This window comes from Cornus florida, unplaced genomic scaffold, assembly GCF_030987335.1.
Source record: "Cornus florida cultivar Cherokee Brave unplaced genomic scaffold, ASM3098733v1 CherokeeBrave_3.0.0_Hap2_Chr07, whole genome shotgun sequence".
NCBI lineage: Eukaryota > Viridiplantae > Streptophyta > Magnoliopsida > Cornales > Cornaceae > Cornus > Cornus florida.
The window spans coordinates 83,825,169-83,955,781 of NW_026775577.1; the positions used below are offsets into that span (position 1 = coordinate 83,825,169).

The following is a 130,613-nucleotide window of genomic DNA, read 5'->3' on the forward strand; positions in this document are numbered from 1 at the left end:
TGAAAAGGATAGCGCTGATCAATCAGTATTTGGGTAATGAGGTGGCCAAATGGGATAGACTTAGCCCTTCCGGGCTTCTCTTTGCTGATATACTCATTGAAGAGCTTCCTCATCAAGCTCCAAATGAGCGCGGGGATAGAACCCAGTGACCTGTATAAAATGCGTAGAGGGTTGTCAGATAGTCTTATCGCCGTTGAATCTTATGCCCGGCCATATATATGTTCCGAAAGAGAACGGAATCAAAGAACCATAGGTCATCTGAAAGAAAAGTGCAGGTGGCGAAAGTCTCGCCATCGGCACGGTGACCTGTCAAGAAAACTGCCATGTCGGCATAAGAAGGCCTGTATAGCCTCGGATATAGCTCCTGTAGCTCCAAAGGGCATCGGTGTGGATAATGGCATGATTTGGCTAGCACGTCGATAGTAATAGTAATCTGATGGCCATCTATAGTAGTGACCAGCTCTGCTGTGGTACGCGGGGACGGTCGGAGGTTCTGGAAGAACATCCGTACTAGCCGCGGGTAAACTGGCTCAGTAACTGGGGCAAGAATAGCTGCAAGGCCCCTCTAGATAATATAATGATAAGCTAATCGGGTTAGCACTGATCTGGAGAAGAAATTTGTGTCGAACACTGACTTATGGTCCACTGTCATATGCGCATATCTAGGAGCGGGCCTATCACGCTCTCGAGCTGGCTGGTGTGGTGGAGATGGTAATGATGAATGCACAATCTCAGCATGTGATGGAGATGGTGATGGTGTAAACGCAGGTTGAGCCTCAGAAGTAGATGGAATATGATTATCCTCAGCCTCCTGAGCAGGTGACTGAGGTAGAGTAGGCTGTAATGGCTCTTCCTGTATATGAGAGGGCTCTGCTGGCTCCTCTATCCTAGGTCTGATATGTCTCTGAGGCCCGTGTTGCCTCTTGGCTACAGTTTTGTGCTTAGTCATGGCTTGAAAAATAATTTAAAAACTTGCAAGGGGAGTTAGTGCCAGAATAAAGAATTGAAAGCACAAAATAGAAACATGCATGTCAAATAAGATAGACAAAACATATAAATGACATGAATCTATGCAAGTGACAGGATATGAAGCATGCTAAACAATGTAAGTATGAAATGCATCCAATATGGAATATCACAGGCATTGGGCATATATGAGATAGCATGGACACAATACATGATGAATGAAGTGTGTGTATGAGATCTGTGAAGTTCGATCGATCGCAAAAAAATGTGAGATCGATCTCAAAACTTCGATCGATCTGAGAAACTGAAAAAGATGAGTTTGATCGATCTCTCAAGGTTGATCTGAGATAGAAGTTCGATCGATCGAACTGTACGAAGATGAAAACTAAAAAGTCATAAATCTGTGACTTTGGAAGCACGGGGGCCACACGAACAGTGTCGTGGCCCATCAACACAATAATTCCTCAATCTTAGCCACTTTACAAAGCCCATACTCCCACAAACAACTCAAAACTCAAAAATATAAACATATGTACAAATCTATATACATATATACACAACATGCTTTAAGTTTCATCAATGGAGGAAATCATCAACAATACATCCTAGATCTAGCATGTAGGCAACATGTATTAAACAAGTTGAAGCTTGAAATCACAAGGTGTGGCTCGGATCTTACCTCAAGTCGCGAGAGAAGATGAGAGGAAGATGGAGATGAAAATCCGAGAGGAGAGAGAGAATCAACGTTTGGATCTCACCGGAGATTCACTGGAGAAGATGATGAAGATGGGTGCACAGTGGTGACTGGAATGAGGGACAAGGGTTTGGAGGGTTGGATCGTTCTAATGAATCGATCTTGAGACCCTCAAGGTCTATTTTTAAAAACTTTTCCCGATTAGTTCGATCGATCGAACTGAGATTTTAGATCGATCGAACTGTGATGATCTCTCTTCAAAGTGTTTTTGGAATTTTTGAAAAATTAAAAACTAAAATTAAAAATTAAAAATTAAAATAGAAAATTAGAAAATATTTTTGAATTTTTGAAAAATAAGAGTAGAAATAAAATAAAATAAAAATATTTTTGGATTTTTGAAAAATAAGAGTAGAAATAAAATAAAATAAAAATATTTTTAGAATTTTTTTTCTTTTTAAATTAAAAAGTCAAATGAAGTCAAACAAAAGTCAAAATAGAGAATTGAAGAACTGAGATTGATCTGAACAAAATGTTCGATCGATCAGACAGAGAGCAAAAATATGCAAGTTTTTGGTTCAAAAATCTGGTTAAGTGGTGGAACTTGCAGATCGATCCAATGATGAAGTTGGATCGATCGAAGAACTTCAGATTGATCTTGAAATGTTTTCGATCGATGAGACAGAGAGCTGAAATATGCAGGTTGATGCAGGCTCAAAATTTTTCTAAGTGTTGGATCTCAAGATCGATCGAACTTTGAAGTTGGATCGATCTAAGGTCTTCTGATCGATCTGAGAATAAGTTCGAACGATGGGACAGAGAGGTGATTTGGATGCAGGTGGATGCAGGCCGAAATTTTTTCTAAGTGTTGGATGCAGATGGAAGTTCGATCGATTGAACTCTCATTTGAGATCGATCGAACTTATGCAAAATGCTCAATCACAATATAAAAGTGCATACAATCCTAATCACAGTTCCTAGCAATGCATATGAACCAAAAATAAGTATCTAAACTTCGCAAGAAATGAAATTTAAGATAGAAATGAGGGAAGAATAGGGTTTTGACACCCTACGAAATGTTTTGCTAGTCTTTAACGTCTCTAGTAAGACATTGGGCTCTTTTAGCCCGGATCAAAGATCTTGTAATGCATCCCCTCCTTGTTGGGGTGATAGATGCTTTGAACTCCACCCAACAAATAGTTCTTTGAAGAACTTGTTGGATTAAGCTCAAAAGAAACTTTTGATCCCTTGTCAATGCAATCACAATCTTTGGGCTCCCATGCCCTTTCAAGGCAAGAATTTGAAACAAGACTTTGAGAATGCAAGGTTGAAGATGATTTTTTTAAAGTTTGGTCTTAGACAAAAGCTCACTTCCTTGACATTGAAGATCATAGCATTTATCTACAACATTAACTTCTCCTTCATATTTGTCAAATGAGTTGGGTGTAGGATTGAAGATATTCAACTTCACCTTCATGTGGCCAAATGAGATCTTCATTATCCCCATCCTACAATTGATGTTGGCATTAGCGGTTGCCAAAAAAGGACGGCCAAGGATAACGGGAATTTGGCTTTTAGGATTGGGGATCGGTTCCGTGTCAATGACAATGAAATCAACGGGGAAGAAGAATTTGTCAATCTTAATCAAAACATCTTCAATTATACCCCTAGGCTTCTTAATGGATCGGTCGGCAAGTTGTAAAACTACCGACGTCGGTTTCAATTCACCTTGGCCCAATTTGACATAAACCGAAAGGTTAACACTTGCTCCTAAGTCAAGAAGCGCCCGATTAATGATATGATCACCAATAATACATGAAGTAGTAGGTGAACCGGGGTCCTTAAACTTTGGTAAAGTGTTATGTTGCAAAATTGAGCTTACTTACTCAGTTAAAACCACTTTTCTTGGTGCTTGGCTCTTGTTCTTCCGCTTTTGGGTGCACAAGTCTTTCAAGAATTTGGCATAAACTGGAATTTGCTTGATTGCATCCAAAAGTGGAAGATTGACTTTCACTTGCCTAAACATTTCCATGATTTCATTGGTTTTTGCCTTTTGCTTGTCTTTTGAAATGGATCCTTTTAAGGCATCCGGAAATGGGGCTTTTGGTTCAAAACTCTTTTCAAAATTTTTCTTTGAAGTCTCTTCAACACAAGAAGTTTTTAAATCACTTTGTTTCAAATCATTTTTCAACAAAACCTTTTCAAATTCATTTTTTGGCAAATCTTTCTTTAAATCATTTTCAAAATCATTCTTCAAATCACATTTTGAAGCTTTCTCATTCACAAGATCATGTATATGCAATGAAGGAGGAATGTGATGTGAAATGGGACGGGTGATAACTTAAGGTTGCACCAGTTCACTCTCGTCATTGAACTTTTCGACTTGATTGTCCACAATCCTACCATTCCGCAAGGTAGTCACCGCATTAACATGCTTAATGGTGTGGCCTTCTAATGAGGAATGGGTTTCCACAACACAATGTTGCTTAGGTGGGGCATTCATAGGCATCTTTCCCTTCTCTCTTGCATTAAGAGTGCTTGTTATTTGCCCTACTTGGGTTTCTAGCTGTGCAATGGATTGAGAGTGAGAATGAAGCAATTGAGTGTTAGCCTCTAAAGTGCCCAAAGCATTCAAAACTTTTTCTTCAAAGGCGGGACTTCTAGCATTTCCTTGGGAATAAGATTGGTTAGGAAAATGAGAATTAGAAAATTGATTCCCTTGTGATTGATAAGGTCTATAACCTTGGGATCCTTGGTTTTGAAGTGGAGGTGGAATGTACTTCCCTTGAAAACCGCCTTGGGAAGGGTTTGAGCCCTCTCCTTGGTTTTTCCAAGAGAAATTCGGATGATTTCTCCAACTTGGATTATAATGAGTACCATAAGGATTGTTCCCTTGGTTCCCAAAAGCTGCATTGACTTGTTTATTAGGTTCATTTTGCACTTGTCTGTGAGGATAATGAGAAGTAGAATGAAGAACACTAGAACAAGTCATACATGTTTCATTTGATGCACGATGAGAATGGTTAGGGAAGAAGATAAGTGGTTTGCCGAGTTTTGGTTAATCAAAAATTGATCAAACCTTTGAGATAAAGACTTCATTTCGGCGGCTATTTCATTTGAATGGTCGACTTGATGTAAGCTAATACTCGTCCTACCTGGTGAATTTCTACCATTCTTGGATGATAATGTTCTATGCAACGAATTTTCACTTATGCTCTCATAAAGACGCCACACGTCATCCTCATGCCTATCAATGTATGAGCCACCCATGAAAGCATCAACCATGCCTTTGTAATTGTTCGATAAGCTCTTAAAGAAATATTGAACTAATTGCCATTTGGGCATGTCATGATGTGGACACTTCCTAAGTAATTCATTAAAGCATTCACATGCCTCATGAAACGTTTCTCCATCCCCATGTGAATGTGAAAATTCTCGAATTGAGGTTCTCATGGCATTGGTCTTAGAAACCGGATAGTACTTCTTCAAGAAGTCTTGTTGCATTTCTGCCCAATAAGTGATTGAAAAAGGCCTAAGATTGTTAAACCAATACTTTGCCTTATCTTTTAAGGTGAATGGAAAAAGTTTGAGTCTTAAGACCTCTTCTGGCATGTTCGTATATTTTACGGTGGAACATACTTCTAGAAACTCATCCAAATGCTTGTAAGGTTCTTCACTTGGAAGTCCATGATAATTAGGAAGCATTTGAATGGTTTGTGGCTTAATTTCATAGTGATGTGCTCTAAATGGTGGCAATTGAATGCATGTGGGTGCATTCTATTCATTAGGCACATAGTGATCTCTTAAAGCAAGTGGAGGATTATCAATTTGAGGTGCAACATGGGCACCTTGATTTTGATTTCCTTGAATGATGGGAGGTTGTGGAGCATACATTGGCCTTGGCATTCCAAATGGAACTTGGCCTTGTTGTTGTTGTGGTTGGTGAATGAATGGCCTAGGCATGTCTAATGGTGCTTGAATGTTCTCATGATGCACATTTGGATGAAGGATACCTTGTTGGTCTATGTGATCAAGGTCCTCTATATGCTCTTCATTATGGCCTTCCATTGATGTAATGGATTGGGTAGAACTAGAACTTCCTCTTCCCCTAGGATTTCTAACTACGGATTCAAGATGCAAATCAAGAGGGACAAGAGTTGGTCTTAGTGATCTACGACCATGCATGCACAATGTAAAAACACACAAACACAATGAATGAACAAACACTTCGACTTCACAACAATTCAATGAATCTTCCTCCACAAACACTTAACCCATACTCCTATGCTTTAACAACAATGATGCAAAGAACAATTAAGAATGCCTCCACGCGGGCTCATGATTTATCTAAGAAATTAAAAACAAGCCTCCACGCGGGCCGACGATTTAACTAAGGGATTGAGTAAAGAAAGTCTCACAAAGGTCCTTTAGCACTTCAACTCCAAATTTAGCTTAGCTTATCAATTTTTTTAAATTTTTTTTAGCATTTTTCCTTACTTGCTTAGCTTCTTTGCTTGAATGCTCATTTGCTTGCCTCCTAGCTCAATACTCCTCGTCAAAGATGAACAAACACAATAAGTAACAAAAAGAAAAATAAAAACAAAGTAAAGACACGATCAAAAGAGTACTAATTCCTAATTGATTCCACAAATACGACGTTGCCTAATCCCGACAACGGTGCCAAAAACTGATGGTGTGTCGCCGCACCACAAGCTTAGAGTGTGCATTAAGGCGAGGGCCAAGTTTTACATTTATAAAAGCCACTACTACCTTCACTAAAAATATAGTTGGGGTGAGTAGGGATCATCCCAAGGCATTGGAGTCGAATTTGGTTGTGGAATCACTATTAGGGTTAGTAGGTCGAGTGATCAAACAAATAGTTGGTTGGTTGATTAAATTAGAGAGCAAATTAAACTAAATAATTGAATGCAATAAAGAGTAAGTAAGAGAGAGATCTTGGGGTTTAGAGGTCACCACCAAACAATACTCTTCTACACCCTTAACAAGTGACTAATGAGGGAAATGTGTGTTGCAATATTGATGTGTGTGTGTGTTTGGTTGATTCAATTAGCAAGGGTGACCAATTAAGTATATATTGTCTAAGCAACATGTGAAAAGTACAATATATCTAACAATTAAGTATATATTGTCTAAATAGCATGTGAAAAGCATAATATATCTAGCAAGTCATTAATCCTTTCATTAAGCACACAAGCCAAATACACCATAAGGTTAGAGACATATCTGCTTGCATTCAAAAATATGGAACATCAAACAACAAGCATGGATTATCCTCCCATCTAACAACTATGCTACCATTACATTACAATTAAGCTAATGACATGAAATTAAACTAATTAAGCTAAGGGAGAGGCACAATCCATCAAGAAATGAGCATGAACCATCTAGAAAATTACAAGAGCATACCTTTAAGCACAATGTTTTGACAATTTCTAGATCTATGGCATTAATACACATAGACATGCATCAATAACATAAGAAATAGTGACAAATACATGAACATCTATTCTAGCATACATAGACATATGGATAGAATGAAATGATCAATTGGAAGTATTAAACCACATAAATCATTAAATAAACAAGATCTATATATATATATAAAAGTGCCAAAACATGTATTACAACACTAATCCCTCAATAATACACAAAACCAAGATGTAGAAAGTATGCTTGGGGCTAACTCTAGCCCCAAGAGGATGTTTAGCCACTCATGGTAGTGCTTCTCCAACCCTCAAGGGCTAACTCCATGGTAGAGATTTGCTCCTTGGTTGATGAAGAGTCTCCAATGGTGTCTCTAGCCTCCTCCTCCACTAAGCTTTCTCTCCAAGAGTTCTACAAGGTATGATATGATATGATGTGATATGATGTAAAAAGTAATCCTTATCCTTATATAGGTAGGTCAAATGACACCCAAAATAAGCTGGGGTCGTACAACAAATATTCCCCAATGATTGGATAAAGGATAACTTTTTGTGAGCTGGAAATTTAACTTTTTCGCACTAAAGGAAGTTCGATCGATCGAACCTTGGACTTGGATCGATCGAACATAGCTGAGATCTATCGAACTGAAGTTGGATCGATCCTCAATGGTGGCACTTTTTGGATAAAAACAAATCTGAGATATTTTGAAGATATTTTTGGGAAAATGACAAAAATGGTTGGTAGGGTGGTACAACTAGATATGATCAATCATTTGGATAAGGATAAGGTAGTTCGATCGATCGAAGAATGATGTTGGATCGATCGAAATTTTGAGATCTCTGAAAATGTCATCATGGCTCTGATCCATCTTGAAGTGCTGAGATCGATCAAGTTGGATCGATCGAACTTGATCTGAGATCGATCGAAGATGTTAATTTTCACCTTTTTCTTCCTTTTGCTTCCACTTGGCTCCTTTCTTTGATTCATCCCAGAATTGCTTCATTTCTGCTCTTATTTGGCTGAGTTAGCTTATTTTCGGGATAAGTGCTTGAAAATGGAAATAATACGAAATCAATCTAAGACGGTAAGGTAAGATAGATAAAGGTACTAGAATGCCTAAGCTTAAGGGGTTTAAATACGCACCTTTCAGTGCTCATCAACCAAGATAGCCACGAGAATGCAGACAAAATTACTAACACACCTTTTAAGAGTCCACATGTTATTTAAACCAAAAACCTATTTTCAGCAGCATGTAAATATACAAATTGAACTGAATTTGACTTTTTAGAACAATGTAGTATCCTAAGCATTTACAATAAGTTCACACGTGAAACTACCCCTTAGAGTGAATGAAACTAAACCATGAGTGATGGAGTGATGAACTAACAAATAAAGCTTCAACAAATCTTCATTAGCTTGTGACAGATATTGGCAGCACAATATATCTTATAAATTATTGATAATGCAATAAACTTGACATTGAAAGTGCAAACCAAACTTCAATAGGGATCAACAACATCTCCCGGGCGGTTGTCATCCATGATGCATGAAAATGATCGATGATCAACAACAAATAACCAGTGAGATTTAACCCGGCCGTCATGCCGGCTACATCGCGACTCCGATTCAATCTAGAAGAAGATAATCGTAATGTAATGTGTAGGGGGATCATAATGATAGGAATAGGGAGACCCGTCAAAAGCAGAACGAACAGCACAAAAATGCTGGTTACCCAGTGGCGTAGCCAGGAATTTCTTTCTGTGGGGGCAATCTTTAATAGCAATAATATATATATATATATATATATATATATATAATTTGAACCAAAACAGTATATGTAAAAATTAAAACATTGATTCATAATATTTCTATTCAGTACATTCACAACGATTTTTTAGATTTTTCATTACTGTTTTAAAATTAAGCTCGTTCAATTAAATATATTAAAAAAAAAATCATATTTAATAAATCAAGAATAAGATATGAAAAAGAAAAGAACACAGTTACCTAACTGTTATAATATATCACATATGCAAAAAAATAAAAATAAAAAAATAAAAAATCCATGATAACCAAATCTAACCTTATAAGTTATAACTAGATAATCCAATCAGTCATAAAATTTGATAGAGTAAGTGAATCTGTGATTTCATTGACTTGGGTTGTAAATAAAAAAAAATTCTAAGTCTTATTTAAAGAATAATAATTAGTAACACAATTACACAAACTAAATTTTGAAAGAACAACAAGCCCTAAAATAATTTTGATTGTAATAACTAATAATTTTTCTAATTAAAATTATAATATCAAATAATAATTGTAAATTTAGATGATTAAAAAATATATATATCAGATGACCTGTCTACTTTTGGATTGTGGAAAATGTTGAAGACTAAAGATATGATAGAAACAATTCATTTGTTTGTGGCAATGTCAAAAATGTGATAGAATATCTTGATGAAATGCTTTTTTTATTTTTATATTTTGAAAAGTGGAAAAAAAATATAATACTTTGAGAAAGTGATAAAAAATATCATATTTTATGAAAACGTGATAAATTGTTTTAGTTATTGATAAGCGCCGAATATTGTATATTCAAGCGCCCTAAATTACATTAACAAAGTCCAGTTATTAATTATTTTATGTAGATTAACTCCATTTGCATGTTTTTATGCATTTTCAGGTTGAAGTGCAAAAAGGAAGCAAAAAAATGAGGCCTTGTGGAATTTTGAACAAAAAGGATGCCATTTCTGATTTTCTAGCAGCGGTGATCCTGACTTTTGTCGCCATGTTTCGACCTAGCAAACTCAAGAACTAGACTTCCATCATAACATGAAAGATTTAGATCTCTGAATCAGCTTTCCAAATCTTCAATTGGTTCATCATTCGGAGTTCAGAGCAGAGAGTTATGATCTTCACAACAGAGGTGCGCAGAACTGCCTAGCAGCACTGATGTACTGCCTTTCTCCCCATTTTCGACCAACCAAACTTGAGAATTGGGTCTTCATCAAAACATGAAGTTTTTAAAGCACTGAATCAGCTCTCTAAATCTTCAAACAGATCGTCATTTGGAGTTCGGGGCACAAAGTTATAGCAGTTTTCCCAAAATAGGTCAGTGCTGAGCAAGAGGAGCATGTTGCACATTGCACTAAGTTAGAGTGCTCGAGATCACCAAGCGTGTGCTCGAAAATCAGGCAGAATGCCCTTCGGAAATGGCTCATTTCAGCCCACTTGCACATTGGTTTCCTCAATGCCATCTTCCTTCTTTATGAAGTGGTTGGAGGTGTTCCTTGGAGGAGAGAGGGTATTGTTGGAGCATAAAAGGCTACCCAAAGGCCACATATATCATTAAGCTTCATCTTTAGCAAGATAGAGGAGAGAGAAGAGAGCAAGGAGAAGGGTGTTCTTGAGTGCTACAGTAGGAGCTCGAAAATGGAGATGAGGATGATGCTTCTTCCTTCTTCTAGCTCACCAATGGGCAACTAAACCTCATCTAGGGAGGTGATGAAACCCCTCCCTTGTAAGCATGTGATAGTATAGTTTATTTTTGGGGATTATTATGTATTTTTGATAGTCTTTCCATGATCAAGAGCCTCATTTTTGTTGTAATGAATGTTGAATGTTTTAAATGATTATTGTGAGTTATTCATCTTGTCTTGGATGGTTGCTTTTCTTAATCATATTGCTTGCACTTCCATGGTGACAATGGAAGTTAGATCATGGAATGGTTTTAATGGCATGGAGTGGGAGAACCTAGATAGTTCATGGCTTAGGGTTTCCCTTTGATGGGCTATACTTGATTCTTAGCTTTATGTGCATTCACCATTTAAATTAGGGCTTGATAATCCTTGGCTTAGTAAGCATGTTCTAAGCTACATTTTAGTTTAGGTAGTTGATCATGTGAACCTTTGATGGTTTATTCTTGCCTTTCTATTTAAATGAACTTCTTAAGGATATTATAGCAACCTAGTATTGTTATGTATCATGACTATCATATATGTTGTTTTCCCCTTAAATTAATCTTAACCTAGCATGTGTATAGGGATGGAGGTGGATTCATTTCCCTAGCCTTCTTTACTTGTACTTCACTCCCTTGAATTCTTGCAATTTATTGTTTTATGCACTTTTAATTTCCTAGCTTAAGTGACATCCAACAAAACCTCTATACACCCTTCATCATTCTAAGAATGATTCTAGACATTTAGGTTGTATTAGACTAGCGCAATCTCTGTGGTTCGACTTACCCGACCAATAGCCCTATTTTACAATGATTCGTGCTATTGCGAAGGTTGATGTTAATTGACCAACCGGCCAATTTTTGGCGCCGTTGCCGGGGACTGCAAACGGTTTAGCAACCAAAGTTTAGGGTTAATTCTAGTTTGATTGTGAATATTGTGTCTTGTGAATATTCCTTGTGTGTTTTGATCATCTTTGTGTTGTAAGATTTTAGGGACTCGGAGCTCGCCGTGGGATTGCTAGCAAATTGTAAGTCTAGAGGACCCCAGGTAAGTCTCGTGGCTTCTATTTTCGAATTGTAAGATATTGTGCATGTGTTAAGTTTAGAAGTAGTTAATTTATTTGTAAGCCCTTGTTGAGGCTATATTATTGTTTTAATTCTGTGTATAAGCATCGGTCCATGTCGTGGCCATTTATTTTCTGTCTTGATAATTGAGGAGAAAGGGAACATCGTATGTGGAGTTGTGGTTGATGAATTGCTTTGTTGAGTATATGCTTTGTTGTTGATGTTCGGTCGTAGGTCACTTTCCTTACCCACTATCGATTCTCCCGTTGATATTAACTCTCTTGAAAGAACTCTTAGACGGAACCTTAGGGAACCCACTCTTATAAGGGACCTTGGAACTGAATTCAATATAATGGGGGATAACGTAGAACATCCGGGGAATGAAAGGGCTGAAATTCCTAATATCGAGCCAATGACTCTTAGAGATCATTTCATCCCTACCACCTATGCTTCTCCATCTTGCATAGTGATGCCAAACATCGATGCAGCTCAATATGAGATCAAGTCTAGTACCATTCAAATGCTTCCATCATTTCATGGCTTTGATAATGAAGATCCATATAAGCATCTTGATGAGTTCCTTGAAATCTGTTCGACCATCCGGTTGAGAGGTTTTCCGGACAATGCACTTCATCTCCATCTTTTCCCATTCTCCCTAAAGGATAGGGCAAAATATTGGTTGAACTCCCTCGCTCCCAACTCTATTACTTCTTGGGCTCAATTGCAACAAGAATTTCTTAAGAAGTATTATCCGGTGAGTAAAACCAACCAAATGAGGCGTTCCATTCTAAGCTTTTCTCAAGTTGATGGAGAACAACTCCATGAGACTTGGGAAAGGTTACAAGATCTTCTTCGGAAGTGTCCTCATCATTTGATCCCAAAATGGCAATTAGTGCAAGCTTTCTATGCTGGCTTGACCGAAACCCATAGATTCATGGTTGATTCTTCTTGTGGTGGGATGTTCATGTCCAAGAATGCGGATGAGGCTTGGACCTTACTTGAGAATTTGAGTGAAAATTCACTTCAACACAATTCTCGTAGGGCTCCGACCGCAACCACTCCAAACAACACCAACCCTTGTCAACCAAAGTCAATAAGGGAGGAATCATCTCAAGTGGATGCCATCGCTCATAAATTCTATCAATTGATGGCACCACATCTTCCTCCTTCATTGTCTCAAAATTCGGCAAGTTCAGTTTGTGCTTCATGTACTAGTCCATTCCATCTCTCGGAAGATTGCCCCACACCGGAGCAATTTCCTAGTCCCAACCAAGAGCAAGCTAATGCCATGTTCTCGCGGCCCGGGAACAATCCATATTCCAACACCTACAATCCGGGTTGGCGAGATCATCCGAATTTCTCGTGGCGGCAACAAGCCCCACAGAATTCCCAATTCCAAAACCAAGGGCGGCAAAATCAGCCCTCTTCTCAATATCAAGGTAGACCTTTCCAAGCCTCTTTAAGCTACCGTCCTCCTTACAATCCAAATGTCTCCAATCAACCTCCTGTGTGTCCAACTGACGAGATAGTAGCTGCAAACAAGCAAATGATGGAATCATTAAATAAGCAAATAATGGATGCCAACAAGCAACTCTTGACATCCTTGCAGCCTACTCTCCAAATGGTTCACTCTCATACTCAATCCATAGCTAATCTCGAAAATCAAGTGGGCCAAATAGCTAACTCGGTGAATCAATTGCTTCAAAAGGACAAGGGCAAGCTTCCCTCTCAACCTTTTGAAAATCCTAGAGGAATGCATGTGATTGACGAAACCCCTCCTCCGAGTGGGCCGACTCATGAACAAGTTCAAGCTATCACCAACCTTCGGAGTGGTAGAGTGGTGGACAACAAGGTCGATGGAGACAAAAGTGAGGAAGTTTCGCCGTTGAAAAATCCAAATTCAAGCTCTTCTAATCCAAATTCTTGTCCCAATACCATTCACGGATATCCCACACATGTCTCCCCAAATGTGGAAACTACTTATGAGCCAAAAGCTCCGTTTCCTCAACGTCTTCAAGAGTCGACACATTTTGGGAACAAGAATTGTAAAATTCAAGACATGTGGGAAGTTTTCAAGCAAGTGAAGATTTACTTGCCCCTGTTGGATGCTATCAAACAAATCCCTCCCTATGCAAAATTTCTCAAAGATTTATGCACTCAAAAGCGCACTTCTAAAAATCATTTGCCAAAAAAAGTGAGGTTGACTGAAAATGTTAGTGCTATTATTCAGCACAGCACTCCCCCGAAGTATAAGGATCCGGGTGCCCCCACAATCTCGTGCGTCATTGGTGACAGCAAAATCGAGAGGGCCCTCCTTGACTTAGGAGCTAGTTTGAATTTAATTCCATACTCGGTTTACCTACAACTTGGTTTGGGCGATCTTAAGCCGACTTCCGTGGTTTTGCAACTTGCCGATAGATCGGTCAAGCATCCACGAGGTATTCTTGAGGACGTCATCATCAAAGTGGACAAATTCTACTTCCCGGTAGATTTTGTGGTTCTTGATACGGAACCAGTCCATGATCCAAAAAAGCACATTCCCGTGATCCTTGGTAGGCCATTTTTAGCTACGGCTAATGCATCAATTAATTGCCGAACCGGGGTGATGGACATTGCTTTTGGAAACATGCAAGTCAAACTCCACATCTTTCATGCAACTCAACATCCCTCCAATGAGGATGATTGTTTTCTTGTGGATGTCATTGATGAAGTGGTCGAAGAATCTCTCCCCTTCATCCTAAGCAAAGATCCCCTTGAAACTTGCATGTCTCATTTTGACTTCTCAAACTTTGATGTTGATCAAGCCATTCAAGAAGTCAATTCCTTGCTTGATATTAATGCTATCATGGATGTACCTCCTTGGAAAATTCCAAAAGAACCACTTCCCCAACTTTCCACCACTCCTCCGGTCCCATCATTGTTATCTCCATCTCAAGTATGTGTTCCTTGGTCCAAAGCAAACCCTTCCGGTCATTATTGCCTCGGACCTTCAAAAAGACCAAGAGACCAACCTTATAGCGGTGCTCCAAGAGCATAAAGAAGCTATTGGTTGGACAGTGGCAGATTTGAAAGGAATTGACCCCTCCATTTGTATGCACCGCATTCATATGGAGGATGACGCAAAGCCTACTAGAGAGGTCCAGCGCCGGTTAAATCCAAACATGAAGGAAGTGGTCATGAAAGAGGTGATCAAATTGCTAGATGCGGGAATCATCTATCCTATCTCTGATAGCAAGTGGGTGAGCCCCACACAAGTTGTCCCCAAGAAATCCGGGCTCACCGTTGTTGAAAATTCAGCGGGCGAGCTCGTGCCACAACGAACCACCACCGGGTGGCGTGTGTGCATTGACTATCGTAAACTCAACTCATCAACTAGGAAGGATCATTTCCCACTCCCATTTATTGATCAAATCCTAGAAAGGTTAGCCGGCCAAAGCTTCTATTGTTTTCTTGATGGTTATTCCGGCTATAACCAAGTGGCCATCGCCCCCCAAGATCAAGAGAAAACAACATTCACATGTCCGTTTGGTACTTTTGCCTATCGACGCATGCCTTTTGGTCTATGCAATGCACCGGCAACGTTCCAAAGGTGCATGATGTCCATATTCTCCGATATGGTTGAAAGGTTCTTGGAAGTTTTCATGGATGACTTTTCCGTATTTGGCTCCTCCTTTGACTCGTGTCTCAAAAATTTATCTCTTGTGCTCCAAAGATGCAAAGAGACGAATCTCATTCTAAGTTGGGAGAAAAGCCACTTTATGGTCCAAGAAGGCATTGTTTTAGGACATGTCATTTCTAAGCGGGGAATCGAGGTAGACAAGGCAAAAGTTGAGTTAATCTCTAATCTTCCTCCTCCGAATTCCGTCCGTTAAATCCGTTCTTTTCTTGGCCATGCCGGATTCTATCGTCGCTTCATCAAAGATTTTAGCAAAATCTCACGGCCCTTGTGTAATCTCTTAGCCAAGGATGTTCCGTTCAATTTTGATGACGCTTGCATGGAAGCTTTCATCAAACTTCGCATTCTCCTCTCCTCTGCCCCTATCATGAAACCCCCTAATTGGTCTCTTCCCTTTGAGATCATGTGTGATGCATCCGACTATGCATTAGGGGCGGTTTTGGGCCAACGTGTGGATAAACTTCCGCATGTCATTTATTATGCTAGCAAAACTCTCTGCGATGCCCAATTGAACTACACCACCACTGAAAAAGAATTGCTAGCTGTGGTGTACGCCTTGGATAAATTTCGCTCCTATCTTCTTGGCTCCAAGGTCATCGTCTTTTCAGATCATGCCGCTCTTAGGCATTTGTTAGCGAAAAAAGAGACAAAACCCCGCTTAATTCGATGGATCCTCTTACTTCAAGAGTTTGACATTGACATCCGGGACAAAAAAGGGACCGACAATGTTGTCGCCGATCATCTCTCTCGCTTGCTTATTGAGAAATCTTCAGAATTTGCAGCCATCCGCGATTCCTTTCCGGATGAGCAATTTCTTCAAGTTTCACATTCTACTCTTCCGTGGTTTGCGGATATTGTCAATTATCTTACGGTTGGCAAAATTCCAGCTCATTGGTCCAAACAAGAGAGGGACCGGTTTTTCTCCCAAGTCAAGCATTTCTTTTGGGAAGATCCGGAATTATTCAAGTATTGCCCGGACCAAATCATCCGGCGATGTATTCCTGAAACCGAGGCCACAAGCATTTTAAATTTTTGCCATACTCTTGCTTGTGGAGGCCATTTCAGTGCCAAAAAGACCGCTAACAAAATCCTTCAAAGCGGATTCTTTTGGCCTACCTTGTTCCGGGATGCATACAATTTTTGCAAATCGTGTGAACGATGTCAAAAACTTGGATCCATGTCCCGAAGAGACATGATGCCCCTCACCAACATTTTAATTGTTGAAATTTTTGATGTGTGGGGGATTGACTTCATGGGACCATTTCCATCTTCTTATGGCTATGAGTACATCCTTGTAGCGGTAGATTATGTGTCTAAATGGGTTGAAGCCGCGGCTACCAAAACCGATGATCATAAAGTCGTGATCCATTTCATTCAATCTCACATCTTTAGTCGTTTTGGTACACCCCGAGCAATCATTAGTGATGGCGGATCTCATTTCCGAAATCGTTATCTCAAATCCGTCCTTGCTAAGTATTCAGTCATTCATAAGGTTGCTACACCTTACCACCCTCAAACGAGTGGTCAAGTAGAGATTTCTAACCGGGAGATTAAGCACATTTTAGAAAAAACGGTTAGACCGGACCGCAAAGATTGGTCATTACGGCTAAACGATGCACTTTGGGCTTACCGGACAGCTTATAAGACACCCATTGGCATGTCACCATATCGACTTGTCTTTGGCAAAGCATGTCATCTCCCGGTAGAATTAGAGCACCGTGCTTATTGGGCCGTAAAAAGGCTCAATTTTGATCTCAAACAAGCCGGCTCTAATCGTGCGTTGCAATTAAATGAACTTGAGGAATTGCGTGCAAAAATTTACAAGGCAAAGACTAAAGCTTTTCACGACAAACACATCGTCAAAAAGTCTTTTGCCCCGGGACAAAAGGTCTGGCTTTTCAATTCCCGCTTGAAGCTCTTTCCCGGTAAACTCCGGTCAAGATGGGATGGTCCATACATTGTCACTACCGTCTTTCCTCATGGAGCAATCGAACTTCATGATCCTGCAAGTGGATCACTCTTCAAGGTAAATGGCCAAAGGCTTAAGCCTTGCATTGACAGCATAATTCTAACCCGAAAAGTTGAGGAAGTCCCCTTGACGGATCCCATTTATGAGGATTAGTGCCTGCTCTAGCTTGGTCTAGCTATCGACATTAAATTTAGCAAAGCAAGGGAATAAATTCTTTCGATGTTCCAAGCTTCCTTCTCTTTGAAATTGCTCGTGCCTTACAAAAAAAAAAAAAAAAAAAAAAATTTCCACAATTTGAAATTTTTTCTAAATTTCCATGCATTGTATTGAAGTTTTGAGCTTGGCAATTTTTCCATCCCTGCATTGCATTAGAATAGTGTGCCAAGTTTCATAATTTTCCATGCCAAGTTTCACTTTCTATCCATGCATGCAAGGTGCAACTATTCTATCCATGCATTGATTTGGAAGCATATTTCAAGGTTGTATCAATTCTTCAGCTCTCAGTTGATCATATTCACATTCACAATGCATAAGAATGAAGCACATAATGTTACAATGCATGCCACAATTCATCTCTCCACCTCAATGCTCACTGCCGAGTGCTCCAAGGCTTTAACCAAGCTTCCATGAGCCTACTGCCTTCATTTAGAGCACTCTAGCTTCCAATTTGAGTGCTCCAAATTCTTCAACCCATACTGCCGACCCTACTGCTCTCATTTCGAGCACTCTCAATTCTAAGAATGAGTGCTCGAATTCCATGCACCATCCAACCCTCACTCTCTGCCACAATGTCGAGCACTCGAAAAGGCCATTTCGAGTGCTCCAACTCCCATTCTCGCAGCCAACTCCCCATCCACATGCAACACCATCACCACCCTGCATGCATGCATGGGCATCCACATGCAACACCATCAACCTTCCTGCATGCATGCATGCACGCCCATGCATGCATGCCAAACCACTCCATGCACCAACCCTCTCTAACACCATCCACCCTCTCGGCCTCACACCCTCACCACCCAGCTCACCACCCAGCTCACCACCCGGCATGCATGCATGCACGCCCATGCATGCATGCCAAACCTCACACCCTCACCACCCAGCTCACCACCCTCCTACCAACCCTCTCAATCCACCCTTCCCAACTCTCGGCCATCACCCACCAACTAACCAACCCCAACTCTCGGTTTCTCTCTCTTCCATACACAACCCATAATCCACTTCCATGCAACACCATCAACCCTCCTGCCTGCATGCATGCACGCCCATGCATGCATGCCAAACCCATCTCCCACACCATCCCACACCCAAGCTCACCACCCCTCCACCTCCATCAACCCTCACCCTTCCCTGCAACCCACTGCTCACCTTTCGAGCACTCGAAGACCAAGCTTCGAGTGCTCGAACTCCTCATGCCCACACCCTAGCCCATCACCCAACTCTCTGCCACAATTTCGAGCACTCGAAGTGGGACTTCGAGTGCTCGAACCAAGCTCTCACTCTCTCTCTTTTAAAACCCCTTCTCTCCCTCGAAGCTCCCTCCCTCTCTTTCTTTTACACCACCAACCCCTCTTCCACCTCACAACCACCTCCCTCTCTCTCGGCTCCTCACCTTCCCCAAACCAACCACCAACCTCCCCACTCCATCTCCCTCTCAACCCACAAAACTACCACACCCTCACCCCATCACACCACCTTTCTCTCGGCACCCCACCAACCAACCCATCCATGCACCAAATGCATGCAACCACTTCCTCTCTCTACCCAAAACACCCAATCCATCTCTCCTCCACCACCAGCCCACCCACATTGCCACCACCCCTACATATCTGCAGTTCCCATTTCATATTCTGTCCCAAGGTATGTGAGCTTCCTATTATTCTCCTTTCCTTGTCTTTATTTCATCATAAGGAGGATGGGATTGCATGTCGGTGATTTTGTTGATGCTTGTGTTGCTTGTTGTTGATGTTGCTCTATGCTAGAGCTTGTTTTCTTGCCAAATTTTTTGGGTTTGCTCCTCCATCCCACTCACTTTCATCTTCTCCTTTTTGTGGTGCACCCCAGGTGTTCGCTGAAATTCCTCAACCAAGTCCACCTCTCTCAATGTCTCGTGCCGGTCCTTCTCGCCCTCCTCGACCCTCTTCAGGTGCCCGTGCTGTCACTCGTGAGCGACCACGTGATCCTTGGGATCACAAACAACTCAACTACGAACTCTCATTTCCGCTCACGGATGCCTTTGACATTCTACCCACAACTTCGTGGGCTGTAGCCGACTTGACTAACCGGCGTCTGCAACACATTTGCGCACCCCTTGCCAGGGTTGCCTACCCCCGTGTAGTGTGCCTCTTCTACCAGAATCTCCAATGCCCTGAAGAGCCACCCATTTCTCTCACTACATCCATTGATGGCACCGCCTATGCTTTCACTATGACCGACATCATTCAGGTTTCTGGTTGCCCCATTGAGTGCCCCGATGACATTGTCAATCGTGAGAATCTCCCTTTATATGAGGAGCCGGATACATTAACTGTGGCGCAGATTGCCGCTGCCATTTGCACTATTGACGATCCTACTCGGCCCCGGTCTTTTATCCGCAAAACCAATCTTCCGGAACGCCTATGGTTCATAGACACTGTCTTCAAGCACAATGTCTGCCCTTTGGTGCATAGCACCGAGCGTCGGGGCCTCCTTCTGCAAGCCCTATATGCCATGGACCAAGGCCAATGGTTCTCCATCCCAGAGCTCATTTGGTCCACATTTATGAAGTTTTGGCATGATGCTCATAATACACGGGCTCCGCGAGTTGAAAATCGGAAATTGCCTTTGCCGTTTTTCATCACTCGACTCCTTCAGCACAAGGGTTTCGTAGTTCCTCCTCACGAACCAAAAGGCGACAAAATTAAAATTTTTACCCAGCGCCGGTGGATCAATGTTCTGAGCCATTCTAGTACCCCTCCGCCTCCTGCCCCCCTGTTCATCCACGCTCCACCTCCTCCTCCTTCTGAGGCAGTTTCCACCGCCGCAGCCACTGCGAGGGTAGAGCCTTCGGTCGACTCTCACCAGGACCAGGCTTTCATCCGGGCTTCCATTGCCGGTATTCATGAGCGACTAGATCGTTTTGAGCATTCTTTGTCCGCGTGCACTCAGGCTCTGTGTGAGTCTTCTTCACGTGCTGACGAAGATCGTCGTCTTGCTGCTGAAGACCGCCGTGTCGCTGCTGAGGACCGTCGTTTGGCTTCCGCTGAACGGCGTAAGACTCAATCTCTCCTCCATTCCATCCTCGTCTGTTTACCTTCTGGCCAGTAGCTTGTTGCGAGTGTGGACCTTCTCTTTTGTTTCATCTGTAACTATTTCTCTTGTATATTTTGTTTTCCTTTTAAACTGTAAGAATTTGCTATGTGTAGGTTGCTCTGGTCGACATGATCCCTGTACAGCTCTTTTTGTCATCATGTAAACTCTTTTTGCAATGCAAATTCTTTATGTTCTGTTAACTTTCGATACATTCGTTTTCTGTCTTTATGCTTGTGCTGTAAATGCTGTTTGTGGTTGTTTCTTTTGGTTCTTCATGTTGCTTTCCAGGTTGCGCAGTCCAGTTCAAGTTTGGGGGTTTTTGTCTCAACATGCCGTTCCCTCCCCCTGGGTATTGTTGTTCCTTTTATACTCTTTGTCATTTTTGTCTCTAACTTGCATCCATGTCCCACATTGAGGACACTGTGTCGTTTAAGTTTGGGGGTGCATCAAAGCATTCTTGGCATATTTTTGGTTCCATAATTTTTGCTAAGCAATGATAGTATAACTTGACACTTGTCGGAGATGAAACATATGTTTAATACCTTGTGTATAGAAGCAATTGAAATTTTTGAAAATAAAGAAAAATTTGAGTTGAAATGATCATGTAAATACAATGTAGTCTGTATAAATGCCTCAATTAGATTCTTGCTGGATTTACACTCTTATAAGCTTCACAATGCACAGATGCACATTGGAAACTTAACTGTGAGGCATGCAACTTGATTGACCTTGACCTTGGCCTAGTTAATCTGATTTGATGAATCTGATAGATGGATACCTTTGGCATGTATCTATTCAAAAAAAAAAAAAAAAAAAAAAAAAAAAAAAAAAAAAAAAAAAAAAAAAAAATTGAGAAAGAAAAAAAAAAAATGACCAGTTGACGTTCGTAGCCTTTCCAACTCGAGCTATTAAGCCCTAGGAGTGTCTCTACACTTAGCACCCTAAAGCCATCTGGTTTGGGAGTTGTTGGCCTAACGCTTGCTACAAGGGTTGGTTAGAAAGCTTAAGGGACTTAAACATTGCACGGTCATTCAAAAAAATAAACTAGTAATAAACATGGTTCGTTGGAGTTCGTAGCCTTTCCAACTTGAGCTATTAAGCCCTATGGAGTGTCTCTACACTTAGCACCCTAAAGCCATCTGGTTTGGGAGTTGTTGGCCTAACGCTTGCTACATAAGTTGGTTAGAAAGCTTAATGGACTTCAGCATTGCACAACCATTCTATGTTTCGCTTATGTGTTGAAATAAAGTGTTAACAAGCAACAAAAGTTGTCTTGAAAATAAAATCATGCCTTAGGGACTTCATATAAAAGGGAATTCATTGATTTGAAAACTTGTGCCTTGGAATTGGACAAGAAAGTAAAAGCCGCATGTGAGAATCCAATTCACTTTCACTGGAGTTTGAGTTATTTCCATTTAAGAGATGACAATTGAATTATTTATATGGACTATGATGTTGATGCATGCATGTTGAAATGGTTTTTCCCATTTTTTGTATCAATGCTTCATATATGCAAGGTAGTTTTCCCAATGACCCCATCTCCAGTTTTTGTCTGTTTCAAGTTGTATTTGAGCTATGTTTCTATCTCATTTTACCATGGATGATATTTTTGTAGTAGCATGCCCATGGTTGTCTTTTCTTTATGTTTTTCATTGTAGTTTTGCTAAGGGACTAGCAAAATGTAAGTTTGGGGGTGTGATAAGCGCCGAATATTGTATATTCAAGCGCCCTAAATTACATTAACAAAGTCCAGTTATTAATTATTTTATGTAGATTAACTCCATTTGCATGTTTTTATGCATTTTCAGGTTGAAGTGCAAAAAGGAAGCAAAAAAATGAGGCCTTGTGGAATTTTGAACAAAAAGGATGCCATTTCTGATTTTCTGGCAGCGGTGATCCTGACTTTTGTTGCCATGTTTCGACCTAGCAAACTCAAGAACTAGACTTTCATCATAACATGAAAGATTTAGATCTCTGAATCAGCTTTCCAAATCTTCAATTGGTTCATCATTCGGAGTTCGGAGAAGAGAGTTATGATCTTCACAACAGAGGTGCGCAGAACTGCCTAGCAGCACTGATGTACTGCCTTTCTCCCCATTTTCGACCAACCAGACTTGAGAATTGGGTCTTCATCAAAACATGAAGTTTTTAAAGCACTGAATCAGCTCTCCAAATCTTCAAACAGATCGTCATTCGGAGTTCGGGGTACAAAGTTATAGCAGTTTTCCCAAAATAGGTCAGTGCTGAGCAAGAGGAGCATGTTGCACATTGCACTAAGTTAGAGTGCTCGAGATCACCAAGCGTGTGCTCGAAAATCAGGCAGAATGCCCTTCGAAAATGGCTCATTTCAGCCCACTTGCACATTGGTTTCCTCAATGCCATCTTCCTTCTTTATGAAGTGGTTGGAGGTGTTCCTTGGAGGAGAGAGGGTATTGTTGGAGCATAAAAGGCTACCCAAAGGCCACATATATCATTAAGCTTCATCTTTAGCAAGATAGAGGAGAGAGAAGAGAGCAAGGAGAAGGGTGTTCTTGAGTGCTACAGTAGGAGCTCGAAAATGGAGATGAGGATGATGCTTCTTCCTTCTTCTAGCTCACCAATGGGCAACTAAACCTCATCTAGGGAGGTGATGAAACCCCTCCCTTGTAAGCATGTGATAGTATAGTTTATTTTTGGGGATTACAATGTATTTTTGATAGTCTTTCCATGATCAAGAGCCTCATTTTTGTTGTAATGAATGTTGAATGTTTTAAATGATTATTGTGAGTTATTCATCTTGTCTTGGATGGTTGCTTTTCTTAATCATATTGCTTGCACTTCCATGGTGACAATGGAAGTTAGATCATGGAATGGTTTTAATGGCATGGAGTGGGAGAACCTAGATAGTTCATGGCTTAGGGTTTCCCTTTGATGGGCTATACTTGATTCTTAGCTTTATGTGCATTCACCATTTAAATTAGGGCTTGATAATCCTTGGCTTAGTAAGCATGTTCTAAGCTACATTTTAGTTTAGGTAGTTGATCATGTGAACCTTTGATGGTTTATTCTTGCCTTTCTATTTAAATGAACTTCTTAAGGATATTATAGCAACCTAGTATTGTTATGTATCATGACTATCATATATATTGTTTTCCCCTTAAATTAATCTTAACCTAGCATGTGTATAGGGATGGAGGTGGATTCATTTCCCTAGCCTTCTTTACTTGTACTTCACTCCCTTGAATTCTTGCAATTTATTGTTTTATGCACTTTTAATTTCCTAGCTTAAGTGACATCCAACAAAACCTCTATACACCCTTCATCATTCTAAGAATGATTCTAGACATTTAGGTTGTATTAGACTAGCGCAGTCCCTGTGGTTCGACTTACCCGACCAATAGCCCTATTTTACAATGATTCGTGCTATTGCGAAGGTTGATGTTAATTGACCAACCGATCAGTTATACAAATATAAAAATATTTCTATATAAAATTTTAAAAAACTTATCCCTCTGTGGTTACGCCATTGTGGTTACCTAAGTACGCCACATACCTACCTCACTTGTCCCTATGTGGCTATGCCACTGTGGTTACCCAAGTAGGCCACATACCTATGTATGCATGACTGATGTTACCAGCCGGGGGTGGAAGGTCCTTCGCCGAAACTTCTTTATCCAATTTCAATTCGTATGGATCACATTTGACACGGAAAGCGGAAAGTGGGAAGTTAGAGGAACCGTTGTTCTTGAAACCCATAAAACTTATCATATGCCAAAACAGCTCCACCATAAAAGGGTAAATGACAACTTTCCTCTACATTCCATCTCTTGGTATTGATATTGAAGGTGAATGAGTGACTGCCGAATGTGGTCAGAAGAATGGTAATTTTGACAACAACAGATGTAATTACATCATGTTCTTAACATTGAAAAAGCAAACCAAACTTTTGCAAGAAATTTTTATTATTTAGTAATATATTAAAATACATGGGCAATATAAAAATAGGGCAAAGACTCTTTATTTTTATTTTTATAAGAGAAATTGTAGAAAATAAGCGAAGGTTCGTTTGATTGTCTGTATGGCCCGTAAAAGTCCTAGTATTTAATATATACATTGTATGCAGTTATATGTTATATACTTTATCTATTTTTTTTAATATTATTTTATTTTATTTTATTGTAAGGCTAAATTAGTCCATTCATAGTTGAATTTGCTCAAAAGTCCTTATTTGCACAAATTAAAAAATGCAAGGGTGTTTATTGAAACTGCCCCTGAGAGTGAAGGAAACTAAACCATGAGTGATGAACCAACAAACAAAGCTGCAACAAATCTTCATTAGCTTGTGATAGACATTGGCAGCACAATGTACCTTATAAATTATTGATAATACAATATACTTGACATTGAAAGTGCAAACCAAACTTCAATAGGGATCAACAACATCTTTGGGGCGGTTGTCATCCAAAATGCATGAAAATGATCGATGATCAACAGCAAATAAGCAGCGAGATTTAACCCGGCCGTCATGCCAGCTGCACCGCGACTTCAACTCGATCTAGAAGAGGACAATCGTAACGTAATGTGTAGAGGGATCATAATGATAGGAATAGGGAGACCCGACAAAACCAGAACGAGCAACACAAAAGTGTTGGTTACCTTGTGGCGTAGCCAGGAATTTTCTTCTGTGGGGGCAATCTTTAATAGCAATAAAATATATATATAATCAATGGGCCAGTGGCCTAGCGATACCAGACTCCTACTTTCCAAAGGGAGGTAAGGGGTTCAAACCTCGGTGGAGGCATGTGTGTTTGAGTATAACTAAAAAGAAAAAAGAAAAAAGAATATATACATACATATATATATATATATATGTATGTATGTATATATATAATTTGAACCAAAACAATATATGTAAAAATTAAAACATTGATTCATAATATTTCAATTCAGTACATTCCCAACGATTTTTTAGATTATTCATTACTGTTTTAAAATTGAGTTCATTCAATTAAATATACTAGAAAAAATCATATTCAATAAATTAAGAATAAGATATGAAAAAGAAAATAACACAGTTACCTAACTGTTATAATATATCACATATGTAAATAATATATATATATATATATATATATATATATATATATATTATAACCAGATAATCCAATCAGTCAGAAAATTTGATAGAGTAAGTGAATCCGTGATTTCTTTGATTGGGATTGCAAATAAAAAAATTAAAAAATAAAAAAAAATCTAAGTCTTATTTAGATAATAATAATAATAATAATTAGTAACACAATTACACAAACTAAATTTTGAAAGAACAACAAGCCCTACAATAATTTTGATAGTAATAACTAATAATTTTTCTAATTCAAATTGTAATATCAAATAATAATTGTAAATTTAGATGATAAAAAAAAATTCAAATTATTTGTTTGCTTTTGGATTGTGGAAAATGTTGAAGACTAAAGATATGATAGAAACAATCCATTTATTTGTGGTAAAGTCAAAAATGTGATAAAATATATTGATGTTATGCTTTTTTGTTTTTGAAAAGTGGGAAAGAATATAATATTTTGAAAAAGAAAAAAATATCATATTTTATAGGAAAGTGATAAATTATTTTGTTTATGCAAATATAAAATTTTCTTATCTTGCTGCACCACTGTGGTTACCCAAGTAGGCGACATACCTACCTCACTTGTCCCTACGTGGCTATGCCATTGTGGTTACCCAAGTAGGCCACATACCTATGTACGCATGACTGATGTTACCGGCCGGGGGTGGAAGGTCCTTCACCGAAGTTTCTTGAATCAATTTCAATTCGTAGGGATCACATTTGACACGGAAAGTGGGAAGTCAGAGGAACTGTTGCTTAGAAACCCAAAAAACTTATCATCTGCCAAAACAGCTCCACCATAAAAGGATAAATGACAACTTTCCTCTACATTTCATCTCTTGGTCTTGATGTTGAAGGTGAATGGTATTTTTGACCACAACAGATGTTACATCATATATTCTTGACATTGAAAAAACAAACCAATATAAGTGTCACTTATGGGGAGTAGTAATTTTTAAGGGGGCATGTGGGACATGTATTGTTTGTCTGAAAAAATACTAACTTGCCCTTTTAAGTTTTGAATATTCAAGTTTGAAATTTAAACTCAAAGGACATTTTTGGGATGATGTGAAATATATTGTTTGAAAAAGGAAAGTGGACATTTATTTTGAGACAAACAAAAAAGGAAAGCATGACACTTATTTTAGGACGGAGGAAGTATATTAAAATACACGGGCAATATTAAAATAGGGCAAAGACTTTTTATTTTTATTTGGGTAATTTACACAGACATCCCCTATGGTTCGCCCTAATTATAGGGACCACCCTTACTGTTTCAAAAATTATGTGAACCCCCCTAAAAAGGAAAATGATCTACACGAACCTCCCTTATTTGTGACGAATCGTTAAATATACCAACGGAGTTGTCAAAATTACTGAAATACCTTCTCCTTGGCATCTGAAATTACGAAACTACCCTCTCCATGACATTAGCTTCTCAGTTATACAACTATACATTCATTTGGAGGGAAAACTGCCATTAATTGAGTCTGTTTCCCAAAGTAGTGTCTTTTCATCTGCCTTACCAAACTGAGACCGTGTATTGTGAACACTTTGAGAGAGAGAGGACGAACGTTAGGTTAGGGTTTGCGCATATAAAGGATTAACCAAAGATTGCATTAATAGAGGAGTTCGCTTCCCATATTCGATAACAAATCCAAGTTCGTATTTGCAAAGAATGAGTTAGGGTTTGCGCATATGTGAAACTGAAGTGGTCTGGTCGGTATTTAGGGTTTCTCTTTTTTATTACTCTGTATTTAGTTTAGGTTATGTGAAAATTTATACTCTATTTTTAGGGTGGATGTTTTTTTGATTAATTCTATATTTATTTTAGGGTTTATGTTTTTTATTACTCTATATATAGTTGTTTAGAGTTTTGTTTTTTGTTTATTGTTTACTCTATTTAGGCAAATAGGGCTTTTATAATTGAAATTATGTGTAATTTAGGAGTAGTTGTTCCATCGTATTGTTTGTGGTAAATTTAGTTAATTTGTGTTTATAATTTATATTTTTGTTATAATTTTAATTGTTACAGCGATGGAATCAATTCATGATATTGTTGGTCACTACAAGTGGAACCTAACTTTTATAACTGGTGTGGATCTGGATTTTTATAGCATCATTGATCTTGTTAAAGGTGTAACAGTAGTAACTTTATCTCATATTCCACCTACTGTCCCTTTGTCACTGTTTTTTTCTTATGTTGTTCCTGGGTCTTCTGCTAGGATGCCTATGGATAGTGATAAAGATGTGTTAGAGATGTTTAAAGTAAATGCTAGTAAGAGATTGATAGATTTGTATATTGACAAGGTTGTGACTGATGTAAGTCCTGAATTTGCCTCAATTGAGACCATGGAGTTTGATTATAGGGAGTTTGATGATAGGACATTTGATGATATTAATGTCAATGACAATGATGAATGTAATGTTAATGACAATGATGACAGTAATGTTAGAGACAATGAGACCAATGTAAATGAGAACGATAGAGGACAGCCTGAGGATGAGTATGATTTGGAAGATGATAATGATGTATTTGGGTTTAGTTCTGAAGATGAGGAATGGAAAAATAATGGGAAGGGTAAGAATCCAGTTCACAATGATGATGTGAATAGGAATGTGGAGGAAGAAAAGAACCACAGTGAAGATGGTATATTAGACTATGAATCAGGAGATGAACCTGGTACTGAATTTGATAATGACATGTGTGTGGACTAAGATGATGTGGAGGAAAAAGAGTGTGAAATAAATGTTGAACAATAGAAAACTGAAACAGCAAGGGCTGGGTCCTATGCAAACTATTTAAAGGGAATTCCATTTGTGAGAGGTTTGGATGGAAAGATGAAGTTACAAGAAGGTCATCTATTTCTCAGTGTGAACCATTTTAGGGATATTTTGGTTTATTTTTGTGTCCAAGAGGGATGTAATATAAAAAGAGTTAAAAATGAGAAGCAAAGAGTGACTGTAAGATGTGCAGTTCAGGGGTGTCCATGGAGGGTACATGCTTCCCGTTTGGTAGATAAAGTAACTTATCAACTCAAGACAATTAGAGGTCCACACAATTGTGTAAGGAGTGGCACTGTGAGGGATGAAACATCCACATGGATTGCTAAAAAGCTTGGGCTGAGTATAAAAGACAATCCAGGTGTTCTACTTGATGCATTGCATGCAATAGTGATGAGCCAATTCAATGTTGATGCAAAACCCATGCAACTATACATAGATAAAAGGAAAGTTATGTATGAGTTAGAGGGAAACCATGGGGAAGCATACACTTTGCTTCCTAAGTATGCTAATAAAATTTTCAAATCTAATCTTGGTAGTATCATGAAGCTTGAGAGGGACTTGCTTACTATGACATTTAAAAGAATTTTTATGTCTTTAGAAGCTATGCAATCTGGATTCAAGAATGGTTGCAGGGGGTTCATTGGATTGGATGGTTGTCACCTAAAGACCCTTTATGGTGGTGTGCTCTTGTCTGCTATAGCCCTTGATGGGAATAATGGGCTTTTTCCACTAGCTGTGGCTGTGGTGGAGAATAAAGGGAAAAAAAGGTGGAAATTCTTCCTTCAAGAGTTGCAAAGTTTTGTTGAACTTGGTCATAATAGACATCTATGCTTCATATCAAATTAGCAAAAGGTAAAAACTTAATTTATTACATGTAATTTCTATAACTAATAAATTACATGAAATTTCTATATCTAATTTTTGCTTTTTACTTGTGCTTAGGGTCTTGAACAAGCAATGAGGATTGGTTTCCCACATGCAACCCATAGGTTATGTTACAGACATTTATATAACAACTTCAAAAAGAAGTATCCAGGATTACTTTTACAGTCTTTTTTCTGGAAGGCAGCTAGAGCCTATAGTGATTACACATTTAATGAGGCAATGAGGCATATGAGGCAGGTGTCAAAAGAGGCTTATAATTGGGTCTTAAGAATAGATGCATGCAAGTGGTCAAGGCATGCATTCTCTGAGCAGGTGAAGAGTGACCATATCACTAATAATTTTTGTGAGTCATTCAACAATTAGGTTGGAAAGCTTAGGTCTAAACATATTTTAGGGCTACTTGATGGTATTAAGAGCAAATTGATGAGCAGACTCCAAATGAAGGCTCAAAGGGGCAGTGCTTGGGTAGGATTGGTGACCCCAAACATTAGGAAAAAATTGAATAAGTTGATTGATGAGTCTAGATTATGTAATGTTACCCCAGCAGGGCAAGATGAGTATGAAGTCATAAATGAGGAAGGAAAGCATATAGTGAAGCTTTGATTAAGGTCATGTGATTGTAAAGGATGGCAGATTTCTAGCCTCCCATGCAAACATGTAACTACAGCCATAACACACAAAAGAACAGATATTGAACAGTTCTGTGATCCATATTTCTATAATGAAACATACATAAGAACTCATTCTAGTATGATTCACCCAATACATAATCAAAGAATGTGGACTCTTGTGCATTATAACCCTGTGGAACCTCTAGTTCCAAGGAAAAAGCCTGACAGACCAAAAAAAGCCAAGACAAGAGATGTAGATGAGCCTGAGCTGCAACTAGTGATGCTAGAAAAAGCAAATCCCTACAATGCTCACAGTGTGAAGAATTTGGGCACAATATGAGAACATGCAAAGTAGGTTAACCCAACCAGGTAAATCACTTTTAAATTTTTTAATATTAAGTCATGAGTTAATGCCCTTTAACTTGTGACATTATTTGACACTATACAAGAACCTGTAGGGACATACAACTACAACAACAACTAGTCAAGTTGGAAGTGGAACCTCAAGTTTTACCAGTTTAACGGAAGAGGTATAACTTTATTTTTATTTTTAAAGAAGAGGATTAACTTTATTTCTATTTTTCTTAAATAGACTAAGTTTATTTTAATTGTAATCACAGATGATAAGGCCTATATCAGCTACTCAATTTGGGTGTCAAAGCTCAACTTTTCCACAACAAGTATAACTTAACAACTTCTTCACAACAATTATAACTTAACATGTATACCTAATGTCTTTCTTAACTAACAAACTAACATTGGTTTCCTTTTAATCACAGACAATGAGGAATGCAGGTAGAAAAGCCACTGCAAGCACCAACCAAGTTGGAAGAGGGTGTGCAACCTCAAATCAAGCAAGAAGCACCAACCAAGCTGGAAGAAGGTGTGCAACCTCAACTCAAGCAGAAGCACCAACCAAGTTGGAAGAAGGTATGCAAGCTCAAGCTTAAATCAAGCAAGAAAAGACATTGCAAGCACCAACCAAGCTAGACAAGGCTCTGCAACATTAAATCAACCAAGAAGACCTAATGCAGTCAGATTTCAAGTTCGAAGAGGAATTGGAAGAAGCAGCCAATCTGAAAGGGACACTTGAAGATAGAGAAGAATGCAGTTGAAGATGCAGTCATAATATAGTTTATATAAATATATTTTTGTGGACAATTTATGAAACTTTTGTTGTTTAGTACTTTGTGGGTAACTCATTTGTCCAAAAAGAATAGACAGGTATATGGTGGACCATATGGAGTTGGGATTAACTTTTGGTATAGCACTTGGTATAACTTTTGGACAATTGATTTTTGGTATAGCTTTTGGACAATTGATTTTTGGTATAGCTTTTGGACAATTAATTTTTGGTATAGCTTTTGGACAACTGACTTTTGGTATAGCTTTTGGACAACTCAATGTAATACTCTGAATTTTATTGCTAAATGATATGGTATTTTTTTGGCTAACTTTGTTTGTATGATATATTTTGTGGACAATTGATTGTTTGTATAGGTTCATATTTATGGGTTGTTTGTCATATAGGTCTGAATTATTTGTCAATGCAGTTTGTCAATGCAGAGTTTGTCAATGCAGTTTGTCAATACAAGTTATATAGTAGTGAAGGCCATGCTATTACCATCATTCATTAAGAACTCCATTAAGAACTGAAGATCATTCATTACAAAAGATAATTACTGAAGGTATACCACATTCAATGTACAACTGAGAAAAATAATATAACTTCAACATATTAATGTAATCACAACTGAGAAAAATGCAAGAAATAAACTTGCATTGATAAGCAGCTTCATGAATCCAAGGGGTTTTTCAAACATTGCAAATTGAGGCCTTATCTCACCTGTAATGACCCGGTCATTTTCCTTCCTTTCTTTTTTTTTTCGATAATTTCTCTTTTTTTTCATCTTTTTCCTATTTCGTATTTTTCCCATTTATCATTTTTCCTTACACAACCTCACTTTTTGTGCTCGGATTTGATTCCAGCTTTGCATGCATCCATAATATTTTATTTCCAAGATAATTGTATTTTTACTTTCATAAGAAAACATGCTAGTTACTTACTTTTTTTCATAAAGGGCATGGATGTATAGTTTCTTGAAAACATTCTTGATTTTTGTGATTTTAGTGTAATTATGTAAAGTAATTATTTTTCTTCTTAGGGACCATTTTGTAATTTAATTTGAAAGATATTTTCAAAAAGGACCTTTTTGCAATTTTTGAAAAGTGTGACATATGTCACACTCTCATGGAGCCACTTATTGGCATTGGGGTGGAGTGACTTGGAAGCCTAATCTTATGACATGTGGAGGACGGAGATTCAGCCACTTGTTGGCCTAGGATTGGTGCACTTATTAGCTTGGATGATTGACAAGTGTAGGCTTAGGATTAAACCTAGGAAGGAGCCATGGATTAGTGACAAGTGTAGGTTCCAAATTAAGTCTTACACTTAGTGTGTGTGAAGACCATGGTGTAGGAACACATAGTGAGTGAAGGAATACTAAATCCTCCACTCACCTCATTTCATTTCATCTTCCTCACTCTCATTACTCTCAAAACCTAACATAGCCACTATTGAAGAAAAGTTTGGCTTAGAGCTTATTACTTCATTTTGGCCTCCTTCCACTCACCTTAGACCTTTAACCTTGGAAAGTAAAAATTTCCTCTCACTCTCTTCTACAAAACACTAGTTTAGTTTTTCATTTTAAGCTTGGTTGCTTTGGATTATAGAGATTCAATTCTCTATTAAGGTAGGGGTGGTGGTATGTTTATACTTTAAGTATTTTATGTCCTTTTGGAGTTTAATATATATTGTGTACATGCTTTTAGTATAGTAGTTTTGTATATTATAGGAAATCCTCACATTTGACTTAGGATTTGTTGATTTAAGCATATATGATATGTATTTATCTTGTGTAGAATTATTAATGTTATTTACAATTCTTATTAACTTGAATTGCTATATTTATTATAGTGATAATTCTATATTCTTGTTGATTACTATTGTTAATTATTTTAGAAGCCTATTACTACAATGTTGTAATCTAATATATAAAGCTTATTGTTGAGGCATGATTTAAATAGATAAGTTAATGGTATTATATTGTATATTATATCATGATAAAGACTTGTCATTTGAAATGCTATTTTAAACTTGGAACCTTAAGATATGGTTTGTGTGGTTTCAAATTACTTGTGCATGGAAGGTGGTTTACATGCCTTAATTATTTTATATAAGTTTTGAACTTCATTATGATTTTGGATTCTCTTGGGACATTGTTACAAAGACATGGCTAGAGTTTGGCTCTAGTGTGGGAGGTACGAGTTTTTCCCATTTTATAGTGCGCACTACGGTGGTATTTCTAACGGGTTAGTGCCCAGAATAACCGTTTAGGTTTTGGTTTACTCCTGGATTTGATGTCCAAGCTTTCCACTATTTGATTTCGCATTCAATTCCAAGTTAACAACCCATGCTTAATTTGTAATGACCCAGTCATTTTCCTTCCTTTATTTTTTTGGTAATTTTCTTTTTCATCTTTTCTCAATTTTGTCTTTTTCCCGTTTATCATCTTTGTAACGACCCTGGATTTTTCAACCCAGTGTGTCCTGTGATGACCCAAACTGGATCCAAGATGCGGAAGCAAAAGACAAGACAACGGTCTCTCAAGGCACAACACACCTTTAAGACCATAAAATGACCTTCCATGAGGTCGCGGAACCCAAAGGGATAAGTGCGGAAGCAAGAAATCGAAAAGATAACAATTAAGCCCCCAGGGGCAAAATAGTCATTTTTGAGAATATAGATTCGGGTGCCACCGAGAACACCGCTGGAGAAATAATGAAAAACAATTAAGATGGACTCAAGAATCACATGATTCGGAGTCCGGACGAATGAGAAACGACAAGATGAAGAAGAACGAACACCTGTGGCTAAAAGGGTAAAATGGTAATTCCAAACTGAATTGAATACCCCCATGCACACCATTGGATAGAAAATGAAAAATTAACAAATATGGACTCAAGAATCGCATAATTCAGAGTCCGGATGGTAAAGATATCAAGTCCCGAAGTCGAAGGAAGGGAAACCCTATCCGGGTTCGAACCAAATACTGACACTACTTCACTAAAACTTGAATAACTTAAGCTAAAAATGGAATCTGAATCTTTAATTGGTACCATTGGAAATCTCATTTCGACGCGGTTAGTTTAGACTCAAGAACGGACCAATTCGAAGTAAAAACAAGTGAGATATGGCCTGTTGAAGAAAGGTGTTTGGATCAGGAACAGTAACCGCGGGCGCCCACCCAAAACCCGTGGGCACCTGCCCAAATTGGCAGAACCAAGGGAAGAGGTGCAGGACAGCCCTGAAACTTGGCAGGGGCCCGCCCAAGACCCGCGGGTGATCGCCCAAATAGGTAGAAGCAAACCAAGACAGCAGGAACAGTGTTTAGCAGAAATTTGAGTTTGCGACGCGGTTTTCGAGGCCAAGATGACATTTTTCGAAAAAACACGAAGGCTCCCCGTAAAATCACATTTTCTATGTGACGGAGTCAAGAACGGAATTTATTTCCCAAAGAAAATACCTAAAAAACCCTTAAGCTAGAATTTTCAACAAATAGGTGGAATGAATTCCTAAGAGGCTCGAAACACAAACGATGAGGTTTTGCCCGAAAACAACCATGCACGCAAACGTAACTTACCTATTTAGACGCGCTACAATGGTCCATGGCTTAAAAATATAGCCGATGCAAAATTCGAACCCCTAACGGGCAAAAGGGCAAAAATGGACGTAGAATGGAAAACATGGAATCCAAAAATACAAAACGGGATCAAATGACCGTTTGGCACTTGGCCACACTTCATACAAGATTAATAAGACCCTATGAAAGAATGAGAATAGAATTCCCACACCCGATGCAACCATGGTGAAGCATTGATTTGCGATTTTTCAGGATTTTCATAATATTTCATGAAGTTAAAAAGTACATAAAATATAATATAATAGTCATTGGCCTCCGGCCGCATCTCATACATATCAATTACATTGAAAGGAGTGTACTTAAGTACACATTACATACATTGAATCAAATATACATATTTTGACATATAAGTCTACAAAATGACATTTCATGCTAACATTTGCATGAAATGGAAGCTTGAAAGCTACACGACATCCAAGGAATGCTAAGCATCATGAACCAAGTCTTCGTACCTAAAATATGCCCCAGTATCGTAGGGGTTAGTAACATAAAGCTACACGTAGGAGATGAGCATACATCGACCTAGCATTTTACAACTTTATCACCTTAAGGTGAAGCATGTTAAAGGGGTTCATGCCACCTAACGTCTATGTCCAAGTGAGACTCGGGGAGCATCCTAAGCTACCTTAGAGTCTAAGCAACAAGAATCATGTATACATACGTGTATGAAACGAATCATGGTTGGGATAATCTAAAGAACACGACAAGAAGAATACTTGAGCATAGATTAACATGAATTGTATTTTCAATACAATTGAACTAGGTCTAGAGTAATCCATATAACATGACAAAAGCATATTTGAATACAAGTTAACAAGAATCACATTATCCATGCAATTCAACAACAAAAGAGCATGTTATACAATGCAACAAGGTATAAATTCTCAAAGCCATCAACTTAGAATCTAAAGCATAAAATTACAGTGGTGGTTCATGCCACCTAACGTCTAAGTTCTAAATGAATCAATAAGATCAATCCTAAGCTTTGTTAGAATGTCAAAACACAATTTTCAATATCGATGCAATTTAACCAACATTGGAACTTCTAATACAACGCATAAAGCACAATTTCGCAAAGTTAACATCATGTAAAAAATGGAACGACAAATAAGGAACAACAAGTTACAACATCATCTAGTTATCAATTTAAAAATGAAATGCGAAATCAAACAAAGTGGATACTCGGACGTCACGCCGGATCAGACCGACAACATAGTTACTTTAAGGTTACTAGCCCATGGGTAATCTCCCTATGTGCGCACTAGACTACATAGAGGGACTATCCCCCGTACTAGAACCACATCCTAGCCATAGTCAAACAACGACATCCCCAAGTTTCCAAAATCAACAAGTTGTGCAACAACGCATATATCAATAGGACTATGCAAGATAATCAACTATCTACCAAGCACAACCAAATTTGGAAACCTATACAATACATGCTCTAAATCCACAACTAATATGATATGATGAATGTCGAATCTTCAGTGTGTGATTCGTTATACGCTATGCATGAAAGATATTAAATACGAAGTGAGCAAATCATTACACAAGGCAACAATATATTCAATAAGGAAAACATAGTCTCATAAGTACAAACATAGCAACTATGTTATCCAATGTTCAGAACATAACCAAATGAATATACAACAAGTCTAAGTCCATGAATTGAATATAGAAACCACTTCTAAAACACAACTAGATCATGGAACAAATTGATAGAATTTAAATAGATAAACACAATTAAATTCTCTAAATTCCGATTCAATTCCAATTAACCTCAATTTAATACACGTTAAAGGACATGGCAAGGTTATCACCTATATCCATTCTAAAACTCAATTAGGTTGTTAGAACAACAAAGTAGAACTTTAATTAAATCATGCTAATTTAAATCACAAGCTTCTAAAACAACTTCTAATAGTCTTAAATTAATATATGCTAGTAAACAAGTCATGATCAATACAAATATCAAGTTAAAACCTTAATTAAGCTAATGGGACCACCAAATAGATTTTAATTAATTCTTTTAATTAAAATCTCTAGATTTTCAAACTTAATCAAATGCTCTCAATTTAACATATCTTAGAGAATATGCCAAGGACTAATGTAATATCACATTACAAGTTTATTTCATTCAATTTAAGACCATGTGAAATAAACTTTCACTAAAGTTAAATATAAATTAAAAGTTGCAATTCTCATGTAATTAATCCCAATTTAATATATGTGAACAACTATACCTAAGCTTAATTTTCTAGCATACCACAATACAATTCCAAGTTGTATATCACCATGAGGATTAAATCTTAAACAAGGAATTTAATTAAATAAAAGGTTTCAAAACCTAACGGAATATTCTAAATCAAATATATGTGAAGCTATATGATATGTAAATCAAGAATATCAAGTCGGAATGCAAATAGAGTGAATAGTGCACTCGGGGCAAATTAATTAATTAAATTAATTAATAATTACTAATTTTCAAAACATCTCCAATTACTTACAAATTCAACTATGTTGGAGAGCATGCTAAGGCCTAATATAATATACTAACACATATTAATTTCAAGCTAGTTAAGGCCATGTGAATTAATCTTTCACCTAAGATAAATATTAAATAAAAGCTTTAGTACTTATTTAAATGCTCTAATTTTAATACACGACAATGAGCATATCATGGGGCAATATAATATCATGCTATATGTTTAAACCAAGTCACGAGCAACCGGGTAAATTAGATCCCGTACAAGAAAAATAAATAATAAAATCTCTAGATTTTATATTTAATCATGCAAACAAGTAGTATAAGCATCACAAGCATGCTATATAACAAGAATTTAAACCTAGAACATCCCCTACCTCAATTTGAGATGAAATCTCAAAGGCCCACCAAAATAAAAAGTGCTCCGAATTCGACGATACCGAGAGGTTTTGTCGAGGACAACACCATGAACAAGAATCCGCAAGAAGCCCCATGAAAATCTCAACCTGACTCCAAACCCGAACTCAAAAAATCGTCGGAAATGGATTCTAATAAGGGCATAAGATGCGCGGCGTCAAGACAAACATTAAATGTTAAGGCCGAAGAGTTTTCACTCAAGGGAAGTGGCCGAAAAATGAAGAAGAAGCATGGCAGCCCCTTGGCAGCCATGGCTACCGGCCAAGAGAGAGGAGAGAGAGAAGAAAATTTTGATTTTTCTCTTTAAGTCGCCTATTTATAGAAATTCTCAAAAAGTGCCCCGAAAGGGCCCCGCCGAGTCTGGAAAAGTGGATTTTGAGCAGACACGCTCAAACGGCAAAACCCCATGAATAAAAAAGATCCAAAATGAGAAAATATGAACAACGGAAGAAACAACATCAAAAACTGAGTCCCGAGCAGAAAGTTATGCCCCAAACAAGTTCGGCGGCAACCGGGTCCAAAAATACTGAAACTGGAGAAAAACGACCAGAACGGCATTCTAAGAGTCCATGACTCGAAAAAATGTGAAAATGAATCCCGTACAAGGATCCAGGCTCCAGATGAGATATTTTGCAAAAACTTTCGTTAATTGCACAATGGCTCCCATAAAAAGGGTTAACTGCGAAATTGCCCCAGAATGAAAATATCTTCCAAAAGAACTTTCTTAAATGCCCCTGAAATAAAATATCTTCAAAAGATATTTATGAAAAACACCCCAAGAAATGAAAAAGATTCTGAAGAATTGTGCATCCATGCCCCTGTGGGCATCGGGAGTAACCAGAGTACTTTCTTGCAAAAGTAAAGATACGTATTTCGAGAAAACCACTCAAGATGAAGGCACGTGAAGTCAAAAACCAACTCCGAGCATGAGAAGTGAGGTTGTACCAAAAACTGACAAACGGAGATAAGACAAAATAGGGAAAAGGATGAAATCGCGTATAGTGTCGAAAAACGAAAAATGTGAAAATGACTCGGTCCTCAAAGGAAGTTGTCAATCCACGGAAAAGAGCCTCAGGAACCAATTCCGAGCACTCGAGATGACACTAAGCGACACAAAGCAAAGCTCAGAAAAGAAAATTAAATGAAAAAATTCCATTCGTAAAATTTCAGGAAAAAGAAAAGGAAGGCAAATGGCCGGGTCGTTACAATCTTTCTTTGTATAACCTCACTTTTTATGCTCGAATTTGATTTCGGCTTTGCATGCATCCATGATATTTGAATTCCATGATAATTGTATTTTTACCTTTGTAGAAAATACATTCTAGATGCTTACTTTTTCGTAAAGGGCATGGATACATACTTTCTTGGAAATATTCTTATTTTTTGGGGTTTTAGTGTAATTATGTAAGATAATTATTTTTCGTCTTGAGGACCATATTGTAATTTAATTTGGAAGATATTTTGGAAAATGACCTTTTTGCAATTTTTGGAAAGTGTGACAAGTGTCACACTCTCATGGAACCACTTGTTGGCATTGGGGTGGAGGGACTTGGATGCATCATCTTGTGAAATTTGGAGGGTGGAGATTCACCCACTTGTTGGCCTATGATTGGTGCACTTGTTGGCTTGGATAGTTAACAAGTGTAGGCTTAAGATTAAGCCTAGGAGGAAGCCATTGATTTGTGACAAGTGTAGGCTCACAAATTGGTCTCGCATTGTGTGTGTGAGAGAAAGGTAGTGCAAGAGCACATAGTGAGTGGAGGATTACTAGATCCTCCACTCACCATTTTTCACTTTCATCTTTTTCATTTCTTTGTTCTTCAAAACCCTAACCTAGCCACCATTGGAGAAAACTTGGTTAATAGCTTATTTCTTCATTTTGGCCTCCTTCCACTCACCTTAGACCATTAACCTTGGGAGACAAAAGTTTCCTCTCACTCTCCTCTTCAAAACCCTTGTTTTGTTTTTCATTTTTGAGCTTGGTTGCTTGGGATTATAGAGATTCAATTCTCTATTGAGGTAGGGGTGGTAGTATGTTTATATTTTAAGTGTTATAATCCTTTGGAGTTTAATATATATTGTGTACATGCTTTTAGAATTGTAGTATTGCATATTATAGGAAATCCTTATGATTGACTTAGGGTTTATTGATTTAAGTATGTATGTTGTGTATGTATCTTGTATAAGATTATTAATGTTGTATAGAACTCTTATTAACTTGTGTTACTATACTATTGTGATGATAATTCTACGTTCTAGTTGATTACTACTAATAATTGTATTTTTTTTTAGAATCTTAATACTATAATGTTGTAATCTAGTATATAAAGCTTATTGTTGAGGCATGATTTAAATTGATAAGTTGGTGGTATTGTATTGCACATTATATCATGTTAAAGACTTGTCATTTGGTATGCCATTTTAGACTTGAAACCCTAAGACATGGTTTGTGTGGTTTTAAAACACTTGTGCATGGAAGGTGGTTTATATGCCTTAATTATAGTATATGAGTTTTGAACTTGATTATAATTTTGGATTCTCTTGGGACATTGTTACAAGTGATATGGCTAGAGTTTGGCTCTATTGCGGAAGGTATGAGTTCTCCCCAATTGAGATAATGTGCACTAGGGTGGTCTTCCCAGCGGGTTAATGCCCGGAATAACCGTTTTGATCTTGGTTCATTCCGAGACGTGATGTCCAAGTCTTCCACTAATTGATTTCACATTCAATTCCAAGTTGACAACCAATGCTTAATTGTAACTTGTAATTTTTGCTATTGGCGAATTGATGTTGTTAAGTACATTTATGTTGATATGTGTTGTTAAAGAATCATTAAGTTAGCTTAAGATTATCCCTTAGAACACCTTGAATATAGACGTTAAGTGAAATGATCTTGCAATGATATTGAAACTTTAGGGTATACGCATATCCTTCTTCCTACAAGTAACTTGATTACTCACCTTAGTGGTTTGGGTTGTTTTACAGGTAAGAAGACTATATTCTTTGATGCTCATCATCCTTAGGGGCTCATGAGTACCTTGAAACATTTTTTAAAATTGACATACACATGTTTAGCATGCCTTCCTTTTGGATGTTATATTTTGTATACCATGGATGTATGGTATTTTAGAAACTAAGATGGCTTCCTTGATATGTAATATATATCTAAGAACACTTGAAGATGCCTATTTTGTATGTATAACATGAGGCCAAGTGCCATATACATTTATGTCAGATGTATGCTAGTTTAATTCCATAGTTTGTTTTATGAAATTATGAGAATTCGAGGTTTGATAGGTCGTATTTTGTAGATGACATGCTATGTGGCCATGGGCTATTAGAACATGTGTATTGATCCATATTACATTTGCGCACATGATCGCTTTCTAGTTTAAAGTCATATTTTGCAAAACGAGCACATGGAAGGGCACTTATTTTCACTTTTTATAAAAAAACTATTATAAGGACATTTTGGGAATTTTCTTTTGAAAAATAAAACTTCTTTGTACATGGTCAAATGGAAAACACAATTTTAAGGGGGGTTTCTTCTTCATATTTTTCCAGAAAATGTCATATTGGTCCCGGAAATTCCACGAAAAGTTCATTTTTTCTGGTTTTCTGTAATTTTTACTGTTTCTGTTCAGGTTAACCGGTTCAGAGGGGCTGAACTGGTTCAAGGGCCATTTTTGGTAGGGGTGGCAAAAGTTGACACGACCTGCCAACACGACTCGAAAGCGACACGAGTTAAATGGATTTGGGTTGACCTTAAACGGGTTCGGGTCATAAACAGGTTGACACGATTAACCCGTTTAATTAATTGTGTCGTGTTTGGGTTGAGGGGTTCAACCCGTGTAACCCGTTTATACACGTTTAACTGTATATGTCATAAATAAATTTCTATTTAAGTTTTAAAATTACTATATAAACTTGTGTCTTATAATTTAATCTTTTGTAAACTATAAACTATTTAGTAATTTGATTGATTAAAACTTATATATATTTTTAATATTTATTATTTTATTGAGTATTATTAATAATTTAAATAATATATATATATATATATATATATATATATATATATTTGTAAATAGGTCATTAAACGGGTTACACGTGTAACCCGTTTAATAAACAGGTCGTGTTAGTGTTGAGAGTTCCTGACACGATTATTAAACGGGTCGTGTTCGGGTTGAGCTGTTTAGTATAATACCCTTAAGTTGACAAGACACGATTACGACCTGCGAACACGAATTGTCACCCCTAATTTTTGGGTTCAACGTGGGCACTCTGCCCAAGTTGAACTGGTTCAAGGGTGCTGAACCGATTCAAGTGCCCCAGAACTTTTCTGTGAAATCCATCTTTGATCTTCTAACTTCAAACAATTCTATCTTCTTCATTTTAACTCCGAATTAGTCCGTTCTTGAGTCTAAACGGACTGTGTCGAAATAAGCTTTCCAATGGTATAAATTTCAGTTTCAGATTTTTCTCCTAGCATAAGATATCCTTGTTTTAGTGAGCGGGTGTCAGATTTAGTCCGAAAACGGGATAGGGTTCTTTTGGGTTTCCTCTCTTTTTAGCCTTGAGACTTCATGTGAAGTTACCAAAGTATGTTTTAGGTATTTTTGATCTCATTTTATTTATTGTAAGTTAAATTCACTCCACTTAGGGTAAAATGACCATTTTACTCTTGGTTCTTCTCTTGTAGAGTTGTTGATACCCTTGGCTCCGTTTTACTTTCGTTGAGTCTCAAAACTCCTCGAAAGGTGTAATGACCCGGTTATTTCCTCCCTTTCCCTTTTTCTGAAATTTTACGGATAATTTTTTTTCCGTTTAATTTTCCTTTCTGAGTTCCGTTTCTCGTCGCTTAGTGTCATCTCGAGTGCTTGAAATTGGTTTCCGAGACTCTTTTGTATAAATTGACAACTTCCTTTGAGGATCGAGTCATTTCCACATTTTCACTTTTCGGATACTATTCACTTTTTGTCTTTTTTCCCTATTTCGTCCTTTTCCCTATTCTGTCTTATCTCTGTTTGTTAGTTTTTGACACAACCTCACTTTTCATGCTCGGAGTTAGTTTTTGACTTCACGTGCCTTCATCTTGAGTGGTTTTCTCGAAATACGTATTTTTACTTTTGTAAAAAAGTACTATGGTTGCTCCCGGTGTCCATAGGGGAATGGATGCACAATTCTTCAGAATCTTTTTCTTTTCTTAGGGTGTTTTTTATAAATATATGATATTTTCATTCTAGGGCACTTTCGCAGTTAACCCTTTTTGTAGGGGCCATTGTGGAATTAATGAAAGTTATTGCAAAATACCTCGTCTGGAGCCTGGATCCTCGTACGGGTTTATTTTCACATTTTGTCGAGTCGTGTACTCTTAGAATTTTCTTCTAGTCGTTTTTCTCCAGTTTCGGAGTTTCTGACCCCGGTAGCCGCCGAACTTGTTCGGGGCATATCTCTCTGTTCGGGATTCAGTTTTTGACTTCGTTTCTTCCGTTATTCATATTTTCTCATTTTAAATCTTTTTTTTCACAGAGTTTTGCCGTTTGAGCCCGTCTGCTTAAATTCCACTTTTCTGGACCCGGCGGGGCCCTTTCGGGGCACTTTTTGAGATTTCTATAAATAGGTTGCCCTAATTTTTGAAATTAGATTTTCAGACCTTCTTCCTCCTATTGGCCGGCAGCCATGGGAGCCTAAGGGGCTGCCTTCACTCTTTCTTCTCCTCCACTTGATTTCCTTGGTAGAAAATCTTCGGCCTTAACATTTATTGTTCGCCTTGACGTGCTCTACCTTTCCCCCTTATTAGAATCCATTTCTGACCATTTCTTGAGTTCGGGTTTGAAGTCAAGTTATGATTTTCATGGGGCTTCCTTGGGATTCTTGTTCACCGTGTTGTCCCCGACAAAACCCCAAAGTATTGTCGGATTTGGAGCCGTTTCGTTTCGGTGGAGATTTGAGATTTTCATCTCAAATTGATGTAGGGGTGTTATAGGTTATTATTCTTGTTATATTGCATGCTAGTGATGTTTATGCAACTTATTTACATACTTTGGTAACAAATTTAGAGATTTTATTATTTATTTTTCTTGTGAAGGATTTGATTTTTCCGGTTGATTATAGCTTGTTTAAACATGTGGCATGGAATTATATTACCCCTTGATATGGTCATTGACATATATTAAATTGAGAATTTTTGGACAAGTAATGAAGATTTTATTTAATATTTTTCTTGAATAAATATTTAATTCATGTGGGCTTATCTAGCTTGAAATCAATATGTGTTAGCATATTATATTAGGCTTTAATACACTCTTCAACATATGTGAAATTGAAAGTAATCGGAGATGTTTTGAAATCTAGAAATTATTAATTAATTTGCTCCAAGTGCACTATTCATTTTTTTGAAATTCTGACTTGATATTCTTGATGTGCATACCATATACTTTCACATATTAAATCTAGAATATTTGATTAGGTTTTGAAACCTTTCATTTAATTAATTTCTTTGTTTGAGATTTAATCTTCATAATGATATACAACTTGGAATTAAAGTGTGGCATGCTAGTAATTTAGGCCTTGGTATACTTATTAACATATATTAAATTAGAATCATTTGAATGAAAATTGTAACTTTTATTTAATATTTATCTTTGGTGAAAGTTAAATTTACATAGATGTAACTTGCATGAAATAATCTTGTAATGTGATATTACAATAGGCCTTGGCATGTTCCCTAACATATGTTAATTTGAGAACATTTAGATGAGTTTGAAAATCTAGAGATATTAATTAAAAGGATTAATTAAAATCTATTTAATGGTTCCCTTGGCTTAATTAAGTTTTAACTTGATATTTGTAATGACCATGACTTGTTTACTAGCATATAGTAATTTGGGACCATTTGAAGTTGCTTTAGAACCTTGGGATTTAAATTAACATGATTTAATTAAAATTCTACTTTATTGCTCCAACAACCTAATTGAGTTTTAGAATGGATATAGGTGATGACCATGATATGTCCTTTAATATGTATTAATTTGAGTTTATTTGGAATTGAATTGGGATCTAGAGAATTTAATTGTGTTTATTTAATTAAATTCTATCTAATTGCTCCATGAATTTAATTGCGTCTTGGAAGTTGTTTCTATGTTTAAATCATGCACTTGGACTTGTTGTGTATTCACTTGGTTACATTTGAGCATTTGATAACATTGTTGTTATATTTAAATTCATGAGCTTATGTTTTCAATGTTAAAAGATATTGTTATAGCGTGTAACGAATTGCACATTGAAGATTCGACATTTGTCGTGCCATAGTAGTTGTGGACTTGGTACATGTATTGTATGTGTTTCCAAATTTGGTTGTACTTGGTAAATAGTTGATATCTTGTATATACATGTTGATATATACGTTGTTGTACAACTCGTTAATTTTGGAAACTTGGGGATGTCGTTGTTTGGTTACGGCTAGGACTTGGTTCTCATACGGGGGATTGTCCCTCTATATAGTCTAGTGCGCACATAGGGAGGTTACCCATGAGCTAGTAACCCTAAAGTAACTATGGTGTCGGTCTGATCCGGCGTGACGTCCAAGTATCCACTTTGGTTGATTTCGCATTTCTTTTCAAGTTGATAACTAGATGATATTGTAACTTGTTGTTCTTTGTTTGATTTACCATTTTAAGTTGTAAGATGTTAACTTTGAGAAATCATGCTTTATGCGTTGTATTGGAAGTTCCAATGTTGGTTAAATTGTATCGATATCATGATTTGTGTTTTGATGTTCAAATGTAATTTAGGAATGATCCTATAGATTCATTTTGAACATAGACGTTAGGTGGCATGACCCACTCTTGTTGTTTTCGTATTTTAGGTTTCAAGTTGATGACTTTGAGAATCTATATCTTGTTGCTTTGTATAACATGTTTCTATCTTGTTGAAATGCACGAATGATGTGATTTATGCTAGAAACACTCTAAAGTAGCTTAGGATGCTTCATGAGTCTCATTTTGATATAGACGTTAAGTGGCATGAACCCTTTTAACATGTTTCACCATAAGGTGATAAAATTGTAAAATGCTAGGTCGATGCATGCTCATCTCCTACGAGTAGTTTTATATTACTCACCCATGTAGTGGGGATATTTTTCAGGTACAGGAATCAATGTTGAGATTCTCATTATGCTTGGATGATTTGTGGACTTGAAGATTTCCATTCTTGTAAAGGTCGACTTGAAATGCCATTTATAGCCATTTTGTCAAATGTGTATATTTGATTCCAAACTTGTATTATGTGCTTAAGCACACTTTCTGATATTCATTCTATGTATGTGATATGTGGCCAAGGGCCAAACTTCATTTGTAATCCATGTATATTGAAAAATGCAGAATTTTGCCTTTAATGAGAAAAGCATGAAAACTTGGGTTTTAATATGTCATTTTCGCACCGGTGTGTGCATTGTGTATGTAATTCATCTTTTAGCATTCATTTGCCATATGTGAGGTGTGGCCAAAGGTCAAACACCATTTAGTTTTCATTTTTGCATTTTAGTTCACATATTGCATTTTTGGGCTAAAATAGTAGAAACCGAGCTTTTAAGGGTTCATTTTCAAATTGGGTGGTGTAAAGTGTGTTCCGACACCTCCACTAGGTCTCATTTATCTTGTATGAAGTGTGACCAAGGGCCAAACGGTTATTTGAAACCATTTCCTAATTTTGGTTTCCATATTTTTCATTTCAAGTTCATTTTCGCCTTTTTGGCCGTTGGGGGGTCGGATTTTGACTCGGCCATTTTCGGGAGCAACGGACCATTCCCACGCGCTCAAAATCACCATTTACGTCTGCGTGCATGATCGTTTCCGGGAAAAACCATTTCTTTTGTGATTTGAGCCTCCTATGGAATCATTTTTCAATTTTCTTGCATAATTTGATTTTAGGGCATTCTGGGGTTTTCTTTCGGGAAATAAATTCCGGTCTTCATATGGTCACTTAAAAAACGTGATTTTAGGGGGGGTTTCTTCTTCGTGTTTTTCCAGAAAATGTTGTCTTGGTACCGGAAATCCCTCGTGAAGTTTCAGCTTCCAGTTTTCATTTTAGCAGCTTTTTAGCTCTCTTGACCAGATTTCTTGGGAGGACATTTTGGCCATTTAGTAGCTAGTTTTTTTTTTCATTTTCTCTCACGTGGCTGGGTAGAAAATCTAATTTTGGGAGGGGTTTCTTCTCTGTGTTTTTTCAGAAAAATTCGTTTGGTAGCCCGTTTTCAATCTCAGATCCTGTAGCAGTTTTTTGCCCTCTTGTCCAGTTCTGATCTAGGGGCATTTTGGGGATTTTATAGTGAGTTTTTTTTAGTTTCCTTCCTCGTGGTCGGGTAGAAAACTCGATTTTAAGGGGGGTTTCTTCTTCGTGTTTTTCCAGAAAAATCCGTTACGGACCTCATTTCGGCTCTCAGTTCTGGCTGAATTTTTCTCTTTCCTAGCATGTCATGGTGCATGCCATTGGACGCCGAATGGGACGCCGAGTGCGTATGGGGTATGCCGTGGCCTTCATCGGGCCGCCGCGACGTCACAACTTCAAACACTCGTTTCTCCCTCGTCCGGACTCCAAATCGAGTGAACTTTTTTTTGTACTTGACTAATTTTTCGCTGTCTTTCCAACGGTGTGCTCGGTTGCACCCGGTTCTTCCTGAATAATTACCATTTTACCCTTTTAGCTTTAAGTGCTCGTTTTTCTTTGTCATGTCGTTTCTCCTTTGTCCGGACTCCGAATCATGCTATTCTTGAGTCCATCTTGATTATTTTTTTATTTTCTTTCCAGCGGTGTGCTCGGTGGCACTTGAATCCACAATTTTTTTAAATGACTATTTTGCCCCTGGGGGCTTATTTGTCATATTTTCGATCTTTTACTTCTGCGTCAGTTTTCTTTAAGTTCCGTGACCTCATGGAAGGTCATCTTAGGGTCTTAAAGGTGTGTTTGTGCCTTGGGAGACCATTTTCTTGTTTCTTGCTTCCGCATCGGGATCCGTTGCCGGGTCAACTTTCGGGTTACCATTGACACACCGGGTTGAATAAAACTTGAGTCGTTTCAAAAGGTCACTCTTGTGTCTTAAGGAAGATGTATATCTCTAAATACCTTGTTTATGTTCTAGCTTCCGCATTTCGGATCCGTTGTTAGGTCATCTTTTGTTCATCACTGACGCACCGGGTTTATAAAACTTGGGCCGTCACAAGTGGTATCAGAGCTCCTAGGTTTGAATACCTTAGGACGACGAGTTTTGGGTGCATATCATACTTTTGTTGATCTACTTTGATATTTTCACATGCCTTTGATAACATGTTTTGGCATTATAACATGTTTATGTGTTTCTTGATAACACATTTGGTATTATGACATGTCTCTTTGCTTATACGCTTATGTGTTTAGAAGTATCTTTGTTTGACATGTATGCTTATTTGTTTAAGTGCTTAACTGTTTAAACAGCTTTCTTTGATTGCTTTACCATGACCATGTGTCACATACCTTATATTACTTCGTGTTTTATGGATTCATAGTGTAAGTTGCATTCGGTCATAATAACTTATGTTATTATTGACCTCTTTCCTTTCGTACGTCTAGCATCATGGTTAGGACATGAGAGGAGTCTTCACGTCAAAATAGAGGGGATGAGTAGGTGGAGGACACCGAGCTTGTCAGGAACTTTCTTAGGAAGTTGAGAGTTCGTGCACAGAGAGTGGCACTTGGGATTGCTGAATCCATTCAGGAGTTGATTTGCCGACAGGTGGCGGGGATGCAGATTCTGACCCCGGCACCGACACCAGTAGCCTTTGAGGCTTCGGAGTATCTTAGGGGACTTCGAGATGGCTTGCAGCTTGAGATCAGGCCACAGTTTCTACTCCCAAACCTAAGGACTTATGAGGACGTGATTCAGCGGGCTATACTCGTCGGGGTAGAGGCTTTAGATGCAGTACGGGTTAAGGAGTCTGGGAAGCAATATGAGGATGAAGCTTCATCTTTAGAGGTGCAAGCAAAGATGGCTAAAGTTGGGGACGTCTCTTGCTCATGGGGACCATCACAGCAGATTCGTCCTACGACCACAGTTCCTTTGACTGTGGGGTCCACTCGTGAGATAGTGTGTCACCATTGTTATCAGCCAGGGTATATCAGGCCTCATTACCTACGGCTTCAAGCTCAGATCATTCGGCATGCAGCTGTTGCTATCAATGAGGTTCACGAAGCTTGCAACTACTGTAAGCAGCAGGGCCACTTCAAGAGGGGGTGTCCGTTGCTGCAAGCCAAGGCACGTAATGGTTGTTTCTCTCCCACAGGCGGATGCTTCTGTAAGAATTTCAACTGATCGAGGTACCTTTCCTCTATTCAATCTTTTGTTTGAGTTTTTCATTTTGCGCGTGCATTTCGTTCTTTCATTACATTTTTGCATCATTTGCACATTTATTAAGTCTGGAGTTCATACTTCGGGATAGTCTTCTCTACGTTGACATGCCAGTTGGGGGTCCAGTGTCTTTGGATCATGTTTATCGGGGTTGTGCTATTGAGATAGCTGGGCGGACCTTAAAGTTCGATTTCGTCATTCTTGACATAACAAGCTTTGACTTTATTCTCGGGATAGATTGGTTGTCTTTCTTTCGGGCTACGATCGATTACTTCCATGAGAGGGTGTACGTTTGCACTCCCAAGGGAGATTGTTTCCATTTTGTGGGAGATCGTAGCGATTCCCACCTAGCGATGGTTTTCAGTATCAGTGACTGGAGTCACCACAGATCCTACTTGGCTAGTTTGCTAGTTGACGAGGATAGCGGTTTAGACCGTGTTCTTTCGGAAGTTGTTGAGGATTTTGTTGATGTCTTTCCAGAGGAACTGACAAAGTTACCTCCTTTAAGAGAAGTTATTTTTGCCATTAATGTCATTCCCGGTACAACACCCATCTCTATAGCACCATACCATATGGCACCGGCAGAGCTTGATGAGCTGAACGGTCAGTTGGATAATTTGAAAGCTAAGGGCTTCATTTGTCCTAGTACTTCACCATGGGGAGCACCGGTTCTTTTTGCAAAGAAGAATGATGGGTCTTTGAGACTTTGCATTGATTATCGCAAGTTGAATCACGCTACGATAAAGAACAGGTATCCTTTGCCTAGGATTGATGACTTGTTTGATCAATTGAAGGGAGCGGCATGCTTTTCAAAGATCGATTTGAGATAGGGTTACTATTAGTTGAGGGTTAAGGATGAGGATATATCCAAGACCGTTTTTCGCACACAGTATGGCTATTATGAGTTTCTAGTGATGCCATTTGGTTTGACCAATGCTCTAGCAGCCTTCATGGATTTGATGAACCGTGTGTTCAGTGACTATCTTGACAGATTTGTGGTGGTGTTCATTGACGACATTCTCATGTACTCAGCTTCGAGGGAAAAGCATGAGTATTACTTGAGAGCAATTTTGCAGATCCTTAGCGATAACCGATTGTGTGCCAAGTTCGAGAAATGCGAATTTTGGCTACCGGAGGTGAAGTTCCTTGGATATGTAGTGTCAGGGGGTAGTGTTATAGTGGATCCATCGAAGATTGAGTCTATGATGGATTGGGAGCGTCCGAAGACAGTGTTTGAGGTTCGGAGCTTTCTTGGCCTGGCCAGCTATTACAGGAGATTTGTTCAGGATTTCTCTCGTTTAGCGGAACCTATGACTCGACTTACTCGCAAGGGAGTTAAGTTCATATGGAATGAGGCTTGTAATTTTGCTTTTTAGGAGTTGAAGATCAGGTTAACATCAGCTCCAGTTTTGATCATACCTGAACGTGATTTGGGTTACGTGGTCTATTGTGATGCTTCGCGAGAAGGCCTAGGGTGTGTTCTAATGCAGACTGAACAGGTGGTAGCTTATGGGTTTCGACAGTTAAAGACTCACGAGTTGAACTATCTGACACATGATTTGGTGTTGGCAGTGGTTATCTTTGCCCTGAAGGGGTGGAGACATTATTTGTACAGGGAGAAGTTCGAAGTTTTCTCCGATCATAAGAGTCTCAAATATCTCTTCTCTCAGAAGGATTTGAAATTGAGACAGCGCAGATGGGTCGAATTCATGGAGGACTATGACTTTAAGTTGCAGTATCATCTAGGAAAGGTCAATGTGATGGCTGATGCATTGAGTAGGAAGTCACGGAGTACTATTGCTAGCATTTCCATTCGTAAATGGAAGATGCTAGAAGGGCTTGCAGATTTTGGTTAACAGTCGTATGAGGATGTTTCACTGGCTATCTTGTTTAGCATTGTGGCTCAACCAGCTCTTATTAGCAGAGTTATTGAGGCACAGCAAGAGGATGGGGAGATGAAGTCCATCCACGTTTGAATTTCAGGCGGCGAGAATGTAGAGGGTTGGACCTTACATTCAGACAGTGGTCTCAGGTACAGAGGGAAGATGTTTGTTCCTTTGTCTTGTTGTGACGTTGTTCTTCGGAATTTTCACCATTCTCGACTCGTAGTTCATCCTGGTGGTATGAAGATGTATTACAATTTGCGGAGACAGTTTTGGTGGAAAGGCATGAAACGAGATGTTTCTCAATTCGTGGCTAAATGCCTTACTTGTCGACAAGTGAAGGCAGAGCATCAGAGACCGGCAGGGTTATTGCAACCACTACCAGTAGCATAGTGGAAGTGGGAACACATCACTATGGATTTTGACGGGACTTCTGAGATCCAAGGCAGGGAATGATGCCGTTTGGGTCATTGCTTACAGATTAACTAAAACGGCTCACTTTTTGCCTATGGCTATGACAGATGACGCAGAGAGACTTAGTGGGTTGTATGTGAGGCAGATTGTTAGGCTTTACGAGGTTCCAGTATCCATTGTTTTGGATAGAGATCCTAGATTCACGTCTCACTTTTGGCAGAGTTTTCAGGAGGCTCTAGATACGGGACTTTATTTCAGCACGGCATTCTATCCTCAGACTGATGGTCAGTCGGAGTGTACCATTTAGATATTGGGGGATATGATACAGGCTTGTATTTTGGATTTTGGGGGTAGTTAGGAAGACTACTTACCCTTGGTTGAGTTTACTTACAACAACAGTTACCAGACCAGTGTTAGTGTGGCACCTTTTGAGGCGTTGTACGGCAGACCTTGCAGATCTCTAGTTTGTTGGACCGAGGTAGGTGATACAGTCGCCTTGGGTCCCGATATTGTCTTTGAGACTACAGAGAAGATTAAGTTGATTCGGCAGCGGTTGGCTAAGGCTCAGAGCAAACAGAAGAGTTATGCTTACAGGAGGAGAAGATCCTTGTCTTTCAAGGTAGGGGACCACGTCTTTCTCAAGATTTCTCCACGGAAGGGACTTCTGAGATTTCGGCAGACGGGCAAGTTGTCTCCTAGGTTTATTGGACCATTTCAGATTTTGGAGTGCATCGGTGAAGTTGCTTATCATTTGGCGTTGCCGCCAGACCTGGATAGGGTTCACGACGTCTTTCATGTCTCTATGCTAAGAAAGTATAAGCTGGATCCATCGCATGTTTTAAGGTGGACAAATGTTGTTGTTAATGAGGACGTGACCTACGAGAAAGGTCCAGTCCAGATTCTTGATTCATAGGAGTAGGTCTTGCGGACCAAGATCATTCTATTGGTTAAGGTCTTGTGGAGACATCACGGCGTTGAGGAGGCTACCTGGGAGCTCGAACAGGAGGTTCGTTCTCAGTATCCCAATATGTTCTCTCTTTCAGATTCGGGTTGATTTTAGGGACGAAATCTTTTAAAGGAGGGAAAGTTGTAATGACCCGGTCATTTTTCTTCCTTTCTTTTTTCGGTAATTTTCTTTTTTCGTCTTTTCCCTATTCTGTCTTTTTCCCGTTTATCATCTTTCTTTGCATAACCTCACTTTTTGTGCTCGGATTTGATTCTACCTTTGCATACATCCATGATATTTGAATTCTATGATAATTGTATTTTTAATTTTTTATAAAATACATTCTCGTTGCTTACTTTTTCGTAAAGGGCATGGATACATACTTTCTTGGAAATATTCTTAATTTTTTAGGTTTTAGTGTAATTATGTAAGATAATTATTTTTCGTCTTGAGGATCATTTTGCAATTTAATTTGGAAGATATTTTGGAAAATGACCTTTTTGCAATTTTTTAAAAGTATAACAAGTGTCACACTCTCATAGAGCCACTTGTTGACATTGGGGTGGAGAGACTTGGATGCATCATCTTATGACATTTGGAAGGTGGAGATTCACCCACTTGTTGGCCTAGGATTGGTGCATTTGTTGGCTTGGATGGTTGATAAGTGTAGGCTTAAGATTAAGCCTAGGAGGAAGCCATTGATTTGTGACAAGTGTAGGCTCACAAATTGGCCTTGCATTGTGTGTGTGAGAGAGGTAATGTAAGAGCACATGGTGAGTGGAGGATTACTAGATCCTCTACTCACCATTTTTCGCTTTCATCTTTTTCATTTCCTTGTTCTTCAAAACCCTAACCTAGCCACCATTGGAGAAAAGCTTAGTTAATAACTTATTTCTTCATTTTAGCCTCCTTCCACTCACCTTAGACCATTAACCTTGGGAGACAAAAGTTTCCTCTCACTCTCCTCTTCAAAACCCTTGCTTTATTTTCCATTTTTGAGCTTGGTTGCTTGGAATTATAGAGATTCAATTCTCTATTGAGGTAGGGGTGGTAGTATGTTTATATTTTAAGTGTTTTATAATCCATTGGGATTTAATATATATTGTGTACATACTTTTAGAATTGTAGTATTGCATATTATAGGAAATCCTTATGATTGACTTAGGGTTTATTGATTTAAGCATGTATGTTGTGTATGTATCTTATGTAGCATTATTAATGTTGTATAGAACTCTTGTTGACTTGTGTTACTATACTATTGTGATGATAATTCTACATTCTAGTTGATTACTATTGGTAATTGTAATTATTTTAGATGCTTAATACTGTAATGTTGTAATCTAGTAAATAAAGTTTATTGTTGAGGCATGATTTAAATTGATAAGTTGGTGAAATTATATTGCACATTATATCATGTTAAATACTTGTCATTTGGTATGACATTTTAGACTTGGAACCCTAAGACATGGTTTGTGTGGTTTCAAAATACTTGTGCATGGAAGGTGGTTTATATGCCTTAATTATAGTGTATGAGTTTTGAACTTGATTATGATTTTGGATTCTCTTGCGACATTGTTACAAGTGATATGGCTAGAGTTTGGCTCTAGTGCGGGTGGTATGAGTTTTCCCTAATTGAGATAGTGCGCACTAGGGTGGTTTTCCCAGTGGGTTAATGCCCGGAATAACCGTTTTAATCTTGGTTCATTCCGAGATGTGATGTCCAAGTCTTTCACTAATTGATTTCGCATTCAATTCCAAGTTGACAACCAATGCTTAATTGTAACTTGTAATTTTTGTTATTGGCAAATTGATGTTGTTAAGTACATTGATGTTGATATGTGTTGTTAAAGAATCATTAAGTTAGCTTAAGATGATCCCTTAGGACACCTTGAACATAGATGTTAATTGGAATGATCCCTTGTATTCGTCTATATTGATCTTGCAATGATATTGAAATTTTAGGGTATACGCATATGTTTCTTCCTACGAGTAACTTGATTACTCACCCTAGTGGTTTGGGTTGTTTTACAGGTAAGGAGACTATGTTATTGATGCTCATCATTCTTAGGGGCTCATGAGTACCTTGAAGCATTTTTGTATATTGACATGCACATGTTTAGCATGCCTTCCTTTTGGATGTTATATTTTGTATACCATGGATGTATGGTATTTTAGAAGCTAAGATGGCTTCCTTGATGTGTAATATATATCTAAGAACACTTGACGATGCCTATTTTGTATGTATAACATGAAGTGCCATATACATTTATATCACATGTATGCTAGTTTAATTCCATAGTTTGTTTTATGAAATTATGAGAATTCGAGGTTTGATAGGTCGTATTTTGTATATGAAATGCTATGTGGGCATGGGCTATTTGAACACGTGTATTTATCCATATTACGTTTGTGTGCATGTTTGCTTTCAAGTTTAGAGTCATATTTTGCAAAACGAGCACATGGAAGGGCACTTATTTTCACTTTTTATATAAATCTGTTATAAGGGAATTTTAGGGATTTCCCTTTGAAAAATAAAACTTCTTTTGACATGGTCAGATGGAAAACACAATTTTAAGGGGGGTTTCTTCTTCGTGTTTTTCCAAAAAATCTCATCTTGGTCCCGGAAATTCCATGAAAAGCTCATTTTTCTGGTTTTCTACAATTTTTATTGTTTCTGTTCAGGTTGAACCGGTTCAGAGGGGCTGAACCGGTTCAAGGGCCATTTTTGGGTTCAACGTGGGCACTCTGCCCAAGTTGAACTAGTTAAGGGGTGTTGAACCGGTTCAAGTGCCCCAGAACTTTTCTGTGAAATCCAACTTTGATCTTCCAACTTCAAACAGTTCTATATTCTTCATTTTAACTCTGAATTAGTCCGTTCTTGAGTCTAAACGGACCGCGTCGAAGTAAGCTTTACAATGGTTTAAATTTTAGTTTTATATTTTTCTCCCAGCTTAAGATATCCTTATTTTAGTGAGAGGGTGTCAGATTTAGTCCGAACCGGGATAGGGTTCTTTTGGGTTTTCTCTCTTTTTGGCCTTGGGACTTCATGTGAAGTTACCAAAGGATGTTTTAGGGTAGTTTTGGTCTCATTTGACTTGTTGTAAGTTAAATTCACTCCACTTAGGGTAAAATGGTCACTCTTGTGTCTTAATGATGATGTACATCTCTAAAGACCTTGTTTATGTTCTAGCTTCCGCATTTCGGATCCGTTGTTAGGTCATTTATTGTTCATCATTGACGCACCGGGTCTATAAAACTTGGCTCGTCACATAACTGTGACTTGTAATTTTAGTTATTGGCAATTTGATGTTGTTAAGTACATTGATATAGATAATATGATGTGGTAGAATTATTTAAGTTAGCATAAGATGATCCTTTAGAACACCTTGAATATAGACGTTAATCTTGTAATGATATTGAAACTTTAGGGTATACGCATATGCTTCTTCCTATGAGCAACTTGATTACTCACCCTAGTGGTTTGGGTTGTTTTACAGGTAAGGAGACTATGTTCTTGGATGCTCATCATCCTTAGGGGCTTATGAGCAATTTGAAGCATTTTTGACATGCAAATGTTTAGCATGCTTTATTTTTTATGATATATTTTGTATACCATAGGTATATGGTATTTTAGAAGCTAATGTGGCTTCCTTGATGTGTAATGGTACTTAAGTACTTACTTTTAACACTATTATTATGTATGTAATGAGGCCAAGGGCCAAACATGTTTACTTTATCACTTGTACTCATTCGGTACCATGTTTTGCTTTAAAAATGTATTTTAACCAACTTTGGAGGTTTGACATATGAAATTCTTGTAATTGACATGTATGAGGCCATGAGTCGTTATATTACATTCAAATATTCATATTACGTTTGTTGACATGTTTATAAGCTCATATCTCTTTGAAATTCAGCTTTTAACCTTTGTTTTTAAACCAATTCATGATGGGATTTGAGGTTTAGGTTAAACCTCAATGTTTTTGGTGTATAACAGGTCCTACAGCACCTTCTCGAGTCATTTCGGCCGACCAAAATGTCATTTCGGTCGACCGATAGCTTTTGGGAATAAATTGCACAATAAAACTCACTTTCCAGTAGCTAAAATCACTGTTTAGGTCACAACCGGTCGACCGATGCTTCATTTCGGCCGACCGAAGTGACTTTTCCTCAAAAATTAGCTTTTTGGTGATTTAGGGTTTATTTCAGTTGACCGAAATGTCGTTTCGGCCGACCTAAATGACTCAAACACTCCTGCCCTTCAGATTTTGTATCAGCTTTGTTATTTAGACTTCAAATGGTCATATCTCCTTCATTTCTAATCCAAATGGGGTGATTCTTGAGCCTAAACTTAAGAATTTTGAGTCAGCTTTCCAATGGTACTAATGTCATTCTCAAATTCAAATCACGGTGAGAGTTATTCATGTTTTAGTGAGATAATGTCAGTTTTTGCTTAAACCGGGAATGAGCGTTTTGTGGGATTCTTGGCTAAAGTTCTTATAACCTCTTGGAATGTTGTGAAATAATTAGATTAGGTTGTATGGACATCATTTAACTTGCTTAGAGTCAAATTTCTCGTTTTACGTGTAAATTGACCATTTTACCTTTGATAAACGAGTTTTACCCATTTGGACCCTTATTTTCTTTTTCGTTCTCTTTAAGTTCCGTGACTTCATGGAAGGTCACATTGGTGTCTTAGGAATGATTTATATCTCTAGAGACCTTAGTTTATCTTTTGCTTCCACATTTTGGATCCATTACCGGGTCAACTTTCGGGTCATCACCAACGCACCGGGTTGCAAAACTTGGGCCGTCACATCACTAATTTCACACATTGTCTCACCAATCTCAGACCTTAATACACCAATTTTAGACCTTATCTCACAAATTTCAGACCTTAGCTTACCAATCTCAGAACTTATCTCAGCAACATGTATCATAATCTCAGCAAATACATCTTCTTGGTTACATGTTGTAGCAGAGTCCACCACATCGTCTGTAAAGCAACTTATTGGATTGCACTATTCCCAAACACCACAACTTCTAATTGGACAAACATAATACAACTTCCCCTTATTATTATAATCATTAGAACCTGTGACGTTAATTACACGTTTTGTTTTTATTTACATTTGCAATACAGATCCCTGTACCTTAAATCACCCAAGCTTAAAGCTTTTCTGTGATACCCCTCGGATCCGAGACACGGGTTGATCAGGCCTATGCCCAAACCCGAGGGAATATCAAATAATTAATATTTTAAAAACGAACACAGATGACAAAATAAAATAAGAATAAATATTACAAGCTGGAAGAAACTAAAATAAAATTCTTTAAAATAAATACCTAAATCCCAATAATCCAAAAACCTCCAATAGATTAAACAACTCGGGAATCCATCTCTAGTGGACCCCTAATAATAATCCAAACTGAAATAACGATAACTGAATGAAACATCCAAAACAAAACTACGGAGAGAGTCCTACGTCGTCAAAAGAGTGAGTAGTAGTCTCTGCTTAACACGATCAAGTCTAAGTATAGAACTGACGAGTACCTGAAAAATAGAAGTGGGTCAGGCCCATGAACAAGTTCTAACATACTACAATCCAAGCAGAAACTCGATACGCATATACACCATAAACAACTCAACAATAGCTAATAGTCCGATACATAATTATATCCATACTACAGGACTCTCACTGGACTACGGAAGGGGTCTTAACCTGAATAAAAGGCAACATGTGAAAACGCACCCAAAGGTGGGCATGAGTACCTAGACCTAACAGGGTATACCTCAACCTCTCATATCCAGCTACGTATCATATTGCATATACGCTCCCTAACCGACGACTCTGAGACTCAAGCTCAGATCGCAGTACCATAATATATATTTAAAGTCCGTCCTAACCATAAAAAGTCTAGTTAGTCATTCAGCTTGTGCAGCTTCTTTGACTTAACATACCTCACGAGTAATCCGAGTAGTCATTCCGCTTATGCAGCTTCTTTGACTCAATTATAAGTAGGATTTATTTTAATATCCATTCCCTTATTCTATGTAGGTAGGATTTAGTATTTTGAAACTAATCCAAACCTAGGAATGCCACCGTCCCATACCGGTGCATGTAATCCAACATCCACAGTTGACAACACAGGTAATAAATGTAATTATCAACTATATAGTATATCCAACAATAATCCAACGTCCACAGTTGACAATGCGAGTAACAAAAGTAATTATCAACTGTACAGAATATCCAACAATCGTCAGTAAATCACTCAATTGTAAACATCAACTGCTTCACATTAAACATGTTAAAACTTTGTTATTTAACAAGTTTATTTATCACTACTCCACCCAGTTCCATGATTGTTAATACAAATCATATATATATAACCTTTAAATAAAATCCAAGTAAGCGTGACAAATTTGTTTTACAAACCTACATACTTATCCTATACTACTCCACAGTTGTTCAGGAGTGAATAACATAGTTAATGTAAGTGTACACCTTTCATCCATTATAGGCATGTAATTCACTCTATAGTCCTACATGCTTATAGTCTATCACAGAAACATGAACAGAACCTAACTCCATTCCCAAATAAACTGTTACACCTAAAGTTGTGTAGTTTAGATCCTAAGTCTCCAAAACAGTTTAATAGTGTGCTTAGAATTTTTATACTGTTCCAAACAACAGTATTGATTGGTTGATTATGCATTAACAAGCCCTCTGAAGACCTAAATTAATCTCACTCATCAACCACAATTCCCATTCACAGCTCCTAAACACCTCTGCCATGTCAAAACTCAGTCCAGAACTCGCAAAAAAACTCAAAACTGGAATAACACACAAGGAGAGCAGGCTCCCACAAGGTGGAGCCGTTTCCACCCATGCTAGAGCCAGCTCCAACCATGGAAGAGCCGGCTCCTAACCATGTAGAGCCGGCTCCATGGTCCCATGGAGCCGTCTCCTTTTCCTCTTCTCCTCTGTCTGTTTGTTTCGTCTCCGTTTGACTGCACTACATCCGTCCCTCTCTGTTACAACTTCTAACACTTTTATTTGTGTTCAGACCTACCCAGAGAAAACCCATCTACCTCCTTCATGCATTGATTAACAGTAATTTAAAAGAACAATTACACAGTTGGACACAAAACAAACAGTTTACAACAAGTTTCAACACATACTGATGTAATGAGTTCTAAACATGCATAGTCAATTAATTCCGTTTAATGATTTCCTAGAACTACTTTGGCATGCAAAGAACATGAGTAAAAGGAAAAGAGATCAGGTTAGAACTTGCCTTTAGCCTTTCCCCGTTGCCCTTCTAACTTGTCCCCTTGGCAGACCTTTCAATACTTTGCTCTCAACCCTCTGTTTATGTGTTTACAGAACTTAGGTTACATCTGTGAACTAAGTGCTTTGATCGTAACCCTAGACCTATATTATTATGATGTATTTATAAGCTTTAATCCCTGAAATCCTAATCCTTATAAGATTAGAGACAAAACCCAACTTGGCCCATAAACCATCCTGTGATATAAACAACGTCTGTTACCCCTATAACGTTTAAACCTAATGTAGCTATATATATACAACAATAAACAGACACGTTAAGGCAAAATAATAATGAAATTTAATTAAATAAAGTCAAATAAAACAATTAACTAATTAACTTAAACAATGAGTGCAATTAAAATCAATTAAACAAATAATCAAGTAAATTGACACATCATTCAAATAATAATAAGGAATTCAAATAAATCAAATAATCACAATTAAATCAAATAATTCAAGCAAATTAAGCGATTAGACAATTAACCATTAAAAATTACAATTAAATAATTAATGAAATTACAGGACTATCCTTTGTAAAATTAGGGGTATTACATTTTCCATTTGAACTTGTAGACATGTTTTCAAAAACGAAAATCCAGATATTTGAAGAAGAAATTGTAACCCACAAGACCTTCGCTATTCTCCAAACATTTGAAGAACAAATCGTAACCAACAAAAATGAAAATTTCAGATTTTTGAAGAACAGATTGAAAATCCAGATATTTGTTTTGAAGATGAACAAATCGTAACTCATAATTCAGCCTTTAATTTGTAGATGAAGAAAACTTACCTAAATGGAGCCCTAAGTTGCAAACAGAAGAACAACCTTCTTCTTCATCGTTTTTCTTCAAATTACAGAACAATCTTATTCTTCTTCTTCCTCTCTAGAGCTCCCAACACTTGATTTACACAACACAACCAATATGGATCAACTTCTCATAACGGCAGTAGCTTCGTCTTCTTCTTCTTTTCAGCCCTAATGAACCGTTCTGTCTCACAAGGGTTATATATGTGTATTATATCATACATATATAAATTTATATATATATACATATATATATTCATAATTTTAAATATAATATAAAATAATATAAGTAAGGGTATTTTTGACATTTTAGTAAAAATAATAGTTGCTGTCATCATTTTTTGTCTTTAATTCTAACAAAAGGAGGTCTGTATAGATTATTTTCATTTTTATAAGAGATTCGCGTAAGTTTCGAAACAGTAAATGGTCCTTGTAATTAGAGCAAACTGTAAATTATTCTTTTTATTTTTATAAAAAAAATCGTAGAAAATAAGCGAAGCTCCGTTTGATCGTCTGTATGGGCCTGTAAAAGTCCTAGTATTTAGAAGGGAACCATAATAGCGTTTTCTGTCTCTCTTTGCAATTGATTTTAAATAAGGAGGAGAGGGAGAGAAAGACGAGAGGGAGAAAAAAAAAGGAGGTAGTGGGATCTATCGATTGATGGCGTTGAAGGAGACTTTTTACATATCGCATGGTTCGCCGACGCTGTCAATCGACGATTCATTGTCGGCTTGGCATTTCTTGAGAAGTTTCAAAGAAAACACCTTCTCTCGGAAGCCATCTTCTATTCTCGTCATTTCGGGCCACTGGGAAACCTCCCACCCCACCGTTAACGCCGTCTCTGGCCTCAACGACACCATCTACGATTTCTATAACTTCCCTAAACAAATGTATCAGGTACTTGCCCTATTTTATTTATTTATTTATTTTTCTCTACAACTTCCATTTCCATTTTTTTTTTTTTTTTTTGTGATATTATTATTATTACTGTATATGTTAGGTCTTCAATTCAATCAAAACCTATCCATGAAATGATCAGCTGTTTTGTTTGGTTTGGTCAACCTTCACCTGTCCTCTTCATTTTCTTTTGCTTTCTTGCTTTTTCGCAGCTAATTTTATTATTTTTATCTTTTTATATGTTTTGATTTACCTCATTAAAAGGAGTATTGTTTTTAGGTTAGGTAAAGTGCTCACGCAGACATTTTTGTCCACTACAGCACTCAAATCCCTTACCTACCCTCTAAAGAGGTGTCTCCCTTACCTAAAGAGGGGAGAGACGTTTTACAGTCGGACTAATCATAAAAAATAATAATTAAAAAAATAAAAATAAAAATAAAAATAATAAACTTATTCCAATTTGTTGTCAATCATTGTATAATGATTGATATCAGTTTAAAACCTATGATTAAACTGTTATTAAAATTGTACTGCCACGAGCTCACTACCAAAATTGTAAAATTTGGCCTTCATTTGTTGTTTTTCATGCTAACACAGGGATCAAAGAGTGGCTTCTGGAGAAAATTAGGATACGAATTGTGTAGTTCTCTTGAACTGCGCTACCTTTTTAGTGCTTTTATACAATTTTACTTATAAAAAAAAAAAATAGGATACCAATTTGCTATTTCTTCTCAAAATTAACCTCCTTGCTTCTTCTCAATGCATTTCCTTCACTGTTACATGTGTCTGACGGTCTTTCAAGTTTTATGAAACAGCTACGTTCCAAGCAATCTACTAATCCTAGTTTGACAATAACATGTACTTTAAAACTTTGACATTTTGTTTGCCTCTCTCCTGATATTTTTTTTCATCATCTCCATTACAAGATAATTGCTGTGTGACAATTGGTTTTGCTGGAAATGTGACATATATATAAAACAATTACAGATTCTGGATTTTATTTTTATTTCTAAGAATATCATATAGTGATAAAACTATACCTATCCTTAATGCATCAATTTCTATAAGGTGTCAGTGCATCACCAATCTATGAGTTGAAAATGACCTCGAGGGAGTATTCCCTAATCATCCATAATCAGGGGTGGACCCTGACCATTTGATTTGGAGGGGAGCCAAAACTAATTGTATAAATATAAAATTTTTAAAAAAATTAATATAATGAGGGTTTAGCTAAAATTTGGGGTTACACAATTACATAGTCAATGCAGCTTGTTGAGCTTGCACTTATATGGTTATTTACTATATGGTGGTTTTGTTTTCATAGTTCATTATACTTTTGTAATGAAGTAACTGAAAATAAATATTTCGCAGTTTAGTAAAAGGTGAAAGAGCTCAAAAGTAGAAGAAAAATCACATTGTCAATATATGCATATATATATATATATATATATATATGTAATATGTATTGTCAAAAAAGGAAAAAAAAAAAATCAAAACCATAAATATAGAGCAAAATCACATTGACAACCTATGGCTAGCTGAAGAAAACAAGAAAAAATGTTACCTCTGTTCTACCCGTCTTGTTACTAATGATGGAGATGGATGTGTTCTTTAAAAATTTGTGACAAGTGTTTGCTTCCATAGTTTTTCCTATATTTTTCCAGCTTTCCTAATAGTTGATGTTTCAATTAAATAGGTATTTGTAGGAATTGTCAGGCCTGAGTGTTGCATTGGCTCTAAGGGTTTGGTTACCTTGAGCAAGTTAGTTTAACTTGTTTGGTGAGTAAAGTGATACTTAGAATAACCATTTTGGCATTGATCAGTGTGTAAAATGACTAAGTAAAGAGGTGATATTATTGATCAGTGTGTACAATTCAAGTGTTTATAAAGTCAAGAACTTGATGCTTAATGAGGGGCCACTTAGTGAAGTTTTAAAAGAATTGGGGGGGCCATGGCCCCCTTGGTCCCTTGTATGGTCCGCCTCTGTCCATAATAGAGCATAGTAAATATACCAGAAATTTACAAGGGTGGTGGTGTGATATTAGTATTTTTCCAGTTTATATCCTATCTAAACTTCTCCTCAACTTTAATTGTTTAATTTCGTTTACTAGCTCAAGTATCCGGCACCTGGAGCTCCAGAATTGGCAAAGAGGGTGAAGGAAGTGCTCATGGCATCTGGTTTCAAAAAGGTGAACGAGGATAAATCGCGCGGGCTAGACCATGGTGCATGGGTTCCACTCATGCTCATGTATCCAGAAGCTGATATCCCAGTGTGCCAGCTCTCCATTCAGCTAGACCAGGACGCAACTTATCATTACAACTTGGGAAGGGCATTGGCCCCTCTCAAGGAGGAAGGTGTCCTCATTGTTGGTTCTGGATCTACCACTCACAACTTGAGATCACTCCGCCGAACTGATGATGATGGTTCCGTTGCTTCTTGGGCATTGGAGTTTGATACCTGGCTCAAACAGGCCCTCCTTGATGGAAGGTAATTGCTACGTAATGAAAGCATTTTTGGAGTGTAAAAGTGGTACAAACTAGACTTCTTGATTCAAATAATATTTTCCTAGTTTTAGATTATCTTTGTAACATTTTGTTTAATGGTTTTACGTTAATTTTACTTTTTATAATTTAAATTCGGTATGCGAGCAACTGTTCTTTGACTTGGGATTGTTAGAAGAATATCTCAAGATTTTGGTCATTTTTAAATAACTCGTGGATTATAGATTCCTTATCCAAGTTGAAAATGGTGGTTGCTGATCTTTTCTTTACTAAAGCAATTTGTGACCGCCTTGTAACTTCAGGAATGTAGTCCCTTGTTACCTAACCAAAAAATGAAATAAATAAGTTAATAAATAAATCAAAGAATAATGATTGTCTCAATTGTTCTGGACATAATTGTTTGTTATTACTTGACGCAGGTACGAAGATGTAAATCACTATGAAGAGAAAGCACCACATGCAAAGATTGCACACCCATGGCCTGATCACTTCTATCCACTGCATGTCGCCATGGGTGCTGCAGGTGAGAATGCAAAGGCAGAGCTTATCCACCATAGCTGGAGCCTTCATACTCTTTCTTATGCCTCCTACAGTTTCACAGCAAAGCCGTAAACATCTTGTTACAAAAGTGTGCACATATGCATAATGTGTGACTCTGGTTTTGCTTTCCTTTCTGTTTGAATAATTTTAGATGTATATTTGAATAAATTTCTTTGGATTTGTTGTAAACATGGTACTGCGCACTTGTTTGCAGGCAGAACAATCATCTGCTTAAATGAAGTTTCTTGCTCAATCCCATCTTTTTGCTCATTTGGATGACCATTTAGTCTTACCTCTGCGAATGGCATTAAGAAGATACATGACTGGAGCAAAAACCACAGGGGTGACATTGTGGGATTTGAATTTTGAAATTATATTTTTTTATATTTGGAACACATGCAATTTAAAACGAATTTAGGGTCGCTGGAAAAAAAAAAAAATAAATAAAAAAAAATAGACTCTCATCTAAAAGTCCCTTTGGGCGCAAATAAGGACTTGAACATTGAAATGACCAAGTGTCCTTCTTATAACTTAATAAAAAATAGTTAAAGAACTAATTAAATATAAAAGGACTAAAATGAAGGATGGGGTATTATTGGCCTAAAATGTAAATATTACGAGTGTGTTTCTCACTTTGCCCTGGGTATACACACACACCCTTGGCAATGGATGTACTTGCTGGTCTTTAACCGACCCATTTACTCCATTGAGAGTTATTTTGGGTATTACAATCGGACTCCATTTTGGGTATTACAGTTGGTGGTCAAGCCCTTCTTCTGTCGGTCACTATTTTGGGTATTACAATTGGGCTCCATTTTGGATATTACAATCAGTGCTCAAGCCCTTCTTCCGGTGAACCTCATCTAGTTCCGGTGAAGTTCATTTTAGTCATTTCACATTTAATTAATTTTCTTTTTTTTACCTATTTTTTATTCAGTTATAAAGAGACTTTAATCTTTTCAGCATTAAGTCCTTGTTTGCATCTAGATTTTATGTTGGGGACTTTCTACAATGTACAAGGGGTTGTTATATACTCTATATCCACATCATAAGATACTTTTTGTTTTCTCGCTTGCGCACGCACACATATATATAGGGTATTATCGAAAGAAGACAATAGCATTTTTGAAATTTTATATCTTAAAAATGCACATTACTAAAATTTTAATGACTTCAAGTCATTTTTTGTTACATTTTTTCAAACTTAAATGACTCATATATTCAAAATAAAGAGTAAGGGTGTTATTTATCCGAAGAGTAAACATGAGAAATATTTTTCTCCCTTTGTCCTATATATACACACACGTCCTATATATCCTGTCTTTCTTTCTCCACCATTTCTCTTTACCGGTTACATTCAGGTCTCCTTATCTTCATTCAACTCTTCCCCCTTGGACTAGAGAGCTCCGATCGCCCACCCTCCCTATCTTATTCAAATCAATCGATATAAAATTGTGAAAACACTCGTGAGAAAACTATAATAAATTGTAAAAACACAAATAAATTATATAAGAATTTACAAAACCAAATGATGTTCATGATAAATTGTATTATCGGATGCCCAAATTGGTTACAATATTTTAAAAGAAACGTTAATTTAATTCACACATTAATCTGAGAAGTAGCAAATTTGCAATCAAATTTAAAGAACTTTTAGATGTCTAATTTGAGTATGTGGTTTAGATGTACATTGAGGCTTAGATGTGTTAGAAAACCAGAGTTGAGGTTTATGATTTGATTTAGAAAAAACAGAGTTGAGGTTTATGAATTGGTCGCAAAAGCTGGAACCGGAAGCAAGTTAGGCCAGATGTGAAATATTAACCCCAAATTTACAGCAACAACAAAGAAACCCTTTTTCCAAAACTATTGTTGTTAACTTTGTTAAAGGCTGTGAATGGGTATAATGGTAACACTACATTTTTTTTTTTTTTTTTTGTTGTCTTATTAAACAGGGACCGTTTGACAACTACAATTGTTTTGTGCTTTTACTTTGATCTGAAGTAGAAGTAATGTTTCTGTTTTAAAATATGTTCAATACTATTTTAAAACTTCTTTGGTAACGTACATTTGTTACAAGTTTTTAGAAGCAAAAATATAAAAGCATATTTGGTAAAAAATGTACAATTTTAAAAATTTGAATGACTAGTTATAAATGTTATTTAAAAAAAAAAAAATTAATTTTTTAAAGTGATTTGGCAAACAAAAATATTTTTTTGATTCTTGGAATCATGCTTGGTTTTTTTGGTTTGGTTAAAGTATATTAGCAAAAACAAAAACATATACCAAGTAAAAACATTAGCTAAGCAAACCCTAAGGGGTAGGAATGTAATTTTTCATCAAATTTAATTCGAGGGCAATAAAAATGTCAAAGCATTTTCCCAATATCTTAAGTAGAGAACTGTAGAGATCAATGTAGCTGCCAAGCGCTCTTCTAAAACTTCTCAAAGCCACTTGTTGCATCTCAGCTGTGCGATTGCCCGTACAATATGGAGTACAAGAACAAGCTCGTTCTCGCTCCAATGGTTCGAGTTGTGAGTTGATCTCTCTCTCTATACATAACAATAAAAAGTGACAAAACTCTCTCTCTCTCTCTCTCTCTCTCTCAATATATAACAAAAAAAAAAAAGTTCTGTTATTCTTTAATTTTGTGCTCCGTCTAATTATTAGTTATTTGGACTCTGTCGATACGAAATTCTTTAGCTAAGTATTCATCTTCTTAGCTTTTAGTATTCAATTCTTAGCTTTTAGTTTTCAAGCTTCTTAATAGAGATATTTTCCCCCGGTATATATATATATATATATATATATATATATATATATATACAGAATCTTGAAATTATTGATTTGTATTTTTCGAAGTTTATGTTCATCGTTGATTGAATATTTCAGGGTACACTGCCGCTTAGGTTACTAGCTGCTGAATACGGTGCAGATATAACCTACGGAGAGGAGATAATTGATCATAAAATCATCAAATGCGAGAGGCGAATTAATGGTATTTATACAATCACTTGTTTTGATCAATGGATGATAAGTTTGCGTGATTAAAATTCTGATCTTAAGCTTAATTGGAATTGATTTTTAACTTTTTTTGGCTTTGAATTTGGTGTTAATAGATATATTAATTTTTAGTGGCTATCTTATGGGATTGTCAGAATTTCTATATCTATGCAATGCATGATTGCATATATATAACTGAAGTTTATTGCAAAATGCAAAGTATTCATATCCTTAAAATTTGTTATTTGCAATGTTTCACAATTAATACTACTGTATAGTGTAATTACTGCATATATTATAATTTTGAAACTAGATAAAGCAACAGAGTATTGATATGCAAGAAAGAGTCTAAAATATCTCTTTGCTGTAATGTTTACAATTTATTTATAGATATTTACTCGCATGGTTGATATATAGAGCGCTTGATACATTCAGTGTATAGCCACACCAAAAAAACTGAAAGGCATACATACTCTTAAAACTTACATTTTATTGGAATGATTGTTAATGAAGGTCTGAGAGTTGACTAACCCCCCCAAAAATAAAAAAGTTCTGATGCTTGTCTTTATAAAGTGCTAAATCTACAATATCATGTTTATGTTCATGTAATAATCTACAAGCTATCCCAAATTTCACCGGGCTTGTTTTTGGGTAACGGATGGGTATGTAGGGTTCATTGAATATTTGTAGGATAGGTTCTGGTTCCAACAGTATTTGAATTAGGCTATGCAGTGAAGAAACAGGGACTCATAATCTCTTTTTAAAAGAGGACCCTTTCCACGTTTGGGAACTGTATGCATGAAGGATAGCCATATTAGCCAATTTTGGCTGTGTAATTGGGATAAATATCCAACCAACCTCTTTACTGGTAAGGAAACAAACAATCATAGGAGTTTGCATGAGTGGATTGTTTGAGTGAATATGACCGCGGCACTAATAGAAAATTATATGTTTTTCAAGACCTAAAATAAGCAAGATAGGGTCAAATTTTCAAATAGGTTGTGGCAGCCGAACTAGTAAAAATTGATCCAGAAACATAGTTGTTACACCTTTATGATTTGCGATTCTAATTTTATAATTTTACATGATTTCACTCCTCTTTGACATGAATTGCTAAGTGAATCCAAATTCAAGAGTGATGCATTTATTGTCAATAAAGCTTTTCACGTACCTCATTTATTGGCCGACCCCCTATTTATTATTGTTCTCAGGATCTCAATTGATTGCGCAAATGTCAATTGAGAAGATTTGGGTTTATGTATTCTAACAAATCTCCAAATGCATCATCTTCTTCACTCACTAACTAATGGTAGAGTCGTTGTCATCTTCATCTCCTGGAAGCTAGGATTTGAAACGTATTCCATGGTTATCTTGGTTGGTCAATGCAGCTAGTCAATGTTGGATTATTTTTTCATCATAGTGGTAATGCCTATTTCCGAGTTCTAGACACAGGAAATATAAAGTAATTCTTAACTAATTCCATTTTTCTTTTCCTCTTTTTTGTTTTTGTTTTTGTTTTTGTTTTGTTGGGGACCCATTTCCCGAGGTAGTTATGTGAATTGGCAAACCAAATTATTATTATTTTTTTTCTAATAAGAACTTTTTAAGAGTCCTTATAGGATTCTTCCTTTGAGGTGTTTTATTTCTGTATATTTTACACACTCCTTTATAAAATAGTAACTTCACAAATATATATGTATATACATTTTATATACTCCCAATAGAGTCATTCTTCTGTCTTCTTTTAATAAGGTAAACTTCCCCTTGAAGAATTTTTATTTTTTTATTTTTTTTTATATTCTTTCGTAATTTTTGAGCTGGATCCCACCTTTAGATTCTTGGTGAGTTGCTGTAGTTTTATCTTTCGTTTGGGTTCTCTGCAAACCTCAATTTGAGAGGTATACAGTTGAGGCCAAACTTTTGCACCACATTGTAGGTGTAGTTACAGTTGAGCTAGAAAAATTTAAGGAGATTATGCACAACTTTACCGGTGAAACTGAAAAATTAGATAAGTTGTTAGGGATGAATAATATATAGGAGCTAAGATGGTTTACAATTTGTTCATAAATACACCCTCCTACTTTAGACACTAAAAGAGAAAAAGTGAAAGAAATCCATAATTTTTTTTATTCTTCTGAGATTCTTAAGTTTCTCATTACCATATTGTAAGGGTTCCACTATTTATTTTTATTTTATTTATATTTGTTTTTATCTTTTTTTCTCTTTGTAACAACGAAGAGATGTTTTAACACAAAATAACGAACTTGGTAAGAAGATTGGAAAAATACCTTTTTAAGCATGCTAGTATGATTAATTTGTCTCAAAAGTTTTTAGCTTTGAATATGAAATTTCCTACTTATCAAAAAAAAATGAAATTTCCTAAAGCCCTACACTTTGAAACAATTGAGAATTTTTCAAAACAAAAGTATTCTTAAACTTTACTTGGGGATTATTGGTTTAGAGTATGGTAACCTAGTGTTGTATGCCTTTCTTTTGATAGTGGATTTGATCTGCAAGGATTAAGTCCCATATTTTTTTGCTGTTGGGGTTACCCACGTAAATCTGGTGTGTTGATGTTGTAGTTTTGCTCTCTATACTTAAATGATTCATATTGATGCGTTTAAATATATTTTTAAATCTTAAAATTTGAACAAGATCTATTCACCCCTCGATATATTGTGGGCATAGCGTACCTAATTTAGAATAAATATTTGCACGTACTATGTACGCTAGTTTTTAAACTTCTTTCTATGATATTATTTCTCAAACATTCTTCATTTTAATTTTTTTTTTTTACCAAATTTTATAATACAAGCTTCTCATTTTGACGATGGTTTGGATATTCTCATTCTACCCAATGTTTCCTTTGATAATGGACCTCTTCCTCTAGAATCCTCAAAAATATCTTTTACTATTACTTTAATATTGCTAACCATCTTATACACATTATATTAGTTTTATATTCTAATTTCATTGTTTTCTTCGACATATTATTCTTAAAATTCTTTTTCTTACTCCCTTGTCAAAATTCACCACTCCCTTTTTAGGTTTCACCACGTAGCTCTAAAAGATAGAATATCAATTCATACAACTTCAGAAAAGTATCTCGATTTAACTACTTTAGCTGATTGACCGTTCAATGCCTTTTAACGTTGGTAGAGAATATGAATTATAGGAAAATAACTGGTTATTTAGTATTACTGTTAGCCGAGATATGTTAACTTAGAATAGTGGGATTTGAGGGCGTAATTAGTAGGATTTGATCCCATAATTATTGTCATAATTAGTGGGATTTGACCACGTAATTATTGTTTTAATTAGTTGACGTAATTAGTGGGATTTGACCATGTAATTATTGTAAATTATATTTTTTACTAATTTAAATACATGGGTGTAGAGAAAATAACCATTTCTTACGTTCTCATTCAAGCCTTTACATATTTCTCTTTTATTTGGGAATTAGAGACAGGGTGCTCCGACTGCAAGACATTGTTGATGGTTTATGATCTGACGAGACATTGTTGATTTTTCCATCTACATATATATATATTTTTGATAAGTAAAGAATCAATAGAAAGCGTTCAAAAGGGGAATGCGTCCCATTTACAAGAACAAAACAAAAACCCAATGAATCCAAGAAATCAACAACATTATCATCAGAAGAATAATGTCTCCCCTTCGCCTAACTACAAATGGATCGAATAATATGAAGTTTTAAAGTTGCTGTAGACACCACAATTCCTTCAAAGCATCTGTTGTTCCTCTCTTTCCATATGCACCACCAAACATAATGTGGAATGGTCCGCCAACACTCACGAGCATGACCCCCCACATGACATCCCCTCCACACTTCAATCATGCCCCTTTTGGACCTAGGCATCACCCAAGAAATACCGAACAATCCGAAAATAAGATTCCAGCAATCATGTACCACAGGGAAGTGTAAGAGCAGGTGATCCGTAGACTCACCATCGTTTTTGCATAGACAACACCGATTGACAATAATAACGCCTCGCTTCCTCAGGTTATCCAATGAAAAAATCTTACCCCACATAGTAGTCCACACAAAGAATGCCACCTTAAGTGGAGCCTTAGAACACCAAATAGTATTCCAAGGGAAAACGACACCAGTGAAGTTGGATAGACACAAAAACATAAAACGAACCTCGAAACCTCCATGGGAAGAGGGAACCCACAGAAGAACATCATCACCTATGCCACCAACCTCCTGTTGATACAACATATCTAGAAAAGCACAAGCCTCATCCATCTCCCAGTCCTAAAAAGAACGCCTAAAACGCACATCCCACTGCCATCGAGCCGATAGCAATCAACTACAAAGGCATGTCTATCAGTAGCGATTCTAAAAAGCCCTAGAAAAGAGCAAGACAACGGCTGGTCTCTGCACCATAAGTCCTCCCAAAACCGAACACGTCTACCATCCTGAACTTTGAATCTGATATGAGAGGAAAAAACATCCCATCCTTTCCGAATAAATTTCCACACGCTAACTCCTCCAGCGTTAGGGACTGGGCATGAAGACCACCCACCTCTCTCTTCTCCATACCTACATGAAACAATCCTCCTCCATGGCCAGTATCTTTCTCTTCCAAATCTCCACAACCACTTGCCTAGGAGGGCTCTATTAAAGGAAATCAGCCTCCTAATGCCCAGACCACCCAACTTGATTGGCTTGCAAATATGCTCCCACTTGACAAGATGGTACTTGAACTCTTCTCCCCTTCCACCCCACAAGAAATCCCTTTGAATTTTCTCGATTCTTTCAGCAACAGAACACGGAATCTGGAATATAGATAGGAAATAAGTGGGAAGGTTTGAGAGAGTGCTCTTAATAAGAGTGACCTTCCCCCCCTTCGACAAATATTGCTTTTTCCACCCCACCAATCTCTTCTCAAACCTAGCAATCACAGGATCCCACGTCCCCACCCTTTTAGAGGAAACCCTATGTGTGTGAAGGAAAATGGTCTGAGGAGACATTGTTGATGGTTTATGGCCTGAGACATTATTGATTCTTTCATCTACATATTTTAAACATGTGTATGAAGGGAAATGGTGTGAGGAGACATTGTTGATTTTTCCATCTACATATTTTAAACATATGTATGAAGGGAAATAGTCTGAGGAGACATTGATGGTTGTTTATGGTGTGAAGAGACATGATTATATATTTATGGTATGGGGAGACATTGTTGATTGTTTATGATCTGAGGAGATACTTTGATTAGTTGATCGAAACTTCATTCTAAGAGAAAATCATCTTTGGACAAATTTGCACATAGTGGCTTGCAGCCCAAATTGGACATCTTAGATATCCACGCACTAACTTGAGGGAGAGTGTTAGCCGATATATGTTAGTCTAGAATCATGGGATTTGAGGGATTAATTAGTGGGATTTGACCACCTAATTATTGTAAATTATATTTCTGACTAAGATGTCAGAAAATAACTCTTTCTTACATTCACATTCAAGTCTTTACATATTTCTCGTCTTTTTTATCTTGTATTCCTTCTATAACTTAGTAGTTAAAATGTTTTCTTTTTTACCTGTACAACACAAATCAATAAATAAATGATAAGGGCTTGAGTGAATGACTTACTCAGTGAAGTCATTCAAACCAAAATATATTGGTAGCATTGAATGATTAAAAAAAAAATAGCTAAAAATATTTAGCTATAATAAAAGGCTACAGTCATAAATTCATAACTGTAGATGTTCAGTCAAAATTAAACCCAGTTGCAAAGTGGGCTTGGCTGACCGGTTGAGATTTGAGTACTCACTGGGTTGGATAGTGTTGGAGAATATTATTACGGGAATGATTAAAACCCCTAAATCACTACTTTGACATATTGATATGAATCAACCATGGGAGTGATTTTAGGAATGTTTCCTATATCATATTTATCACATATCTCTATTCTTTCACCTATAAGTAGAGGTGTTCATTTTTTTTATTTTTTATTTTTTATTTTTGAAAGGTGAATTTGTAAAATTCGACTATGTTTGACTTTTCTCTCTTCTCTTTCTTCTTTTTTTGACGTCGGAGTCTTTCACTCTGGCGTTTGCCGTTTATGTTCGAGTTTTTTGCTGTTGGTTCTTCGGCTTGCCGGCAGGAAATTGTGATATGCATCGATCCTATCTCATTGTCGCGACTTTACCACGCCTCAACCTCTACGGAGAATTCAAAAATTGATCTATAGGCAATGATTTGGTTTTTAAGGTTGATCATCAAAGTATCAAGGAATGAGAATTTGCCTTGCGATCATGTCTGGTAGGCCGCTTTGACAGAGATGTGGGGTGTGTTGAAGGGATTGAGGTGTGGGCGACGGAAACTTGGAAGGTTTCAAGTGGGGTGAAAGTTTCTCCTTTACCCGACGACTTACTCTTGTTCAGGTTTCCATCGGAGATTGAGGCCTTAAGGGTGTTGAATGAAGGGAGGAAAAGATGGGGCGACGCCTTATTATCCATCGACATTTGGTACTTCGCGGTTGGATGTTCTGCAGTGAAAGATCGAGTAATACGAAGGGTGATATTGTTTGGTTTGCCCCTCCATCTATGGCACAACAAGTTATTTGAAGCAATTGGGAATTTATGTGGTGGATTTTGAGATGTCGAGGCGGATGTTTCAGCGAGTGGGCAGAGAATCCTCATCTTCTCCGCCGGAAAAGTGATGCCAGAGTATGTTTATGTTGAGGACCAACAAGTGGCTTTTAGGGTCAATTTGATAGAGGAAATCACACCTCGCATCCTTTTGAAGTCCTACTATGGCGTTGGGGAGAGTCCACACATCACGGCTGATGTAACGATTACTGAAGGAAGTCGCCGGAATGCACAGACCCATCAAGGCTTCAAAGGAAAGAGGCGATTGGCTTCCCATGCGCTAGAAGTGCGTAGAGGAGGCTGATCAAAGAGTCGTGTCAATCACGCCCTTAATCAACGTATACCGTCCTCTCGTAATGTCCGCGCTAACGGATACCAACCACGTAGCCAAGATCGTGCCATTAAAGAAGATTTTTATGCAGTAGCTTCTGTTGGGCCAAAGCGTGGATCTGAAGCGGGCAATGGGCCTAATAAGACGAACGGGCTGCTTGTTCATTACGGCCCACATGAGATGAAGAGGGCTGTTCAATGGGGGCCTAGCAAAAAATTGACAGTTTCTTTCCAGAACGAGCCCATCCCACATTCTTTGCCCAAGCCCAACCATGAAGTTGCCAAGTTACGAAATGGGCCATAAGTGAGCAATCTGAAGAGAAAGGTTATGCGGGGGCCCAATAGTATGATTTCAGTTTTCTTTATTAATCCCAGGCCTGCCCACTTACTTATACAGAAGATAGCAATACGTAGAGCTTTCGTATTAATGACACCTCTGCTACTTTCTGGAACTCACCGGAGAAGAAAGATGGATGAACATCTCTGCTGTCACGGCTAGTGTAGGACCTGTCGAGAAAGGCTCTCGTCACTTTCAGTGTTGCGCAGGTATCTTAACTTCATCCTTCTCTGATACTTCACAGCCGAAGGGACCAATCTTTAGATCTTCGTCTCAGGATTATTACAGAAATCGGCATGGAGTTAGATGGTCTAGAAAAGAGAAGCAAAAATGGACTTCTACTTACGTTCCAGGCATGCCCTCAGTTTCACATCCTTAGAGTCCCTTTAATGTTCCATCCTCTTTTTCTACCCCTTCTTGTGAGGTGTTGAGGAGTGACGTAGTTGTGACGGAATCAGAGAAGAGGTGTGGGCTGTCTGTTACGGTACCTGGAATTGATTTTATGCATGGGTTGAATACGGAAGGAAAGGAAGTTAGCGAGTCTGTTGTTTCTAGGCAGATGGATCTTGCTGGCTGTGCAGTCAAGGAATTGTCTGAAGGGGTTACGGTCTGTGTGGGGAGAGACTTGCATTTTCAGTTGTCCAATGATAACGCTGTAGCTCTGTTCAAAGAGCTTCGATTAAGTGTATAATTGAAAGGCCTTAACTGCTTGCCTTTTACCGGGGCTGAGGAGAAAGAGTCTGGATTCGTTGGGTTAGGAGATTTTGCTACAGAATCAGATTCTTTTTATGAGAATGACAGTGTCTGAAGAGGAGATGGTTGATGCTCTGGGATCTATCCAACAGGTTTGCTCTAATGAGCTTGCACCTTGGCTGGAGAATGATTCTGAAATTTTAGTGGAGGAACCATTGGCTATAATGCGACCTGATGAAGAGGTTGCTGATATGGGGAAAGATTGGGTAGCTGACAATATCGGAGTCACTAGTGAGCTGTTGGGAGTCTCTTTAGAAGGTAATGACGATTAGACACTATCTATCCTTCAAGCAATTGTGGAAGGGAGGGAGGTTGCAGCGACCAATGAAGTTATAAATATGAGGCCCTTATCATCCTGGAAAGGGGCACAGGAGATCAAGAATCTCATCTCTGAAGTCAACTACGAAGGGAAGAGAGGAGTGGCGAAGGAAAGGGGAAGGACTAGGAATAGGAGTATTAGGAAGGGAGGAGGGGAGATAATTTTATCTAGTTTTTAATGAAGTTACGAATTATTACATGGAATGTTCCTGATCTCAATGATCCGAACAAGAGGAGGGTGGTGAAGGTAGCTTTAAGGAAGTGGGGTGCCCAGATTGTTTGTTTACAAGAAACCAAGCTGGCATCCATTCTGACGGGATCGTTAAGAGTTTGTGGGGAGGAAGGTTTGTGGAATGGGAGGCTTTGAATGCTATAGGTACTTTGGGTGGGATCTTAGTCATGTGGGACTGCAGATAGTTATCTAGAATGGACGTGTGGTTGGGGAGATTTTTTGTGTCTTGTGTGTTTAAGATGGAAGAGGACAATTTCAAATAGGTCTTTACTGGCGTCTATGGACCGGTTGTTGATGATGAGTGACCTATTTTCTGGGAGGAGCTTAGCCATGCCCAAGGATTGTGGTCTCTCCCTTGGTGCTTGGGAGTGGATTTCAATTTTGCCAGGTCCCCGTCAGAGAGGTCTACAGGGGGAAGAAGGTCCTTGGATATGGATCAATTTTTTGATTTTATTGATGAGCATTTTCTTGTTGACTTACCAATGGAAGGTGCAACCTATACTTGGTCAAATGGTAGGGATCCAGTCACTCTTTTAAGATTGGACAGATTTTTAATTTTTGGGGAGTGGGAAGAGAAATTCCCGGATGTTGTTCAGGCGGTGTTAGCAAGGGTCACTTCTGATCATGTTCCTTTGGTCTTGGATTGTGGGGGTTTGTGTTCTCGAAGATCCCCGTTTAGATTTGAGAATATGTGGCTGCGAGCGGAGGATTTCCAAGGGAAAGTCAGATCTTGGTGGGAGGGAGTTATTGTTTCAGGTTCGCCCAGTTTCACGATAACAAAAAAGTTAAAAGCTCTTAAATTTGCTCTTAAGCAGTGGAATAAGGATGTTTTTGGAAATCTGGAATGGAGGAAGAACAGAGTGCTTGCTGATTTTTCCGAGATTGATCGTCTGGAGGAGGCGGAAGGGGATGTGGAGTCTTTACGTTTTAGGAGAGCTTCCCGTCAGGCTGTTCTTGCTGAGATTGCTAGCATGGAGGAGATTTCGTGGCGACAAAAATCCCAAGCTCTCTAGCTAAAAGAAGGTGATCGTAACACAAATTCTTCCACAGATTAGCTAATGCTCATAGAAGGAGTAATCATATAGGAAGAATTAAGGTGGAAGATGTAGAGTTGTGGAGGGAGGAAGAGGTGCATAACGAGATTGCTTCTTTTATCAGAAGTTTTATACCGAACCATTAGTTTGGAGGCCCAAACTTGATGGTTTCCATTTTGAGGCTATTTCTGAGCTGGATAGAGATAGGATTGAGAATCCTTTTACTGAAGAAGAAGTTTTTAAGGCTTTATCAAGTTGTAATGGGGACAAAGCTCCGGGGCCTGACGGTTTTACTATGCGTTTTCTGATGGAAAGTTGGGTGGTAGTAAGAAATGAGGTGATGGGTACTTTTAAGGAGTTTCATTCTACTGGCGTATTTGAGAAGTCACTTAATGCTTCATTTATTGCCCTTATCCCTTAGAAGGGAGGCGCTTCTGACATAAAGGATTTCCGTCCAATTAGTTTGGTGGGCTGTATTTACAAACTTATTGCTAAGGTGCTTGCTTTAAGGATGAGGGATGTAATGGTTGGGATTATCTCGAACTCACAGAAAGCTTTTGTTGGAGGACGGCAAATTCTTGATTCAGTTCTTATTGTAGGCGAATGTGTGGACTCCAGATTGCGTAGTGGTGTTCCTGGAGTATTATGCAAACTTGATATTGAGAAAGCATACGATCATGTGAACTGGAATTTCCTACTCTATTTGTTACAACGAATGGGGTTTGGAAGTAAATGGAGGAAGTGGATTGAGACTTGTCTTTCGTCTGTCAAGTTTTCAATTCTTGTGAATGGTTCTCCCGCTAGTTTCTTTGGGCACTTGGGGTATAAGGCAAGGTCATCCTTTGTCATCTTTCCTTTTTCTTCTTGTTATGGAGGGCTTAAGCAGACTCATGTGCAGGGCAGAGGACGTTGGTTTTATTAAGGGCTTCAGGGTGGGTAGAGATTCAGTCCATCAGATGGAGATCTCTCATTTACTTTTTGTAGATGATACCCTGGTTTTCTGTGATGCTGATGTGTCTTAATTCCGATATTTGAGGTGCACCCTGGCTTGTTTTTAGGCGGTTTTCGGGCTAAAGGTTAATGTGGCTAAGAGTGTGCTTGTCCCGGTAGGGAATGTTCAGGATATTTCCTCTTTAGCTGCAGTTCTTGGATGCAGGGTGAGCTCTTTTCCTATTCATTACTTGGGTTTGCCCTTAGAGGTCTCTTCAAGGATAGTGGGGAGTTGGGATTCAGTGATTGACAGGTATACGAAGAGATTGGCAAGATGGAAGAAGCAATACCTGTCCAAGGGGGGTAAAGTTACTCTTATTAAGAGTACATTATCGAGCCTTCCCACTTATTTTCTTTCTATGTTCCAAATTCCTTGCTCCGTTGTGGATAGGATTTAAAAAATTCAAAGGGACTTCCTATGGGGAGGAAGGGATGATGAGTTCAAGTATCACCATGTCAGGTGGGAGCAAGTTTGCAAGCGTCTGAAATTAGGTGGTCTTGGTATAAGACGATTCGTTCCTTTCAATCAAGCTCTCCTGGGTAAATGGTTATGGAGATATGGGAGGGAAAGAAAACATCCTTGGCGTAGGTTAGTCTCTTGCCGGTTTGGGGAAGAGGTTGGCGGGTGGTCTACATGTCCGGGTTCTCTTATGGGAGGAGTAGGGATGTGGAAGTCCATTCGGAAGGGATGGGATGGCTTTTCTACTCATATCAGATTCAATGTCCGTGATGGACATCGAGTTCGTTTTTGGGAAGATCTTTGGTGTGGTGATCAGCCATTATCTCGTACATTTCTTAGATTATTCAGTATTGTAGTTGATAAACACGCCTACGTAGCTGACTGTTATCGGCTTGATAGTAGTGGGATTACGTGAGACGTGCATTTTCGGCGTTTATTCCAAGATTGGGAGTTGGACGAGGTATGTGCTTTTCTGGATTTATTGTATCGCCAGGAGGGAGTTGGCAGAGGTAATGATGATTCGATATGGGTTCCCTCTTCCCACGGTCGTTTCGAAGTAAGATCATTGTTCTTGTGTCTGTCTAATTTTGATAATCGTGACTTCCTGTGGAAGACTATTTGGCGATCCATGGCTCCAACTAGGGTGGCTTTCTTTGTTTGGACCGCTGTTTGGGGAAAGATTCTGACAATTGATAACTTAATTGTATTGTTAATTGGTGTTGTCTATGCAAGAAAGATGGGGAGTCTGTTGATCACCTCCTTATGCATTGCCCAGTGGCGAACGATTGTTGGAATCTTATTCTTGGGCTGTTCGGCATGCGTTGGGTAATGCCACGATCTACTAATGAATTGATTCATGCTTAGAGAGGATGTCATGTGCGAAGGGATGTATGCGATTTTTGGAGAATTGTCCCACATTGTGTATGGTGGTGCATTTGGATGGAGAGAAATAGTAGAATGTTCGAAGGGAAAGAGTCGTCTAGGGCAATATTGAAACTTCACATTCTTCATTCTCTCTTCAATTACGTGAAGAGCTCCTCTAATAATTTAATTATTTTTTTGGATTCTTTGGGGCCTTAGCCCGGTTCCACTTCTGTATAAGGGACGCATTCCCCTTTTGAACGCCTTTTTATGTTATTATTACTTATCAAAAAAAAATAGAGGTGATCATGTATACAAAAAATATGAGAGAATATAATAAAGGTTATGTAGCCCTTTGGGCTTTGTGTGTCTGTCGTTGTGCTCTTCATATTTAATTTCTCTCTTCAATTTTTATATCTTTCAACATAGTATACTCATATCTATACTCGTCTTGGATCTTTAGATCAAATCGTCTCGGATATTTGTCACCCTAATTAAAAATTGAAAAAGACGTGTTGGATCAAAAGAAAGCCTCACGTGAGGGGGCGTGTTGAAGGATTTATATAGTAAAGTTACACCCTCTCCAACAACTTAAGCTTTTAGATTAGATGGTAGTTAACATGGTATCAGAGTAGGTTTATCCTACCCTACTCTATACTCGTCTCGGATCTCGGACTTCAAGAACTTTGAATTTAGTTTCAAGTTGGACACTTGAGTTAAAATCTCCTACCAGCTTTGAGAGAGAGAGAGAGAGAGAGAGAGAGAGAGAGAGGGGGGGGGGGGGGGGGGGGTAGTGTGTTGGAGAACATTGATATAGGAATGATTAAAGCCCTTAAATCACTCCTTTGACATATTGATATGAATCAATCATGGGAGTGATTTTAGGAATGTTTCCTATATCATATTTATCACATGTCTATATTCTTTCACCTATAAATAGAGGTGATCATGTATACAAATCAAGAGAGAAAATAATAAAAGGTTATGTAGCCCTTTGGGCTTTGTGTGTCTATCCTTGTGTTCTTCATGTTTAATTTATCTCTTCAATTTTTATCTCTTTCAACAACATATAGGTTCAGAAGGTGCGTTAGATTTTGTGACATATAACTTATATTTATACTTATTAGATGAAACATTGTCTAAGTCGATAGTTTTGCAATGGAGAGAAATATCCAGCCAGCTATATGCTAAAACCAATAGAAAAGAATATATTGGGGTTCTTATGGTTCTGATCATACTGGGTTTCTTCGCAAGCCTAAATCAGGTTAAATTTTGTATTCTCTAGTTGTTGCATTATTATTAATTGGTTATATCATTTTGAGAGTACTCTTTCATAAGTTAATTTTAACAAAATACAAGCTGATGGAATTAGTAGGGATAAAATTTATGGTCATAATCTAGGGAAAAAAATATTTATGGTAATATGTTTTTTTTTTAAAGAATAAAATTTATGGTCATAATTTGGGAAAAAAATATTTATGGTCATATGCCTTTTTTTTTTATTTTTATTTTTAAATTTGGAAACATATTTTGTCACTTCTTTCCCAGAGGTCATTGGGTCTACTGATATTGTGGAGAAGGGAACCGGGAATATTGTTTTCAGAACCTGCCATGAAGAAAGAAGTCGGGTAATATTTCAAATGGGCACTTCTGACGCTGTGAGGGCCCTGACTGCTGCTCAGATCGTGTAAGTTTCTTTTTCACATTTGAACTACTTTATAAAGATGATAAGATGTTTCAGGGAGGATAATTACTAATGTTTTTATACTGTTGGTTCAATTTTGTGTTCATGTCAATATTTGTTGATTGATCTCTCTGTTATGTTGGATCCTCTATCTTAGTGCCTTGAGTTTGCCATGGTCTGGTCCTTTATCATGTCATTCTGCTGATTAAGAGATGTAAATTGATTGTTTTATAATTTATAGCTGTTGCAAGTTGCAACAATTTCCTCCGTTGTAAGGGTATAAAAGCCAGAGTCTGTAATATTATTTTTTACTTTTGATTATATTTTCAACAATTTCCTCCACTCTCTCACTCATCATCTTTTGGGGCTACATCTCTTCGAATTACATACACTCTCTCCTCTCCTCACAACACTCATTAAACCCTTGTTTCTTCTCTGCCTTCTTCATCCAACTCCACATCTATTTATAGTCTTCAATACATTCCTTTTTGAACAAGGATTCCCATACCATGTCTGACAGGAAGTTACCATATCAATCTTCAACTTTAAAATAAAATCCATAGAGATACAACTTACTTAATTACAAAGAAACAGCTTGCCCTACAAGTCTGCAGCCTTTAGGAAAGCAATTTCTCAAATAAAGAAACAAATCCCGTACATATAACAACTGTGATTCGTCTGACTCAAATGCGATCGATCTGACTCAGCGAAGTGCTACGGCAGAAACAAGTTTGACCGGTCAGACTTAAGTGCGACCGGTTGGACTTAATGAACAATATCATTCAGGAATTTGAGACACATCCCAATAGTGTCAAGGAGACTAAGGGTTCTTAGGTTTGGGAAATTGTAACCAAGTTGTAATCTTCTTTCTCATAGAGGATTAAGTTTGCCTGAACTATGTCACGTTGTTTTTCCCCCATTGGGGTTTTCCATGTAATGATGTGTTCTTGTGTGGTTGCACAATTTATTTGTTTTTGGTCTTTATATTTAATAGATTCATATTGCTGCATTTCAAGTATAATTATTATAATTTAAGAATTAGTTATTGTTAACCTATTTATCAATCTAAAATTGTTTTGACCTTGGTAACTCTCACATGAGAGCATTGGTCAATGGACGCACGAACTTTCAGTTGGTATTAGAGTGGGTGCCTAAAACATTACAATTGGTAGATCCTTATATTTTTCATGAATCAAAATTATGTATTATTAAATCAAACTCATTCAGGGAAAAAAATTATGGATTTAAAAAAAAAAATATATATATATATATATATATATATATATATATATATATATATTTTTTTTTTTAAATCCATAATTTTTTTCCCTGAATGAGTTTGATTTAATAATACATAATTTTGATTCATGAAAAATATATATAATTTAGACTTTTTTAACCACGCTGCTTGTATCGATGAACCTATATGTTCTAAACCAGAAGTGTCACCTCTTTCTGTTGAATTTGACAATAGGTCTATTAGTTCATAATCTAGTAAATTGTCAAATTTTAATTCTAGATGTGACCATGATTGAGAACTTGATAATAGTACAACAACAAACAAAGCCTTTTTTTCAACTACTTGGGGATGACAACATGAATCCTTATTTTTCATTCCGCTTTACTTAAGACTATAGCTCGAGTCAAACCACATGTTATTATTATATTCTTCCTTACTAACTCTACCCACATTAACTTGGGTCTCTTCGTTGTCTTAACATTACTTGTCAATGTGGACCATGTCCTTTTGAACGCCTTTTTATTCAATTATTACTTATCAAAAAAAAAAATATGTGGACCATGTCAGTCCTCTTATCCAGCGCACTTAATGGTGTTCTTTACACATTCCAAACCGTCTTAATCAATTCTCTCTCTCTCTTCCCAATTAGTGCTACTTAAACCATATCATGATTGTGTTCTTTTCTAATTCTATCCTCTTGCCGTACTGAATTTCAAATTGGTAAATTAGTTTTACAAGATTATCCCTCGGTAATCAGTTGCTACTGTACTGTCTCGATTGAATCCCATCATCAACACCCAAATTGGAGCCTCCATACCCTTAGAGAATCTCCTACTTCTCTCCCTCCACAAACCCCACCAAATGCAAAACGGACAATCCCTCCAAGCACAGCAAGCTTGAATGAACTGCCCCTCCAAGACTCTAGAGCTTCTGATGCACTAGCCATAACCACTCAAATCACACCAAAGAAAGATAGCCCAGAACCACATAGCTTTCTCTATCGGGCAATGCAATAACAGATGATTGACTCGCTTTATCCCTCTTGCACATGCAAGACCAATTGACCACAATTTGACGCTCTTCTTCAGATTATCCATGGTCAGGATCCTCTCAAAGCCACAGTCCACCCTCCACATTGCTTTCCTGGAAAAGCAACTCAGAATCTCTTAGAAAGCCCTGGTAAAATAGTTTAACTGCAAACCCTCCATGTCCAGAACCCATGCAACCCCACCCATCATCATCCTCCACATCGACAATGTGCTGGTAAATCAACCCAAAGAAGGCTATAACCTCTTCCAACTCCCAGTCCTGAACTGATCTAGCAAATTGGACATCCCATGTCACCGCAGCACTATCAATTTGATAACAGTCGGCCGCCATACGATGTTTGTCAACCACCAAGTCTGTCTTCTTCTGACCAAAACACAAGAAATTTCTGCAAGTGTAGTTGTTTAGAGGGTGAACTACTACTGTTTAGTGCATCATGTTTTAGCAACATAGGGTCAATTTTATCTAAAGGTGCCATGTTATAGCAGAAAAGGATTATTTTATAGTTGTTGTTGGGTATATTTGGTCTATACTGGGTACTTTGGATGTCTAGGAGTTCTCTACGAATATCTAGATCTGCAGAAAATTAAAATCATGGGATTTTTGGATCGCTCTGCATGTATAATTTTTTTTTTTTTTTTTTTCATTAATCACAATTGTGTTCAGACAGCATATTTTTCTTTTGAGTTCCAGGTTTGGGTGAGGGAAGCCTAAATTATGGCACAACCACCAATTTTGTAGGATCAGGACCTAACTAACTCACCTTTCTATAAAATGTTGGTTTGGGACTCTGGATGCGACGAATAACTTACTCCCTTCTTCTCTGGCCTGAAACCAGTTTTGCTGCCTTTAACATGGTATTTCCTCTTTCAGGTGTAAAGATGTTGCAGCAGTAGATATTAATATGGGTTGCCCCAAGTCGTTCTCTATTAGTGGAGGAATGGGCGCTGCACTGTTGGCTAAACCGGAGCTTGTTCACGATGTAAGCAATGCATGTCAGCTGTGAAGTTCTTCCCTCTTGAATGTTAGCAGTGCGTTTGATTTTTTTTTTTTTTTTTCCTGGGTAGCAGTCCATTTGATCCTTCACAGAGTTTCCTTATAAATCCAGATCTTGACAACATTAAAAAGGAATTTGGACACACCAGTAACATGTAAAATTCGGCTGCTAAAATCATCCCAGGATACAGTAGAATTGGCACGACGAATTGAGAAAACTGGTGTTTCTGCTCTAGCTGTCCATGGAAGGTAATTTCTAATTCAACTTTTCAGAATCTTTATAGCATATAGATGGAAGTTTGATTGCTCCACTTTCCATCAGTTGTGTAAGTCAGATCATAAAATTTACTTGCTTTGGACTGGAAGTTGTTTTGAAATGTTAAGTAAACAGAAGTTAAAAAATTGTCATCCTTTCTATGCAGTAGTTTCTAAATTAGTACCCTCCTGAGTGATTCAAAAGTTTGTATTCCCCAGTACAATAGGAATGCAATTAAAGCATACTAGATTACATGATCATGACTACTTGTAATGAAAATGAGGTCCGACATGCATCATTTTGTTCCCCCCACCCCCACCCCACAAGTAACAGTGGTTAACATAATGTTGCATTTGGTGTGCAGGAATGGAATGCCCATTCCAACTATTCTTTTGTTTGGTATGCAATTTAAAGTGGGAATGGCCATTCCATTGGAATAAAAATCCATTCTTAGGAATGGAAATCCATTCCACAACTAAACCTATAGAATGGCCATTCCATTCCCAAGTAATTTTTTTTAAAAAAATCTTCCCAAAAAACCCTCATGTTCTAAGTCCAAAAACCACCACTACCTTCCAACACAACCACCTCCACCTTTCACCACCACTACCACCGACTTTCACCACCGCCACTGCCTTCCTTTGCCGCAACCACCGCCACCGCTACCGCATTCCATTGCCACAACCACCACCTCCACCTCCACCACCTTCCACCACCACCACCGCCATCGCCTTTGCCTTTCACCGCCACCGCTACCGCCTTCCATTGCCGCAACCACCGCCCCCGCCTTCCATTGCTGCAACCACCACCTCTACCGCCACCATTGCTATTGCCTTTCACCACCGCCACCACCTTCCATCACCACCACTACTGCCTTATACCATCACCTTCTTTCACCATTGCCACTGCCTTCCGCCACCACCGCTACTACCACCGCCACCGCCTTCCACCACCACCACCACTGGCACTACCACCACCTTTCACCACCACCACTGCCACCGCCGCCCTTGGCCACCGTCACCGCCATTGCCCACCGCCACCACCACTGCCTTCCACTACCGTCATCGCCTTTCACCATCGCCACCGTCACCACCTTCCACTACCACTGCTACTGCCTTTCACTGCCGCAACCGCTATGGCCTTCCACCACAACCACCACCACCACCGCCTTTCACTGCTGCCATCGCCTTCCACCACCACCACCACCTACCGTCGCCACCACCACCGCCATCGTCCTCCACCACCACCGCCGCCACCGCCACCGCCACCACCACAGCCACCGCCACCGCCACCGCCTTCCACCACCTTCCCCCACCGTCGCCGCTGCCGCCGCCATCGCCATCGCCATCGCCATCGCCATCGCCTTCCTCCACCTTCCGCCACCGTCGCCCTTCCATCACCACCACCACCACCGCCTCCACTGCCTTCCACCGCCACCACAGGCACCTCCATTGGTTTTCACACCAGCGCCACCTACACTACTATCTCCTTCCACCACCACCACCACCACCACACTACTGTCACCAACACTATTGCTGCCGCCGCCTTCCAACACCACCACTTACACTACTACCGCTTTCCACCTCCACCACCGCTACTGCCACCATTTATTTATTTATTTTTTGATAAGTAAATTGTATTAAAAGCGTTCAAAAGGGGAACGCGTCCTAAACTATACAAAGACAAAACGGAGTCTATGAACTCAAAGAGCTCATAAAATCAACAATATCCTCAAGAGAGGAGTAGTCTCTCCCCTGACCCCAACAAAACAAATTACAAATGATAGAAAATTTTAACACCAATGGAGGATTCCTTTCCCTCAAAAGATCTTCCATTACGCTCTCTCCAAAGGCTCCACCAAATACAAAAAGGGGTCACCCTTCAAAAAACTCTGGCCTGAGCCCCCACCCATTGGCCCCTCCACATATCTAACAACTCCCGAGATGACCGAGGCATGACCCAATGAATACCAAACAGGCCAAACATCAAACTCCAACAATCATGAGCCACAGGATAGTGCAACAAAAGATGATCCACCGACTCCCCATTAATCTTGCAAAGACAACACCTATTAACAATGATATGCCTTCGCTTCCTCAAATTGTCCAAAGTCAAAATCTTACTCCAAGTTGCAGTCCACACAAAAAAGGCCACCCTAAGAGGCGCCTTAGACCTCCACACCGTCTTCCATGGGAATGATGTTAGTATTTTATCAAAAAAATAATAATAATAATAATTTGTCACTAAGAAGATATTTTGGAGAAATCAATTTGAAATTCATTCCATTCTAAATTTTAAATTGGTCCAACCAAACACTAGAATGATTATTATCATTCCATTCCTACACATTTCATATATACAACCAAACAATAGAATGAGAATGGTCATTCCATTCCCACTTGCATTCCATTCCATTCCTGCACACCAAACGCAGCATAAGAGTTTGAATTAGGGAAAAAAATATACAAACAAGAATGAATAGGAATACGGATGTGTTAATTAAAGGAAGAGAGATATGAATAGGAATATCAATGTGTTGAAACAAAATGCAGGAGAAAAGTAACATAAGTATGGAGGTGACACATGAAGATTCACTCATCTTGATCTAGGGTTTGGAAAAACCTATTCGTAGGACCACCTCTAAGATTAACAAATAAAAAATAAAAAATAACATAAGGACTGTGTTTGGAACGAAATATAGAGATGGGAGAATAAATAGTACTATGGTTTTGCTAAAATTGAAACCAAGAGGGAAAGAAGGATGGAGGTTTCACATCTCACTAGAGTAAGAATTACTTGTAACAGTCCACTCCACCACATGGTATGATATTGTCCGCTTTGAGTTTGAGCCCGCATGGTTTTGTTCTTGGGTTTTACCCCAAAATGCTTCATACCATTTGGAGAAAGCACTAGCACATATAAGCACTTCACATTTACCTTACCTAGGTGATGTGGGATCGTTCATCCGTAACCTGCCAATGCTTTGCACCCACCCATGCACACCCGCCCACAAGGTCGCCACATTACTCCTCTTGATTCTAAGGTCCCGCACCCCCCACCCCAGAATTAATAGCACTGGTTAACATAAGAGTTTGAGTTAGGTAAAAAAATATAGAAATAGGAATGAATAGGAATATGGATGTGTTAAACTAAAGGAAGAGAGATATGAATAGGAATATCAATGTGTTGAAACAAAATGCAGGAGAAAAGTAACATAAGTATGGAGGTGACACACCTCATTAGAGCATGAAGAATCACTCATCTTGATCTAGGGTCTGGAAAAACCTATTCGTAGGACCACCTCTAAGATTTACGAATAAAAAATAAAAAATAACATAAGGGCTGTGTTTGGAATGAAATATAGAGATGGGAGAACAAATAGGAATATGGTTTTGCTGAAATTGAAACTAAGAGAGAGAAAGAAGGATGGAGGTTTCGCATCTCACTAGAGCAAAAATTACTTATAACAGCCCACTCCACCACATGGTATGATATTGTCCGCTTTGAGCTTGAGCCTGCACAGTTTTGTTCTTGGGTTTTACCCCAAAAGGCCTCATGCCATTTAGGGAAAGCACTAGCACATATAAGCGCTTCACCTTCGCCTTACCTAGGCGATGTGGGATTGTGCACCCGTAACCTGCCCATGCACCACCCGCCCACAAGGTCTCCACATTACTCCTCTTGATTCTAAGGTCCCCCACCCCACAAGTAACAGTGGTTAATATAAGAGTTTGAGTTTGGAAAAAAAAATATAGAAACAGGAATGAATAGGAATATGGATGTGTTAAACTAAATGAAGAGAGAGATGAATAGGAATATCAATGTGTTGAAACAAAATGCAGGAGAAATGTAACATAATTATGGAGGTGACACACCTCATTAGAGCATGATAAATTACTCATCTTGATCTAGGGTCTGGAAAAACCTATTCGTATAATGAATAAAAAATAAAAAAGAACATAAGGGCTGTGTTTGGAACGAAATATAGAGATGGGAGAACAAATAGGAATATGGTTTTGCTGAAATTGAAACCAAGAGAGAGAAAGAAGGATGGAGGTTTCAGATCTCACTAGAGCAACAATTACTTGTAACAGCCCACTCCACCACATGGTATGATATTGTCTGTTTTGAGCTTGAGCCTGCACGGTTTTGTTTTTGGGTTTTACCTCAAAAGGCCTCATACCATTTGGAGAAAGCACTAGCACATATAAGCACTTCACTTTCGCCTTACCTAGGCGATGTGGGATTGTGCACCCGTAACCTGCTAATGCCTTGCACCCGCCCACAAGGTCGCCACATTACTCCTCTTGATTCTAAGGTCTTGCAAAATTTCTTCACAAGGTGCATGGCATCTCAACACAAACGCGAGGCTGTAAAAATATTCTTCTACATGTTCATTCATTGCTTTCAAAAGAGTAATTACTGAAAATAAGGTAACCATTAACCAAGGAGGATAGTTCATAGCTAGGTACTTAAAGGTGAATTAAACTAGTAGGTGACAAGTAGTTAACAAGTTGATAGTAGTTAACAAGTTGACAAGTAGCCTCCTTTGCTTAGGAGGAGCCATGGTACTAAGCAAAATTAAAGTTTCCAGTACTCCCTTGACAGTGAAAGTCGACATAATTCAATAAAAAGAAGCGAGCAGCATATCAACCTAAAGGAATCATAATGTAAAGGAAAGTACGCACAGGCGATTTAGCTGTTAGGGTTTACATGTGGTTTGGGTCGTTGGGGAGAAGCTTTTGGTGATGGAGGAGGGTCAATCCTCCTCCCCAATCCTGCCGGTGGGTTCTCCATGCCGGAATACTGTCCCTAACACCTCTTGGTGTCGTTTTTTTCTCAGAAACGGCATCTGATTTTCAAAATCTGAAGTATCATAGTAATATACGTGGGAAGAAGGTTTCCATCAAGGAAGATGATGTTGCAGATGAAATCAAATACTGGTCATCTTCAGTTGTAGGATACGTGATGGGGAAGAAGCCCTATTACCATAATTTTAAGTCTTATGTGGAGAAGAGATGGTCTAAGAATTTTACGCTGATTTATCTAAAAGACGGCTTCTTCTTGGTTCGATTTCATGATGACACAGATGTGATGCGGGTACTGTCTCGTATTCACACTTTCGAGGGAAGGCCCATTATTCTTAAATGTTGGAGCAAGAAAGTTAATTTGGTAAAAGAAGTTTTGGAATCTGTCCCAATTTGGTTGAGGATTTATGATCTTCCGGTCCATTGTAGAAAGCCACAAGTTGTGTCGATGATCTGTTCCTCCTTTGCTAAGCCTATCTATATGGATGATACGGAAGCTAATAGAGATAAAGGAAGATATCTACGTGTAATGGTGGAAGTGGATGTGAAGGAAGAATTGCCTGATTCAATGGTGGTAGACATTCATGGGGTGGATTGTGCGCTTGAGTTTGAATATGAATGGAAGCCACAGATATGTTCTCTATGTCAAAAGGTGGATCATGTTTCAGGAAAATGTCCACAAAAAGTCCTGCAGGCCAAACCTAAGAAATCGGTTGATAAGTGGGTGGTGGAACAGAAGGGGAAATTGGTGCCTCAGAATGAAGATGTTGTGCTTGACAAAATTACTCACAAAGATTCTGTAAAAGAATCTACCGTATCACTTCCTACCTCAAATGCCTTTCAAGTTCTGCAAAACGAAGAGGTAAAAGAGAATGAGGTCCTCCAGTTAGAAAACTTGGATATTCAGATAGAGAAAGAAGGAGTGGAGGAACAGATTGAACAGGTACAATCTCAAGAAGAGGCTCAGCAACAAACAAATATTATTCCTATGCAACTACAGACTTTGGAAGTTATTGATTCTGACAGTAGTGAAGACGGAAGAGTTGTTCTACGGGAGAAAGTCCATTTAATATAAATCAAGTTAATGAAAATCAAATTTCTAAGACTTCTGCACAGGGAAGGGCAGCTATACGGGAGTCTAGTCCAGCAAACAAGAAATTTGATGACTCAATTTCTGCACAGATAGAAGAAAGCAATAAGATCACTGTCAAGAAGAGGAATAAGAATATATTGTCCACTGACAGAGTGACTAGGAATCAAGGGGGTTCCCATCCTCCATTATCTCAAAGATTTCTTCCTCAAATGTGAGGGGCTTGAATAAGCCCTGTAGACAAAAGGAGCTAAGACAATGGATTAAATCCATAGATTCTCATTTTGTCTTTTTGCAAGAAACTAGGGTTAGAATATCTAAGTTTGATATTATTGTTAAAAGGATTAACAGAAGTTGGAGTTGGGTTCACAATTATAATTCCCATGATTTGGGTTGGCTATGGATTGGATGGGATCCTTTGTTGTTTTCAGTCACGGTACTTGCTGAAATGGATCAATGTCTACTTCTTAAAGTTCTTATAATCCAAACTGGAGAGGTGGTCTACTGTACTCCAGTGTATGCTGCTAATAATTTTGACGGGAGAAGAAGATTATGGAATCAATTGGCTAGGCAGGCTGATTTTATCATTGGTCCTTGGTTGGTGTTAGGGGATTGGAATGCTACAAGGTTTCATTCAGATAAGAAAGGGGGCCGTAGGGTTCCTCAAAGACTTCTAGATGAATTCAATTGCTGTCTTCAAAAAGCTGGTTTGGTTGAGCTATTTGCTTCTAATGGGGATTGGACATGGTGTAACAAGCAAGGGAAAGATAGAAGAATTTTAGCCAAACTTGATAGGGTATTCATTAATGACTCTTGGCTGCAGATGTTTACAGGTACAAAAATAACTTATTCTGCTTCAACTTCTTCTGATCATTATGGAGTGATTATAAATATATTTAGACAATTTGCTAGTGGTCCTAAGCCATTTAAGATGTTAAAAGTTTGGTGTCTTCAAGAGGGTATTGTTGAGGTGATCAAAGAAGCTTGGGATGTATCTACAAATGGATCTCCAATTCATATTCTGCTAAAGAAGCTTCGAAATGTGAAGTCTGCGGTGAGGGCTTGGAATAAACTCTCTTTTGGAGATGTTGAAGAGAAAGTTATCTTCTCTAAAAAAGCATTGGAGGAGGTTCAATTAAATCTTTTGGTTAACCCTACATCTGAAAAGTTTGATTTAGAGAAACAAGCTGAGGATGATTATGAAGATGCTATGTCTTCCCAAGAAATTCTTTATGCCCAGAAATTTAGAATTCAATGGTTACAAGATAATGATAGGTGTTCAGCCTATTTTTACCATAAAATGAAGCAGCACCGCCAGTTTAATGCTATCACTTCTGTTGAAAATGAGGCTGGGCAGGTTACTACTGACGTTGAAGATGTCAAAAGGATTTTTGTGAATTATTATCAAGATCTTTACAAAGAGAATGCAGGAGAGAATAACCTTGAAGTTATGCCTCGACACACCCTCACCTCAGATGATAAGTTGGTATTGGACTCTCCTATAACTAATGAAGAAATCAGAGCAGTGGTGATGGGTTTTAAACCAGATAAGGCCCCTGGACCTGATGGTTTTCTAGCTAGGTTCTATCAAACTTTTTGGGCACTTGTTCAACCTGAAGTCTGTGCTGCAGTTCATCATTTTTTCTATTCAGGCTGTTTACCTATAGGGGTGAATAGTTCTTTTATCACATTGGTTCCTAAAACAGGTAATGCGGTCAAACCTAAAGAGTTTAGACCAATTGCTTTATGCAATTTGATTTACAAAATAATTTCTAAAATTCTTGCTGCTCGATTATCTTTGGTTCTACCTAAGCTGGTTAGCATGGAGCAAAGTGCTTTTATAAAAGGCAGAAAAATCCAGGATGCTATAATTATGGGTCATGAGATGGTGAGTGATTTTCGATTTAAACATCCCATTATGGCTTTGAAGGCGGACATATCAAAAGCTTTTGATTCTGTTTCCTGGAGTTTCCTTCTGAAAATTTTGGCTGCTACTGGTTTCAGTTCAAATTGGTTATCTTGGATTTCAGCTTTGTTACATTCCACGAGGTACTCAATTTTGCTGAATGGTTCTCCTTCAGGTTTCATACAGCCTTCTAAAGGATTGAGACAGGGTTGTCCTCTCTCTCCCCTTCTTTTTACTTTGGTAGCTGATCAATTTTCTCAACTACCCAACACAGCGGTGTGCAATGGGAAAATTAAGCTATCTTATACTGCTCTTAAGGCTCGTTCTACAATCTGTCACACCTTTTTTGCAGACGATCTGTTGATTACTTGCAAAGCCTCAATTTCAAATGCAAGATCTATTCAAGAGATATTTCAGATTTTTGGAGCTGCCTCCGGACTTCAAATCAATTATGGTAAGAGTAGTGTCATCTTCTCCAAATCTGTTAGAAAGAAAAGAGCTGTCTTGGATTTACTTCAATGTAAAGAAGAAATGCTTCCTCTAAAATACCTGGGAATTCCTTTATGTTTCTCTGGGCTTACGAGATCCCACTGTAATGTTCTTCTGGATAAAATTTCCAGAAAACTCAATGATTGGAGTACTCGTCTGTTATCAGTAGCAGGTAAAGTTGAATTGGTCAAGACTGTTTTAACTCCTATTTGCTTGTATTGGAGCAGTGTTTTTCAATTACCAATTGTTGTCATTAATCAAATTCAAAAGCTGTGTAGAGACTTTATCTGGGGCAGTAGGGATAATTTAAAGAAGATGCATCTCATGAGCTGGGATTCAATGTGTAGACCAAAAGCTGAAGGAGGTTTGGGAATTCGAAAATTGAAGGATTTGCAGGTTACATCTCAATGTGTTTTGGCTTGGGACTTCTTGTTAAGCAAGGACAGGCTTTGGGTATATCATGGTTTCACTCCAGGTATACTTTACGTTCCACCTTCTGGAATGCAGTTCCTAAGATTACTCATTCAATTTTGTGGAAGAACTTGCTTAGTGTTAGAGATTTAATGAAGAATAAGGTCAAATTTTCAGTTGGCACTGGTCATCTTGTCAAAATATTGACTGATCCTTGATGTGAGGGTGAATCAATGTTGCAAAAATTTGGTCATAGAATGGTTTGCAGGCTGGGGTTTTCCTTGGATTCTCCAGTGGATTGTCTTATAGTTAATGGACATTGGAATTTTGATTTGCTGCAAGATGACATTTTTAAACCTATATGTGATTTTTTACAATCACAGCCTATATCTGATAGGCCAGACAGATTAACTTGGGATGGAGGCAATTTTAGCTTTAAGATTGCTTGGCAGAGCTGTAGAGAAGTATGTCCAGAGGTTGATTGGTATAAAGTTTGTTGGGGAAAAGCGAGACCTCGCTGGTCTGTCCATGGAGTATTTTTATTTCAAGACAGGTTGCCATCTATGCATAATTTACAGAAGAGAAATGTGAGTTTGGCTTCAAGGTGTTCACTCAGTTTTCAAGCTATAGATACTAGAGATCATGTATTTGTGGATTGCATCTTTTCAAGGAATTTCTGGATGTGGTTGGATGATTCTCTAGGATGGAGAATGGTTTTTCCAAGCATTACCACAGTGGATAGTTTATTGCACTGGTTTCTACATCAGTCAAGTAAACTGATGCACACTCTTTTTATCGCGGGCTTATGGGCTATTTGGCAAGAAAGAAATAGACGATTGCATGGTTCTACATCTAGCACTTCTGCAGAGGTGGCTCGACACATTTTGTTTGAAGTCCTAGATATTTATCATGTCTCTATTCAAAATATTGTTTAGATTGGATTTTTGTGTTTTCTTCAGTATTGGAAATGGCCCTTTTATTTTATTGTTTGTTACATTTCCAGTATTGTTATGAGGGAATGCCCTCTGTGCGCCTGTAAATATTTTATCTTTTATTCATACAAACACCAATTATGAAAAAAAAATAATAATAATGTAAAGGAAAAAAAAAAAAAAAAACTAATTGACAAAGCAATTGCACGTGAAACCCTGATTGAGTCTTAGCCAATGTCTGAGGTTTCTCTTTTCACTAAATTTGTCTGTTCTCTGGTCCCTCGTGGATTGCATCATAGATGGAACTTTACACTAAGGATAAAGCTAAAATGTAAAAGAATTATGTGAATGAAGAGATGAAATGAATGAATATATATATTAATGTATGGAAGTGAAAGATGTAATTTAGATTCAGACTAAATTATATATAAATTTAATAAGTCCAGAGAATGCCAAAAGGTTAATTTTATATCCAGTGTACTCATCCTAGAACCCTCGATTAACGGGATTATACTAGTTAATGACCTTTTAGTCTTGGAGTGCACTTGTTGATTGTGTAGAGGATTTTTTTCGGAAAAATCTGAATTTGGGAAAATGCAGTGGGAAATGGGAATGATGGGACTTGACATGTGTGAATGAAAACAGATTATGCAGGCAGGGTTTTGAAAAGAATTTAAATAAAAATTTATGGATTGGACTTGAAAATTATGGGATTTAAATTATTAGTTAAAAATTCAACCTAATTGGATGTGAATATGAGATGAATTGAGTAGAGTGGTTCTTCAACAAAAACTTCTTTAACACTTAACCAAATTACAATGCTGTTTTAGGCTCACACAATTATCCACAAGTACATGGTGATTTTACAAGGAAAATCTCTCTCAGCTAGAGATCAAAAACCTTGGTTCCTGGCCTCAGCCAGTGTAAGCTCCACTAGTTGTAATGCAAATAGATACACACACAACTGTCTCTCACTCTGCACACACCCTAGCTCACAACAATGTGCATACAACACTCCCCCTGTCCTAAGCAACCCTGCTTGGAACCTGCAAGCTCTCATAGCTCACCAAATACATTGAATTGAATGTATAACTACAATACTAAAGCTATTACAAAAGATAAGAGTGGTTGTGCAATTCAAAGTATCAAACAACAGCTCTAAAACTTCATTCTATTGAAATTGTGTACTAAGGGCTATTTTTGGAAATTCGTATCAACACAAACTTGCAAATGGTTCTCACAACCTTATATCTTCAATACATACATTCTCAATTGATAATCACAATGATACAAGCATGGTTTGATAATCACAACTCTCAAACGGGCCTTATGAATCTGAAAACCCCTAAAATTAGGGTTTCAAAGGTCAAAACCACAAATGACCATATTCCTGTGCAAATATGAACTTGTATAGTCTTGATTCAATTATAGAAACTTGCTTAGATAATAAGAGTTCAACACACAGCAAGATATCAAGTATATAGGCTCATATCAGATAGCTAAACCTGTAAAAACAAGCATACATGGAGGTTTGAGATATCAAAATAAACTACAACAAGAATATTTAGATGCACGTGCGCACGTAGGCATAGCGCACACCTTTTGGGTGCGCCTACAGCATGCCCATAAGCGCGTACGCGCCATGCACACGCTATCCATTCCTGGCGTCTCTGGCGCGCTATCGGATGTCCTCCTCGTGCTGCCACCTTGAGGTGGTGCCTGCCATGCCTAAGCACGTTGACTAAGCACCCAACACTTGCTCCACGCATGGCAAGCCATCGCCACGCTGAATGGTGAGAATGCTGGGGAGGGGCTTCAACTCCATAGCCCTCCTTTGTTATGTAAAAGGTCAAATCAGAACTCTGTTAGGAGTAAACATACCCTATATCCGATGAGGCATAATGGGGAAATTAAATTCTCTGGACCTCCAAATTGAAATTCATCTTCTCCAGTAGACTTCAAGGAAGCTCCCATAATTTTCACATAACCAAACTCCAAACTTCATTTTTCGTTATATTTATGAAAATGCCACTGCCACATGCAGTGTGAGCCTGACAGCCATTTGTGCCTCATGCAGGCTGTCAAGGGCCTTGTGAGGACGCCTCCTGACTCAGTCCTTATGTTCTTCTTACTCTACCCTTGAGTTATGTGATCGAGGATCTTTTCAACCTCTTTATCGAATTGCTTTCTGATTACCGGGGAAGCTCGCTTAGTCTGCTGTCTACTTTCATCAGCAGAATCCTCATGAAATGGCTTGAGGAAGCTCACAGGGAACGTTAGTGGATCTTGAGGCGATCAGGGAGCCTCAAACGATAAGCAACATTGCTTACCCGTTTCACTACTTCGAAGGGACCGTCATACCTTGGAATTAGCCTTCTATGCCCTATTTTGCTGTTAATCTTCTTCCATATCTGGGGCGTAAGCTTCAACAAAACTTTGTCACCAACAACCAACAACAAATTCTAAAGGCCTCCAATGCTGGTGCTCCGGCCAACCTTAGCTAAGCCGTTTTGCGCCTCATCAAACATCTATGTTTTGTCTGGACCTTGCAAACCTGTAAGCTGCAGGGCACTTACCGCCTTTCCGCTGCACAGCCACCTCCTGTGGTGTCCTTGGTTGCTGCCCTGTAGCTAACTCAAAAGGGCTCATACCTGTTGCTGATGAATGGTGCAGGTTGTAGCAAAACTGAGCCGTGTCAAGCAACTTAACACAATTCTTTTGAGATGCAGTCACATAATGCCTTAAGTACTCCTCCATCTACTGATTCATTCTTTCAGTTTGACCATCAGTTTGTGGAAGATTGGCTGTGGAGAACTTCAACTCAGATCCCATGAAGTTGAAGAGTGCCGTCCAAAACCGGCCTGTGAACCGTGCATCACGATCACTGATTATGTCCTTAGGCAAGCTGTTAGCGGTGCAGGCATGTGGTGCTGCAATGAACATTGCATATTTTGAAAATCTATCAACTATTACAAAAATGGAACGCATTCCATCTGGCTTTGGGAGACCAGAAACAAAGTCTCTGCCACGGTCCGTCTGGAATGGGTAGGGGCTGTAAACCTCTCTCTTCCTTTCCAGCTTGTTAAGTTGGCATACCAGGCAAGTTTTGACATATGCCTCGATGTCATCTTTCATCTTTGGCCAGTAGTAACTCCGTGAAATAAAAGCATGCATCCTTTCCATACCTGGATGTCTGGCCAACGAGTGTCATGCATCTTCGTCATCAATTCTTTTCAAAGTTCCCCACCGCCAGGGACAGAGTCTGCTGCCTTTGGCATAGATTAAGTTGTCTTCTATCCAGTATTTGCGTACCAAGTGATCCTTTATCTGCTACTGGAGCTTAATATAGGCAGCATCTCTTGTAATTTCTTGCTTAATCCGTGCAAGGAACTCTGTGTGCACAGTGGTGAGTGTAACCACATACTCCTGCACCTCTTTCCTGCTTAAGGCATCTATAGCCTAGTTTTGCTTTCCTGGTCTGTGCACCCGAACAAATTCAAACTCTGCTAGGAACTCTTGCCATGGTGCTTGCTTTGGGGATATCTTTTTCTATGTTTTAAAGTAAGTATTAGCAACGTTGTCTGTCACTGCAGCAAATTTCGTACCCAATAGATAATGCCTTCAAGCATCAAGACAATGAACCACCGCTGTCATTTCTTTCTCATGAGTAGAGTATCTTTGCTCTGTATCTTTAAGCTTTCGGCTTTCAAATGCACAAGGGTGTCCCTCCTGGACTAGCACCCCACCAATGGACCTGTGTGTGAACTTCAAAGGGCAAGCTAATGTCTGGGAGCCTTAGGACAAGCTCAAACGCAATGGCTTGCTACACCTTCTCAAAGGCTTTCTCACAATCATCTGTCCAGCATCACTTCTGATCCTTCTTCAGCAAGTCAGTTAAGGGATTCACCTTCTTGGAGTAACCCTTAATGAGCTTGCGATAATGGTTAGCAAGGCCAAAAAATGAACGCAGCTCTGTCACTTTGGTTGGAGCTATCCAGTCTACAATGGCTTTAACTTTCCGTTCATCCATCCGAATGGTGCCGTTGTTAACCCAATGGCCTAAAAACATGATCTCATTGCAGCAAAACTCACATTTCTCCTTCTTTTCATAGAGCTGGTGGTCTCTAAGCCGTGAGAACATCCACCTTACATGCTTCAAGTGGTCCTCCAAACTATCACTGTAAACCACAAATCATTTAGGTACACCACAATAAACTGATCAATAAACTCATAAAATACATCATTCATCAAATTGCAGAAAGTAGCTGGGGGCATTTGTAAGCCCAAATGGCATGACCAGAAATTCATATAACCCATATCTAGTAACACATACAGTTTTAGACTTATTTCCATTTGCAATTCTGACTTGCCAATAACCAGAACGCAAGTCTAACTTTGTAAAATAAGATGCTCTTGACAGACGATCAAACAAATCAGCAGCATTAGGATTGGGATATTATGGAAACCAAACCCATTCAGGGGTTGGCTACCGTCTCCCTTAAGGTAGGTGAGTGGGAAGGTAAGTGCAATATGATGGCTGTTCCTTTGGATGATTTTGATGTTATCCTAGGCATTGATTTTTTTCTTGAAAGCAAAAGTGGCGTTGATGCCACACTTGGACGGTTTGTTCATCTCAGATGAGGCGTGTAGAGTATGGACAACAAACAGAAATGTATTCTTTCTGCCTTGCAGGTGAAAGATGGTCTAAGAAAGGGGCATTGCACCTATCTGGCGGCAATGATCGAGATCGAGCCAGATGTTGTGGCAGAAGTACCAGATGTTGTTGCAGTCAGTGACATGATGCCTCTAGAACTGCCCAAGAAGTTGCCCCCTAGACGTGCAGATAGAGCTGGAGTCCGGTTCAAGGTCCCAACCCAAGCACCATACAGAATGGCGCCTAAGAACTTGCAGAATTAAGAAAGCAGTTGGATGATTTGCTGGATGCAGGTTTGATCCAGCCTTTTATGGCTCCATATGGTGCTCCAGTCTTATTTCAGAGGAAGCAAGATGGGTCCTTACGGATGTGTGTCGACTATCGTGCTCTTAACAAGGTGACGGTAAAGAACAAATATCCGATTCCTAATGCTATTGATTTGTTTGATCGTCTGTTAAGAGCATCTTATTTTACAAAGTTAGACTTGCGTTCTGGTTATTGGCAATTTAGAATTACAGATGGAGATGAATCTAAAATTGCATGTGTTACTAGATATGGCTCATATGAATTTCTGGTCATGCCATTTGGGCTTACAAACGCCCCGGCTACTTTCTGCAATTTGATGAATGATGTATTCTATGAGTTTATTAATCAGTTTATTGTGGTGTACCTAGATGATATTGTGGTTTACAGTGATAGTTTGGAGGTCCACTTGAAGCATCTAAGGTGGGTGTTCTCACTGCGCAGAGAGCGACAACTCTATGTAAAGAAGGAGAAATGTGAGTTTTGTCGCAATGATATCATGTTTTTTGGCTATTGGGTTAGCAAGGGCACCATTCGGATGGATGAACGGAAGGTTAAAGCCATTTTAGACTGGACAATTTCAACCAAAGTGACAGAGCTGCATTCATTTCTTGGCGTTGCTAACTATTATCATAGGTTCATTAAGGGCTACTCCAAGAAGGTGAACCCCTTAACTGACTTGCTGAAGAAGGACCAGAAGTGGTGTTGGACAAAGGATTGTGAGAAAGCCTTTGAGAAGGTGAAGCAAGCCATTGCATCTGAGCCTGTGCTAAGGCTCCCAGACTTCAGCTTTCCCTTTGAAGTTCACACAGATGCTTCTAACAGGTCCATTTGTGGGGTGCTGGTCCAGGAGGGAAACCCTTGTGCATTTGAAATCCGGAAGCTTAAAGATGTAGAGCAGGGATACTCTACTCATGAGAAAGAAATGACAGTGGTGATTCATTGTCTTGATGCCCGGAGGCATTGTCTGTTGGGTATGAAATTTGTTGTGGTGATAGACAACGTTGCTAATACTTACTTCAAAACACAGAAGAAGTTGTCCCCAAAGCAAGCACGATGGCAAGAGTTCCTAGCAGAGTTTGAATTTGTTTGGGTGTATAGACCAAGAAAGCAGAACCAGGTTGCAGATGCCCTAAGCAGGAAAAAGGTGCAAGAGTATGTGGCTGCACTCACCACTGTGCACACAGACTTCCTTTCATGGATTAAGTAGGAAATTACAGGAGATGCTGCCTATATCAAGCATTCAAGCTCCAGCAGCAGATTAGGGATGGCTTAGTATGCAGATATTGGATAGAAGTTAACTTAATCTATGCTAGAGGCGGTAGAGTCTATGACCCTAGCGGTGGGGGACTTCGAAAAGAATTGATGAGGGAGATGTATGACACTCGTTAGGCAGGACATCTAGGTATAGAAAGGATGCATGCTCTAATTTCACGGAGTTACTACTAGCCAAAGATGGAAGATGACATTGAGGCATATGTCAAGACTTGCCTGGTATACCAACTTGACAAGGTGGAAAGGAAGAGAGAGGCATGATTGTTGCAACCCCTACCCATTCTAAACGGACCATGACACTCAGTTTCCGTGATCTTTGCTTCTGGTCTCCCAAAGGTAGATGGAATGCGTTTCATTTTTGTTATAGTTGATAGATTTTCGAAATATTTAGTGTTTATTGCAGCACCACATGCTTGCTCCGCTAGCGCTGCAGCAGAGTTCTTTAAACATGTGATGAAACATTTTGGCTTACTTGAGGACATAATCAGTGATCGTGATGCACGGTTCATAGGCCGGTTTTGGACGACACACTTCAACTTCATAGGATCTGAGTTGAAGTTCTCCACAGCTAAACATCCACAAACTAATATGAATCAGTCGATGGAGGAGTACCTAAGGCATTATGTGACTGCTTCTCAAAATAACTAGGTTGAGTTGCTTGACACGGCTCAATTTTGCTACAACCCGCATCGTTAATCAGCAACAGGTATACGCCGTTTTGAGTTAGCTACTGGGAAAAAACCAAGGATACCACCTCTTGTGGTTGTGCAGCAGATAGGCGGTAAGTGTCCCTTATAGGTTTGCAAGGTCCAGAATAGAGATGTTTGATGAGGTGCAGGACAGCTTAGCCAAGGCTGGCTGGCACATGAAGAAGTATGTAGACTAGCATCGAAGGCCTTTAGAATTTGGTGCTGGTGACAAAGTTTTGTTGAAGCTTACGCTCCAGAAATGGAAGAAGATTAGTAGCAAAACAGACTAAGTGGTGATTCCAAGGTATGATGGTCCCTTCGAAGTGGTGAAACGGGTAGGCAATGTTGCTTATCGTTTGAGGCTCCCTGATCGCCTCAAGATCCACCCTACGTTTCATGTGTTCCTCAATCCATTTCATAAGGATTCTGCTGATGAAAGTAGACAACAGACTAAGTGAGCTCCCTTGGTTATCAGAAACAGTTCGATAAAGAGGTTGAAAAGATCCTTTATCACATAACTCAAGGGCAGAGTAAAAAGAACTGACTTTTTGGTACAGTGGAAGGGGTGCAACAAAGCAAATGCTAGCTGGGAACGTGATGTTACATTGTGGCAATTTGAAAAACAGGTTAAGGAGTATTTGGATTAATAGCCGACGAGGGCATCAGGCTCCTCCAGTGGGGGAGGTTTGTAACAGGGTTGAGACTTCGCCCCACATAGGGCCTAAGTCAGGAGGTGTCCTCACAAGGCCTTTGACAGCGGGGTACAAATGGCTGTCAGGCGCACACTGCATGCGGCAGTGGCATTTTTGTAAATATGTCGAAAAATGAAGTTTGGAGTTTGGTAATGGGAAAATTATGAGAGCTTCCTTGAAGTCTTAGAAGTCTACTGGTGAAGACGGATTTCAATTTGGAGGTCCAGAGAATTTTATTTGCCTATTATGCCTCCTCGGATATAAGGTATGTCTACTCCTGGCAGAGTTCTGATTTGCCCTTTTACATAACAAGTGAGGGCTATGGAGTTGAAGCCCCTCCCCAGCATTCTTACCATTCAGCATGACAATGGCTTGCTGTGCATGGAGCAAGTGTTGGGTGCTTAGCCAACGTGCTTAGGCATGGCATGCACCACCTCAAGGTGGTGGCACAAAGAGGACATCCGGTAGTGCGCCAGAGACGCCAGGAACGGGCAGCGTAGGCATGGCGCGCATGTTAGTGGGCATGATGTGGGTGTACCCAAAAGGTGTGCGCCATGCCCACGTGCGCGCACGTGCTTGCATCAGCAAGCTCTGTGCATGGTTCAGCAGACCATCACATATGGGTCCTTGGATTGTGCTAACTTGCCTATGGGCAAGGTTATGGCTTAGACGGACTCAAGGTGTGGGAATGGCTCAGCGCTATGCCCCAACAGACCAAGGCGTAGGCTAGGCTTGGTCATGGCTAACATTGCAAGCAAGGGGTCATCAGACTTGTGAGCGTGGCTTGGTTCACCAGTTGGGCTAGATGGTTCATATAAGTTGCTTGCCACTTCCCACCACTTGTGCATACATGATTTAGTGGGAGAAGTGGGTTGCAACATGGCACAGTCTGGGCTTGCCAGCACACAGAATTTTAGAGCAGTTCCTCCCATTTCTGAAGACAATGGATAGGTGTTGAAGATTTTGGTGTGCTATGTAACTTCCTTGCAATGTGGCAGGGCTGGAGTGTGTCAGCTATATTCTATAGCGGAGGGGGGTGTCTCCACTACCTTTGTTGCAGTTGTAGGCAGTTTTGTAGAGGTTTCTTTATATATTGTAATGAAGGGGTCTGTCACAGGCATTGAGTGATGCACTTTGTGAGCTTGTGTCAGAAATTGAGGATCCTTGTACTATTTCATGAATAATAGTGAAGGTTGGAGGCTTTAGCCTCTGTAAATGCTGTCCCTTGTGCCTTATATTTATATGTTGTGCATGTGTTGAGTGGTTGACTAAGTCAGAATTCGAAGGTGTTTTATTTCTGGCTTAGTGCCATCATAGGGTGAGGATTTTGCTGCGAAAAATTGACCCCTGTGACATGGTAAAACAAACTTGCCTCAACCTTTGGAAACCTCTGAAGTGGACTCAAGCCTGGATTGAACCTCTGAACCAACTCTCAGCAGCAGCAAACCAGCAAATCCACAGTGACCATCTTCTTTGAAATTTATACACACACCATATAATCTTTGAGATGAATTAGCTCACAAATTGTTCTTAAAACTCAAATTATGCTCATTATTCTTGGTCTCGAGCGTACGTCACATTGCAGCTCTAAGGATGCTCACAAGGGTGCTCAAGAGGCTTAGGAGGCTCATTGATATAACAACATATATATAGGTGACAATTGGAATGTAGTCCTACCCTAAAAAGGAAATCCACATGGCATCACTTACCAATCATTGACCAGAGAATATTCTGACATTCCCTCAGTGAAAGGACCACAATGCCCTTGGTACAGCTCACAATTTTGTCCACTAGTGAGCATGCTATTTGACAGCTTGTATATATGTATACACCAGCAATATATATCAAGCTTAACCACTATTTAATGCATAACAATCCTCATTTTCTCATACTAGGACCATAGGACATGTGTCTCACAAATGCTCAGTATTTGCATTGACCAAAATACCCCTGGAATGGACACTTGTCACTATATTCAGAAAACTATTGTTGCAGCTGTGTATACTTAATCAAATTGAGATTTTGTGCAATTCAATACAATGCAGTATCCGAGACAAGTGTAAAATGATATAATACATGTGTGAAAAGACTCAAATGCCCTATTTGACTCTGTAGCCAAATAACACATGTTGAACCTGAGACTGTATCCCTAAAGGCCTGTAAACTGAATTGTCAACACAATATACCCTCCTTAAGCTATATGAAATGTTATCTCAGGAATGTACAATGACCATACTACCGCTGTATAACCCTGTAATGCACTAAGCACTCCAGAAACACTTGAAGCACACTGAAATGGACCTGTGACAGCTTTTTGACATTTACAAAGGGAAAACCCTAATTCAAAGATGGGACCAACAGATGGAAGTTCAAAAATTGCAGTGGAAAGTTGAGTGGCCAAGTGTGCACAAAAATCACTTGGGTTTCTTATGATGGATGCCCCTGGTGAAACGGATGCCTTTCGGGATTTTATATCACATTTATGGGGTTGGTTTTGAAAATTTTCTTCTATGTGATCATTTTTTATGCCGTCATGTTCTTTCAGTTTTGAGGGTCCTGGAGTTTGGAATGTTTTCAAGTCTTTTATCTTAGGAAATGTTGCCCCTTTTTTGTTGAGTAAATTGCAGAAGAGTTGCTGATAGGCCGAGGGATCCTGCTAAGTGGAGTGAGATTGCTGATGTTGTAGCAGCACTCTCTATTCCCGTAATTGCAAATGGTGATGTCTTTGAGTATGAAGATTTTCAACGCATTAAAGTTGCTACAGGTAGGTGATAAATCTCTTATCAATATTATAAATGATGTTTCTTGGGTTTGTGGTACTTTAGATGATTTTCATATAACTTGTAAAAGCTGCAATTGGTAAGTTGTTTGTTTTTTATTTTACAAATAAGACACATTTTCTTGTCAAGAGCATGTACTTTGTACGACAATGTCATCCTACTAGTACATTAAAGCAAGGTCCTCTTTCATTCTTTCCAGTCTATAGAACTACTATTTCTTAGGCAGACATCTTTCTTCAAAGGAAGTCAAACAATTTGTTAAGGGAAACTTTTAGCTTTGATAGATTGCCAATGTCTTGTTAACTACCATCTACTCTAAAAAGCTTAAGCTGTTAGAGACGGTGTAAAATTAAAATATTTAAATTCTTTAACACGCCCCCTCACGTGTGGCCTTCTTTTGGTCCAAACACGTGTTTCAATTTTAATTATCAGGGTGACGACGAGGTTTTAACACAAGACCTTACCTGCTCTGATACCATGTTAACTACCATCTACTCTAAAATCTTAAGCTGTTAGAGAGGGTGTAATATTTAAATCCTTCAACACGTCTTTGTTAAGACTGCAAGTTAATAAGAACATACCAGTGCAGTGCCTCTGCTCTGCAGCCTGTCATATTTAATGGGGAAATATAATGCTTACTTAAATTTGATAATATAATGTGGAGTTTTTTGCCGCCACCACTTTCCTGACAGTGTAACTTCCAATTGTTTATAAAATATATTAGCTTTTGTGGTTCTCTCGTCTAAAATGGTGTTGGAGGGTGGGTTTTTAATTCAAGGCTTTTTGTTTTTTGTTTTTATTTAAATGAGGTTGAATTCCTTTGATAATTTAAGGCTTGATTGTAGTGAACTTTGTGGATATTAACATGGTGTTGAAGGAGTGATCTAAAAAATTCTCTCTCCTTCAGAGAATTAATATGGATTATTATTATTATTGTTGTTGTTATTTTTCCTGTGGTTTCCATTTGGGCGTTTGCAAAATGATGCAGCATGCTTGTTATCATTTCTGTCTCTCACTCTCTCCCTCATTATGTCCGATATATTTCTTAAGCTCATGGATGATGTTCAGCGGCCAATACATTCATCCCTAGTAATTCTGTGTGTCTATTTTTTATTTTGGGTAAAACTATTTTCTCTTACAGGTGCCTCATCGGTTATGGCTGCGCGAGGAGCTCTTTGGAATGTTTCAGTTTTCTCTCCCCATGGCAAAGTGCCCTGGGAAGATGTGAAAAGAGAGTATGTCAGGAAGGTATTTGGTCTGTGCTGACTAGATACCTCTTCTGTATGTCCTTCATGTCTAGAACTTTTATGGGATTGGAAATTTCTCATTCCGTTTCTCAATAAAAGAAAAATGTCACCCTGATTTTTATTATTTGTAATTCGTTAAATATCAAGTTTGCTTTAATTTCTTAAATGGGAGTTATAGGGCTAACCAGATTTTGCGCTTCTGATTCCAGAGCATCTTATGGGACAATGATGTTAAAAGTACAAAACACACCTTGAAGGAAATGATAATGCACTATTCTTGCCTTGAACTCCCGGAGGGAAAAGCTGTGATTAAATCAGAAACCTTGGCTGATCTAGCGTAAGTTTTAATTTTTTATTGGTCCTCTTCTTGTGGCTTAGAACATCTTACATATGTAAGTTTTAGGTTAGTCACCTAGTTTTAGTAGCTGCTGTTGTTTTCATCTTTATAAAATAGCTTAATTTCCAAGTTCTTTACTTCTTTTCTTCCTTAGATTGTTTATTTGGATCACTGAAATCTATAACATCTCACAAGCATCTTAGTTCTTCATGGTAATACTAATGCATTTTAAAAGACTTGTGTATTGGAATTCCACTTTCTGGTGCTTGCTTGGTCTAGGCCTTGATTGTACAAATCTCTCTCTCTCTCTTGTATGCACTCACCAATTAATGACGAAAAAAGAGAGGAAGGAATTTAGTTGGAATAAAAAAGAACTTCTGTTCAAATTGGTAATTGTCATGGAAGGATATAATTGAGTAGCTATGAGCATATAAATGTGTCCTCATTGTAGTACTTGCTCATTTTGATAGACTCATGTATTGGAGTTCCGCTTTCCCCTAATATATTATAAGATATTATGTTTCATTTCTTTTCTATACTGTCTTGAAAATCAAATGGAGGTCGACCTCCATGCGTCCTCATTCTAATGAAGGCATTAGGCCAGTATATGTTCAACCATAATATGCTCAAAATGTGATAATTCAAAGGAGAGCTCATAACAAGAACTGTGAGGTTGACCTCATTATAGGCTTGCTATATTGAAAATGTGTTTTGCTCTCTGTAATTTCACCAACCCTTTTGCATGCAGGATCTAGTTGTAATTTAGAATATTTGGAACCATGCCACAGGCCAACCCTAACCTGTTGGATGATATTGTGTCTCAACACTTCTCTATCATGTCATGGCAATCACATGGAGTGTACATTTCTTCTAATTTTTGTGGTTTGGATTTTCAAAGTCAGCTTGTGAGTCGCATGATGCATGATTGTATGTATAATGGAAATGTAAGCATTTAACTGTCTGTAGTTGCACCGACACTTGTCCGCTGGATCTAGTTAGAATCGCTTAATTTATTATGTCGTTCCTCATTTTGTAACATCATATTTCATGGTTGTTATCTCTCTCTCTCCCAGTTTATCTGGAAAATGTTTTCTATTTTATCTTTCAGGCACCTTTATGGGGAAGAAAAGTACTGTAAGTTTGTAAATGAAAACCGGTGGTTATGCAGTGGAATTAGGTGACTCTTCTTTCCGTGCCCCTCATTTGAACTGATAACAACTGGGAATTCTGCTCAACCCAAGGTTGTTTCTCGTATTATTGCTGATCATTTAGTGTGAGCTAGACATTATTATTATTGTTGTGGCTTCTTCTGTTGTTATTATTACTATCAATATTACGACTCTGGACATTTCTAGTTGTGAACTGCAATTTGTTTAGAAGACCTTGTAGTTAACCGAATTCTCTGAAATGCAATATAGTTTTGCGTGTAGTAAAACAAAAACAAAGATATGTATTACTCTGTGTATACTTTGTCCCGTGTGGGGATTGATAAGCTCAGCTTTCCAGTCGAAACAGTTCTGGGAAAAAAAGGAAAAAAAATTGAAAAAAAAAAAAAAAGAAAAAAGGAAAAAAAGAAGAGGTGGACTGATATTATTTTGGATCTTCTATCCTTTATTCATCGGACTGATATTATTTTGGATCTTCTATCCTATATTCATCCAATACAAAGCTATATGCATCTATTTTTGAAGTTGCTAATTCCACAGTCCATAGGGCTGCATCAAAACGCGAGAGAGAGGGGACTGTGGATGCAGCCTTTGATGATGAAATACCATTCATCTATTTAATGTTCTGGATATTATTGGTTATTTTTTATAAATGCCTTTATTGGTAGTCCTTTTGACTTTGGTTAAAATCATCGTTGAAAACATTAACGTCACTGTATAGCATCATAACGTAAAATATATCCAAACCTTTTGTAAATACATACCATATATAATATTCTTTTGTTAGTGCAGTTGTTTGTGCACCAATTTATGTGAAGACTGAAGACGACATTTTTTGCAGGAGCAGAAGTCAACTGAAATATGTGAAGTAGCAGCTCAAAGAAGATAACCTTTGTTGCTTTTTAAACTGTATCAATCAATGTTGTATTGTATGATAGTGTAGTGCATCCATGGCTAGATATCTGCTTTGAACGTGTGATTTTTAAAATTGTATCAAAATTCAATGTTACTTTCATAAACTTCTCAAGATATAGTGAAAATTGCTATACACCCTTCCAGGAATCTAGTTTTGCTTTAGTTTGGCTCATGGGTAAAAAAATTGTTTACCCAAAGGAGAAAATGGGTTAGAAAGGATTTGGAATGGGTTGGGTGTCAATGAGTCAGTAATCCATTCTCAACCTGTGGGTCATAAATGGGTAAGGGTTCAAATGGACTGGTTAAAACGGGCTAACACATTCCAAGCTCTCTTCTTTTTCTTTTTCATTTCTTTTCCTTTTTTTATTTTTTTTCACTTTTTGCAAAATTTTTACTTTCCTGCCATCCATGGCAATAATAATAATAATAATAATTTGTTCTAGTATTAAATTTTTTATTTCAAGCATTACAATTTTTATTATTATTATTATTATTATTATTATTTGGGAAAAATCACTATATAACTTAATCAACAATATTAATTAATTTTTTGATTTCAGGAGTTACAATTTTTTATTTTTTATTTATTTTGGGAAAAGTCACTATATAACTTACTCAACAATATTGATTACATATATTTAAAAAAAAAAAAAAAAGGAGTTTTGAGCAGGAGAGAGAAATGGAGGAGAAATAAAAGAGGGTCCGTAATCCGCTCCAGTGCGCCTCTCCCTAGACTTCGTCCAGTAAGGATCTAACGGCTAAGATGAATCCACCTCAGCCCATTTGCCACGTTAGCGCTTAATCAGTTTCGACTCAGCGTCCAGTCAGCAACTTAGTCAACAAAGTTACTTATGTACTCTTTCTTTTACAACATCTACTTATACTGTAAGTCACATAATTTGCGTGGAGGACTGCTGCTCCAGAGCTCTGCACGCGGATCGACGTTTTGGGAGCAGATTCGCCCCAAATTCGCGAACTCAGTTTTTTAAGTTTGCGAACTTGATTTTCAAATTCGCGAACTCACTTTTAGAATTCGGTCTTTTTTTTTTTTTTTTTTTTTTTTTTTTTTTTTTTTTTTTTTTTTTTTTTTTTAAGTTAGTACTCACACACATATGTCTTTATTAAGACTTGAACCCCTGAACTCCTTTTAGGAAATAGGGGCCTGATGCCGCTAGGCCACTGACCATTGGTGAATTCGGTCTTTTGCCTGAATACATTTTGACTCACCGGAAGACATGGCACATTAGGGCTATAACTCAGGTGGAATACACTTTGTCTTTTATTTTTTTGTAAAGAAGAAGAAAAAAGATGAAGACTAAAGAGATATATGCATCTATATGTGTGTTCGCAGATTTGAAGATGAAATAAAAAAGCACTAGCTATAATCACTTCTATCTCCAAAGATGAAGCCTAATCTTTCGACGAGATCTCCTTCAATGGACAATGAATCTTTTAAGATGTTGCTGTAGGTTGTGATTTTGCACATCGAGATAACTTCTAGGCATAAAGAGCTCTGCTGCTGGTAACTTGGTTGCTGATCTTGATGATGCAAATTAGGGCTGCAACTCGGGCGGGTTGGGCGGGTTTGAGGTATAACTTGAGTCCAACCCACCATATGAAATGCTAAACCCAAGCCCAACCCTAACTATATCCTCAACCTTAACTACTCAACCCAAGTCCAATCCATCCTTCTACTTTTAAATTCGGGCTTGCAACTCAGGCATAGATTCCGAGTAAAAATTTTGGGTTACTCATATGGCTAATCTTTACATCGAAAATTTAATATGATTTTGATTTAGTTTTAAATTAAATTACTCTTAAACAAGAAAAAGTTTAGAGACTTTTTGTAGATTTTTAATAAATTACAAACAAATTTTTTTAAAATTAATTCCCTTAAATGTTAATATACAATAAGTTAAGATTTAACAAAAGAAGTTGAAAAAAGATAAATTAATTATAGTTTAAATATTATATATAATATATTTAAAAGTAAAAATATATATGAAAATTACATTAGAATTCGGGTTCGGGTTCGGGTTGGCTCGGGTTGCTAGCACATTAACCTAAGCTCAACCTTAATTAAATTCGGGTTGAAAATTTTCAACTTAAGCCCAACCCTAATTATAAAAATGATTGTCCAAACCCGTGAAAAATCGAGTTGGGCTTGGATTAGGTTCGGGTTACCCAACCCAAGTTGCACCCCTAATGCAAATGCAAAAAAAGTAGGGTTATACTTAACAAAATATGGGCTTGGGTCTTTTAAAATGGTAATGGGCTGAGTTTTATTTTTCTTTCAAACGAATGAAACTGTTAAGATGTTGGGCTGGGATAGATGGGTGGGTCTGGGCCATTTATAAGTTCTAACATGGATAGATGGGTGGGTCTAAGCCTTTTACGTGGGCATTTTATAAGTTCTAACATCACTTGGATTTAAAATAAATTCTATATATATATATATATATAACATAAAATTTATTATATACAGGTGGTCTCAAGACGCTCCCCCTCTCAACTAATTTTAGACTTTGCCGATTTTGCACTCTCGCTCTCTCTCCCGCTCCCGCATTATGTGACTTAGCTAATACCCCATACAAAATACATTTATACATTATATATATAACAATATATTATATACAAAATTATTTTATTCCATTATATTATATACAAAATTATTTTATGCCTTTACCTTTTTAGTAAAATTAGAAATCTTTCTCCTCTCCTCTCCTCTTCGTCTTTGTCTCCTCGACTTCGTCGACCATTCTTCCTCCTTCCAATCTAGTATATGGTTATTTTCAAAAGGTGAAAGTTGTTTGCTTTGGTTCTTGAAACTAGTATCTCGTCTCTTGCTCTGGTTTTAGAAGGGTTTTATACATTTACGAAATTTCAAATTTGGGAAATTTCAAAATTTGATGACTAGGATAAAATCTATAGTGAAGAAGAAAATGAAAAAACATTCGGTACCTAAGAAGCCAATATCTTGCAATGATGCAAGAATAGAAATCGATAACGAGGAAGAACATATTAGTGTTGGTGTTTCAGGTGGTGAGCAGAATTTGGTGAACCCACCTCCCACAGTGTTCTTTATGTATAGGTAAACATTGATTATGGTTTATAAATTAATTTATTTCGGTATAGTTCAATATCCAAATATAAATTTATTTGAGATTTTAGGGTTTTGAAAGAATTAACTAATTATATAGATTTTAGGGTTTGGAATTGTGAAATTGAGTTATGGAAGTTAATTTTTTTAATGTGTTAGGAAAAAATGTTGATGCAATATGCAATTCATACATGATACATATTTAAATAAGTTGTAATAATAATAATAATTTGATCTGTCCAACTTTTGTATTGTATGTTGTTAGAAAAAGTAGGTGATGGAATATGCAAATCTTCCTACATATATGTTCAAAGTATTTGTGGTTCTTATTATTAATTTAGAAATTGAGAAATAAAGTTACGGAAGATAATTTTTTTAACGTGTTAAGAAAATATGTTGATGCAATATACAACTCATACATGATAGTTGTTTAAATAAGTTGTGATAATAATATATTATTTGTTCTTATTAATTTATTGTCATTCTTATTTATTGTTAGAAAAATATGTTGATGCAATATGCATTAGATAGTTATTGAATCATTAAAAAGGTATTTATTTGTTATGAAATGAAGGTGTGACTTTATAAGAAACTACCGAAAAGAGCACAAAAAACCTGGCAGGTTACCAAAGCCAGTAATGCATTTAGTGCACAAAAATGCTAGACTGACATGAAATGCAATGTCTGTTGCTGAGAAGGAGCCATGGATTAGGGAGCGAACAAGACTAAAGGAATAGTACGACAACCTTCCTAAAGAAAGAAAGGCTCCAAAAAAAAAGAGTAATTAAATTTTAATGTAAATATTTTATTTGATGATCTAACCCATAATGTATGCATGATGTGTTATAATCATATGCCTTTGAAGAAGAAAAAAAAGGAAAAGATAAATCCAAGCAAAGGTGCCTAGCACAGATGCTCTCTTTCCAAGTTCCTTGAAGTAATGTCATAGCTTGACGAGGAAAAGATAAAAGCTACTAAGGAGCTTGAGTTTGGAAAATTGTTGAACCTTAAATGTTCTTATTTGTCCTAAGAACTTATGTATGTATTTAATAAAAAAATTTGACTCTGAAAAATGTTGTATAAAAGTTGAGGACATAAGCTATATACCCATGCATTTAACTGATATCCACTTCATTTTTGGCATACCATTTGGTGTTCCAAAAGTGCCCACAAATAATTACTTTTTTTTATGCTGAGTGGATAGATGAAGCTGGTTACAACAGTTGGAGGAATGCACCAAGATGTTTTGTTAGAGCAGGTGTTAAAGCTAAATGAAGTTGATGAATTCAAGCGAGCGTTTGTCCTCTTAGCTTGTTATACTGTACTAAGTCCCACCGGTTAAAATAATTGTCACCGGGACTTGTTGAAAACTGTGGATGATGTGAATGCAATTAGTAGTTACAACTGGTGCAGATGTGTCCGTGATAGTTTGGTGAGAATCCTGAAACTAGCTGAAAAAGTCATACGGTGGTTGTACAATTTTTTTGCAGGTATCCTTGGTTTTTATTTTTATAGATTTCCCTTTAAAATGTGTGAATTACATATTAATATTATTTAACAGAAGTAATATTTAATTTAATTATTGCTATTTGAAGTCAGCTGCTTTATTTGATGCGTTGTGATACGCAATACCGAGCTTATCCCGAGGGAGATATGAAAAGCATTGGTTCATGGACATTAGAGGTTGTACGATCACGCATCAGATGGGAGATATGTAATGGAGGTTTTAGACACAGACAGGTAATTGTTTTTGTTATGTATGGACAGGTGTATTTATTAATAGTATTTTGTATTGTTGAAAATAGTTATATATATACATATATATTATAATTTGATGATAGACTAATGTTATTTAAATATGGAATGAAAATAATTGATCCCTCTGAAGCCGAAGACACGTAGCAGTAGTGGTAATGATGTGCCAGCCGAAGATGGTTTAGGTCGTTCTTTAAACATAGAATTTGATGATTATCATTTTTCTGACTCAGATGTGGAGGTAATTGTGTTGTAAAATGCATTTTCTCTATGTATAGGATATGTTTTGAAAAGTTATTTGAATTAATTTTTCTTATTTTACGCAGGATTGCATAAGGAAAGTCCGAATTGATATAGAATTAGCTAAATTAAATATAATAAAATCAAAAAAGAGTCTATCAAATATGTTGTCTACTTTCAAGAAGCGGGATATACCAAAAAAAAAAAAAAAAAAAAACAAGACTCTCAAGGGACAACAAAAACAAGAAAGATCGGTTGGGTGGGCAACCAAGTGATACAGATGCTAAGTATGACCATAGTGAGTGTGTTGAGAAACCAGGTGTGGAGCAAGCTGATTTTGTAAGCGATGATGATTTAGTTGATGGAGACTTTGCTGATGGCAATGAAACATGCGAGGATGGAGACTCCGCTGATGGAGATGAAATAGGCGAGGATGGAGATTTTGTTGATGGCGATGAAACATGCGAGAATGAAGACTCCGCTGATGGCGATGAAACATGCGAGGATGGAGATTCCGCTGATGGCGATGAAACAACTGAGGAGGAAAGTGAACTTGACAATTACGAACATGAAAAACATGTGGATGAAGAAAGTGATGGAAGAAGTGAGGAATAGTCTAATAATGAGCAAGAGCAGGGTGAGAAAAATGAGAGTTGTTTTAGTCCAACTTATAGTATATTGCTAAATGCGGAGGAAAATAATGAGTTGAATGCTACTGTTGTTGCCACTTATCGAGACGCGCAGTTAAATCTGGAGCATATTGACTTAACAAAAAATGTAGAGGTTCAAGGAGTTGTAAAGGTTGGAAGGGGGAAGAGGAAAATAATGTGTTGCCGATATGCTTACTCTCCCTTTGTAAAGAAATACAAAGAAATGGTTCGTCTTACCAAGGAGCAGAACATGCTGTTGAGATGTGTGGGTTGACGGAGATAATTCGTAAGTTTTCTAATGCATTGATCATCTTCTGAATTACATATTGTTTCCTTTAAATAATTAATGCATGTGTTTGGATGTAATTTATGAGTATAATACTTAATTTATACGCCTTGTCATTAATTGTCTCAGTGAAATAATTATTTCCATGTATGATCTTACGATAAGTCGACATCAGATTCAAATTGTATTCCATGAAAACTGGTTGTCCGATGATGTTAGTTGAATTAATTTCGTACATTATTCTTACATAATTATGGTTGTTAATGGTATAAAATTGAATGCATGTAAATAAATTGTATTTATTTAAAGGTGATTAATTTCTTTGGGAATATACTAAACAATGAGGAAGGATGTGATGGGGAGAAGTACTACTTTAGCAGTAAAGCGGTATAGTTCATTCTTGATTTCAAAGTAAACAATTTAAAGACTAAAGGGCGAAGCTGGCCTGTCCTACAACAAGTGTGGGAAAAATACCAGAAGGAATTTAGGAAAAAAAAAAATGCTAGAAGGATTCTGAGATGAGTTTTCTACAAGATGTCAACGTAGCGCAGATGGTTAATATGTATGTTATTTATTGGATATAATTTTTTAAACCTTAGTTTTTGTAGCATTAACTTTATAGTGACCTTGGTGCAGTTATTTTTCCTTTCATGCATAGATGGTCATTGGTTTTTGTTTGTGGTAAACCATCCCCAGCAAACGGTGGATTACATTTGTTCAAAGGCCCCAATAAATGTATTCTATATGTTAATTTGTTAGTACGTATATTGAATTTCAGTTAATATAATGATTTTTTACTGGCATTATATTTAAAAAAACTTACTTTGAACAATAGAAAGAGTTTACTGGGATTGTGTTGAATGAAGATTTGAAAAAATATCGTTTGAACATACCAACTACAATACCCCGTCAAACTCATATGTATGTATAATTAAATGTGTCTTTCATCTAAAACGGAGGTTATACAGTCTTGGCGGTTAGTCCTAACCCAACTATAATACTGATATGTGGTAATCCAGTTAATCTCTTTGACTTGTGTTTATATTTTCATTTAAACTCATCATATGGAGTTTATGTGATGAGGTTTATAGAGATATGGAATGGGGAATATTTTTCCCGTGAATTTGAACATGTAAGTAAATTTGTTCATAACTTATTGGTACAATATACTTAAAGTAATTTTATTTATACTTATATTTATTGGTAAAATATTCATAATCTTTCAGGAAGACACGAATGTGAATGCGTTCTGAGCTACTACTGCAACTGAATGATAATCATAGGAATAAAAGACGAACAGATTTATACCTGCTGGCATCTATTCCATGAATATAAAACAAAAAACCAATTTGTGTTAATATGTTACCATTGATGGCACTTTCATGGCACTGCAAGATTAGTCATAATTATTGTGATAATTAGTCATTCTTCCAAAATGTGCCCGTACTACAAGCTTTTTAATTTATATAATGCAAAATATTATCCGATAATATAATTATATGTTCATTAAGAACAATTGCATAACATATCACCCCAGTACAAAAGTAGTTTTCCCAAATAAGATTTCATTTACGCAGCAAGGTCAGGAGAAGTAAAATTACCGTCAATCCAAAGGCGACCATTCCTGCAACAAATAAGAGAAAGAAATCTTTTGCAATTGACAAATATAGATTAACAAAATCAACATCTGGAGCAGTAGTAGTTGCACGACCAACTGAGTTTTCAACAGGGGATGGTGAATTCACCCACACAAAAAAAGAACAACGTCTTTCCGCACAATTGAAGAATCGCCTCCCAGGATTTTCTTTGGCCTTTGAAACATGCAAGAGACTCAATTCTCCCCATAAACATTTTTGGTGTGTCATGTCACCTCTACGACGTACTCGATTGTTGCTAAATTCAACCATTGAAGACCTGTGTCAGAAGGATAGTACACAACATAAATAATAGAGATGATGAAATGAAACAAATTAAGGAATGAGATGGTAAATAAGTGTGATTCTGTATGTGTTTGTATGTGTGTGTGTGTGTGCGCGCGCGCGTGTGTCTAAGTGTTTTAGCAGCTCCCTTCACCAAGTTAACGGTTCTATTTTAATGGTCAACAATTTGAAAGCTGAAAAAAAAAATATTATTAATATATTTATTTCTTTCAGTGGTTCTATTTTAAATATGAATATATAGTGGGAAAACTTTATACATGTTTCGCATAATTCTATGTAATACATATAATATATATGTCATCATATTACTATATTTCATAATCCCAACTTTGTAATGAATAATTTTATAAATCATTTTCTTTATTGAAATAAATAATTGTAATGTTTCTGTTTTTCGCCATTTTTCATTTCTTGGAATTTTCTTTTTTGCAAGGGATTTTCTTCTTTTCTCGTTTTGCGTACCGGACACCGTGGGGTGTGCCAGGTGTGTCCGAGAGTTAGTTAGGGCATTTATTTGAGCTTAGGATTCTTAAAAATGCAAGGGTTACCATTTAGGCATTTTTCTGTTTTTCGGATCGGACGATCCCGGGTGGGACCTGCTACCGGAATGGTTATATACGGGGATTTTATTTCGGGTTCATTGCATACCATACATAATTATTTGTGCATAATCTTATTGTGTGGTTATATTATATTAGAGTATATATATATGACCTTGTGGTGGAAAAAAATTAAGTTAAAAAGATTTTTTTTAAATGGTGGGCCCACCACTTCATTGTTTAGTGGCCAAGAGGCCATATTTGGTCTCACCTTTTCTCTCTCCCCATAAGGCTCTCTCTCTCTCTCTCTTTTTTTTTTTTTTTTTTTTTTGCCTTTTATTTCTTCATCAAATTTCAAGCCTTAATTTCTCCCTCATTTGTGGGAATTTGTTGATGCCGTTTGAGGCAAATCAGAAAGCCTGTTGTGATTTACGCGTTGATAGGAACCAAGCACCATTTTGGCCAACATTGAATTTTTGAAATTAGGGCACAAAATTGGGGGTTTTCTCTTATTTGAGGTTGGTGTCTCTAATCCATACATTTTTGTACCTCTGTGAGTTAATTTCTTGTTATTTGTTGCCTAACATGCTAAATTGTGTTGATTTTACTTTAGAATAACTTAATTATGCATATGAAGTATATAATTATGTGTGTTAATTGATGTTGTATGAGAAAGCATGCTTAAGTAGTAAATTTCTATACCTATTGTGTTTAATTTGCTAGGTTTTACAATATGAAGCATGTGGATAACTTTTCTTTTGAAATTTCCTCTAAGTCTTGTGTATGGTGGATGTTAACTTGTATTGTACAAAATTTTCTCTTAACATATCATTTGGGAAGCATGATACATTCATGCATGACATTGGGCAAAGAAATGGGAAAATTGGTTTAAAATGGAAAGAAAAAGGATTTTTGGGGAAAAGTTTTGATAAAGAGTTTGCGAAAACTCGGACGCCTAGAAGTTGCCTAGGGTCCGTGGCGTTAATGTGACCTAGAGGGAACTAGGGAGATTGCCCTAGCGTGGTTGAGTTATCTGGCCCCCAAATGACGCCACAGGGTTACCATGGGTTAGGGATAGTAGCCAATCCTTCTCTCGTACCGCCATAGAGTTGCCATGGGATCGGTTATGTTAACGGTTTGAAAAGTGATGAATGGAAGGGATTTTTAAATGGGGAGCGACATAGCATGGCATTGCATTCCATGGCACGACATTGTTTATTTATGACCTTGAAATTGTGTTGTATTTTTCCTGGTATGGCATGATCCCGCTTTTCCTTATTCCTATTCATTGTTTGGATTCACGGGGTCATAAGAGGTATGTCTTAGGCACTTCCTACTGAGCCATTGTGCTCACCCCTTTATTATTAATATTTTTTAGGACACGGAAAAACAATGGCAGACGACAATCAACCACAAGCCTAGTCGGGTTGAAAGAGTTGTAGACTTCTTTTGTGTTTGATGTGTATATTACCCTTTTTGTTGTAAATTGTATTAAGTGGCATCGTGTATCTATTCAACCGATAGAAATGGTTTTGAGACCTCGGCACCATCTTTTAGGGTCTCATTAGGATTTCTATCTTTTTTTGGGTTTATAACTTTTCAACAATGTAAGTTAAAGTCATTTTGTTTATGAACATTGTAATCGGACATGTATGATGACTGTATGATGAATCAAAGTTTCTTTACGTCGCCATGTAGTAGAATTCCTTGAATTAGCTTGTCAAATTATTTATTTTTACCATTTATGTATGTTGGTTTGAGAGGAAGGAAATTTTAGTTTTGAGATGCATTAGAAGTGAGCATTTTCAAACCTCCCAGGTTGGGAGTCGGCTTTCCCTCATTGAGAGCCGGCTTTTTTTTTTTTTTTTGTCCAGTATGCTATTTCTGAAAATTCTCTACATAGAGCCGGCTCTCTCAGCAAAAAAAGAGGCTGCTCCATCAAAATGAGAGCTGGCTCTTTTGCTGCTTTGAACTTTTCCTTAGCCCGAACTTTGAATGGCCATATCTCCCTCGTTTCAAATCCAAATGGGGTCATTCTTAAGTCCAATTTCAAGTATTTTGAGTCAACTTTCTAATGGTACCAATGCCATTTTTAGATTCCACTTGTACTGGGAGATATTCATATTTTAGTAGGACAGTGTCGGGAAAACACCTAAACCTTGTATGGAGTATTTGTGGGAAACCACAACCAAAGTCTTTAGAACCTCATAGGATATTAAGAAATGGTTAAAATGGATTCATTTGACCATGTTTGAGTCATATTTCTCTCATCACTTGTGAAATGACCAAGTTGTCCCCATGATCTAGTTATTATTTCGGACCCTGGGCTTGGGTCATTACAATTTTGGTATCAGAGCAATGGTTCGAAAACCCTTAGAACAATGGGTAGAGGCCTGTATATGGTTGTGTGGGAAGTTATTTGTATATCTTTGTGGCTATTTGCTAAAGTATTTTGTTATTTGAAAAATTATGTTTAACTATTTACTTACTTACGTGCTTATGTGTTTATGTTTATGCTAATGTGTTTATTGCATAGCCTTGCATGTTAAGTGTTAGTATGGTATCATTTTGTGTTGAGTCATTCTCGGTGGGACTTTAGTGTCATTTTTGTTGAACCGTTTTCTCGTTTTATAGCACGATGCCACCGCGAAGGGAACCAAGGGGAGTTGGCTCTAGGCCGACAAGGGGTGATGTTAGTGAAAGCTCTAGCTCCAATCCCACGGAGCCAGTTGAAGAGGATACACTTCTTAGGGACTTGATTCCCCCGAGAGGTGTCTCCATTAGAAGGGACGATGTTGAGACGCCCATTGAAGTGGGTGAAGGTTCGGCCGAACTGGCACTGAATCGTTTGTTGCAGAATGCTTTAAGGGCTACGATTACTTCTCTTCCGCAGTCAGTACCACAACCGGTAGTTCAGACAGAGGAGACGGAAGCGCAAAAACTTCTCAAGTTGATTTCAGGATTTGTGAAGCTAATGCCAGTAATGTTTGAGGGCGGTGCATATCTAACGATAACGGATGATTATTTTGACCAAGTGGAAAGCCACTTGACTTCTATGAATGTGTCAGATGACCAGTTAAGAATCACTTTGGCCACTTATAGATTTTCTAAGGACACCAAGCTTTGGTGGAAGTCAGTTACTAACCAGCACAAGGTAGAAGACATGAGTTGCGATATGTTAAAGGAGCTGTTCTATGAAAAGTATTTTCGGATTACCAAGAGGTGGGAGTTAAGGAAGCAGTTTGATGATCTCATACAGGGCAATATGTTAATGACGGAGTATGGGAACAAGTTCACCTCTCTTTCTCGCTTTGCTCCTGAGTCAGTGAGAAATAAGGCTGACAAGACTCGGAAGTTTGTCTCTGGTCTTCATTACCAAATGAGGCCATTAATAACGGCACAGCATTTCAAAGTTTATGCGGAGGCAGTGGAAAAAGCATTAATGCTAAAGGCGGAAGCAAAGGACAGAAATGCAGGAAGGGAACAGTGGAAGCAAAAGAGGAATGCAGAGTCGTCATCAGAGGGACTGTTAGAATATATTAGAATACATTATTACTATATTGTATTATACCATGTTAAATATAAAATTGAGAACTCTGTATATTGTATTGATGTATACAAGAGGGGTTTATATAGGAGGGATTATGTGTGATGAACAAGTAAACCATATATGTATATGGTAACTATATATATGGTAATCCTATACAAGGTAAACCTATTTATGGTAATCCTATATAAGGTTAGAATATATTATACAATATAGTAATAATATATTCTAATATATTATAACAGGGACAACCAGGGAAGAAGCACAGGGGTGGTTCATTTCAGTTTTAGGGGCAGCAGTCTGCACGATCCGCTCCAACTACTCTTATACCAGCTGGGTCAGATAAGAGGGGTCGTTTGTTTTCAGTGCTAGCAGCCTGGACATTATAAGTCCAAATGTCCTATGAACTTGTCTACAATTTCTGCAGCATCGAGAACTTGTTTTGGGTGTGGCCGGTAAGGCTATATGATTCAGGATTATTCGAATCGAGGAACAGACAACGGTAGTGGCAGAAGGTCACAGCAGAGGCCATCACAGTCGGCTACAACTCAGTCAGGCTTCAGACCACCACCACCACCACAGCCTGCCATGTCTTCTCAGGGTTCATGACCAGCTAGGAAAGATACTCTTGCTATGTCAGTGCAACAATCAGGTGTTTAAGTTGGTAGTTCTCAAGCACATGCACCACAAGGAAGTGTCTTTGCAGTTGTCCAGGTCGACACGTCTTCTGGTCCATCAGTTCTCTGAGGTATATTTCCAGTGTTTTGTTCTTTGGCCCATGTTCTGTTTGACTTTGCTGCAATTTATTCGTTCATATCATCATCATTTGTACTTACATTGGGGTTAGAGGTCAGTTTTATGGATCGGGCATTATGTGTTGATACGCCAGTTGGAGTTTCAGTGTCATTGAGTAGAGTTATGAGGGATTGTTCTATCGTGATAGCTGGACGAACTTTTGTGTTTGACCTTATCCTCCTTGAGATAACTAGCTTTGATGTCATTCTCGGGATGGATTGGTTAGCTTTATTTCGTGCTACGATCGATTGTTTCAGAGGAAGAGTCATAGTTGTAATCCCGAGGGAGATTGTTTCTTTTTCGTGGGAGATCGGAGTGATTCCCATACTTCATCATTTTATAGAATTCGTAGACGAGGTCATGGTGATTACTTCTTGGATAGCCTTTTAGCCGAAAAAGATAATGTTGTGGAAGAGGTTTATCTGGCAGTTGTTCGTGACTTCTTGGATGTTTTCCCAGAAGACTTGACAGAGTTGCCTCCACATCGAGAGGTGGAGTTTACTATTGATTTGATGCCCGATACCGTGCCAATTTCTATGGCAACGTATCATATGGCACCGATTGAGTTAGAAGAATTAAAAAAGTAGCTTAATGATTTGAGGATGAAAGGTTTCATTCGACCGAGTGTATCATCGTGGGGAGACTCAGTCTTGTTTGTTAAGAAGAAAGATGGTTCTTTGAGGTTGTGCATTGATTACAGGAAGTTGAATCATACCAACATCAAGAACAAGTATCCTTTACCAAGGATAGATGATTTGTTTGATCAGTTGAAGGGAGCCAGTTATTTTTTGAAGATTGACTTGAGGTCAGGCTACTATCAATTGCGGGTTAGGGATGAGGATATCCCAAAGACAGCATTTCGTACACGGTATGGACACTATGAGTTCCTTGTTATGCTCTTTGGTTTGACTAATGCGCCAGCGGCATTCATGGACCTAATGAACCGTGTCTTCCATGATTATCTGGACTAGTTTGTGGTAGTTTTCGTGGATGACATACTTGTGTATTCACGATCTCAAGAGGAGCACGAGATCCATCTAAGTATAGTGTTGTAGATTTTGTAGGAATACCATTTATATGCCAAATATGAGAAGTGTGAATTTTGACTACAAGAGGTGAAGTTTTTAGGGCATGTTGTCTCGGAAAGTGGAGTGTTAGTGGATCCATCGAAGATAGAAGCAGTTTTAAATTGGGAGCATCCCAAGAATGTTTTTGAGATCCAGAGTTTTCTTGGCCTAGCGGGGTACTATCGGAGATTTGTGAAGGATTTTTCCCATTTGGCAGCACCTATAACCAGATTAACCTGAAAGGGGGTAAAGTTTACATGGAATGAAGCCTGTGAGTCATCCTTTTAGGAGTTGAAGATAAGGTTAACTATGGCTCCAGTGTTGGTGATACTCGAGCGTGGCTTAGGTTATGTGATTTATTGTGATGCTCCATGTGATGGTCTGGGTTGTGTGCTAATGCAGGATGGTAGAGTAGTGGCTTATAGGTCTCGACAGTTGAAGACTCATGAGCGTAACTATTCTACTCATGATTTGAGTTAGCGGCAGTTGTATTTGCCTTGAAGTGTTGGAGACACTATTTTGTATGGTGAGAGATTCAAGGTATTCTTGGATCACAAGAGTCTTAAGTACCTTTTCTCCCAAAAGGACTTGAACAATAGACAGAGGGGATGGGTTGAGTTTTTAGATGATTATAACCTTAACTTGCAGTATCATCCGGGCAAGGCGAATGTTGTAGCTGATGCCTTAAGTCAAAAATCTCGAGTGACTTTGGCCAGTTTAGCCATTTGGAAATGGAAGATGCTTGAGGACTTAGCAGAAATGGGATTGTGTTGCTTTGACGATGATGTTTGCAGTGAGTCGGCATTCTTGTTTAGCCTTGTGGCTCAGCCTACTCTTGTCGGACGAGTGATTGAGTCACAGAGATAGGATCCAGATTTGGGTGCCATTCACACATTGATCTCCAGTGGTGAGACAGCGAAGGATTGGACCTTTCATGTAGATGGAGGTCTATGGTTTAAGGGTTTGTTGGTTGTTCCCACAATTTGTCGTGAGGACGTTTTACTGGAGTTTCACACTTCTCGCTTTGCAATTCATCCAGGTGGTACCAAAATGTATCACAATTTGAGATATCAGTATTGGTGGAATGGAACGAAGAAGGATTTTGCATAGTGTGTGGCTAGATGCCTTACCTGTCAACAGGTGAAGGTCGAGCATCAGAGACCCACTGGTTTGTTGCAACTATTACCTGTAGCGTAGTAGAAATGGGAGTAGATTTCTATAGATTTTGTGATAGGTCTTCCAAGGTCACGGAAGGGAAATGAAGCCGTATGGGTCATCATTGATAGATTAACCAAGATGGCTCACTTTTTGCCCATTAAGGCAACAGATGACGCAAAGACACTTGGTGTTCTATATGTGAAAGAGATTGTGAAGTTGCATGGAGTTCCAGTGTCTATTGTGTCAAATAGGGATGCCAAGTTCACTTCGAAGTTTTGGGGAGGACTTCAAGCAGCGTTTGGTTCATCGTTACACTTTAGTACGGCATTTCATCCACAAACGGATGGCCAGTCGGAGCGTACCATCTAGATTTTGGAGGATATGCTTCGAGCATGTGTTCTTGATTTGGGAAGTAGTTGGGAGGACTACCTTCCACTTATTGAGTTTTCCTATAACAACAGTTATCAGGCGAGTATTCAGATGGCTCCATTTGAGACGTTGTATAGTAGACCTTGTAGGTCTCCAGTCTGTTAGACTGAGGTAGGCGAGACAGCCGCCTTAGGACCCGACATTGTACTCGAGACCACTAAGAAGATTAAGTTGATCAGCAGAGGTTGCTCGTAGCTCAGAGCTGACAGAAGAGCTATGCGGATAAATGGAGACGATCGCTATCCTTTGAGGTGGGAGACCACGTTTTTCTTCGGGTTTCTCTACGGAAACGGTTGTTGAGGTTCGGGAAGAGTGGTAAGTTGTCGCCACAATTCATTGGACCTTTTGAGATCTTGGACCACGTAGGAGAGGTTGCCTATAGACTTGCATTGCCACCACAAATGGACAGAGTCCACAATGTTTTCCATGTGTCGATGCTATGGAAGTATGAACCGGATCTGTCTCACATTTTGAGTTGGGTTGATGTGGACATTGATGAGGATGTTTCCTACGAGGAAGGACCAGTCTAGATACTTGACACACAACAAAAAGTGTTTGGAGGCACCACGGAGTTGAGGAGGCTACTTGGGAGCTTGAACAGAAGGTTCGCTCCAAGTATCCAAAGTTATTTTCTCCCCCAGGTATGGCTTGAGGCCGAAATCCTTTTAAGTTGGGGAGATTGTAATGTTTCTGTTTTTTCCATTTTCCATTTCTTGGAATTTTTTATTTTCGCAAGGGCATTTTTGTTTTTTCTCGTTTTACGTACCAGACACTGTGGGGTGTGCCGTGGTGTGCGTCGTCAATAACTAAAGTACAAGGTGTGATGAAATGTGGCCAATTTCAAATTTGTAAAATGCCACTACCACTACTAACTACTAACGTAACAAGAGTGAGTAGGGATCGTCCGAAGGGAAAGACAGGGTATTTTGGAATCAATGTTGGATTAATAGATCGAATGATCAAATAGGGTTTGATTTGATTAATTAAAGTAATGGTTCAATTAAAACAATGCAATTGAGTGACAATCTATAAATTAGATAAAGTAATATGAGAGAAAGGTCTTGGGGTCTAGAGTTCACCACTAAGTTTCACTTCACTTCACTTCACCAAACACTAGCAATTGTAAAATAATGGAAAAATTCATGTTGTAAAATATGTGTGTGTGTCACCAATTGAAAACTAAGCATGGATGGAAAATAAGTATAGATTAACCTATCAAATGAGACCATTAACCATTCAATTAAACCATAATTAGTGCACACACAAAAATCTAGAGAAATGTACTTCTTGAACTTATAAGTATGGAACATCAAACAACAAGAATGGATTGTTCACCTATCTAGGAATTAAAGCTATTACACTACAACTAAGCTAATGACATAAAAATTAAACTAATGAAACTAAGGAGGTGAAACAATCCATCAAGAAATAAGTATGAACCATTAAATAAACCACAAGAGTAATCAATTAAGCACCATGCCTTGACCATCACTAAATTTATAACATCAACACACATAGACATGCATCAATTTCATTAAATCTAGAGAAAAACACATAAACATTCATTCTAGCATACATAGACATATGGATAGAATTAAATGATCAATTAAAAACATTAATCCATACAAATCATGTAAAAATCACAAGATCTATATTAATTCATGGTCAAAACATCAATTACAACTAAAATCCCTAAAAATATACAAAAGGCTAGGTTTAGGAAGCAAGCCTAGGGGCCATCTCTAACCTTAAGAAAAGGATTTAGCCACTCATTGTAGTGGCCATAGAACCCTCAAAGGTTAGCTTCAAGGTTGACATCATCTTCTTCCTCCTTGTTTTCTTCACAAAACCTAGTTCTAAAGAGAGAAACTATTTCTATAGTTGGTAAAATATCAACTAGAGGAACTCTTCTTTACAAAATTGGCTTAATTAATCTATACACAAGCCTCTTTGAGTAGGCAACAAGTCAGAAATACTGCATTTGATTGATGAAAATTCGCAGCTCCCAAAGTTGGTAAAGTCCGGGCACACTCGGGAATTAGACAGCACACTGCCAGCAGTCACTTCGATCGATCGAAGTAGACTTCGATTGATCGAAGATGACGTGTGATGAAAATATCTTCTTGGCCTTATCTGGATTGTTGACCTGGCATTGCCTTGATTTCGATCGATTGTAACATTCTTTGATCGATCGGGAAAACCCTTCGATCGATCAAAGCTTCACTCGTGCAATTTTCTGACTTCTTTCCAGATTTGCTCCTTAACTCAAAATATGAGCTAAATGGCTCTTCCAAGCCTGTTTGAACCTTATTGACCTGAAGTAGGCAAAAGCACAAATAAGTACTAAAACATGAAAGTAAGATAGATGAATGGGCTAAAGAACCCTAGCTTAAGTGCTAAAATGTGTCACATTTGATTACTTATCACACCCCCAAACTTAGATAATGCTAGTCCCTAGCAATGAACTACAAGGAGAAAAAAGAACTAAACAACTAAGTAATTATGAACTAGAAAGCAATGAAATGATAGCGCCACTTTCGTAGGGAGCATGATTGCATTTAGCATATGCAACAAGCCTTTTAAACCCTTAGGTTACCCTAGTGGACGAGTAAAGTCTCGTGAGGGTTTCCAGAAATGATACCCGTAAACATTGAGCTCTTTCTCATTTAAGAAGCACCAACATACAAAACAAGCATTGGGAGAAAAATACCTCAAGTATGCAATTTTTCAACCATTTCCATGCAATCTCCCAAAATTTCAACACCATGCAAGTAAATATGATCCTCCACACATCAAGACAATGATTATGTAAATCAAAACAACTCTAAAATCCTTTTTAAGTGAACCGGCATCAAGTATGTTGCTATCTAAGCCAACTAAAGAAATGATCACATCTGGCCTCAAACTAGCACACAAATCTAATACTGATCATCAAGACAAAAAATGGACCTTTTATTAAACCTTTATTCAACTAGGTGCACTTATTCTTTTCACTCGATTTTTTTTTTTTTTTTTTAACCTAGAGGATCAAAGATGGAAGCATGGTGCAATGTGTTGATTTATTAAGCTTTCTAACGATTCATGAGGTCGAGCGTTGGGTCAATGACTCCCAAACCGGACAGCTTTAGGGCACTAGGTGTTGAGACACCTCCAAGGACTTACAAGCTCAAATCAACTAGGCTACAAATCAAAACAACCTCCATCTAATCATTTCCCACTTCTCAACTTTTGGAAGAAGTCCTCACTTTTTCTTTTTCTTTTTCTTTTTTTTTTTTTTTTTTTAACCTAGAGTTTGGGCCCTCCACCTTTCGGCGCGAGAAATTCAGTGCTTGATGAGGCTAGAATCCTGGCTAATTAGTGAAAAGGGTTTGTTATCTACCTTTGTCAAGAATGAAAGCTTTCAATGCACTACTAGCTCAATTGGGATATAACCAAATCAATAATCAACAAAACATGTACCCCACAAATGAATGCTAGTGTGCACTTGTGCTAGTGTAGAATCCTAGAGTGAATCTTAAAACAATCACAAAATCAGGATGACGTGGACCACAAATGCAAGCAAGATATCAATCTTTCAAAAAATTTACTCCTAAATGGCATCCACAAAGCATATAAGGAGTATTGGACTCTCAAGTCAAGCAATTTTTAAATTCTACGTATCATGGTCCTCAAAAGATCAAAATCATAGCTCAAGAATCTCAAAGCATACCACATGCATAGAAACTAAGTGCGACATGTAAAATATGTTAACACACCCCCAAACTTAATATATGCATTGTCCTCAATGTGCAAAGAAGTAACAGATAATGGAAAGAGTATGCTAAATGGGTGTAGCAAATGGGACCCGGCAACGAAAGCTTAGCTGTAGAAGGTGCACCCCCAAACTTAATATGTGTATTGTCCTCAATGTACAAAGAAGTAACAGATAATGGAAAGAGTATACCAAATGGGTGTAGCAAATGGGACCCGGCAACGAAAGCTTAACTGTAGAAGGCGCACCCCCAAACTTAGATTCCGAAAAACCTGTCTGAAAATGGTCACACTAGCAACTATCAAAGTATATGCATCAATGATATAAATGAGAGGTGAAACTGAGAACTGGGTAAAGATCATGACATATAGCAATATAAAGCTCAGAATATCTAAAACCGATATTAAAAACCAAATCCCAAAAATCCATATATATCAAATAAGTCCAAAACCATATATCCAAAAATCAATATATAACAAGTGTAGTGCAAAATAATATCCAATGTATCCAAAACCAGTGCAAATATCAAGATAGTGCAAAAATATCTCAGTAATAGCAGTGTATCAGAACAGGGAGTAGGTCCTAGAGTCATTATATCAGCAATATGCTGCAGCATGTCAAATATCTCTCGGCTGTGTCAAGTAAGGGATGTCGTAAGGTCGGTCCGTAATGTTCCAAGGTCTCGCCTCACCTTGCCAATGTCTGTCCTCAAGTCATCAGCTCGCCTGACTAAATCATCGTGCCTCCCCACCAAGTCGTCATGTCTCCGCACCAGATAATCATATTGCCTCGTGATACCCTCGTGTCGCCCGGTCATATCAGCTCTGAAGGAAATGAAGTCTGTGTGCAGCTGAGTGACCTCAGATCTGTAACTAGAATCAGTACTAGAATGTCAAGATCGAGTGTCGGTCTGTGTTATAAGCTCTGTGGGAGGGACATAAGAGGGGTCAGCCTGCTGAGAGTCAATAGGTACATCTAGCTGTGAGGTAGAAGCTAAAGTAGTAATGTGACACCTTTGTCTGGGAAGTGATCTATCGGTTGTGTCCTCTATGGCTGCATCCTCTACTACTCTCTCCTGCTCGTGCTTTCTTTTCAGATCCCTGTTCTTTCTGTTCTTGAGGCAAGAATTATATGTCTTTGTCCACTTAGCCTGGTCATAGGCTCTCGTAGCTCTCTATGCATCCTCCTCTAGGATCTTATCTAGGTCAAACTAATAACCCTGGTCAAGTAGTAGCTGAGTAATCAGATGGCTATAAGGTAAAGGCCAAGTCGCAGCTCTAGAATTATGTGTATAAATCAGGTTCTTCCAGAACTTATGAATGAGCTCCCAGATGAATGTAGGAACAGAAATTCAATAGCCCTAGCTCAAACAGTATAGAGCCTGAAAGATCCACTCTCTCCACTGTGTACCATGGCCTGATGGGAAGGCATTGAGGTGCAGCACAGAATCAATAAACCAATACCGGGGATCAATGTCAACTTGGTCTGCAAATGTGTTGCCCTCATAGGTAGCATGTGGAGATAGAGTCGCTACCATGGTCAGCTCAGAGGGATAAGGTGAAGCACTAGGATACAATGGATCCTAAGAATCAGCAATCAATGGAGATAAATGAGGGCATCGGCAAGTAGTAGTTATGGCCGGGAGAGAAATTTCGATCTCTTGGCCATCTATAGTCGTATGCAATAAGAGTCTATCATCCTCATCCAACCGGAGGTGCTGGTAAAACAATGCAACCACCCTAGGATAGACTACAGTGTCTGCCGGTGTCATGATAGCATCAATGCCCTTACGAACAAGCTCATCATAGGACCACTTGGTTTGCTCCGACCGAGAAAATAAACTGTGATCGAATCTGTACTCGGGCTCCAGCTTTCGATGATAGTAAGAGATAGAAGGTACTTCTAGGATAATAGGATGCTGGGCCTCTATAGAAGATGGCTCTGAATGGATTGCTGTAAATGCTGTAGCAGTAGAAGAGGAAGATGAAGAAAACTCTGCCATTGGAGGTGGAGGAAACTATGGAGCTCTGTGTACTTGCTTTCTAACAAGAGTCTTTTGTTTGCGCAACAGTTGTAAAACAAGAATAAATCAGTGCACAGGTAGAGAATAATGTAAGCAACTGATAAGAAAATACAAAGCATACCTGAAACAGAGAATTGACAAATTGGATCATGCTTATGCAAGAAATGATTAGGAAAACTTCACAATTATCATTCAACATGCCTTAGCTAGATAGAATAGATTAAAGCACAATAAGCAACCTCAAAAATACAAAACAATGTAATGATGGCATAAAAGGGCAGAAAAGTCACATTTGGAACATTTTGAGTAGAAATATGATCAACAGGGTAAGCGTAGGTTGTGATGTGCATAAATGATGCAACGTGCATTCACAAACCTAAAACTCAAGTAGCTTCTGTAATGACAAGTAGACCCTAGGATGACATCGTATCAATTCCTAAGCAAGAATGTCTACAAGTTCAGTAGTTAAGATCAAATGGGGCAAGCAAGATGACATGGAGCATATAATCATTGCAAATGTCAACGTAAGACTCAAGAAGTATGCATATCATGTAATAAAGAATAAGTGGAATGCACGGTTGCAAAACACTTCAATCCAAGGCATGTTATGATAGATAAGTTCAAGAATGAATCCTGGACATGGTATGCAACTAGATAGCATATATCTGAATGATACACATATATCAACAAAACTCTAGACAAAGAAATATCCTGTACTCCATTACAACAAAATCAACATCCTATGATCACTCATGGCTTGTGACCCCCTCTAAGCAATAGATAAGCAGAAAAATGATCGTTTATGTCTTGTGCTTTTAAAGCTTAAATGAAGCAAAGAATGGTCGAAAACTAAAAATACAATAAACTTACCATTGCGGAATCAAAATTAGGACCGGAAAGAACTTCGGTCATAAGCCCTTACTTGGCTATTAAGAATGGATCACAAGTGTATGATATCTAGCAAATGGTATTTAAACAAATAATTTTAAAGACAAAGTAAACATATCCTCGGACTTATGTCAAATTGCATTTCAAAATTCAATTTAAGCTCAAAAAGTGATACTAAAGCCTAAGAACAGAAATCACATCCTAATCATGCATTTCAAATTTCAAACATCCATTTCCTACCCCCAAACTTAGTCAAAGATCAACTCCAAGAAGATATG

At 38.0% G+C, this 130,613-nt stretch overlaps 4 protein-coding genes across 7 annotated transcripts; 3 read left to right on the forward strand and 1 right to left on the reverse strand.

Annotated features, from left to right (window-relative positions):
- The first annotated feature begins 60,898 nt into the window (after positions 1-60,898).
- On the forward strand, positions 60,899-64,569 carry LOC132267359 (extradiol ring-cleavage dioxygenase). Its single transcript, XM_059768526.1, has 3 exons — positions 60,899-61,274; positions 63,386-63,762; positions 64,196-64,569. The coding sequence occupies exons 1-3, from the start codon at positions 61,038-61,040 to the stop codon at positions 64,386-64,388; spliced, it is 807 nt and encodes a 268-aa protein (XP_059624509.1). The 5' UTR covers positions 60,899-61,037; the 3' UTR covers positions 64,389-64,569.
- A 2,138-nt stretch (positions 64,570-66,707) lies between these two features.
- On the forward strand, positions 66,708-109,261 carry LOC132267360 (uncharacterized). Of its 4 annotated transcripts, none has more exons than XR_009468986.1 (10): positions 66,708-66,847; positions 67,206-67,311; positions 80,799-80,937; positions 84,095-84,203; positions 84,330-84,466; positions 104,350-104,486; positions 105,644-105,750; positions 105,959-106,086; positions 107,195-107,327; positions 108,045-109,261. XR_009468986.1 is itself a non-coding variant. In XM_059768527.1 (9 exons), exons 1-9 carry the CDS (start codon positions 66,803-66,805, stop codon positions 107,265-107,267), a joined length of 981 nt encoding a protein of 326 aa, XP_059624510.1. In that variant the 5' UTR covers positions 66,708-66,802; the 3' UTR covers positions 107,268-107,539. The 4 variants fall into 4 exon arrangements, 1 of the variants encoding a protein (XP_059624510.1); XR_009468985.1 differs by having other exon boundaries at positions 108,094-109,261; XR_009468987.1 differs by having other exon boundaries at positions 108,100-109,261.
- A 6,159-nt stretch (positions 109,262-115,420) lies between these two features.
- Positions 115,421-116,105, reverse strand: LOC132266350 (uncharacterized). Its single transcript, XM_059767204.1, has 2 exons — positions 115,800-116,105; positions 115,421-115,516 (listed from the first exon to the last, which is right to left on the reverse strand). Exons 1-2 carry the CDS (start codon positions 116,103-116,105, stop codon positions 115,421-115,423), a joined length of 402 nt encoding a protein of 133 aa, XP_059623187.1.
- Positions 116,106-119,315: 3,210 nt separating this feature from the next.
- On the forward strand, positions 119,316-121,606 carry LOC132266351 (uncharacterized). The gene is made up of 3 exons (XM_059767205.1): positions 119,316-120,205; positions 120,699-120,972; positions 121,277-121,606. Exons 1-3 carry the CDS (start codon positions 119,316-119,318, stop codon positions 121,604-121,606), a joined length of 1,494 nt encoding a protein of 497 aa, XP_059623188.1.
- Positions 121,607-130,613: the final 9,007 nt, after the last annotated feature.

Bases quoted from the DNA above. Each gene is read 5' to 3' on its own strand.
- LOC132267359 (XM_059768526.1), top strand. From the start codon at position 61,038: ATGGCGTTGAAGGAGACTTTTTACATATCGCATGGTTCGCCGACGCTG. The intron at 61,275-63,385 runs GTACTTGCCCTA...TTCGTTTACTAG, and splicing joins TCCCTAAACAAATGTATCAG to CTCAAGTATCCGGCACCTGG. The intron at 63,763-64,195 runs GTAATTGCTACG...TACTTGACGCAG, and splicing joins CAGGCCCTCCTTGATGGAAG to GTACGAAGATGTAAATCACT.
- LOC132266351 (XM_059767205.1), top strand. From the start codon at position 119,316: ATGCCACCGCGAAGGGAACCAAGGGGAGTTGGCTCTAGGCCGACAAGG. The intron at 120,206-120,698 runs GTTAGAATATAT...TATATGATTCAG, and splicing joins GAGTCGTCATCAGAGGGACT to GATTATTCGAATCGAGGAAC. The intron at 120,973-121,276 runs GTATATTTCCAG...CGATTGTTTCAG, and splicing joins TGGTCCATCAGTTCTCTGAG to AGGAAGAGTCATAGTTGTAA.
- LOC132266350 (XM_059767204.1), bottom strand. From the start codon at position 116,105: ATGGTTGAATTTAGCAACAATCGAGTACGTCGTAGAGGTGACATGACA. The intron at 115,517-115,799 runs GTAATTTTACTT...TTCATGGAATAG, and splicing joins TGGTCGCCTTTGGATTGACG to ATGCCAGCAGGTATAAATCT.
- LOC132267360 (XM_059768527.1), top strand. From the start codon at position 66,803: ATGGAGTACAAGAACAAGCTCGTTCTCGCTCCAATGGTTCGAGTT. The intron at 80,938-84,094 runs GTAAGTTTCTTT...TTCCTCTTTCAG, and splicing joins CTGACTGCTGCTCAGATCGT to GTGTAAAGATGTTGCAGCAG. The intron at 84,467-104,349 runs GTAATTTCTAAT...AGTAAATTGCAG, and splicing joins GCTCTAGCTGTCCATGGAAG to AAGAGTTGCTGATAGGCCGA.